The sequence below is a fragment of the Diorhabda carinulata genome, chromosome 7, assembly GCF_026250575.1.
Source record: "Diorhabda carinulata isolate Delta chromosome 7, icDioCari1.1, whole genome shotgun sequence".
In the NCBI taxonomy this organism is placed as follows: domain Eukaryota; kingdom Metazoa; phylum Arthropoda; class Insecta; order Coleoptera; family Chrysomelidae; genus Diorhabda; species Diorhabda carinulata.
The window spans coordinates 2716659-2860837 of NC_079466.1; the positions used below are offsets into that span (position 1 = coordinate 2716659).

At 30.9% G+C, this 144179-nt stretch overlaps 1 protein-coding gene across 2 annotated transcripts; it reads right to left on the minus strand.

The window, feature by feature from the left end:
• Nucleotides 1-15312: 15312 nt before the first annotated feature.
• LOC130896366 (homeotic protein Sex combs reduced-like) lies at nucleotides 15313-111753 on the minus strand. Of its 2 annotated transcripts, none has more exons than XM_057804393.1 (3): nucleotides 110747-111753; nucleotides 25784-25996; nucleotides 15313-22400 (listed from the first exon to the last, which is right to left on the minus strand). In XM_057804393.1, exons 1-3 carry the CDS (start codon nucleotides 111447-111449, stop codon nucleotides 22285-22287), a joined length of 1032 nt encoding a protein of 343 aa, XP_057660376.1. In that variant the 5' UTR covers nucleotides 111450-111753; the 3' UTR covers nucleotides 15313-22284. The 2 variants fall into 2 exon arrangements, with proteins under 2 accessions (XP_057660376.1, XP_057660377.1); XM_057804394.1 differs by having other exon boundaries at nucleotides 25658-25996; nucleotides 110747-111743.
• Nucleotides 111754-144179: the final 32426 nt, after the last annotated feature.

Genomic DNA, 144179 nt, shown 5'->3' on the forward strand with positions numbered 1-144179 from the left:
ACCCTACATTACATCTACACATTAATTTAAAAGTTAATATTATAAAAGCGTGCGGCTTAAAAACATATACAAAGATGAAAAAGTATAACAGCTGTTGTCCCAATTAATTCTTTTAATATATTCGAGACATATACCGGAATTACGGATTAACGCCATACAACACTGTTACTAACATTGAATTCGAATGAAACGTATATTATAAAATCCACCGTTAAAATATGAAGACGTGTCAACACAACTATGAACATACGTGCCTTTTGAAACACCAAGCAAAAATAATATATCAAGAACTAGAATAATGCTATTATCAGGATGTTATTTACAATACTTTATGTGAATAATGGTGAAAAAACTTTCAATTATACAGTAATTTTATATGATTAATTTATTCATACTCGCTATTTGTATCTTGTAAAAAATCGATCATACATGAAATCAATTTTTATGAGAATAATTCGAGTTTACTAATATCGAAAAATAACTTATTTGTTATGCTAATAATATGCAAACTAAAGTCTATTTATCGAAGAAAAATAGTGAACCAAAACAATGATCAGTATAGGCTCGTCGGATTTTGATATATCAAAATTTTATAATTTATTAAAAGAAAAGGGATTTCAACAGAAAAAACGAGAAAGCAACAGTTTATTATTAGAAAAAGCAGGAATAATTTTGTTGAGGCGAGAGTATCTTAGAAAAATTAAAAAATTTCGAGTAGAAAATAGAAACCTGGATAAACGCTGGACATATTAAGGATGAGGTTTGGGTGGACTCAAAGCAAGCATTCTTGGATAGACTCTCCACCGGATTAGAACATCCATCAGGGAGGTAATATTTCAAAAAACTATTTTTTAGTGTCACCTGTCTGTGTATGTATGTGTGTAATCAAAAATTTTGATTGACATCTACTTATAGCACTACATCTTCTCTTCTTATTTGATCGAAGGCTATCTCCAAAACTATTTAACATAAAAGAATTTCCTTATTTTTATTCATAATTTCTCATTTAATTGCCTTAATCTAAATATGACGCTATTTGAGCTTCTTCCAGTTTCAAAGCCATATTATGAGTCCTATAAAATTTTATTCAAATGAAAGGTTGTTTCTAAAGAGATTTTTTTACTATAATTTCTTATTATCAATTAATCCAACGACTTGGGTTGACTTCAATTTTATGTTTTGTTGTATACGTGCCTGGTTTCCTAAGGAAAATTTTAAGAAAAGGACAGAACCTAATCATTTGTCACATCGGTACTGAAGATGATTTTCTGTCAGATCCTTTATGGATATTAAATTAAAAAAACGGAGACTGTTATGAAGAAATGGACAGGGTCTCATTTGAAAATTGGCTTTCGAAAACTCTAGCGACGCTTGAAGAGAATAGTGTTGTGGTATTAGACAATGCTTTATATCATACGAGGAAACTTGAGAAAATTCCAAGGCTTACTTCTAAAAACATCGATTTTGATGTAAAAATTTTATGATTACCGTCCTAACATTGTAAACTTAATACCATTGATCTGGGCAGATGTAAAACAATATGTTACAGCAGAAAATAAAACATCTAAATTTACTGACGTTAAAAATATTTTTCACGAAGCTATTTAGAGAAATCACGCCTGATAAGTGGAAAAAGTGTATTCAACACGTCCAGGAAAAGGTTGGAACCGGAATGTGGAAGATAAACATTTTCATTGATGTGTAAGTTGAGCCACTTATTATAAATGTTGACGAAAGTGTTCGATATTTTGGGCGTTCACTTTGTATCTATTCCAAACTTCACGTTTACATTGTATATATTTTTGTAATAATGATTGTGCATAATTATTTATAATTTATATTATTAATCTGCTGTATGAAACCGCAAATTATTTATTTAATACACTATGCATAAATATATTTCGATTTACTATTTTTCTTCGCATCTCGTATTAGACCGATTTATTCTGCCTCTCTACTTCCATAATCAGAATTGGATATGCGAAATATGTGTGCTGAAATGCCATTGAAAAATCCCGAAACTGAACAGAAAGACAATAAAAGTAAGGAGGAGAAGATTGGCCATGACCAAGAATCCTGATTATAGTTCTACGACTAGTTTGAAGCGATACCAGTGAATGATTTCTGGGAATATTTTGTATGATTGCCTGAGAATAGAAAATAGAATATTGGGGAAAACCTTGAATGTACCAGGTGTGGCTATAAAATAACAAGGTGATTTTAGGTTTAGGTCTGTTATAAAATTAGATTTTTTAAATAATTTTTGAAAGATAGATAAACACTTTGGCTTTTCGACTACTTTCAGTTTTCTTATTCAAGAAAACGATAAACAGATACTACAATTAATTAAGAAATTTCATATGTACAAGAACTTTCTCCAGAACTATCTAATTACTTCAATAAATATGATATTAGTATAAGTCATAAAGGACACAATACTTTATTCAAATATTTCATTAAATTAAAATCTAGAACACCGAAAAACGAAAGAAGTAATATTATATATCAAGTACCTTGTACTAATTAAATAATCTCAATTAAAAACTGAGAATCAAACTATTATGTGAAAAAATGTACAACTGGAATTAACATTAACCTTAACACCATTCACTTTGCTACTATGTCAAAATACGAAATTGTAGGTAATTTTAAGGGTACCCATTTTAGAAACTCCAGTTATTACTATTCTGTTATTTAATAATAAAGTTGAAAATGTATAAAAATTGGAGATTTCCATTAAAAAGTTTCACTGGATATTTCACATTTAACCGAATTAAACTTTTCTAAAAATAGATTATTTTCGAGATATTTAATAGTACAAATGTTCCAATTAGTCATAATTTTCCTCATTAAAATAGTTTCTATTTTAGTAAAATTCAAACAATGATTTTTGTGGGTGTTACAATAGTTAAAAAAGGCTTAAATTGTTATTTATTTTGATGTCAAATACCTAGACTATGATGTCAGTTTTATAATTCGCGTCGTGTAGGATAGAATTATATATTTGACACATTAGAACTGATGTTGAGTTTATTGTTTTAAATAGACAAGGCGCAGCACAATACGAGAGGATAGATTAAATGGGTTTATGCTATATTCGATGAGTTCTCAAATTTTCTGCTTCAAATTCGTTAAATACGATGAAAGATAAACAATGTATACAGATTTAATCCAAAATTGGAAGCAGATATTTTCTTATTCAATCGTATTTTCTTTTTATAATTACCAGTTGTTGGGTAGAATGGAATTAAACTTCAAATTCGAAGGCCAAATTTAGTAAATGATCACCAAATCTTAGCGAGCAAATTAATGCGCTATTTCTGCCTAGATAAACCTCTATGATGGCCATAAAATGTTGGCACATCACCAAATAAAGTATGATGATGCCATATTAAGTTACGTCTCCGGCTTACAAGCCCCTCCCGCGGCACCGCAACGCAATCACCCCGCTCGCGCGGACGTTCATTCAGTTCGTGCGAGCACTTGCGTTCATTGGGTGTGTTTTGTTTCCTCGCCATTGGATACCTGTGACGAATACAAAGAGCAACCATTTAGCGAGTGGGAAGTAATAATACCCCGAGAAAAAGCAAATTGGTTACAAGGCAAATGCAATTGCCCAAAGTTTCTCAAAGATTATATTTGCAAGCATATCGTGGGATTGGCATTTCGCCTTCAGCATGTACAACCACCTTGAAACGTAAGAGCTAATCCGATTGACATGGAATGCAAAAGAGGACGACCAGCCAAAAGTAAGGGTCAAACTTTAGGAGTTTCCTATGTTTGGGTAACTAATTATTAACCTAACGTAATTTACTTTAATAGGACATCGACATGTTAAATATTTGCATATCATTTCAAATTAAAATGCGGTTAATAGTTTGGTGTTTAATTATTTTTTAGGTTAACTCTAATTTTTTTGGAGTTATTTGCTTTAATAGGATGGTAAGATGTGAAAACTTTACTATATCTGGTGGTGAGTTAAACATAAGCCGGGTAGAATGACTGGATAATAATTATTAACATGCGAAATTTATCTCTTTTGAAAATCTACCCTGGTATGCAAGCGAGCATTTGCACGTGATATGCAATGAGTCATTATCAAATGAAGCATGTTGGAATATGGTATAATTAAAACAAAACTATTTTTCAAAAGTTTTAAATAAAGAATTTTGTAATTATGTTCCACATTTTATTATTACAGAATAAACAGGTAAAGTATCTGCAGATAATAAAAAATAAACACCATAATTCATTAATTGAGTGGAAAACAGTGAAAATTAACAATGTAATACGATTCATAATAAATAAATATAAAAAATTTAGACCTTTGTGAAGGCATGAGATTTACAGAAATTCAAGTACTTAGCATTACTCAAATTTTAGAAAAAAATATGAAAGATCTATCACTTCCTGAATTTTGTCGCATGAATTTAGAAATCTTAAAACTAATAGTTCATAAATATTGTAACGAGACTAAATTAATGAACTTAATCATTACTATATCTAATATGCTAATCACCAGGAAGCAGTAAATCATATAAAAAATGGCGGTAATTCACGCTCCAGAAGTTAACTTAATGCAAATGTGAAAATTTTGCGTATTGATTTTCGAAAATCTTAACGCATGCGTAATTAATCATACGCGCACGCTTCCCAAATAAACAATGAGTTGTTCTGGCGCCAATCAATGTTTTAAGTATCGAAAATGTGGAAAAAAAAATTTAGAAAAGCTACAAAACTCACATAATTCTTTAATATATGCTATATACTTTATAAGGCTAATCCTCGTACCTAACTGATATTAATTTTCATATCCTGTTTTAGGAATTGTTTAGTTTGGTCAAATTTTTCTTTCGTTTGCTTTGCATTAGTTGATTATCGTTATAAAATTATAGTGACTCACCTTTATTGTAAGACATAAGTAGATGAAACTGTTGATAAAATATCTCATTCATGTTGTTTAAAATAAAAGAGCTGATAGAGCTTGAAAGCGGGCGCACAAATTAAAACCACTACTACATTTCACGATGTTCAACTGGCAACTGTCGTTTTCGCAGTTCCCCGTTGGTAAGCTCTACACAAGCTGGCTCGAAAACCATTAACATAAATTATTTGGAGACAGTGAATATTGGGTCATAAACCTTGTGGGCTTTTGAAATCTGGGGTCGGAGTAACTCTCTTTTATTTTTTCATTGTTGATTTTAGAATGTTTTTGAACCTTTTGAATTTTTACCTGCGTCCATTCGAATAATTTTAGAACGTGATTTGAAGTTATTATTGATAAACATTTTTATTCAACTAGCAAATATATTTAAATGTGAAAATGTTTAAATTTCAGTTTTGTTAAATATTCAAATTAGTTTTATTAAAAGAGAAAGAAAATAAATTGCATTTATACGGTGTTATACAGAATAAGAAGTGCAATTTTTGAATGTAATTTTCAATTGCTTCACGCTCAAATTTATTTTGAAACTATCAATAAAAAATAATTAATGTATATATAAGGTATATGTTATTAATAGATCAATGGTTGCCATTGTACTGGAAACTTCTAATGTATCTTATGAATAATGAAAAAATTCAAAATCAACCAATTAACTAGAAATAAGAAATAAAAATATTTTGATTTCTGTAAGGTTTACAGAAAATATTGAATAAACGTTTTTTCAAACGATTGTAATATGTAGAAATATTCAAGTTCTTTCGGACATTTAAACCGTTTGCATAATCAATAGTCTATTTTTATAAATTAGAGAGTAATAGAATGATAAAGCATTTATAATCCATAGGTCTATCACTTCCTTTAGTGCACAGTTAAAATATGTTTTCAAATATGAAATAACTTGAATAAATATAATGAATATATCCAATGTACACTTATACAGGGCCGCCAAAGAACTTTTGGTGGCCCGGGTCAGAGTTTGGTCCCGAGCCACCATATTACCATATAAAACTCTTTTCAAACTCAAAATACATACTTAAAAAGGATATATTTTTGTTAAACATATTCTATGTTGATTAAAAATGCTCATATTAGACATAATAAATAGCCTAAAGATCCAGTAAATTGTGTGCGGCGAACAAAATTTAATGATCCCAAATTTGGGAAACAAACAAAGATGGGAGGATATCGAGATGGAGTGGGCAGAGATTGAGAAAACAATGAAGGATGTGACACAGCGACAACTAGGAAGAGTGGGGAAGAAGAAAAAGACAAAAAAGTTTGATGAAGACTGCAAACAGGCATTAGAAGGAAGAAACCAAGCAAGAAAGAGAATGCTGAAAGACCCAAAGGAAGAATTGCAACAGAATAACGCACAGCAAATGAAAAAACTAAATACAATGTGTAGAGAGAGGAAACGAAAGCATCTGAATTCTTATCAAAAGGCAAAAAGAAGTAAGATACCAAACAAGACCGCACCGAAATATTACAGAGACAGAGACGGGGAAAAAGTATAACTGGACAAGTGGAGATGATATTTCAATGAACTACTAAACGATGAAACGAGAGGGAACAAAGAAGACTAGTTTGAAGAAGAGGAGACAGTGAATTAGCCAGTCTCGGTAGAGAAAACACCATCGAAGATGGAGGTAGAGGACGTAGTAAATAATATGAAGAATAGCAAAAGTGCTGGTAGGAATGAGATTCCAATAGAAGTTATAATGTATGATGATGAACACTTAAGTGAGCGAATATATAATTTGATTAAAAACATATGGGAACAATAAGGCAATTATTTACCCAGTATTTAAGAAAGGTGATGTGACAGACTGCGTGAATTATAGGGGTATCACCGAGAATGAAGTAGCTGTCGAAGGAAGCCTATCGGAAAAGCTGGGATATGGACGAAGATAGCTGGGTGAAAATATCCTTGGGATAGAGAACAGGCGTGAAGCAGCCATGAACAAAAATAGATGAAGGAAAGCAGTAGAGCGACACCAAGCCTTTTGTCTATAAGGCCTGTTGAACTGTTTATATATATAATTAAAATTACTTAATGAACGTATCGAAAGGAAAAAATAAAAATCTAAATCTAAATATCTTCATTCATATTTCATTTTTTATTTTGTTATATAATTTTTAACGATATACACCTTTGAAACAATAAGAATCATTACACTATTTTGTATAACAGTGCTTTTTGTTACCTAACAAATTATTTGGAAACCTTTCACAGGATCGTTAAGGTATTATAAGAAGAAAACCCACCTTCATGAAGAGTATCTCTTTTAATAGATTTGGAAACTAGAAAATTCATAATAAATATACCTTATCACACACTTAGAACATTTCATACAACATCCTCTTTCATTTAAAAATATAGAATAGTTATTTACAAAATATAATGAATTATATAGAACCTTACTAGGTCCCCTTTATTTCCTCGGTATCTTAATCGTATGACGGTAAATAGGAAACATGGAATGCAGTTGAAGAAGATGATGGCAACACATAATATCATCCTGTGAAGTGATGACCCTTCTAAACAGCTGTCACTTATCATCATCTCCGAATAGACAAGGGTACCTCTCGTACGCCCATTCCATCATGGCTACTTATCATACAATAAAGACAGTTGCATATATTTTTTGGTGTATATAACATTTTTTTTTTAGTGGCTTGACCGGTTTTGCGGATACTTTATATGAATTTAACGTACAAAAATAATAACATTTTATTCGTTTAATAGTGTAAATATCGCAATTAATAAAAGTATAAATTCTGAAACCTGAATTTTTTACATCCTACACTTGAAAAGTTAATACTTTTTTCTTTTAACTGATCGAAGGTATCGATTGCTTCGGACGACGGATGAAAAGTTAATTTAACACCCTTGGTTGTAAGCCAATTTATGCCATATAAAACGTGTATCTTCTTTACATAAAAAAGCATTCTATATTTATTAAGTTTCAAATAGAACTATTGGAAATATTTTTGATTATTTATTCAAAGATAACAAAGTGAAACTAACAATGATTATTAAAAATTGAGTAATTTTAAGGGATTTAAATATTATTAATGCAAATATTTGACTTATGATACTTGTAAATACCTTTCCTTTTCTCCACGAACATATTGAATTTCATCATGAAACATTCACACCATAAACTTGACGGGGGTTCAATTTCTCTCAATTTTTGATAATACACTATCAGTTTTAGTTGCTAATAAATTAACTATGCTTATAATGCTATAGACACCGGTCAAAGTTGTCCATAATTCCGTGGGTAAAGTATTAAATTAAATTGATAGAAATTAAACAATAAAATTTTGCGGAATGTAAGTATATTTACTAGTTTCGAACTATGTTGTCAGCTCTCACAAGTTCGGGCCCAAAATCACCTAAGAAACAATTGAAACAATTGGTCTTCGCTAGTCGCACAAACATCTGCAACATCACATTGAACTTCTCTCTTTTGTTGGTATTAGCATATTAGAAGAATCAGTTTGAGAGAGAAAATCGCCAAAATGTATCGCCATTATGTATTTGAATTAAAATCTATAAAGACGTCGCGTCGATACTATAAAAAACTGAATTATTAATAATTATTGGTTTCTATTTTGAATTTGAAATATCCTCCGAAGTTTATACGTGACACAACGTTCGGAAACTTTGTCAAAAATCTCTTTCTGAGTTCTAGAGAATTAGTCTAATTTTGAATGGCATATATGATGATCTACGAGGTACTTTTTGGATGTGCGAAAATTAAATTATAATTGGAAAAACAAAACAATACTAAAATATTGGCACTCACAAATATTGACAGTTCACAGAAGAAATATAACTAACAAATTTGAAAAAGAGTGAAATGAAAATTTCTACGTTACGTGGTGAAAAAAATTACAAATATTCATACCTGTAGATTACTTGAAAAATCCAGTGGACTTAGGGCCCTTTCACACCAAACGAATCCGAGTCAATAAGATTCACTCCGAATCAAGTTGAATCTGATTGACCAACATTCGGCTTCGAGCGCTCCGTTTAAATGTGAAGGGACTCTTTTACCGCCTTCAGACCGGACGAATCTGGTTCAATCAGGTTTGATTCGAGGTCGCACTTGATTCAACCTATCAGATTCCTCGTCCGGTCAGTCTTGAATCAACAACCATACGAGATGGACGTGGAGTTATTAATTTTAAAAGTTAAAGAAAATAGTGCGATTTATGTGATAAAAATCACAGCAACAGAAATCTCTTATCTTCTGTGTGGAGGAAAATTGGCGAAGAATTAAATATTCCAGGTAAGAATTATTCAGGTTGATTCAGCTGGTGTGAAAGAGTGGAGATGACGAATCAGATTCAACTTGATTCGGAGTGATCCAGATTGATTCGGATTCGTTTGGTGTGAAAGGGGCCTAAAACTGTCATTAAATTGATTCGTTTTCTCTATGTTGAAAATAAGATTATCTATAGAGCATGAATTTTGGCCAATGTAAAAAACTAACTGCATTTGAAAACGATTGGGTATAAACTCAAAAAGATGCAAAAATATATCTTTTAATAGTCACCATTCCTGATTCAAATACACAAGAGACTGAAATTTTCATTGTTGTGAATAACATACATCAATTTTAACGACTTTAAAGATTTTTTCTTAAGACGTGGAATTACAAGACGCTGCGATTTTTCTCAAAATTTTTCACAGAAATATTTAGGAATGAAAAATAGTACCAAAATAGCCAGTGAAATTGCTAAATGTCTGAATATAACTTCTATTTATACACAGGATAATGGTTTCGCCCATAATCGTCTACTTTATTGGAAAACGCTGAAAGAATCTAGTATTACATAATTAAAGAAACCCAGGATGTCTGCAGAGCGCCACAAATACAGAAGGTTACATCAATCGAGTGTACAAATATTTTATACCAATATAGCTAATCAGATAATCCTCCGGAATCTGTAACTATATGCATTTTCAATTCCCAAATTACAAGATGTTCATATGAAATAAATGGTCTAAAATAGATTCATTTTCTAATTGGACGCGTTTATAGTAATCAGTGAGTAAATACATATAATAAAAATATCTACACTGACGAATTATAATTCTGTGTCCAAAGCTAATTGTTCAGTACTTACTGCAAAAAATAATTGAATTAATACAGGAATGATCATGATATATCGTCAAATTATAACTTTCATGTGATATAGTCAGTGGCGGATTTCAGATTTTCCATCTGTAGGCTTTTTCTCTTTAGCCGTCTCTACTGACTGAAAATTTCAACTTTATAATTTTGTGTGAGATCCCTGATTACTTTTAAAAGACATACTTCTAGAGTAAGGCAAGGTATGTTTTAAAACTATTCAACACTTATATAATGAGAATATAATATGAATAGAACTTGTTACTTTTTTCACACTCGCCCGTAAAAATAATAAAATAAATATTTTTTCTCCATTATCTGTTGGTATTAGAGTTTAAGTTAAATTATAAAAACATCAAAATATATTTTTGCGATCCTTTGAATCCGCAAAATCATTTATTATATTCTTAGACAAAATCTTGTTCATTAAATTCGACTCTTTGACTTTAAGTCGATCGTAAACAATCCTTTACTTTTTTAAAGCAAGAAAAGTCTCTTTCACTGAACAATTTCTCGCTGGTGTACACAGAGAGCAATTCGAAGTACTATATCAATGTTTTGATAAATATTTTCTAAATTCTGTTTTTGCAGGAACATAGTCGGACTTTTTTATTGATACAGAACCCTGTTTCTAAATCATTAGGGTATATTTTTTTCCAGGAAATTAGCAATTCCGTTAAAATCGATGGGATGGTAATAACTTACTCAATTTTGTAAAAAGTGAAAATTTTTTACTCGAATATGAGTCTATTTATGACAACTAGAAACGTGGTAACTCTGAAGTAATAACTCGCAGCAATTCCAATATCTGCATCAGGTATTCCATTAAATCTTCTTTTTGATTGTGTTTTTTCCATTTCTCTATGATTTTCTCTCTATACGCTTAATCCCTTACACTTTTCTTTGAAATTCTCTTTTACAGGTGTGAAAAACTCACGAAGTTATTCATAAAGATCAGCAACGGTGATCAAAATTTGTGTTCTCCGTGTAAACAATTCAAAAAATTAAACAAAATTTGCCTCCCCTGAAATCTGCCGCCCTAGTATACAGCCTACTCTGCCTGCCAGTAAATCCAACACTGGAAATAATGAAATAGATTTTTATTTACTAGTTCTTATTTCTAAGTTACAAATTTTCAGTATATTTGTTGTCTGAATACTGACATCTTCTAACTTACACTTTTACCTCTCTTAAATGGTAGAAATAAAACTTTGAACAGTATAGATTTCTATATATTTTATAGAATGTAGCTACGCGCCATCTATAGAACTAGTTTAGAACATATCTTTCAATTCCGCAGTGTTTCTACATTTTGGGTAAGGAATGTGAGTTTATTCCACTCTTGATGTAGTTTGTACCTTCTATAATAGACAGTGCAGCTGTTGATATGAAAATTTTCTCTATTATATTTATTATTAAACAGAAATTCGATATAACAAATATTTTTTTTCAAATATAATCCCAATTTGACATTTTATGATATTTTTATAATTAACATCATGTAAGAAAAAATTATTTCACATATTTCATTTTGTGATAGTTTTAATAATCATCTACTGAACACATATTATTTAAAATGATACATATAGATCAGTAGGATACAAAGTGGAATGCAATACAAGGCGTAATATTTCTTCATAAAAAGCATGCCCGGATGAAATTCAACTTATCTTTTTACTCCTTGTCCATTGCCTTATTGGCATTTTGATTGTCGCTCTGATTATTAGTGCCTATCAATTTTTTTATATAACATCTGCTATTTTCCCATATTTTCGCGTCTTTAGCTTTTTCCATTTTCTCTTTTGCAATCGCTCTCATATCATTTTGAACACTTAAATACATACGATCAATTTGAAATTTTGTACTGCTGACAATACAATCTTTTCGTAAGCTATTATTCTGCCAGAATAATATGAAATGGAAACTTTGGATTTTCACGCATAATGAACGATCAGGTTAAGTTAAAATTTCACAGATTTGTCAAGAACCGGTAGCGCAAATAAATCAGAAATAGATCGGCTACAAGTTTTCTCAAACCTACAGAAATCGTATTGAATTCTCCATCACTTCATTTAATTTTCAACATGCATTTGCATTTGTGTTGCGACGAACTAGCTCTAGCTTGGTTGTAATGTACTAATGATTTATAAAGTCTAGTAAATCCAATAGAATTGAGAATTATTTTCAGAGAAAATGATTTTAATATTTGAAACTAGGATGAGAAAAAACCGTAATATTTGTTAGGTTGTATAGAACGCGATTAAACTCAAAAAACTATATATAGAATAGTATTGTGGAGAATGTGGATAATATTCAGAATTTGCAGATGTGAATTAATCTATATAAAAAATTATAAAAATTGTACATCTTCCTTTTCACATATGTCGTTACTGCTCAGTAAAAATCATATTCTATTTTCAAATGATGTTTTCAACTTTCTATATTCGCAATAAAAATGTAGTAGGTCTAGTGATGAAAATATTGATGTTGAGCTTGATATATTTCTACACGATGTTATACATATAAAGGCTTAAGACCAACGATCTGAATACAAAAACTGTTTATATGCAAAACTTCTTGATGTAAATACAGTACCACGGTAAACTTTTCTATATAAACGTCAGGAGCATAAGAGTGAAGACTGACACAGAAGACTTTATTTTGATGGTTGACCACCAAACCTTTTGACGTATTTCAACAAGAAAACGCATTGATTTGCATACTCGATGCGTAAATATGTGGAATAGAACAGACAATTTATGTCCTTTTGTGTTCACTATCCAATTTTTATTTCTTTATATCGCAACGGATTCTATTTTAAGTGATTTGAGTCCTTTTGAAAGTAAAACATTTTTATTAAGGAAAATCGATTATTTGTTGAATAATCAATCAACTTCTACTTGAATCAACAAATTTACATTGTCTGAAATCTTTTCGTTACTTATCTTGAATGTCGATCTACAGGACGTCCCATAATTGAATTATTTAGTTTTTGTCTGAAATTTCCGAGGATGTCTCGATAGTTGTATTCCATTCCATTGGTAGATCACTCAGTAAATAGACAAAATTATTTCATTATGTGATAAAAATAATTTGGAATTTTCGCCTTATGATGAAACAGAACAGAGAAACGTTTTGGAAAAATTTTGCCCGTAACTAATTATTGTGTAACTCACATTCTGTCGATGCCATAACGAACGAAAACCAGTGGAATGATTCACAAATGGAGAGGAATTGGCTAAAGAAACTGAGTAGATAAGAGAGGAGAACCGTAAAAAGAGAGGGATGGTTATATCACCAAAAAATATATAGACAAGACTCGAAATATTATACGAGCCCTGTTAATTTATTTTTGATTTATCAGGATGAGTATTTTCGATTGAGATTAATTAATAAGAAATCCTTGATAACAACGTTATGGATGGATAAAGTTACCAAGCTCTAACCAAAATATCTGTAGAGAATAACTAGAGATAGAATTCCTTCAAAAACAAAACAATAAAAGTGATCTTACTAAAGAATTAAAACATAACAGAGAGAAATACATGTTAATACAATATGAAGGCATTAATGCTATAAAGTTTAGTATTTCACTAGAAAAAATAGTGTATTATACCACCATAAATATATATGTCAATACAAAAAAATGGTTCGAAGCAGCCTAAGTAAGATAAAGGCACAGGAAAACATTCAACAGTGTAGTTTGATAATCCAAAAAATATGTTCATTGTTATAAAGATCCTTCGACTAACAATCGCGAAAATCTGGATTCAAAACATTGAAAATTGTTAAACGAACAAATGTATCTACAAACTCTACTCAACACCTTTAGGATAAAACGAATAGAAATAATAAAAAATAGAAAACACAAAGTAAATATATAAAAAAAGAGTTTAGAGCAAGAATCTACCATCCTAAGTCTAACAAAACATATATTAACCATAAATGAAGAAGATGAACCTAATATCCAATTACCACCTCAAGAGTTACCAGAAATTCATCCCTGCTAGGAAAACTTTTGATAGTAATTTCAATGCGATATATAAACCTGAATTTAATGTTGTTTAAGGCTATTTGTACCATTTATTATACATATAGCTGCGTTATACTTAGTCTTGAAAGCGATACTATTGTGATATTTTCTGATATTACTGCTCACCGTAATAAATTTCAAAATCTTGAAGGATCCAGTTCAAATGTTTGCTGATGCAAATCTACCACTATATGGTCCTAAATAACATATTATAATAATATTACACATTAGCAAAACAAAGTGTTAACATAATTTCTATGTTTATTTCGATTATTTGCAATATATTTCAAAGTTTGTTTTGTTATTAAGCAAGAATGTGACAGAATAGTAATAACCTTTTCACTGTATTACTTTATCAATAATTATCAATAATTTCTGAAATCCATTGGAATGCGTTTATTTATATAAAATGAGGCAAAGCCGGAAAAGTTCCGCTGGCCCAACTATAGAGGGGCGTCGCATTAAAAGGTTGAATGTCATTCATTTATATATTTATTATGAAAATTTTTAAAAATAGTAAATCCTCGTATTCTAGTTAAGAGAAGTTAAAAAAACCTTACATAGTAACTAATGAATTATTTTTTTTGTGTCTGATGTGTCTATTTTTTCTCACTGTTCCAATAAAACTCAAATCAAATAAAAGTTGATCAATAAAACCTCGACGCATTATACATTCTCTGATAACTGAAGATACATTTTATGGAAAAACATACACTTTTATTTTCTTCACAAATCTAAAAATATAGAATATACAGAAATTAAGAGCGGGAGCCATAAAAGTGGTGATATATTCCAAAATATTATCGATATCAGTGCGAAATTCAATCTGACAAAGGGGCCTAAAAAGGAAGAACAAATGAAGAAATAATAGCCGTGCATCAACCATTAATTAGTCAGGTATTAACGATTTCGATGGCAGTATCATGTCTTCCGAATAAATAATCAAAGCATATCAGAAAAGTTATTAAGAGCAAGAGAAGTGGAATGAGAAACAAAAGGAGACCAAACAAGAAATTAATAGACGAGGTGAAAATGGATCTAAGAAAGTCTGGCAATAGAGGGCACAGGACAGGACCAAATCAAGAAATTTACTAAAAAAGATCAAGTAAACAATACCATGCAAACTCTGAGGCCATGGTACAACGCAGTGATTTTCCATTTATATGTACTTAAATATAAAAACAGAAAAATTTCTCATAATAATTTTATTCAGATTGGACAATTACAACAGTAACTATTAAATCATAATTGTACATCTTAACTCTTCTTTTTCCACACATACACACATTTTACATCTATATAAATAAATTGAACAAAATAAAAAACAATGTTTGAGCTAACAATATAAACATTATAATACAATTTACAATGCGTCTAACGAACACATCAACAGGAGACAAAGTATTTTGAAAATGTTTTCTAAAAACTAAATTCATTATAGGAAAAATTAAAAAAAAAACAAAATTTCATTAACTGTTTGAAAGTATGTAGTTTTTTGTCTTTCATTATTGTATTCGTTAAATTTTACAATCAATCTCAGCACGTCATGTGTCTTTTTTTGGATATACAGTCCCTGGAGAATTAAATTTAATTTTATATTATAACAAATTATCTCATATGTTACAGAGACGGCTTGTTTTACTGCTATCCTTAAGATAAAATTTAAACAAAGTTTTGATTACAATTATAATAACATTTATTCCTAATAATATCACTCCAATGCCGTCTTTTAACTGTTGGGACAATAGATGAGTATCACCATTAGTTATTAACATTATTTAAATTTATTGAATATCTGCAAATATATGTAAAAAAACTTTTATCCATCTCATCTTTACTGCTCCACAATTTTCTATCTGTTGTTAAAGGGAAACTGCGATTATAAAAAATTTGAATTTAAAATATTGGATACAAAAAGGACGAACTACGGTAGAAAGTTGGCTGGTCGATTGTGAACTAATGGATCAAATTTTTCTCTGTGTCTTCTCTTTGGATAAAACAAAAATCAAAGCCAATTTGCATTTGTAGTTGTACATAAAATGTTTCAGTCGACAAGAGAATCGTTAACAAACAGTAATACGATGTATCCTTTCACAGAATTTGGTATCATAGTTCAGTTATTATAAATATGAGAAAAATGTTAGTGATAATATAGGGCTTTTCAGATTATTTAACGTTTAGAACTCTCAAAAAGCCATGTTTCAAATTTTCCGTTTTAATTCAGTTGGGTGATATATTATTGGTGTTTATGTTTCTAAATATTCTTGATTTTAGGACTGTTACGTTACAAGATAAGTTTTTTTTTAATAATTTTTTAAAAGAAAAATAAAAATTGAGGATTTCGACATTTCTTTAAGTCTTTATCAAAATATAAACATATCAAAAGATCCAAGAAATAAGAAATTGAAAAAATTATTGGTGTTTTGATAAGTGTTATTGAGGAAGTCAGTCTCAGTAGTTTATTAGTTACGTTGCTGATAAGAGTTAGTTATATATGACCATATGACCATTAATTAGTGACTAACTGAAACTACTTGGCAAGGATCTTTATCATTCAGAATAAGCGGTCAGATTAAAACATTATTATTTAAAATGAAAACTAGATTCCAGAACTAGATAGAGGAATGGGTGTAAACAAATGAGAAGAGAATGACTTTAGTCTTCTCTAGAACTGTCGTACGACTAGACAGAAGGTTTTTGTACGGTACACAATATTTGAACCAATAATCTTAAACATAAGATAAAAATATAAACAAACAAAACTTTTGTTGTGGAAACAGCTTCCAAAAATGACGAAATACAAAATTATGTACCTCAAAGCTATAACTAAATGATCTGTAAATTATATTATCATTTTTAATTATAATCATTATCTGGCTATATATTGTGCTAATCTTGGCTTCAAATTCAAAATATGAATACCTAGAAATCCATTTAATGAAAGAAGAAAAATATTTTTTCTACGACCGTGCGTTTTAACCCACTTTCCCGCACGCATTTTAGTTTTGAAAGTGTCACATTCTTCAAAGGAGAAACAACTATCAAACCACCCGGGTTTGATATCAGTTGCTATGACAACCCAAGCGTGTAATTGTTACTAAAATGTCAAAGTTGTTCAAAATGTCTTGGAAGTGACCGAATAAGAACAATCTTCTTCTAAATTAAACCACATTAAACCGAATCCGATACAATAATATTAATGGATTCATCCGACGAAGAACTTCCCGAAGCCATTTTGAAGGCTGCAAATGAAGCTAATTCCGAACTGTTACCTGCCAAATCCAGACTAAAGTATGAGAAGCAATACGACCATTTTGATACATGGTATAAGGAGAAAGGGGCCAAAACTTATAAGGAAGAGGTATTTCTGGCGTATTTTTCAGACCTAAGTAAGGTTTTGAAATCTAATACATTATGGTCCCGCTATTCGATGGTAAAAAGTTTCTCTGTTCTACAAATGACTTAAAACTGTTGCCGTCACCGTCATCGTCATCTTTATGCGACCTGCAACCGATGCCATCCTTACCGACGTCATCTGCCTTCCAGTTGAAACCAAATAACTCCACTGGGCCGGCAATTCTTACTAGTCTACAGATTGCAACAAATTGTGTTTTCAATATTAATATTTATAATAATTAGTAGTTTTTGGTTAATGTTTTGTATATTATTATGTTTGTTGGAATAAAATAATTTTTGAAAAATGGGTTGGTATACTTTTTTGTATATACGGCCGTAGAAAAAATAATGTTCCTAACTCATGCGTCATTCGGGACAACTGCAGTCGCGTGCGGGAAAGTATCACTTTCCGCACTTGTTAGGAAAATAACTATTTGATTTGCTGCAGATTTTTTTTCCATCTTAAGACGTTTTTCCAATTTTTGATATCAAACATAAAACTCAAATACATTTTGAATGCATTTGCGCAAAATTATAGATAGAGGTGTGATTATTATGTAGTATTGGTAAACAACCAAATTTTATAGGAATATTAGATAATTTCATATTTATTCATCACATGGTGATACAATCTATTGGCTTTTGTTCCATGTATTCTCGGTATATTTGTAAGATCATGCATTCGATACGCAACTAATATAATAATTTAATTTCAAAATCATGACCCTATTTACATGAAGGTGAACTAGTATTTACATAATATTCTTATAAGTATATAATCACACTTGTTTTCTTCTCAAACTAAACAGTCAGGGTATTTTAGAAGGTTTTAAATTAGTAGTAAAATTTTTTCTAACAATGTTACCCTTTTCACTTCCATTATCAATAATGAGATATTTTATTCATAAATGATAGATAAAATGAATCACATACTCGATAGTTTACAAGATAGTACTAAGACTAAAATAAATGAGATATTTCTAGCGAGGTTTTAATTCCATATTCATAGAAGGAACTTCTGTAAGTTGGAGATGAGCTCATGAATCACACGACTGAGTATTATAGCAATGTGGATAAGATTGTCAGTTAAATAACCGAGAATGCTAAGATGGCGCGATGAACTGAGTGGTAACCATAATCAGCATACGTATCTCTTGGAAAAAGTCAAATGTAAAAATGTCTAGAAGGTTTTTTTCTGAATAAAAAAGTTCTTCTTGAAGTTAGGAATGATATCAAACAGAGTCAAAACTCGAATGATGCTAAGCTTGGTTATTAAGGTGGATGAGGATAGACAAGAATCGGTCAAAAGGTCACTAATTATCGTATATTTTTGTTATATCTTATATGAAGTTTCTTCATTGTGTTGTTTTATTTATCAATTAATACCAGTATTTCAAGTCTAATCTTATTATAGCGAGAATTTACTTTTTTCTCTAATATATCTGTAACTACCAACATTGGATACGAACCATGCTTCTATGGGATTTACTTGTGAGTATGACTTTATTCCATAAAGTGCTACAGTACTTTTTTTCATACGAATACAGCATTACTGCAAGTTCAGGAAATTTAGTTTCTGTGGGACTTACTTTAGTCACTTTAGTTAACAGTTGTTTTAGAAATTATAAATTGTTGTTACTCCTATATTGATTGGGATAATTTTGGTACTCCCGTCTCCCTATATAATATTTGTTAGTCCTTGTGCTTGGGTTTTTCTTCTTCCTTTTGTTCTCTGTTAGTTTGTAATCCATTAGAATTGCGATATCTCTGATCTGGGATTGTTTCATGTTATTATTTTAGTAGCATAGCTTGTTAATACAATTTTAGGTTATATGGTATGTGCCATAACATATAACATAGAATCGCGGGAGACTGTTACGCGTATGTCATCTTTTTGAAATATAATAATAGTAGCGTTATGTGTTTTTACTAGTCTAAAGAACGTTGCTATGTGATCTTATAGTTGGTAAAGCGCCTTATCACTAAGGAAAAAGTGTGGTTGAGCATTATTTTTGTATGTACGCAAGTGATTAGCAGGCTGGATTATGTTTTAAGCTAGTAATAGTAAAATATGAGCTATTTCATATAAAGGCACCAATCAATGTAATTATGCTTCTCGTTATTGACAAATATCGTTGTTCTGGTAGTATATTTAACCAACAGAAGCTTAATTGAAGGTGATTATTATAAATCTGTTACTGATACAAGAAACGTCTTAGAAACATGGTGGTTTGTCGTGTCGGGAACGTTTAGATGAAAATCCAGTGATTTCAACTGGACAGAAAGACCAAAGACAATGCTCGACATAGATAGTTTTGCTGCAAGACACTTATGATGCACCATTTTCCAAAAGTCTAAATTCATCGATGCACCAGATTCCCTAATCTCATAACACCGATGGGGTGCGTTGAAAAAAGTCTTTAGCGGTACATATCTATCCAAAACTGTCAATGATGTACGTAAGAAAATTATGTCGTTTGCGGAAACCTTTCCGTTCCAACGTTGGCTGAATATCCCAGGAAGGCTAGAACCTTACCTAAAATTACCTATAGAAATGAAAATGTGTCAAAAAAGTGATGGACAGCATACTAATTCTATTAAAATAAACTGAATGATACTAGAAACTTTGGCTTTTCATACAAAACACGTAAAATTTACGCGCAAGAGGAAAATCTACGACTACACGATGCGTCCAATCATACCAGCATCCAACGTTGGAAGTATTGGACCCATCGTGTGGTACCGGCTTTATAATCACGAATAAATAACGTCAATTAGACAATTTCTATCAATGAAACAGCTACAACCCGTTTTTTCTCTAAATTTATGCACCATTACAGTCATTCTCGAAGCGTTTTGGAATTTTTATTCCAATTCCAAAGAGCGTTTTATGGATATGAATAAATCGATTATATCTTGGTTGCATAGAGATATATTAATAAATATACATAGTATGTACATAGTTCTGAACGTTTTCTAGTGTAGTTTCAAGCTGTTGGAAAAGTTTGTATTGATACCCCCAGCAGACTTCACTCAACTGAACTGTAGAACAGTTTTGGAGCCAAAGTATTCTTTGTCATGGGTTTGCAAAAGTGGTGCAACAGAGTAGTCGACCAGATCACCGGATATCTAGACTTCGGAAATCGATAATACGCCACTACGTTTCCAAATGTTGCAAACGACAGTCAAGTTTCTGTTAGAATATAATTGGAAAGTTCTATTTCAATCAACAAATTGAACTACAATGAACTACAAGAGCAGGTAAGTGTTACTAAAAGAAATATATTTGATTAGTGGGAAATAAACCTCGTGTAATGCAAATTATCTATAACTAGATATATTTTTATTGTGGAAATAAGCTGGGAGGAATTTTATTCTCGACAATATTTACGACGAATGCATATAGATTTAAATATTTAGAGCTATAGGAAACGACATATTTGCAATTTTTGTGGATTTTGACCTCGAATACCTAACTAAATAGGTACGCAGACATGAGACTTTATGATACGAGTACTTAAGACAAGTTTTGCAATACCAAAATGAAGATATATACGAGTTTTCAGATTGTTGTTTTTAAGGTGAGTTTAGGTGAAACTTTTAACTACATTGAAGAATATATCTCATGAATGTAATTTATCCGAGAAGGCTGATTTTTCAATATTATGTGTTAAGGTGAATACAAATAATGTCTAGGTCAAATAGTAAACCTATATTTTCTACGAGTAGTCTCCGAAATGGCGAAAAAACTTAATTTTTCCAAGAAAAGTATGTGATAAAGAAGTTCGTTTCGAAAGTACTAGCTCCATACAGCTTTTGATTGTTTGACATCATAAACAAATTATACAAATAAAAACGACTAGAAGACATATTTTTTATCATGTAGTATACTATAACAGTAATGTAGCGAGTAATATTTGAAAACATCTTTTTCGTGTATATCTATTACTTCAATATATCTTTTGTTTTTCTGCAGAATTTAATGTACACAAAACAACAATATGTGTTACTAACCTTCTCAAATACCCCGTTAAATTGTTAATAAAAATGTGAGCATAATGTCTTTTTTTGAAAAAGAAAAATATACAACAACATTGAAAATAAGATGTTCAACAATATTGCACTGTCATTCAAATTCAATTATGTATTAAATAATAAGTATATGTTAGAAAATATAAGAAACAAATAAAGCTGTTTATGTAATGTCATTAACAAAAAAAAATTATAATAATAAATATTTTCTTAATAACAGATAATTCATTATCATCAACGCATCAAATATTATACAACTCTCATCTGTTATTCTGAAAACATTAGGTTACATTTGAATTTTTAGCGTATTGTGTTTAAATCCTTTTTGTTTGATTTTAATAAATTTCTATAAGGATTATCCAAGAATCAGCTGCACTATTCATTCACAGCTTTTTTTCATAGTAAACCAATACGTTTGAACGTTTATTGGCACAAAACAATAGGTTAATCGTGGTACTTCATGATGTTTCACATATTTCACTAGTAACTTTTCCATAAGCTGAAAGTAGAAGAAATTTCTTTTAGTTTTTTTTTGTATTTCTACGAAACATCCAATTTAGTATAATTGACAATCTTCTGCAAATCTTGAGACAGATTTCAAATTACTTAATTGCTGTCCATTATTCATGATCTTCTCTCGATGTGATCCATCGCGTTACCACGACTCGAAGACTGCCCTAAGATCCGATTTCGACCTATGAAGGTCCGCAGTCTCCGTTGTAGGTGGCCCAGGGCTAGCTGTAGGGACTTCCGCAAGCGTAGAGTCCTCGCTGCATGCCTCCCATACCTCCCATCCCCATTGCCTGGTGGAATGCATATCCTTCGTCCTGGAGGGACGCCAGGTGGAAATCTGAAACACGTCAAATGATTCAGTACTGTTCTTTTTTGCGTTCCAGTTTTATTTTGTAGGGATGGAAGGATTTGGGAATTGCTTTTGATTAGATATTTTTATTCGAAAAATTTTTTTCAACATTTACAATAAACGAGTTTGAATTTCTGAAACCCATGGTAATATTTATACCCAGCACATCATTCACTACTATCCTCACACCAGCATTCACAATTACACAAAATGATCATACCTTCGGTTCCTGAAGACGACAACTTGGCTATCAAAATGTACGTTAGACAGCGTAATTGTGCAATTGTGAATGATTATGTAGTGTGATTTGTTTTTTAATTTTAAAAATTTTCTGGAAATTATTTAGGTTGGTCTAGCACAGTACGACATTATAAGATATTTTATTTAAATGCATTTGTACATGAAATTGGCCGTTGTTTGATTTGATGTTGGAATAAATCGGGATCAATTATATGAATATTAGCAAGGATAAGTTACGTTTGACGCGAAAACTAAATGGTATAGTAACAAATGTAATCCGAAGAATTAACAGATGGGGCTATAAATTTATCATATTGCTAGCCTAAAATATTATTTTAAAGCAGAAAAATTTGATTTCGATTATGTTATCTTGTTACTTAGTTTTTAATAGAATAATCTACCGTCTTTTTTAATAATATCATTTTGGTCGACATTTATATACTTTTGTTTTCGTATAACATTTATTTTTCGAATAAAATTATACATCAGAAGTATGCTTGAAATTAAGAACTACGAAAAACAGAAAAGTTGAGCTAGAAATTGACTGTAAGCAAATGTGTACACATCACAAATATCTCATATGGATAGAGAAATAATGCAAAGTGACTAATATAGCCAGAATACTAATTCTCACTGTTTTGAAAACATTGAAAATACTTTTTCATTTCAATTTTCTAGCCTGCTTTTTATTCAATTATTTTAGCGACGTTCATTTAGGTACGTTTGCCAATAATTGTTGGATTCGTCAACCATTAATCGTCAAATAATGGGTGTTTGTTTTATAACCGGAGAGCTTAAATTTGGTAACACAGTTGTCCACAACAGCACATGTGGCAGTTCTCAGCCATTTTAAGTTAGTTTGGTTTAGCAATTCTTCATAAATAGATTGATGTCGGTGTAATTTTCCACATTCATCTTCAGGAATAGTTCAGTTAGAGAGACATATCGGGCTATACGCGAGTTTGATGGTGTTCATAATCGACTTTTATGGTAATTAATTCGAGAAATTTGCATACAATAAGCAATTGCCTCCGTTAAGTGTAGTTATGATGATTAACCAAATTTATTAGTTGTCATCGTCCTTAACAAGTGAACTCAATAGAAAATCTGAATCTGAATTTGTGTGAACATACAAAATTTAACGTATTCCGATCGTATATCAACGGAGTAGCCGGAAGGAAACTTTGCCTTGATCCACCATTTAATTTAAAAAATTTATTCAATAAAGAAGCACAATTTTGATTAAATAGTTATGTAAAGAAACGAAAGTACAGAATTTTGGGCGATGACAATCGATAAGTTTTATCGAAACAATATCGTACAAAGAAAAGCTGCATTTTTGGTACGTTTTATGTGTCAGTCTCATAGGCACTGATGACTTCATTAATGCTAATCAAAACGTTACAGTGAATGATGAGCGAAATAAATATAAAGATGATTTTTGTGCCACAATATTGCAGATAATGGTTTCAGCAGGATGGCGTCACCAATCGATTATTGTCACTGGGAAATTCAGAAATTCTTGGGTAATTGGGAGTCAACGAGCAATGCGCGCTTGACGCAGTACCCTGCACTACTGTAAAAAGTGTATATAAGTTGACCTCTAGATCCCTCCTTGTATTAAAAAAAATAGTGATCACAGAAAGTTTTGTCTAAAAAACAATCCAGAACTCCTTACATTTTCATACAAAGAAAAAAATGTATGTTATTATAAAAATTAAAAATTATTTATGGTAAACGACAAAACCATACATTCATTGCAAATGTACGCTTACTTATAAGAAGAGTTTTTTTAAGATAAGAGAGGTGGATATAATAATCAACGAACAGCCTCAACACACTCAAAAACTACATCACTTAAAAGTCCTCTGGTAAACGGATGGTACCGCCAATGTCGAATAACTTTTTTTGTTAATACCAAACTTTGAAAAATGCATTTTAGTTTGGTTCATTCTGTGCCGGGATATCAACATTAAGAACTCCACGTTATGCTTCATCGACCACAACGGTTGAAATGGTATGAGCGACCGCAAATGGCGAGAGATAGCCGTGGATTCAAAGATATCACCAGACAGTGAATTATGCTTAAATAATTGTTTATGAAAAATATTTGCTTGAAGTAAGTACCGCTGATCAAAAACAACGACCCATCGACGATTCCAAGCTATAGTTGAATCTTTTTACGTCGAATAAACAGTACTGCACTCCTGAATTAAAACTATTACCAGCTGAGTATACAATAGTTGCTAAAAGCTGTCCAAGGTAACCAAGAACTCAAACAATCAGTAGCCGAAGTTATGGCTTCGGGATGTACATGGTATTTTGTTCAACCCCAGAAATGTAAAACTACCGATAATGGATGTAACTTATCGTTATTGGATTGATTTAGTGCAAAAAAATAGAGTATCCTCCTCATATATAAAAGATAGAAATTCTGCTTCGTTAAGACAAGTTGAATAAATTGATTAGAGCCTCCTTGCAGGCTTTGAAACAATCCTCTAGAGAAATAATCACTGTCTGCGATTAACGATATTGAAGACTATTTTGGAATCAAAGACAATTCGTTCATCAAAAAATTAAAGAGATATTAGCGTAGATTCATTACTCTTGAAGGTGACTATGTGCTGAATAATGTTGGATTTGACATATTATAATTCAAAGTTTTTCATCCAAGTTTCCGATAAATGAATGGGATTCAATTTCTTTATAAATATGTATCTGGAATAAAAAATAATTTAAAATTAATTTCTAAAATATCCAATATAAAATGGAATTAATTTATAATTATATCGGTCAATTTCTAGCTCTAAAAATAGAAGTGAAAACATATAACAGAAACGAATGAGCCTACAAAAAAGCAAATTTTCAAATATACATAAATACAAAACTACAATTATTTACAATATAAAGGTGTCCAAGAAACTATTCCCTGTGTAGCTCCGAATTTGTTAGAATTTTGGCGCAAATTAAAACTAAAATAGAACAAAAAACATAAATAAAAATACCTATATAATAACAGAATCACATTCAAAAAACATCCTAAGTTGCAAGATGAGCGAACTGGCTAGGATGCAGGTCAAATTGATAGGGGTGACCATATGGGGACATGTGATAAGGAACGATATTCATACTGGCCATCTTGTGCTCTTTTTTCCACTTCATTCGTCGATTTTGAAACCATATTTTGATTTGTCTCTCCGTTAAACAGAGTGCATGAGCTATTTCGATTCTTCTCCGCCTCGTAAGGTAACGGTTGAAGTGGAACTCTTTCTCCAATTCTAGTGTTTGATACCTAGTGTAAGATGTCCTTTGTCGTTTTGTTTCTCCATTTGCATTCACCGTACCTGCAAAGGAAAATGAAATTGAAAAGTTTTGAGAATACCTAAATACCTAAAGTAAAATAATGGAAGACTAAAAAGCATTTCATAACGTATCAATATATTCAAGAGCTTAGTTCATAACAAGTTTATCACTTTTAAAAAAAATATGAATTATTGCTACTCATCAAATTTGTTTTTTTTGCACGGATCACGGAGATTTTCGGTATTCAATTCCCCATAACAATTATGGAAAACTTAACTATGAATTCCCTTAACTATTAATCTTAAATCATTCCAATATGAGATCGACATATCTGCGAAGAATTAAAAGCCATGAATATGAGATTTGCTTATTCAAATTTTTCTTCCAGAAAATGGGAAATAAACTGAAAAAATACGACGTTTCCTTCCACGGTGATTTTGATATACATAAGTCGTAGTATTTATATGTAGAGTCGGCACTGTATAATAATGAAAATTATTGTTTAGATTACTACAAATTGAATTATAATACCTATTTCGAGCAGATAGACACAGTTCTTAATGACCAATGAAATGAGTAATAGAAAAATATAAAAAATAAAGCAGATTCAGTTTATTTTTGTATAAATCCACAGGTGCCGTATGTCTTTCATTTGGTCTTATAATCTACTAAATGCAAGACAGAAATATTTCATATTTTAGGCTATTGTTTATGTTCATTGGGAAACGAATTTTTTCGTCTATAATTATGTTCAAAGTGAATATAGATATTAAATATAGAATAACCTTTTATTTTTTTTTGTTTGGATACACCATGATTTACTGCGTCCACAAATGTTAACTCATATCAAAAGTGTCATCATGCCAAAAATACCTAGTTTTATACGCACATGCTGGGTAAAATGAAACATATACGATTCGGTTTTTTTCTTCTTCCTTGCCAAAACTTATTCATTTAAATGAATTAATCATTTCTAATATACAAGTATTTTAAATTAGTCGATGCGCGTAATATATGTAAAAACCAAAATTTTATGTAGTTATTCATAAAAACAACAACTTGCAATATGAGTTGCTTATAAAATAGTACATATTCCGTTTTAGATGATTTGGATAATCGATTTTATATATTATTCTCTTCAATATAAGTTTCAATTCAGTACCTAACACTTTCTCTTGCTGTTAAAGTCATACCATTCAACCTTTTTGTTTTCGCAGAAAAAACTTGGTGTGGTACAGATAGCTTAATGTATTAGACAATTTTTAATAGGACGTTAAAAAGAATTTTTCTCAATACGAGTATAACAGGTTTTAGAATCTAAATGTTCCTACTGTATTACTAGAAAAAGTAACTTATCGACTTTTAAGTTAGAGTACATTATAATCTATGCAATTAAAATAACTAGAAATAGGGAATGCGTCATCAACGATACCAAGCATAACATTGTTTGACTTGCAGATGTCATCATTAGGTATGTATCACTTACTCAATTATCTGCTTGGCGGCTACATAAATTTCACAGATCTTTTTTTAGGGTAGAATAGAAAAAACTACATAGGTACCTCGAGATAAGAAAGCGTTTCCTCCCTTGTATATCAATCAAATTATCCATATGAGGAAACATAAATTTCTTCCTTGGTATGTGAATATCTATCATTTTTTGACATTGTCTGCGTTGAGCAACATGCACTGTGCTCAACAATTCTTTACTGTCTGTCTCCTTTTCAAAGATATGAGATTGTCGAGTCCACCAAAATTGGTAGTAAAGAGCATCCTCAAACATTCTAGATTTTATAGTACTTAATAATTCGGATACTTTTTTAAGCAGCATAAAAATCCCAAACATTCTCTTTACTCTTTATTGTGATTTGTATCGATATTCATCTATGTGCATCTCGTTTAAAGGTAGATTAATCTATTTGTCCAACTCTTGATTTTATCTGATTTCTATGTACTGAAAAATTTTATAATAAAACAAAAATTGAAAAAATAGCCCGTGGTGAAAAGTAGGAAAGCTTTGGCACTTGAGTACAGTGTAGAAAATGAATAATTTCAAATATATAAAACAAAAAGACAAGAATTAACAGGTATAATTAATTTTAAAGTTTATTTTGGCCTTTAGGTTATGTCTTTTAAATATTTAGGGGTTAACATCACGAGCAATAGGAACTTGAAACAAGAAGTCAAAACGCAAACAACAGCAGCATCTAGGATATCAGGATTCCTTCGATCCGTGATATGGAGGAATAAATTTTTAAGTATCGAAAGCAAAACACGGATATATAAAACTTGTGTCAGACCAGTAATGACATACGCCATAGAAACGAGGGCGGAGACTGCAACTACTAAGCGGATTCTTAGAACAACCGAGATGAAGACATTACGCTCAATCACAAGGAAAACACTAAGAGACAGAATAAGAAGCAATGAAATTAGAAGAATGTGTGACGTTCCGGATATAGTGAGATGGGCCAGAACTAGAAGAAGAGCATGGAGAGATCATGTCAATAGAATGGACGACGATCGACTGGCGAAAATCTCAAAGGAAGAGAGACCCAATACAAGTAGACCGCCTGGAGGACCACCAAAGCGCTGGTATGAGAGCTGGTCCTCGGAGTCACAACTTAGGCTGCCTCTTTGAAAACACAAGATATAGTCTTAAAATAAGAAGAATAAGAAGAAGATTTTGGCCTTTTACTATGCATGTATTTTAGTTTTATTGGTCAACGTAAGTCCAACGCTTAGGTGCTAGAAAATCCGAACGGAAAATTCAGTAACAAAAAATTGGAACCTCGTTTGTATTTATAGTTCTGTACATAATAATTGAAACAGTTTCATAAGAAAGCGTATGGAAATGATAATATTAAAGTGAGTAGAAGCTAGATTTCGAATAATAGACCTCTGTACTTTAAAAGGGTCTGGAGGAAATCAACCAATGATGAAACTATTTTTGAAGGAAAAAAAAAACAAATCGAGCCTTGTGCCTCCTCAAATTCATAACGCGAACGAGTCAGCTCTTTACTAAAAAATGATTATTGCCAGTACGAAAAATGAAGACGAAAAAATGAGTAGAGAACGTGTAATTTTTCTAAGATGTTGCAATGCTAAAATTAGAGCTGCTTGTTCACCTCACATTTTCTGCTATTGCACGGATGATTATAAAGAAATTATAATGTGGTATCATCAATTATTCATTCCATTTGTTACAAGAGTACTTTGTTAATATATTAAAAGTCATGAACTTAATGGATGTTGTATTTTGATTGTACAATGTCCGGAATTGTGATTATAATTCATTGAGCCTTCACTGTATTCACCAGATTTGACACCCAGCGATATTTTTCCATTTCCTATCTTCAGAGTTTCAGAGATAGATAGTTCTATATAATGTGTAGTATCTACCAAACAGTTTTCTATTAGATAAATCCACAAATATTTCCAATGAAATTGTCACACTCTCACATCATAATCTACTATATCCACTAGCGAGAATTAATGTAATTTTCATTATTTATTCGATAATTTTAAATTTTGTGAACTTGCATGTATAAATAGAAGAAAGTAGTTGAACTATCACATCATCTAAGAAACCTATACAATGATTAAGTCAAGTTTATTTGACATGAATTTCGAGATGAAATTAATGTAGTAATCTATCTTTTACATTTTAAATTAAATTGGCCTGTCCGGGACACAAAGCCGATTATTAATAATAACATTTGATTTTTTTTTTGTATTCATACATCACAAGATTCAAAACAATGCATATCGCATTATAATAACAAAGAATATATTATAAACGGTACAGATTGAGTTACAACAGCCTCACAAATTTTCATGTACAGAGTGCGCCATTTAAAATGAAAAGTGTAAAATCTGAATTGATTTATCGATCTTGATTAATTCAAATGTCAAACAAGTATAACGTCTACTTCAATTAAGTTGGAATTTCTGAAACCGTCGGTGAAATTCATACTGATTACACTGTTTATACCACCACTACACCAACACTCACAATTAAACTGTCTGCCGCCCGTTTCGATAACCAAGTTATCTTCTTCAGATACCGAAGGTAAACTGTAAACGATACTTGTTATGGAAACGCGCGTCAGGCAGTGTAATTGTAAGTATTGGTGTAGTGGTGGTGCAAAAAGTGTATTCAGTATAATATCTACTTTAATAATATTTTTAAAATTTCTATATGTCGAATGTCGAAACTTTCTTTTATAAAAAATTGCTCTAACCAATATATCCATTACCATCATCATAACATTACTTGAAATCATCATGTTACCGACTGATTGTTATATTGTATTTTGTTAATTTGGTAGTGAAGACAGTATTTGCTAACCTATATGTTAAGTCAGTTTGACATAGTGCAAGACAACGTGCAAGGAATTGCAAACAAGTTAAAATATTTCATAGCTAAATTTAGTACGTCGTTAGACATTTTGAAAATCTTTTACCACTATATTATCCATGCATCTAAAAACAATTCCATAAGTAAATTCAACATATAACGTCAAATCTTATTTGATATTTTGTGATCGGTTTAAAAATGAAAATAACGGAGTCAAGTGAAATGAACAAGAAAAAAGTGGTCAGTGAATAAATGGCAATAATGATATCTGCTGCTGCCTCGCATAGATAATGTTTCGAGTGCAAAATTTTGCATGAAACAATCAGCTGAACTTCATCTGCGCATACTTTTGATCCAGAAATATTGTGTCTTGCCTTGCACCATGTCAAGCTGCCTTTAATTATTCCACTTACAATAATAATTTTTAACGTGTGACAATATTCATAATAATCTATTAAGTAAATTCAGTAAATTGAATTGTTTTAGTTCCAAATGACAATTATGCTATATTTTCTAATAATTTTTAGAAAAAACTACCACTTGGTGAAAAGTAACGTCGATATTCAATAAAATAAACCTAGTTACATTCAACTCCAAATGTGTGAAACAAATTAATAAGAACATTGAATTGACAATTAAATTATAATTTAATATATTCCACTGTTTTTTCAAAAATCCTAGTTTTCTTGATCAAAGTACCATCTAATTGGAACCAATGGGCGTTACGCTTATGACTGCACATGACTGTTGAATTCTTGATGGATTGATCCCCAGAGAAAAAAGTCTGGATTTATTAGAACAGAAATGATACCACATTGGATAACTTTTGTTCAGCCATTGCCTCACAACTGTACAAGATGGTATCACACAAGCCGTAATTTTAAATCCAATACATACTAATATATTTTTTTTAATTGAGTACTCTTTAATGACATGACAGGAATTTATATCCAGTAATGTTGATTAAACGATTAAATATCGATATTCACAAGTTTCTGCAGTTGAAGAGTTCTAAAACGATTATTTGATTGAAAAATTGCTTCGACAGCAGACAGTAGAAGGGTAGATGGAGAGACACTTTAATATGGTTCTGCTGAATCCTGCTTGCAGCGCCAATACCGTAACTTGCTCTGAGAATCAGATATTTATATCGGCAAATCTAAAATGTTTAATACTCTCCAGTAAAAACCACTTCTTGAGAAGTGACATGACTCGAGTTTGTGTCTAATTGTGATGGTTATATAGTAGAATATTTGTGTTTTAGAATGATAATTAGAACTGAATGATAATAAAACATTCATATTTGTCAACGAAATTTGCATTAAATTTTGAAGGTAAGAGTATAATGATAATTTTTGGTAGGAAAGTTTAAAGAAGATGTTACAAATAGTGTAGGAATGTTTTGATGTAATCATTTACCCTACAAAGTTCTGTGTACCAATAATTCATTTGTTCAGTCTGTATCTAATGTTGTTTGATTTTACAGTTCATTATTCAATGGGAATTATCGGCTCAATGGACAAAATTATGTGACGATACTACTCCAATCGTAGTGAGCATAGCTACGTCGATAAACAACATTTCTCCATAATGTGAATGCTATTTTTAAAGTGTTGAGAAAATAACTTTATTATACATTTTATTCTTTTAGTACTTCGGCTAGGAATTTCAGAGTTTTTCTGTGAAAAATTAATATGTCTAGTCATAATTATTTCCAGTTTTTTGTGTTTAAATTGGTTATAAATGAGCTTGGAATTGCATTAGATTTTTCAAGATTTTCCAGAAAAACTATTTGCAATCAATTGCGTGCACTTAATGAGGTTCATGAGATTGGAAATCGGTTCCACATGAATTAACCGAATCAAACCAAATTCTATGAGTACAGAAATAACAAACTGTCGCATTTTTCGCTGAAACCTGTCCCGAATTTGAAACATATGAAGTGGGTTCAGAGAAATTCTTCATAATGAAATTTTACCAACCAAATCATTATGAGAAAGGAGCATAACAGATACGCTGGCAAGTTTGAAGGCTTCAATAGTATTTTTTGCTAACAAGCAATACTTCACTAACTGACGAAATCCCTTTGCATCCATTGTTTCTTCACTCCAAATGCTACAATTTAAAAACTAATAGTACGACAGCTCTCAAATATATACAAAAAAATAATTTATATTCAAAACCAGTAGCTCCATCTTTGTGTCAGCTCATGAACTTTTCAGTCCACCTGATATTACAAAATCGAAAATGTTAGACGGAGCTTTTTGAGGAAAAGAGTCCTCGTTAACTAATGGGAAAGATTTAATTTTTGGACCAATAATGATCGATTGTATACAGTAAGATTTGCGACGTAAAATCCATGGGTAAGAGTTATTTCATTATTCTATAGACATCACTATATCTCATTATTATTTGTTTCATTTCTTGCAAAATTGTGAATATCGATATTATAGGCTGAGATTTCAATTAAGAAGAAGTCTCAAAAATATGTAGATAAAATTTTTTGAATTAAAATCACAAGATTTTACATGCTATCTGCTTTATATTAATCAAATAAATTGATTTCAAAACGTATTAGAACATGACGTAATACTGTTTGATGTTTTTATGATGCTAGTGATACGAAGCGGCTCATTTATATAGGCCGTGGAGCCAATCGTGCTTTATTATGAAATAGAATATAACGTTTGGTGGATGCGCTGGGTACATTCCCAAGAACATTATGTTTTTTGCTATACGGTTGCAATCGTATTTATGAGCTGTTTATAATATATTGTGATTATTTTTGTAGAGAAAATTTGTAAGAAATCCTTTCAGTTTGTTCATGGCATTCTAGAATCCGAATTATCTAAAAACCCGTCAGATAATAGGTTAGTGCTAGTGAATAGTGTTTAGTGTATAAATAAACTATATGATTTAGAAATATCATGAGTATAAATTCATCCTACAGTTAAAAACTGTTCAAATAAATAACAAGAACATTACATTAGCTTCGACAGAACTTCTTGAGACAATAACTTCTCTAATTATTCCGCTATGTACATTTATCATCGATATGTTTCATAGTAGCTCAAGGAATTGTATCAGCATTGTATAAAATAAAAAGTTTGTATATTAAATTAACGATATTTATACCATTTTTTGTACTAAGTCAATTCTAAAACTGAACTAATTCGTAAAGTTGCGTCGTATAATGTTGTGTGAAATATAAAAATCTGTCAGAATATAAGAAATATATTGTCCACCAGTTGCTTATAATTTCTTAACACGCCCACATTGGTCGGAATATTTTGAAGAAAAAGTACAAACTTCATTTCTAATCCAATTATATTTGGAATAACAAAGTGGCGGAATCTAAAAAGCGACATTAAAATGATATACAAACATTTTGCAATCTATAGACACGGCCAAATGACACGGTAAACAGTATTTCATTTTGGAGCAAAGGTATTTTGTAGCCCGTCTCACTGAAACTTGCGACTGCCACTGAATAAATCACAAAACTGGCATGAGGCCAATGATGAACGCCTACGAGGAGATCATTTGTTACAGATTTTATGTTATGTTTTATGCGTGCGGGCTATTAATAGTCGCATTAACCAATTTAGGAAAATATTTCTCATTTACTTATGAATGAATAACTTTTGATATACATCTCTATTGGGATCGTTGAATATGACCCAAGATTGAGTAAATACTGATAGAATAGAATAGGTTCATAATTTTCAGACTGCAAGACAGATTGCTTGAGCGATGAATACCCAGGAAGTAGAAAAATAAAAAACCGGGAAACATTTACTTTTAAATGTATGCTAAATAATCAACATGATGAAGATATTTTATCGGGCAAACTTCAAAACTGCAGCGTCAACAACCAAAAAGTGTATATATATGTATAATAGTAAATTTATCTACGACACAAAAACTGCAAATTAGTAATGATGTAGAAAAATCTGTATATAATTTGAGCACATGTCTTGATAATTTTAAGAAGAGATATGAATTTCAAATATCTACAATGAAATTTCTAGGTAAATGATTACTTATCTCTCAATGTCTAGATGTGTAGAGGAAATCACAACAATTTCACCTTGAAAATTGTATTTTCAAATAAAATGAAGGTTACTTGTTAAATAAAATAACCCAAGAGAAGATTCAACATTACATTTCTATGAAGATGCGTTCAAAGCGTTTTGTATGGATAGTGGTGTACCATGATATCTTACTATAATAATTTCTTGGAAATAAAACTACTAAAAGGAGTAAGGGGAGGTTAATTAATGAAGCAAACATAGCTTGACAATGGAGTGGCTATTTGGATCAATATTAGAAAATTTGAAATTAAACTGGAAAAGAGACCGGTCGTATTCCTCATAAAAAAAAAACGACAATACCGCCAATATAGTTGACATTACAGATTTTATCATTTATACAACAATTGGGTTCTTGATTGAATACCAAAGTTACTTTTTTCCCATACATGTAAATAACGCTGTAACGGTTGAGTAGATCGTCAGTGCATTGCCGAAACTGTATTGTTAAGGGTAGTAAATACGCATAACACAACATGCTATGCTTGTTTGATATCCGGTAGCAATTAATGAGAAACAAAAAAGGAAATAGACTTATTCTAATTCGAGTTGTTTTCAATAATAGTAATATTCCAACTATATATCAAATACGAAAAAAATGCGTCATAAATATGTAGCAATACTGGGTGTAAATACAAGAGAAAATCTACCCTTCCAATAGCAAGAAAAATGAAAGAATATTTATGGTAGCTGCATAATAGACTTATTCCTAACACAAAGACATAAAAGGTAAGAAGTTATAATGTATATTATTTTATTGCCCAAATTTCATGGAGACACGAATGTTTTGTATTCGAACAAAGGGAAATAATTCAATTAAATAAATATGATAAGTTTGTTCCAGCAGTATACTCTAATCAGATTCCGAACTTTGGTGCACTACGCTTGACTTGACTATAATCTATTACACTATACACTTATCCAACAATTTAAGCTGGGACACCATCTTTAACACAGGTAGGGGAACGAAGAAAATCATCATCTTTGTTTTCATATAGTTTCACAGGACTATTCACTTTTATCTCCACTACCGACTAAATTTTCTATCTCCATCTTAAAAGTATTCTACAAGTTGATGACATGTGCGGATCTATTATTAAAAACATTTTTTTTTTGTATCGAACTAATATTGAACATTCAATTTATTGCTGGAACGTGAAACTTTTGGAATTAAATTCTCATATCCAAAAACTATAATAAGTATTTCCAAATAAATTAGTCAAAATAAAAAATTTCAATTCTAAATGTTTTTTTTTTCTATACAGAAGAAATAATGAATTATGAGGTATATACCCAATTTCCTTTTCTATTTTTATCAGGTAGTAGCTAATGCGTACGAGCTAGTCATGTGGCTTGATTCTAGTCGTGTAGCTTGATTTTAATTATTGTCTGCATTTTGCAGGCAGTCATTTTGGAAGAGTTGTATTGTACAGTCATAATACCGGTTGCAACATTGCTATTCTTCATCCAGTTTGAGGATTATAAGAAGCTCCAATGCAGTTTTTTTGGTAGATGCATTTTGTAATTGAGCTGTTGTGGCTGTGGATTGGATTCTGGGGACCATTACCTTCTTAAGGGTCAAACACCACCGAGAGACTGGTGAGTCCGTCTTTGTATGTTTCTCGGACTTCATTTTGACTAATTTTAACGTTTTGTAACTTTTATGAGAAGAACCATTCAGGTTTGGCTGACAAGAATCCCAGTAGTAGATTGAATAGATATTTGGATACTTGACGAAATATAGCACTCTGAGGAGGAGTAAACAACTGGCTAAGGGGTGATGCTTGCTACGCCGTCCCAGTGCATATAATTTATTTTAACTATGAATTTTATGACATCCTTCATTCTCCATAAAATATAATTTATTTTCATTATAAACATTATGTCATTCTTCATATAAGAGGTGTTCTAAATGTTTTTAATTTGAGGTGTTTTAAAATTAGTTATTTTTAATAATTTTCGTAACATTGATGAAAAATTGACGTTTCGAATTAACTTCAGTCTTTATTAAAATTTGTATGGGGCAAAACATATTGATTAAATCTAATGTTTGTTATAAATTGTGTACCTGCATTATGAATAAACTTTTTTTATTGCAAAAACAAGGAAAAATGATCAAATTACTAAAAAAAATTAATACAGAAAGAAATCAAGAACATTTAGAAGCATTAATATATCGAAAGGTCTAAGAAATTTATATTGTTAACATATCGGATATGGATTATTAGATGTTATTTCGTACTTAGGAAACAGTTCGATATCACTGTGACTTAACATATATAGTTTTTGTATCACTTGGATGTAAAGTTTTATTCAGTTATTTTTCGGTAAGGTGTATATGTCACTCTGATTTTAGGTCGTCTTTAGTATATTTAATTTTCATCTGTAAATTATTTTGTTATTTAAAATTAGATAGCCTTTTTGGAGTGGTCACAACGAGTGGTTTTTTCGATAGCCTATGCAAGAGCTCCTATCTACTTTTGTTATATTGCAATCCTCTAGCTTAGCTTAACATTCATACTTTGTTTTTCTTCATATGATTCGTCATGTTAACCCCATTTGGGTAGCCCTTACTTTTCGAGTTGATTCATATACAATATTTGGTAAACTTCAATTAACTCTCACATTTTTTTGTTATAATAAAACTATACTATCTATACTATATTTTTATCGTGTAGTTCGAACTTATAACAGATAATTACCCCGGTTTGGTAAAATAGATACAAGGTTATTAGGTATAGGCTTATTATTCTGTTGATTAAAACTAACTTAAGCTCTTCAAGAATATAAATTCATAGTTTTCAATCGGAATTGAAAGTTCAGTTAGAAAAATTTGATGATGAGCCACACGAATTATACAATCTCAAAATGAAAACTCATGTTTTATACATACTTGACGTAGATTATTTAACATATATTCGTTCATCAACATTCAATATCTCCCTTCAAAATTATCACAATTTGCCTTTGTTTTATTCAATATTTGAGCGCTTTGCGCTTTTTGGTATTTGGTATTAAGTCGTCTTATCCAGTTCATTCACGACACGCGTTTTCTTCTCATATACTCAATATCCAGAATATATACTTTATTATTAAATACCATGTTGAAGAAAAGAGGAAAATGGATTAAATTTCTACTTATTTATATGATATTTGCCATAATCCTCAATTTCCATAAGCTTTCTGATATTGTCAATTCAAACTTTATATATCTTCATCATGAAATATAAGAAATTAATTTAAATGGATTATGTTCTGAAACACAAAGTGAATACAGTACAATATGGTATGAATAATGCCAAGCAATGTTGTACATAATTTTTAAAGGACTCTGAACACTGCGATAATTAATTACATAATATATTTTTAGTTAGTTGTCTTGGTCGTGAGTTTCAGTCTATTAATTTATTTGGCTCGTGTTTATTATCTGCGTGATAATTTATGTACAAACTTGTATATTAATCTAAACAAAGCTTGGAAAATATGAAGTAAAACAAAAGTAGATTTTTCAATATTTATTAAACTATATCATAAACCATACATTTGTTGCGATACGACTGTTTCCTACTAATATTTTTGCTCTCCATTAAGATTAGAGACTAATACTTCTTATTTTTACGACAACACAAATCGGTGTGAAAATTGTTGCAGTACCAGTTCAATAGATCATTGTGGAACTTTTGCGAATGCGCAAGTGCTTAACAAGTGTTTAATAATATCTTTTTCTGTCATAAATATCTAGAAAATAGTACAATAGTTGTACAATATATGGAGCTACCTTCCATATTTATACTTTCCACTGCATTAAGTTATAGCTGATGCCGTCAGATGACGTGCGGCTGTGTATACGTCACAATTTAAATTAGTCCTGTATTGTATATATAGTGTGTAATTAGAGATGAAACAAGTTAGGGTTCGTTATCTCATCTATGAAGACAATCTATTCGTAATAAGCAAAAAAAATGACATTATTTTATGTAACACACACGCTGTTAGTAGTATGGCATGTGTGTTTGTATGTTTGTTACTGAGTTTTTGGCTTCGATTTATCCCTACTTTGAGCAATAAAGTCCAATTTAAACTTTCCAAGTACTGTCATTAATGCAATAATTCCATCAAATAGGTATCAGGAATATTTTGATTAAATTGGCCAGGAATCATAAATTTCTGATTGTATCTTCTACATGAGAGTAAGAAAAATGGAGATAGTAGGCGATCTACATAAGCGCGCAGTCCCAGACTTACAAAATCAAGATGCCACCATGAACACATCTGTACATATTAAAGACGGGTCCAAAATAGAATAACAAAAAATTAGTTATACTAAAGAATCTAAAAAATAAATTATGTTTGAATAAAATATATTGCAAAACACTCAACACGCTTTTAGAGTGTTTAATGACACTATTATAGAAGCGTGGGGTACTTTTGTGTTTCGGAATTAAATTGGTAAGAAATTATAACGAGTCCTAGATTTCAATATCACCATATGGAGCGAGTTAGCTAAATGGTAAACTGGGGACATAAGAGTCCCATCGAGAAACTATACCGTCCATCTTACCGTAGATAACGAGTTTATTGAGAAGTGAGGAATTTTGAGTAACAAAAAAACCATGCGGGCAGTTTCCTGACTGGGAATAAGGCTCAGATCCATTGATTACAGAACGCAAAGTGAGTTTAAATATTTTATCCAAAGCATCCAAAGCTTTTATAACAGTGACATTAATTTTTGCTGTATTAATTCTATTATGCTATGAATTATTTTCTACTTTTTAGTTCAAAACATCTTTATAACCTATAATTTATCTTGGTTTTACTTAACCTCCGTATTATTATAGTTATAAACATCAATTAATTACGATAAACCTACATTCTTTCTTGTCTCTGTCTTTTCTCGAATTAAAAACAGAATTTGATGAAAATCTTTGCATCATTAGATCAGTGGGCTTACCAAATTGTTAACAATAAACAATGTATATGAGAAAGGTGCCAAAAATGTTAACAAAAGAACACAACATGAAGCTGATATCAATATTTTGAAAGTTCTTTAATAAGGATGCTAATAATTTTTAGTTTAGGTGCAACGTAAAATGTGCACTACTACAACATCAATGGTATCATTCAAACTCTTTGATAAGACCCAAAAATGGCAATGAATTTTGTGAAGGTAAATATTATGAAATGATAATGAATCTTTAGCAATATATTTCTGCTTCACAACAATGTTCGGCAAAAACATACACGCAACAGTGTACAAAGTATTGGATAATAAACAGCGCTGACCTAACATCTTCAAATATTCGTTTATAGTAGAAATCGTTTGAAAATGATAAGTTGGAGGAAATTGTTATTCAGTATAAAGTTGATGATGATTATGTTAGAACATGACGAAATATTAAAATTTTAGTATGGAATATAATTCTTAAAAAATGACCTTCGTTTATCCATATTTAAACATACGTCTTGTATATGTCGTCTTGAAGTATATAAAGAATTAATACGAACTAGTGAATAACAGATATTATAGTTTTTCTAGTGAATAATACAGTGGGACCAAAAATGTTCAGTTCACCAGTGCGTTATACACAAATTTAGCAGCTTATAAATAAATAATTTTCGATTTGCCTGATGAATAACTTTATAAATAATTAGTTCTTTCAATATTCATTATTATATTTGTTATAGTAGTTCATAGAAATTGATTAAAACTTAAGGCACTGTGTATTATATATCAAAACTATTTTTAACAAATATAATTCTTGTTACAAGACAGTTGCACAACCAAAAACTAATATTTCATCAAGGTATCACTAGAAAATCTTGTCAAAGATGTAAATTTATGTGTATCAAGTTTACAATAGAATATGGAACGCTATCAGATGGTAAAAAAATGATGGATGGTTGTGGAGCACGTCATTCTCTTAAAATAATTATTGTTTGATAGTGGCTGATACAATAAAGAACGACAACTCCAGTTACTTTTAATAAAAAAAGTGTATTACTATTATTTGGGAGAAGGGAATATAAAAAGAGAAAAAGTTGAAATAGTTTCTTATAATTTTGGTGTTAATAGAAAAAATGATTTCTTTCTCAAAAGCAAAAACTCAAAAACTGTATTGACAAGTTAAAATTTATAAATGCATGCAAAAACAGTAAACGATATAATAGAAAAATAATGAAACAACTTCTGTGGGCTATTTCTACAAAATTCTATATATACCAGGATGGTTCCATAAGTACCTGGCCTGACCTAGACATGGCGGTAATTGCTTGAAAAATACCACTGTATTAGAAAGTACACAATGTAGACACCATATATTTCAAGGTTGAAGAAGTCACGTTGTTCAGTATTTGCCTCAACAGCCATCAATAGTGAATGTTTTCAGTGAATTTGTAGACATAGAAAAAATTGAACATCGTTATGTGATACAATACTGTTATTTGAAAGGCTTTAGCTCAACCAATATAAATGTTAAAATAGATTCTACTTTGGGTAAGACTGCTCCTTCATTATCAACAGTAAATTATTGGGTAACAGAGTTTGAGCTAGGTACGATCTGAGAAGACCAGAACCGCAGTTGTCGACCAAATGAGGTGACGATTCCAGAAATATTGAAGAAAATCAACAAAACGGTACTGGATGATCGTCGGCTAAAAGTGTGTGAACTAGTAGAAATAGTAGGCATTTAAAAAAGTGCCATACATCGCTTCAGAAAGCTATGCGCAAGATAAGTGCCAGGTTTGCTCAAATTGGACCAAAAACTGCGTCGTAAAGATGCTTCCATCGAGTGTTTCTCAATGTTTCACTTCATACTCTAAACAACAGGACAATCAAAACAATGGATTGAAAGGAAAGATCATTCTACAGACAAAGTCGTGGCATCGGTTTTTTTGAAATGCGCGTGGAGTGATTTCCATTGAATACCTTGAAAAAGGGAAAACTATTCCATGGCGAGTATTATGCGAACTCATTGCAATGTTTAAGGGTAGAAAATAAGCAAAAACAGCCGCATTTAGCTTAGAAGAAAGTCTTGTTTTATCAAGGCAATGCACCAACTCACACATCCGTTATTGCAATGGCCAAAATTGCTACCTCAAGCACCTCATTTGTCAGATTTAGCCCCTTCGGATTAACTTCTGTTCATAGACTTGAGAAAGTATGAAAAAATTATATGGAGCTGAAAGGAAATTACGTTGAAAAATAAATATATTTTTTCCCAAAATTTTTGTGTTTTATTTGTTAGACCAGATACTTCTGGGACCATACTTATAAATAATAATATATTTTACTGTAATATAATTAATCTGTTTGGATCAAATAATATTATACGCAGATGATATAGTCCTGATAACAAAATGAAGATGATGGAGAATTTGTTGAAGAAACTGAGAGAAGAGGGAAACGAAATTATGTTGGAAATATATAATGAAACTATAACGAAAATTGCATCAGTATGGCGAGCAAATAAAAAAATAAAAATTTGAATTTGACGAAGTACAAAACTTCAAATATCTGGCAATATTAGCAACTTATAGATCATATCGTACAAATATGAATATGTTAAAAAGCAAAATATTGAATAAAAAAACCAAAGTGAATATTTACAAAACGGCGCATAAACAATGGCGTTGACGAAAAAAAGAGAAAAATTGGGATTATCGGAAAGGAAGATGGAATGAACAATATGAAAACTGATGAAAATTAATGAAAATGAATACATATAAAATATGAATTATGTAATGAAAGAGAAAAATGAAAGAATGAAGAAACCTTACTATAGTGGGAGGTAGAAGAAGAAGAAAATCGAGCTACGAGAAGAAAAATCGATGAATAGGACCACAAGAAGGATAGTTAACAACAGAGTGAAATAAATAAACATTGGGGAATTACGGAGAGAAAGAAATGAATATCTCAACATTGAAAAAAATTAACAAAATGGAAAAAAACTCAAGTTATTAAATTAAGAATGAGGTTGATATTAAACTTAACTCAAATTATGTCTATAATTACAGAATTTTGTCAAGAGGACAATTCAAAATATATGTGACAGGAAGGAACAGAAAAATACGAGAAAGACTTATTACAAATAAGATGTTTGCTTTTCGAGCTGTATTGATCAATGTCTCTTTATAACTATTGTTAAAATCCTATATTTGGATATCTTTAGATGGTTAAAACCTCATGATTTATACTACTATTACTGCCTAAATTAAAGAATATAGTATAAAAATACTATTTAGCTGCTCAATTTCGATTATTATTAGCTAGAAAATCGGAACATATCCGAATAACATACCTTTTTTTCTAAGCCATCACTGTATTTCAGTATATTTGGTTACACTACCGGCAAGTACATCCCAAATTTATTCCTTTTATTCGTTTTTATAGTTCATCTCATTATGGTAGTACCCCAATTTCCTACTAACTTATGTACCTGGATTATATCCTGCAAACAATAACAGCTCGAAGGCATTTGAAGATTCCTAAATTTTCTTTGTCGTTCAAGATTTTATTAATCATCTGCATAAACATTGAACTTTCTTCTTCTCATGCTCATAATTTTTTCTCTCGAACTAACTCTCTTTTCAATAATACTCTTTGATTATTTTTTCTTTTCCATAATACCTACTATGTTTCTTTACACCCAGTGATATTTTCACAAAAAAATTAATGTCAAACGCATGTAATTTTTTAAGAGCTGAACGATAATTTTAATGCTGCTTTTAATATTTATTTTGCCAATTTCATCCAGAATTATGTTGGTCCATTCCCTTTCAATGTAGCAAAAGAGGCTCTTCTATATTTACCTATCAACTAAGATTTTCTGAAAATTCTACAGAAAATTAGTGAATTAACACCAAGACATATTATTCCAAAATTGGCACATCACCTTACATTGAACTTGAAGTATGAATAAGAAAGGTCATATATTAGAATCGAATATCACTTATTGATAAGAAAATTACTTACATACTATTATAATTCAAGATGTAGTATGGTGAATATATTATCAACTATTTTACTTATGTTTATTCTTTGAATGTTTGATTTCCATATTATATTATTCTTGCTGGTAGTTTTCGATTAGTTAGTAAGGTATTATTAATGTTTTTTAGAGTCTTTCTAGAGTAGATAGAAAATTATTTTCGTCATACATTCAGTAAAATAGAATTTTCAAAATGGTAGTCTTAACCTGTATAAATGAGTATCTACCCAAAACAAAGCAGAACATATTTCATTTGTAATTACGAAATATATTATGTCACACACTACCCAAAACCAGTAAATACCAAAATAGTTTTCTCATTCTTCAAACAGTTCTGCAAATACGGATTAATTGGAGAAATTTTTTCAAATCTACATTGATTCGTTCGTCAGGATATAACCTAGTTACTTCCTATGTATGTAGATATGTTGACTTGTAGGTCTACAGCTGGAATATTATATGAATGAATTATTTAAAATTGTGAAACTACAGGATCACAATGTATTGAATGTTTGTAAATTTAAATGAACATTTCAGTTTACTTAATATTTTAAACTATTCTGTTGAACATTCAGTAAATTTAAGACTAATCACGAATAAATCTCAGAATAAATAATTTGCCTCCTACACAATGAAACTCATCCGTAATATATATCTTAAGTTTTCTTCCTTGGGTACGCAAACTGTGGGTGACCGGTATATAACCGCGGTCCTGTTGCGAAATTAATTTATACAATATCTTCTCTGTTTTTACAAACTCTTAACTGCTTCATAACTGTGTTATAATTCATCACTTAGGTACTTAGGAGAAAATAATATTCAAGTTGGATGACTGTTTACACAAGTATTTAAAACGTAATCCTTTAAATTATAAATTATGCGTTAACGTATACGCCAGGAAATAATTCTCAGTGTGTAAAACTTCAAAATGAATTGCTTGTTTAGGAAGTATTTGGCAGCAATAAAAATTATAAAAGATTCAAGATTAAATGTTTGTGTTTTAAGGAATAGCGACTTTTCAATTTTATTTTTCAATATAATTCCGTTTCAATTTTTGTCACAACATACAACAAATAATCTGCATTACATTTTTATTTGGTAGAAATCAGTAAGCGATGGAACAAACCTCTTGTACAGCAAAGTCCAAAAACACTATGATCATGACTACAAAAACAGTTTTTGTTTTCTTAGGAGAACATTCCTCAGATAAAATCCATTGTTTCGCCAGAATTTTTGTTTGTGGGTATAATATGTACTCAAGTTTCTTCTAGTAAGAGATATTATCGAAAAAATTGACAAATAGTATGTTTGAAGATGTCCAAGTATCTGTTTGTATTAAGGAAATTTCTTTCTTAAATTAAAAAACGAATTAACACTCGTAATTGATATTTTTCCATATTTAATCCACAAGCAAAAACAGTTTTTGTGAAATTTTGACGGATGACATCAAAAACATAGCGACAACTGTTGACATAAATATTGTCAGCTTCGGGAAAATCACTCTTATATCAAACCGTCCTCGTATCTTTCCCCTAACATTTCACAGAGATGTATCTTGACAATTTTGGAAATAAACGTCCCTGTTCCCACTTTTTAAAATCAAATAATTTTTTTTTTTAATTTTGTAACTGCAACGTCTAAACTATGTTATTTTTCAAAATGAATATAATTCAAAATCATTTTTCTCGTATCTCAAATAAAAAACAGATAAATATATTCAACACTAAAATCCCTTTCTCGAATTAGTTTTATTGTCCATTCGTATACCCGAAATACAGAAACCGAACAAGTCGATGTTAACGTCGTTTAATGGTTAGTAGTGGGTTGGTCTCGAAATCTCAAAATAATCTCTCGAACAAGAGTGCCATTGTCCCTTCCCTTGGGTTAAGCGAAAGGCATTCACGCTGCTTGACTGTCACTTCTAGCATTCCCGGTAAAATAACAAGATCTGACATATTCCCCATGTTACCCATTCCAGGATAGCTCCAGACGCTGTCGCGACTCATCTCGGTCTCAGGCCTCACATATCATATATCTGAAGTATGATTGGCATGTTTTTCTTCTTTACTTTTGTTAAGAAATATCCAAATGGTATCGTGTTTAACCGATACGTTACGAAATAAAAAACAATTTTGTGCTCAACAAATTTAGTTTTGAAATGATTATTAGAGTATTTGAGAAAATACATAGACAAAATCTCTTGAAAATATGGTTGCACCTAACAATGGTAAAATCTATCGTCATCATTCGTAGTCCAGTAACTTTATACATCACAGCATGCGTCAAACCCGGTAGTTATGATTTTTTACAGATCTGTTTATGATGCTCGCCCAATTAATAAACCAGGTTTCTGACCGTCGAACGCAACTTTGTCAAAAATCGAAAAAACCGCGATAAAATCGGTTTTGCTTCAAATTTTGATAAAAAAAAAGTAGACTAAACTTGCTACAATATAGATAATGCTAGAACTACCTCTGTAGACCCAATAGTTTCTGAAACTAAACCTTTTAAAGTATAATTTTTCCCAACTTCGCAAGTCTGTCTTTCTTATTGAATTTGGACCCTGATTATACAAAATGAAGCCCTTTACTTTTATAATGAGATGTTAAAAAATAAAATGAGAAGTGTGGACAATGATATTTAAGGGTGAAGAATGAACTAGGAAGAGAATTCAAAGAGGAGGTGTGAGTTGTGTTGTGTCGTACACTTGCGGCCGTATATCCTCTCGTATGACTTCAGCTACTGCTTTCACCAAGCGGAGTCTTTCTGCTTTCTGAGAATTTTGTAACCTGTGTTTTTAAAACAAACAGTCATGTATTTGGAAGGTCTATCAACGATCAAAATATCTTTCCCGTACTTTGCAAATAAGCGAGGTTTGCCTGTTCGTAAATAAGGTTTCAGCATTCTCTTCCACAAATGAATAAAGCTTTTCCATGGCCTCATCAACTTTGGGATGCTGATGATTTGCCCTGGACTTTCCTGTTGATGGTAATTGGCATAACCGATGATATTGGGCATGAAGGGCTACTAATCTGTGTTCTCACTTTTACGCTCTTCTATTCAAAGCCCCATTCATCATTACGTTCTCAGCTGCTTTCAAGATTGTTGCAATGGCTTTCTCTCCATTTCTGCTACAAGGAACTCTTCATTTATTTTGTCTCTATATAAACAACAACATGAACTGCTCAGAGACTGATCTCGTGGCCCTTGATGGCGTTATATTTGATTTTCCTCTGCTACCCAGATGCTATGTTCTATGTTCTCAGGGGAAATGCTCGATGCACTTGACCTTCACTTGAAGTCTCCTTGGTGCGCTTGGCGTTCGAAGTCAAAAATTTGGATTATTCATTAGGCCAGGATTATAGTGAAAGATGTTTATTGTAACGTTCAAAATTTGATTACTTGTATTGAAAAGCAAAGAATAACTATTTTATGAAGAGAGGTTTCGGTGATCGCAACAGAAGTATGATCAAGTAACTTACTTATTTAATGATAATTATCCAAATGGCAAATAAACCTGCAGTTTCAAATGATACAGTTAGTGACCACGATAGTAGTAGATATTCGATTTAAAAGATGTTTAAATTTATACAGGCACATAAAGAGAAGAACATCACATAATAAGAAAAGTGAATGAAACAAGAAGATATAAGAAAAGTAAGAAACGGAGTCTGAGGAAAACTTGGTTGCAGCAAGTAGTACAGTATGGATGAAGAAGAAAGAGAAAAACAATACAACCAAGGAATGAAGTAGCAAAGGATTGGGAAAAATTGGTAAGAATGAAAAACATAAAGCCAAATGCTCTGACGCTCGAATAGGCATGAATAGTTCAAGAGAAGAAATAGAAGAATAATTCTTATGGATACGGGAACATAATGACATTTATAATTTGAGTTGGTTATAAAATGTACCGCTGAAAATAGTCCATACTTTGATCTGACAATTTGAACGTACAAAATCTGATTAAAAATCGAACAGTTCCAGCAATATAATCAAAAATTGGTTAAAAAATGATGATGTATCACAATAATTCAGTGTTGCTGTTCGAAATCAAGTCAGATGTATCAGAAAATTTTTGTGTACAAAGCAATAACACGTCAAATAATAAATTGAGTAATTCCAAGTCAGCTTATTAAATATACTCACTGTCAATAAGAAGCAGGGATATAATTTAAATAATTTAATTAATTATAAATGATTATTGAACAAAATTAACAAGTTATTTGGATCTGTTAATTATTTTTGTAGGAAAAACGTCTCGTTGATTAAATTTTTAATATTTGAACACAAAATAACGTTATAATTATGCGGTCTTGACAGTTGTTTTTATAATTTGACAGATTATGGAAAAACAAATATATATATATATAGGGTATACTAATTGAAAAAATAAATTCTAATAAGTTATTAAAAAATAACACTGCACTATTGACGTGATTGAATAATTGGAAAAAAAAACATTCTTTTGTACACAAATCGGAATATTGTCTAGTTACGTTATTTTCTGATCATGTTGTATAAACTGAATTCAGCATAAATATTTGTAAAATGTTTTCAATTTAATATTTCGACATAATATTTTACAATTAAAAATTAAACCCACACAGATAAAAAATGGTTTTTCGTATCTATTTATGAGCTCTCTATCTGTGTTTGGTTTGCGCATAATCAAAGTACCAGAATGATCAAGTTATACAGCAGAGGGTACAATAAATTTCCCTTTCTATTTATATAGAAAAAATCTAGTAAAACAGCCCCTAATAAGTGTTTGTTTCACCACCGAAATTCGTATTTTTTTACTAAATATCGCATTCGTTTTACAAACAGGTATTAAAATGCATAATATTCTTCTTGTTGCTCTAATCACAGCACATTATAGTCTCTGGACAGTGAAAAGCTTCATTACGAAAAGGGCACTTTTAAAAAATGAGCTTAGTATAATCCTCATCTTCATCGTTTTCTTGAACATAGCTCTGATATAATCATCCGTCAAATCTGATATAAATTGGTTCGGATACTCTTCAGTTATATAAGTAGTCTCAGAAAGGTTTTTCCAAGTTTTCCTTAGTGTGGTCTCATTTATGAAACTCCAAGTTTCTGCAGCCATATAATAGCCTCGATTATGTTTATTGCGGTATAGTTTCTGTAATACTGTTTTCAATAACTCCTTCGTTCATTGGTTGTACTAAGTGGCGGTACCTTAGGTTCCGCCGGTCGCAAGCATGGCACGCGATTCAAATTTGCATATTTCTATTTGGCTTAACCGACGTTTCGTTTAACCGGGTTTTAAAAAATGGAGCTCTATGAATTCGATTATTATCCACTCATCGAGGATTATGTTTTATGTCATTACAGTTAATGTGTTTTGAGGTTATTGAGTTATATATTGAGGTAAAGTTAACACATAATGTTTGACATATTTTATGCTGCCTTTTTCTAGGTAAATGATGTAAAAATATTGAAGGTTATTGTTAAATTTTATTCTGATTATCACAAAAAGATTTTAAGGTGAAGAGAAGTAATTTCCTTTTTCTAAGAAAGTAAGAAGATATATATAAACTTATTTTATTTAAAAAAGGAAATTATAAACCACTAAACCAATATGTTACAATTATTTGAACACATCATTAATGGAAGTATGCTATAATTACAAAAATAAAAAAAAACTTACGGTAAGATTGTGTAGTACCTACTTCATTAATAAAGATAGGAATACATTTACAATTGAAGTAGTTTTAATTAGTACATTACTTTATATCGTTGGTTTCGCAACGGCAACATATATATCTGTAGCAATTAGCGATATAGCAATCAAAATCGTTGTATAAAATGAAATTACCCGCACAATATTTTTTTTATTCTTCCGGTTTCACCCTTTTACTAACGGTTACATCTCTATCGGGTGGGTTGACAGTAAATAAATTAGAAAAAATTATGAAAGTATTTGATACAATATTTTGCCACTACAAAAATAATGATATATGGAGTGAATTAAAGGATCTATTGTATCCTCCTCTCTTGCTGCGGTATTGGTGATGAAAGTGATCTATTAATCCCTCTTCTTTCAGAAAGTTCATGATGTAGGGTGACTCTTCATCTTTGACAGATGTTCATCTTCTACTTCATCGGTTCTCATGTGTAATGCTAGTATATCACACTTGGATAGAGATTTCGTCCTCTACGTAGCAAAACCTGAACGTTCCTTTCTTTGCTAATCCTAGCGTCTTCAGAAGTACATTGAGATAGCAATATCCCCACAGGAATTCTGTTAGTACTTGTAAATTGTTTCTACTTAGTTTCTACACTGTCTTGACACTTATATATTTGTCCAGTAAGTAGTTTTTCCCTTTCTACCTCATTTTGTAGTATTGTCCTGTGACTTATTTCACAGAAGGGTCCTACAAAGGGTTTATTCGTTCCTACGTATCGTATCGTATACTATTTTATTATATTTCTGATCATTTCTAGTATAACACTTTCAGTTTAGTTTTGAGATAAATTTGTTTCTAAAACCAAACTTTCTCGATAATGTATCCCAGATTTGATGATTTTTTTAGAAAGATTTCCATTTATCACTGATGAATCTGAACATTCTGAGTGAAGTTTTTTCTGCTACGGATTCAAATAATATATGCGATAACACGAAAAAACACTTCTAGTGTAACCAGGCATGGTATGGTTGTACATAAATAGTTCATTGTATCTTTGAGAGATTGATTCTCTTGGTGTTCGGATCATTCCTAGACTACTGCTTCATACATGATGATTAATCTCATTATCGTCATGTACATCTACTGCGCATTTTCTGCACACCATCAGGACATTTCGAATTGAATTAAAACTCTAGTTGGTAACATTTTATTGAAGATGAACTAATATGTCATATTTCTATTCTATGATAATTTAAGTTGGTACAATGAGGTAACTTCACAAACAAAATCGAAAATCTGACTCATTTGACGGGACATTGGTAAATGCTGGTTATTCTATTGAAGAAGTTGAGTCGACATAACCACCACAAGCATCAAGATATTGTATTTCAAGGCTGTTGGATAGGTTTTCAAGCAATAAAAGGTGAAGGACAGTGACTCATGATAACAAATACAGTGGATTTTTGGAGAAAAGTACAGGATACTTGATAGTGATACAATTAGCGACAAAGGCGTGATTGCAATCCGCTTCAAACTGTTGTTGGAGTCTGTCCTTCTATTCGTTTCCTATCACAATCAATAAAGCAAACGTATGCCCACTTCTAACAGTCAAGAATCTGAAATTCAATAATGACTATGTGATAATGGGATTGAATATGTTGTAATTGTATTTACACACATATTCACACGGAGCAACTGAAAAGAAACTGAACTCAAAAGCGACCAAAGCCACCAACTTGTTGCTAACTGATTAGTTTGACTAAAATATGACTGTCTCTAAAGTAAACAAAAACAATAGATCACTTTTTTGAATAAATAATGGTATTAGAATAACATATTCATTTCGGCAATACAGAGTTGATCGGAGCTTAGAGCATAAAAAATGGTCATTGAACTGGCTCTGTTTATATATACTTCCACGGCAGATGCTGTTCCGAGCTGTCTAAGATAATCAAAGGCCGTATACAGAAAGAAAGCTAGAAACTTATAAGCGCTTATCAGTGCTTGACAGCGCTGGTTACCCGCGCAGGAAATTATATGGTCGCGCGCCGATAAGCACTGAACGGTGCCGACAAGTTTCGACAAGCTTCAACACGCGCTGGTCAGCGCTGGGCGCTGCCATTTAAAATTAATAAACAACTGCTTCCTTTCTGTAGAACGAACCAACGCTGTCAAGCGCCGGTAAGCGCTTATAAGTTTCCAGCTTTCTTTCTGTATGTGGTCTAAATCACCACGTCCAGAAGGTCAATTTATTGGAACTCCGTTTTTTGAAGGAATGCATGCTTGTGAAAGCAGCTACCAAGGCACGTTTTCCCCGAAGACCACAACTTAAAATGACAACCAATACTTGAAATTATAATCATATAATTAGTGTAATAAAATATTACAAATAATGCAGATCCCTCCGCTACTGGTTCATAAATTAGAATGTTTCTATGTACCGATAATATGTGACTAATTTCATTTTTAGTTTGTTAGACTATACTAGAAATGTTGGACGTCTGTTAAGTTATTAGCATATAAGCAAGATGTAAATAGCCTACAAATTATTCTTATTCAAATCGACACGGTGTTTACTTTGGAGGGTAGGTCCCAAAAATTGTCATAAATTTTAATGAGACCTTGTAGCAGTTTAAAGTCGATTCATACTAAATACAGAACGAAACTATTTACAACCTTTTATCCTTGAAATTAATGTGAAGATAATATTTGCATGTAACAAACAAGGACTTTTGTTGGACTCTAGTTGACAGGTAAAGGGGTCTCTTCAATTTATCGACTATGTAAAAGTCAACATTCATTTTACAGATTTGTTAATTAGCCACGGTATTATTTGAATATAAAAGCTTTGGATATTTTATGTTTATTTAAATAGGTTTAATGATTTATTACAAAAGTGAGCTGCCTAAATAAATGAATTATTTGTATTGTGTTTATATAAATCCGAGTATATTAATAATTTAATTGATTATTCTTTGTCAAAAACTCATGGCATTTTAGGCATCGAGAGATTTATTTTTCGTACATAAACTTTTTCATTTATTCCTTCCTTTTTTCTTTTGTTTTTCTACCTTCATTACTTTCCTGCTCATTCTATGGAGAGAATATAAAAGTTGAAGTGATAGGGTATTGGCATGTATTGATCGTGTTAATTATATTGATGATAATGACTCAATTAAACATTATTGATTGAGTGATTTATAACTAATATACATACTTCCGCTTTAATGAACTGAAGTAAATATAAGAAGTGACTTGGTTATTTTAAAAATTCATTATCGAAATTTAGCACGTTCTTTTATTGTGAATAATATAATTTAGATTTTATGTTATTATTATGATATTGTCATTGTTCCAAATCCAAATGTAAGTAAATAACTAAAAATATACATGATTTTCACAAAGCTGGGGAAGCTTCTAAATTCAACATTTCCCAATAATGCATACATAAAGAATCAAATAATTTGTGATATTTCTTAGTTCAAGATCACACCAAAATTACTCAGATAAAATGTGGATTAGTTTCAAACTATTTGGCGTATAATTGTCATAGTTTGCAATTATTTTAGATACTCTACACCGTAGTAAACTTTGTTAATTGAACAACAAGTAACGTAAGGCAGTGATTTGGGTATAGTTAATACCTGAAAAACACGATGCTACTACATTACGAAAAATATTTAAAGCAAGTATTTTACATATTGCCGCTGTAAATCATAGATTTTCTTACGGTTACGGTAATTATTAGTTCTCGTCAGAATTACATATATAATCTATCAAAATAATTAACAAGAGTATCAGTTTTCCCTTTTTTCTTCCTGTCACGTTAACTAATGTTTTAATTATGTATTAAGAATTCGAATTTTGATATTTCATGTAAGTCTACCAGTTAATTACATATAATTTGAATAACTGTGTGGTGCAGGTTCAGGTTTTATTCATATGTTTTAGTCTTGTATAACTTTCTGATTCACATTACTGGTGAACAGCCTGCGTATCTAATCCGACAAAGAGGTTTCTAAGTTGCAGGATATTAACATTCGAGTTGTGTTCATAATGTTCATAAGTAATGTATAAAATTTAGTATAAAATATCATCTGTAACTTCTTATAATTAAACCGTGTGTGCGAGGGCAAAAGCTTGTAAAAACTAAAAAACAAACATAAAAATAACTAAATAAAGATGATTTACTGCAGCATACAATACGTCGTTTAGATATTTTCTTAACTAGAATAAGATTTCAATAGGAATATATCAGATATATAGAAATTGTCCAGATAACTGGACTATACTTAGATAAATTCAGTATATACCATAAGTTTCCAAATATTCCTTTAAAGCTTTTGATTCAAAAACACAATCAATTTATGATCGCGTGCCTTTACTGCCGTAATATATTATATAGTTCTCTTTAAGTTCAAAATATTCAATGTCATGAAATTAATTTCCAGAGCTTTTCATTTCTCGAATTTCGAATACTTCGATTCACATTTTAATTGATATGCAGGTGTTTATATAAGTAGTAATAAGACATATTATAACTATATATTCAAGAGGCATAAATAGAAATGGTTCTTACATTGTTACTAAAATTTATTTTCATCACCTTCAGCAAAAAATTTAAAGTCAAACTTTGTTGTTATTTCTCTCTATTGTTACAATTCAGTTAATCTAAAAGTTAGTTGATGTGTCAGTTCTCATAGTACGTACAATGTGCTTCGAAGACGTTTAGAACCCAATATACATAAAATTTGACAAGAAAAAAGAGACCCGAAGCGGTACTGTAACATGAGGTAGCTCAACATTTATATTTTACACAACAAATACTTAATAATGTACTTGTAATCGAATTGTGAAAAATTTTGAAGCCTCATAAAGCAACAACTTAGATTGAGGAGCGTTAATCTTGCTACTGCAAGGATGAACCCAATCTATTGTGTTTCTCTGGCACCATAATTTTAAACAAAGTTCTCATAAAAAGGTTAAATACGGTTGGTTTCAGGGCAAATACATACAGTTAACTAGGGAATCTAAGTTTTGAAACTGTCGAGGAACATCGCAAATATACTATCAATGAATTTACTACAATTGAGTCCAAGTTCCGTTTGACTAACTACAATTGACGTATCTTAGTTTGGAAGTAACGAGGCCCAAGATATAATGCCGAATTCAGGGCTCCGCTAAGTGATTTTGGCGAAAGTTCTATCAATTTTTTAGAGTGAAATTTATTTTAATGGTCGCATAGACTCAATAACATCAATCAGTACAAAAATTGTCCCCTAGAGATTAAGAAACATCATTTTGCCTTTTTTGGAAGAATGTATTCTGCCTGATCATTAGGCATGGAGCTGTTTATAAAATATCATCTTTATAAGATTTGTTTCTATCACATTTAAAATTATCATTCCTTATAATAAGTAATTATTTTTTTAAGTATATTTTTATATAATATTGTTGTTATTTTGTAACCCATTAAATAAAGTATAATATCAGTCGAGTATTTATGAAATAACATTGTTGGAAAAATGAAGGGGGCGCAACAATTTTTTAAAGGGGGGTGCAGGTACAAAAAGGTTGGAAACCACTGCCATTGAACATGTTTTTAGGCGCTGTAGGATGTACATTTCGGACGCTGCGTCAACTGGTTGGTTTTTATCAAGTAATAGACTTGCAGAATTTTTATTATTATTATTAATTTATAAGATATGGTTGGTAATAGCAAGTCTGGGGTAGTGAATTTTGACTTGACTCTAACTCAATTTATATAAGTTATCAGGCATTATATATTCCATGAAACTGTACTATATCAATTCATAGTTTCAAGCCATCTGAAAACATCCGATGATTAAGTATTTGTACGAAATTTTTTTCTAATAATATCTACTCTGTAAGTTCATATATTATAATCAGCATAATATAATATAAAATTGAATAGTAAATTAAGTCAACCAGGTGTTCGAGATGATTTAGGCGTAAATGACAAACCATGCTTAGAAACAAGCAAATGATCTAAAATTGTTATTTTGTCGAAAAACACACATTTGAACTAACAGAGCCATAGTTAGAAACACAGTATGCTACTTGAAAAGTTAAATTTTGTCGATATACATACTCCAAATATACCAAATTTTAATTAAACACATATCCTTCAAATTACTGGATATTTCAAATTAATCTCAGAAATTTTATCAAAAACTTTTATATTTTCAGTCACGAAATGTACGCTAGATATAATTTATCTTCCAAAAGCAGCTTCCGTTTGATTGCGGCCATGTTGTTGAAGCTACATATGTGAAATAGGCTGTAATTTTTTCAATTTATTTTGCTAACTTGATAAAATTGTTTCAAAATGGTAAAATTTCGTGTACTTTGTCTAGTTAACGATCGCCATAATCATTATTCTGAAAGGATTGTTCGTAGTGTGATCAATAGAATTGAACACACTGATTAAGTATTCGCAAAATTCTCTAGGAACATATCCGCTGTCCGTGAGAATATATAGAAGAATACAAGGCAATCAATTCTACGTCGCTCATAAGTTCATGGCCTTCCTCATACGATATAATATCGAATTTTGCTTCCATATATAGAAAATGATGTGAGTTTGCTGAATGGGATCTGGAATAGTTGAAAATTAGCTGCAGTAATGAGTCCCATTTCTCGATGAATGGATGTATTAATAAACAAAATTGTCGAAGTTAATTTTATGTCTTTGAAAGCCACGTTGGTCGGGATATCACCGTTAATGGCGAGCGCTATGTTATATATGTTCTAAATGAGTGGTATTAAGTCACTATCATCTCACGTTAATTTTATGCCTCAGCCACAAATATCAACAGCTTTTAAAGCCAATTTAACCCATGTAATCAGTCAAATTCAGCTTGATTTATGCGCCAGATACTCGAAAATGTATCAAAGGCTTATGACAACGCGCCGCTCCACAATACGCTTTTGATTCGCTAGTTTTTGACCGCTAAAATTTTTCTGCTTATTCAAACTCTTCTCACTCGAGATATAGACACCATGCGTTTATTGGGTAACGGTCTTATTGAGATAAAGAGATCAAAAAGAGAGTAGATGAAAGCCGTCTCGAAAGAATCCTTATAGAAATGCTTCAAGTCGTGAATTCTATGTTAGGTGTTAGATAAAGTACATTTCTAGTATTATTTTGAAGGTCATTGATTTTTTATAAAATAAATCACTGTATTTTTAGACCACACCCTGTACATTCCAGTCAAAAGTTATAAATTTCATGTATCATGAATGAATGACAACGTTGACTGCTGTTAGTATGTAAGGAAATCAAAGCATAACCCTTTAGCTTGGATATTTGAGATGTTTTTTGATTTCATGTGAACAGATCCTGAATACTCGCCTCCTGAAATAATAAATTTGACAAGAATTTATTTGTATTACCATATTTGATTCTCAATATCTCATTTTGTAATATTATAATTAATGAAAATATGAATTGTGACTGTGACAAACTACCGTATAATATATCTAAATATCACTGGCACTGTATATTTTACCAAGTTGAAATAATCAATCAACACGACTTCAAGAAACAAGTTCTTATAAACGCAAAATAATTTTATAGGTGTATAATAAAATTTGGTATAATTAAAACAGCGGGATACACATCAACTCTTCACATGTTATCACATGCTGACATCCTTTTGACCATTTTTTATGGTTTCGCTTCTGTTTAGTGAAACTATAATGCATTTTACATAAAGTGAACGCGGAGGGTTTCACGAAATTAATTTGACAGTAGTTGCGTGTCTGATGTAGGTAATCTAGTTGCTTAATGACTTATTTCGAGGGTCATAAATTTTCACTAAAAAAACATTTGATTCAATTGTGTGATCCATATTTCATTTCAATTATAACCACTACTATGTTCTTTATTGATAAAAAAAATTGGAATTGTAAAATAATTTATTCTCCTCTCTGGAAAATACAATGTAGATCACTTACAGCAAAGGGTAGACCCCTCCAAGAAATGAATTATCCGGTTACATTAGACTTAATAATAGTGATCGAATAAAAAAAATTGACAGAGCTAAATTTCCTTTGGAAATTTGGAAAGGACGCTTTGTATACAATAGTATAAATAAATTTTCAGAAGAAGTAAAAAAATTTTTGAATTTTCCTCGAAAACTGTTATACACAAAATATAGCCCCCATCAATATTTCCTACAAAATTGTTTATCAGGCTTTTTTTCCTGAGAATGACCGTTTCTAAGATATCGTCGTTCTAAAACCTAAAGGATTTGCATTCTATACGATATTCACACTTTTCCACATATGTACATCTAGTCAGATACTCAATACCTATAAATTGAAATGCCCACATGTAATTTTTATATATTTTAATCATAAAGTTCTGATAATATATAACCAAAAGAAACTATAATTGAACAACTCACTGCAACAAATATAATAGTTGCGGTTGGTGAAGATGTTCATTTGTTTCTACTACTGGACTAATTTCAATTTGTAAACTTACCAGCTTTATAGAACTTAGAAAAGCCCAACAGTACACAAAAAATATTCTTCAAATAGTTTATTTGTGTATCTGATATGCCACAATCATATTCTATTTTCAAACACGATACATCAGCGATATACTGAAGAACTACTAGAAGAAATTGACATTACTCCTCAAACGATAATCACAAAAGGAATTCGCTTTCTCCTTAATGTTTATGGAGCTCGAAAGAAAATTGATTATATCGACAAGCAGAGACATCTTATCAATTCTTGCGTAATGAACATTCTATTAAGTTCAGACGTGTCTTGGTAATCAACTAAATCCCGAAAACTGGAGTTAGAAATTTTCTGACGATAATTTGAAAGCGATTCAAACTATCCTTCCACCTGCACCGAAAAACCTCCTCAAAATATTCCTAGCAGTTGTAAAAGAGGTTGTATTGCCAAATGTGACTGAAGAAGGTTGTTGTATTCACCCGCACCTTCTAAGAAGAAGCTGAATCCGATTAAAATATCAACATTGATGAAAACTATAAATTGAATTAATAACTTCTATCAATATCGCTAATATTATGAATGAATTTTTATTTATAACAGATCGTGAACAGGCTTACATATTGGAAAATGCGCCAAGTACGCCAACTCATGGGTGGTGTGGAAAATGTATTCATGTAAAATGCAGCTTTTAGAATGGCGATATCTTTGGAATGGCAGATAATTTTGATGATGTAACGTTTTGATTCGAACAATATTCTCCAAAATTACAAATTCTAGAGTTTTGACTTTTACCTTAAATATTTCATTCAGCACACTTGGGTGTACCCCAAGGTCTCTATAAAAATTAAGCTCTGTCGGATTTTTTGTTATTTTAAATATTGGAACCGGGCTATAAGTTATTTGACCAAATTGTTAGGGATTTACACGAGATGAGATAGTTCAAAATTTCGACCCAATTTGGAAATCTCTTTAAAAATCGTTGGTATTAAAATGATAGACCAATAATCACCATGACGAAGTATGCAGAATTTTTATTTAAATATCAAGTTTAAGAAATTAAAATTATATTGAGCATCAGATAAACTGAAATATCAACTAATCTTAAATTACATTTCTTAAAAAACGGATAATTTATGTGAATTTACATTTATCAATCGAGAACGAGTTTGCAATCAAGCAATATCGAAGTTTAACTTGATAATATGTTTGTAGTTAAAACTTGAGAAATATAGGGAGTTTTTTGAGTAAATAAGATACACAGAATAAATTATTTCCGCTCTAGGGTAGTAAGTTGACTTATAACCTGTCATCAAGTTGACTTATAAACCGTCGTCGAAAGCAATCGATACTTGGTATTTGAAAACGGGGTTAAAATATGTTGTTTTCAATGAAAACTGTTTCAACTAGCTCAACACAATAATTTTCACTCTTCTACATATTCCTCATAGACGATTCTTCTTTGACGACATGCAGTTTTTTTACTTGTCGCTCTTCACGCCACATACAGTACATTAAATGATGTATTCTTACCGCAATTGCGGTTTATATTTGTCCTCATCTTAATTCAAAGGAATTTACTTCACAACAATTTATCTACAAAATATACTTGTTTTTGTTTTTTCAAGTTTCGGCTTTAGTGTGTTATTAGGAGATAGGATTTTTTTCTAAATAAGCCAATTATGAAGCTGTGATTTAAGCAGTGTGGTCACGATCCTTTTAATCTTTAATGGTAACTTGGATTATATAAAAACATTATTTAACTTTTTGTTTATGTAAAAACACCATTTGCCCTTCGCATTTTTTATTTATTGCTCCGTCGCTTTTTTCAACAAAATCACATAATCCTAGACATTCTGTTTGAAATTATAATACTTGTAAATGCACTAAAACTGAACTATACTTTCTGAAATATTCATAAAGTGGTTGAAAATTACCCATTAATCCCTATAAACTAGAATGTAATCTTGAGTGACCTTTCAATAGTTCTATATATTGAATCACTAGTCTTGATTGTCCCATTTCAGTTATCAATTTATTTATACGAAATGTCCTTTTATACTAAACATATGACTAAAGTTCCCTCGGGATTTTTAAATTGAAATTTAAACTTTCGTGTCTTACAAATACACCAGTAAATTTTTTAATGGTAGTACGGTTTGATGTAATGTTTGTATAGTGTTCGAATCGAATAAGAAATGCTCTGATAATTTTTCTATCCATTTATATCTGTCTGTCTATTTCCTTTCTGATGTCGTCCTCCCCAACCCCTAAACACAAGCGCCAGTAATGGGGGTATGTGACATATGCTACGAATGTTTCAACTACAGCAAGAAAGAAAAAGTATGAACGACTTTCAATTATAATAAACAGTGTAGCTCTTATTAAAGTAAATTATAATCAAGAAAATCTAGAGCATTGTATTATATACTTCTCGATATAATTTTCAAATAATATTTAGGTGTTCTGTTTCTGAAAGAGAACTAAAATTTCGAAGTTAATACAATTTTTTGCGTTATCTATTTCATAATCTTGAGATTAGGCTGCCAGTCTTCATTCTTTTCAAATTATCAACTCGCTTGCTTATCGCAACTATTTGACCGGTTTATCATAAAATTATTTCAAGACAATATCGGCTGACAAGTTCATTGATAGCTCTGAGGGCCTTTTTCACAACCTATGGTGAAACTGGAGATTAAACTATGGTTTGAACTCTAGTTGAAACCAAGAATAAACAAGATTGCTTTATTTTATTGGTCACACTCGTTACAAATATAACAAAATTTGTTCCGATATTTATTTTTATTAAAGAAAGTCGAATAAACAGAAATGAACAGAAGAAATTAAGCAATATCTATGAAGTAGTGCAACAAAGAAGGCAAAGAAATTTACAAACAAATTTGAAAAATGTGGGACATTTATTCGCTCTAGAACGAGTAATTTTTTGTTTTCACGACGCGTCTACAATGTTTATAATTGCTTCATCATCATCGTCAAGTTTATCCAAACTTTATCCAAATAATGTCGAAACCCTTTATAATATTGTAGAAATGTTAAAAGTGTGAAAATGTTAGAATCGGAACCTCAGTCTCATGTTAACTGTTAACTCTCACTTCCACGCAGAGTTTAAAATTATTTTTACCATTGCTAACAACTAGTAAATAAGACTTATTGCTGCAAAAATTAATTATAATTAATTCTGCAGAGATATTGAAATTCTTTGACTGGAACCTTCAAAACCTTCTATAAGTTTTTGATTTTGGGGAATAAAAAGGAGTCAAAGGGCGATATAGCCGACTTTTAGTATAGCTTGAAACTTGAGTTACACTCATTTCTTTTTTCTTTCTTGAGTTATTTAATGATGAGATTTGCTGACTGTAACGGCTTAGTTTCTGTTTGATATTGAACAAACCATCTTTAATTACCCGTAATATTGGGATCGAGCAATTTCTGCTCCCAGTTGATCATCACAGAAACCAATAAGAACAGCTGAGAAAGAACTATGACGCAACGCATTGGAGAAAATATGGATGGATAAAGCACGGTTGCCACATTGTGCAGTGGGTGTTTGCTTATTTCAAGGTGATCTCGAACGAGGTAAAAAATCCCATCCCATATTTGATTTTACTTCGATAGAAAACAGCAGAAAACCAATTAATATAATGGGTTGTTTTGATATTTCATTCATCAATATCAATAACTAGTCCTTTGTCGTCGTAGTCACTTTCCAAATGCCAAAATAATATTGCAAAGGTTTCATATGATTATATTGTTATTGTTTTCTTATGCTTCAAAATAGTTCGACAAAACGTTGATCACAACAAATACTTTTTGCACCAGTTTCAATCAATATTTTTTCTACGATCATACAAAATCTTTGATTCCTCTCAACTTTTATGAAAAAACTTCAGTCTTTATAAATTCTTTATAGTAATGCCTTCACAATACATATCGAGTCTACTTCATCCAAGTCTTGGGCACACAATTTTTAGAGCACATATTGGTTCACTGTTTTATAATATACAGAAATTCATAAAGTGGCTTCCTATGGAATTTTTTTGATGAGCTACTACAAAGTTCTTTATCATGAATGCTTTTATTTTTTTGTAAAAATTGTATTATTTCAATTTTTTTATTTACTGGGTAATGATTTTAATGACACTATATATGCTAATTCTCGTATCACCAAGAGTTTATGTTATAGTTATAATTAATTATTGAATGATGATCATATTTCCATCAATCAAAGTGTTACCCAAGATAGACAGGTGTTACAGAAAATTAATAATCTATATAAGTTTCATTTTATGGAAATGTAATACGTAAACCATCAAATTATCACATAATTAATTTCAACGTAATAATTAAATGATTGCATATTACTGGCTTATATTTCCCCTCTGGTATTGAAACGGGAGTCCCTGTTACTGAACTTGTGAGGAACGATAATCGCGTCGACGTTTCGAGGGTGAATTGTTAAAAGCTTGATAATTTTTAGTATTTGAATGTCGTTAATCAAACATCCTTTGGCAATTCTCTGTTGTTGTTGGTCGTGATTATGCGAGCACGAATTCGAATATGAATTAATGAATAAAATGTTGGAACGCTAAAAGCACCGAGGGATCGATATTTCTCGTCGTTTAAAAACAGTTTCAAGCTCATTAGAAATTAATTACCTGAAAGGCTTCATTTTCTAGTTCATACCGATTTACATTATTTATTGTATATTCCTCAAGTTAACGGAGTAGTTTTAATAAAAAAAATTAATAGTTATCTTGAACTAAAAGCTTCTGTAATGTGAATATAACCACATAAAATAAATGAAACACCAGGTGAACAAAGTGGTATTGGAAATACATCGAATAAATAATTACAATTTATGTTAATTTTCTTTAAAATGTTTCTTTATGGCAAACGGTTTCTTGGCACGTATAAAGTTAAACAAAGAGTAACTATATGTTGAAAAATCGATTGAAAAATTGATTTTTGCTATCTTTAGATTATACAGGTTGTTCCTGCAAAAATTACGGATTGTTAACCATTGCGCATGAGCTGCCCTTGGCCTTCAGATAGTAGTGTAAAATTATTTATTCCGTTAAACACACATCATGGATACTTGATCATTCATTAAAAATTAATAATAATAACATCACAGTAAATACTATAAGAAATGTTGTAATAGTGTTTGAATGATTTAATGTTATAGTGAGAATCGCTAAGAAGTGAATAATAGTGAAACGTTTTATAAACTAATAGGACATTACAAGAAAATTTGATAACTTTGCAGGACAAGAGAAGCAAGCAGAGTTTTAGAAAATCAAGAATTTCTATTTTGAATACAATACAAATAATTAAATTGAAGATGACTGTAAAGATTGTATTCAAGCTAATTCGAAATAAAACCTGAGGAATTTAAAATTAGAAAACGACACGAGTTTGTTCGCTTTTCACGACATATCTTATACATAATCACGAGAAACATCATAAAGTAGGGACACGTTACTTAACATCAACTGAAGAAACTAAAAAAACATTTACAACAATATATCAAAGATTTAGTATAAATTTGGAATAAATTATGAAGAAACTAACTATATGAAGTATAGAAACATTAGAAAATGGGCCGGATGATTTGATACAAACAACGATATAGAACAGCTAACGAAGACTACATTGGATGTAGACGTTTGAGGATGTTAATAGTTTAAAAATATATATGGGAGAGAACACAGAAATTAGTAGTGTACTTGGATAAAGAGAAGGCAAATACATTCAAACTAAAGTCTAAAGAATTGAAGTGCTATACATGTGACACACAATACCAATAATGAAATAAGTTGGAAAATCCCACAGAAAATACTGATAGGAATCAGAAAATCCCTGATTTAATCGTTTTCTTCTCTGTTCCTTATAATAACGATATTTACGTTGAAACGTAACTTGATGCAATGTGTCATATATTTTTTTTAACAGTCCATTCATTGTTTCGTGATAATTTTCGAGATATTTAATTGGAGTTAATCAATAAGGGGGGCAATGTGGAGCCAAATGTAGCATAACTAAATATTCATTCATATTTTAGACTCCAGTTATGAAATATTTTACCTAAATGTTTCTAAATAATGGTAAAGCAGAGCGGGCTCTAGTCCTCCTTCTATAGTATCTCATTCGTATAATGTATAAGACGAAGCAGAGGGTTGAAGAACCCGCGCTAACGTTGCGTTAGTCGCTGGCCGGCGTTAGTTTTGAGTGACATTACGTGATGAAGTTTAGGGGTAAATAAAAAAACCTCATGCCATTGAAATTTGGCTTAAAAACTGCGAACATCATCATACAGTCTTAAAGTAATTGAATTTTGACTTCAACATGTTCACAGTAAATGTTTAAAGTTTCATAAATAAATTATTCTCAATAAAATTTTGTTATATAATATCTTAGATGACCTCTAATATTTAGTCATGCTAAGCTTGAATGTTTTTACATTAATTTTTTTATTAGATAACCGAAATAGAACTACTCTTTCGAGGTGTGTTAATAAGTTGAAAGCTAACGCTGTATCTGATGTGTTCAAGGGGTACACAAACACACGCTTTTCCAATTGAAAGTTCCTTCTATATTTTATGATTTAAATCTGTCAGATGTACGCGGGCTTACTTATGAATGCGTCGTCAAATATGATCGAGAAATACCTATAAAATATAAATTAGCTAGAAAGGATTGGTTCACCACTTTTCTCAAGAGGAATATTAAGCCATCTAACCAGAACCAACCAGCTTAGGAAAGGCGACATCATTTAATATAACGAAGGGTGGTTTGTTTTATTCTTCCAGCTTACACTTCTGACAGTTACTTTGTTTTTGTTTCTATGTTACCTATGTTTTACTGTGATTAAATTTGTACAAAAACTTGGCCCTAGTTACCCTGTAGGGTGGTTAAAGAAACCCTGCCTGTGGGGTCTTATGAGTCATATGAATGTTTTCTTTATATAGTAAATTTATTTAGTAAACCACGGATTTGCTAAAAGTCTTTTATCTCAATATATGGTCCAATCAATAAACGACTGATTAAAAATTAACTTTTTTCATTATTCCTTGCTTAACTGAAATTGAAAGATAGTGCCCTGGTACATAAAAGATACAATACAATCAAAATGATTTAAAATTGAGTCATTGCAATAGTCTTTCTCCTATTAGGTGAATTGATTTAGGCAAGAAGAAGAATAAAAATGTTGATTAGATTTAGCAATTTGGTCAATTACATTAAATTTTTCATACGTTATTAGAGAAGTATTTGTAATTTTTAGTAGTTGTCGATTATCTTTCCAAACAATTAGGATAATGCCTGTAAATGATCATTTGGAATACTCAGTGGGTATTTGAAATACATAGTGTATTTCGCGAAAATAAAGAAGTTGTTGGGCCAACACAAACAGCTACAGCTACACAAATTACCTATAAAACTTCAATTTAATTTATGAGAAATTTCATACAAAGTGGAATTAATCTGAGAGGGAATAAGGATAATTTAAAATAATGATTAACTTAATTGACACACAAAATTTGAGCCCCGATATGGTTAATTATTCTTCAACACTGTCCAATAGGATACCCTAAATTTTAATATAATTCTACTTGATATTGATACTTCGAAAGAAAGTCAGCCTCATAAAATTAATCAAATTAGTATTGTAACTGCCCAAGGATTAGTGACCATCCGTTATGACAACAGACTAGTGTTGAAATATTAGTGACCGCTTATATCCTGATCCTACGTTTATGATTGAGTACTCAGAAGATCTACTGTTCCAAAGTACTAAGACCGTGGACTGATATCGTAGATACAGGGATAATAAATGCACATTATTCAATTTTTTTTATGTGCTGAAACTGATATTATTTAAATTTGACCATCTACAAGCAAATGTTTCATACAGAATTTTATATTTTAAATAAACAACTTATACATCTCGAAGTATTAGTATATTTATTCAGAGGTCATTAGTTTGGTTGCTTTTACTACAGCATGGCAAATGTGTGTACCACCTGTTGATTCTCACACCTTGCTACCTTGATGTGTAATCCGTCTTGTAGTTTTATTTTTTGATTGTACAAATTTGAACAGACGCAAATACGCTTAAAAATATAGTGTATCAGTTGGAAATAGTTTTCATGCTGTGAAATGGAGAGAATATTTTAATGTCATAACAAAGATTTCATCATGTATGTTCGAGGAGTTTATTGGTTTTTAGAGCTTGAGGAGTGTTAACAAGTCATTATATTTTGACGCAATATCCTTCATACAAAAATTTGATGGAAGATGGAAATAAATTGGTTGTGTAATGATTGGTAGTATGCTATTCTATTTATAAGATTCTTTTCTTCACATTGATCAGCTGTTTATTTGTTCGGGAGTGAATCCGCAATCTCACGACACAAATTTTATTTGAATTTTGAGAAACGTACTTAAAATTTTACTCAACTGCACAAATACTTAATTTTGGGGCTTAATGTGACGCTTTATCATAATCATTTTTAAATTGAATGTATATTATTGCACTTATTACCGAATAGGGTATTTATTCTTTGAACAATATTTATGTTTATGCTTTTATAAGAATTATTCTGTTTAATAATACACAATCATCAATAAATTTTCTAGCAATTTAAAAGGCCAGTTTAATTTATTCGAATGATGTAAAGAAAGAAAAGAATTTGCATATGGTGTTATTCATTTATTTAGATTAAAAAGTATCATCCAATTAGAAGAATTTCAATATAACCAATCATTTTAATATTGGTGTTATTTTACTAGTAAATAAATACATTGCTTTCGGTATTGCATACAGGTGCTTCGAACTGGTATTAAGCAAGGTATATCCATTATATTGATAGAATACGATAAATTAATGGTTAGTTAAATAGAGAAAGACACTTTAAATATACTTGTAGTTATTAATACGGGTTTATAGTAACATTTTTTGAGCGACTACAAAGTAATGATGTCAGAATGTAAAGCAATATTAATAAACATACGAACAGGTTAGTAAATTTATTTTTCAAAATGTTTTATCTATCCATGGGAAAGCATTTTTTTACAGTTGATATATTTCTCAGCCTATTTTCAAATGGCAGTAAAAAATCTATTATTTCTAGTTGAAAGCATTTAGATTCTTCTTTATAAACACAAATGAAATAGCTGCTTTCAAAATAAGCCTAGCAAACTGTTATACAACTATCACTGGATTATTATAACGAATACTTTTTCTTGACTGTTGATATTCATTTATTGCCAACTGTATAAAAATACTCATTTATGCGACTATCCAGACTACTTTATAAAGAAGACAGTTACTTTATTTTTTTTTAATGTTTCTTGTAAATAGCACTCAGTGAGAACTTATGGTACAAACCAATTTGGAGATTTAAACTTACGATGACGGTTTTAAACGTTTGCTTGAGACTTATTAACGTCTTCAACTTAAGCAAGATTGCCGAAAATTACATAAAATAGTGACAGTGATATCACCAGAAATTAAAAATGTTGCAAATACTCAGAATCCAATTTATGCAAATTTTTCCAAATAATCAAATACATAAAAATGTTCATGACCCGATGATCTCTACAAAAAATGGTAATGACTTGAATCAATTCCAAGAGTTAAGTGAATTTTTCAAAAAATCAGGTTACCGGTATGAACTTTAACAGTCTAACCTTTTCATAAAGCAAAATATATTATGGTGAGGCCTTTGACGAAATACTTCTTCTTCTTCTCCTTTTTCTTCTTTTGCTCTATAACTCTTTATACGTAAGAGTATTGGGATTTTAGTTTTCATTTACTTTTCAACAATTTTTTCCATTCCTTATGATCCTTTGCTACTTCATTCTTCTGCCGTATTATTATCCTTTATCCTCCATCTTCCTGTGATACGAAATACTTAAATAGTAGATAGATATTTCTTTATTATAGGTTGTTCTTATTATTGGAATAACTCGTGCCTATAATATTATAAATGGATAGTAAAGATAATGCTTGATTCAAATACACATTAGATTCAGAAAAAGCGTGACTGTGAGGCCTAGTAATAAAAATACACAGCCATGATTTCTAAATCTTCCAAAGGAGAATGTTCAAATCAAGTTGTAGAAATCAGCCCTATTGCCAACAAACCGAACGAAATTGATACCTCCGCCGATCCTTGGCTACGTTACTGGTAAACTGTGACACAATTATAGAATTACGGTGGTTAGAAGAGCTCCACAGGTTCCGAAGGCTGATAATGAATGAATTGATAATATTAATGGAAAAATTGGCTGTTCCATTGAACAAAAGCCCATTATAACCATAAATCTAATATTCCTTCAGGTTTGGAATTATAATTAAGGGCGGCACTTTCAATTTCCTAACTACAAAATTAATGATTTGTAATAGTTTTAATTTCAAAGCCAGCGCACTGTCCGTGACAACCAGTGAAGAGTTACTTAAAATACCAACTCACTGACAGATTCCCACTTTTTAATAATGATTATTATTGTCAGGCAATTATGTATTACTCTTAGCTATACATAAATAAATATTTTTTTCAATAGTTCCCGTATCATTGTAGAAACACCCAGAAATTTATTATTGAAACAGTTGAATTGAAAGGATTTTCAAAAGTATGACAATTTTGTGAGATTACCATATATGTTTCAAATTTTTCCAATTTACCAAACAAAGAGTCTATCTCAAAGAATTATTGTTTCAAATTATCTTGTGCCAGAAATCGATTTCAACAATTTAAAATAAATAACACATTTCATTCTAAAGAAATATTTGCTAAATTTGTAAGACACCCGTTTCAAAATTAGTGAAAATACAAGAAAATTACTGAATTTTTCTGGAAATGTTGAAAATGTTAAAATATAATAAATAAACTTCATCACTTTATAATAAGGATAAAGAAAAAATTCTCTTATACATTATTCTATCAGAAACTTTTTGATTTATCAAGCATGAACAGTACATTCAGTTACTACTTTTTATTGTTTAAAATAAGGATTTAATGTAGAATTAGTTTGACTAATTCATTGCAATAGATCTAATTATAAAAATACGAAGAAACCTACAGGAAATAGTAAGAAACGTCAAACTAGATATAATGATATATAAAGATCTGAAGTAGTAGGAAGCTGTTTAAATACCTGTGTCTTATTCGACAGTCCATAAATAAATTTCTATGCAATTTTAAATTTATTTTCAGTCTCTTTCAAATACCCGAAATACCTATGTAAATACTTTCCAAACAATCTTTCCGACTCGACAGGTTTTCTTACTCTCTAAATTTACGAGCCGGCTCTGTGTAATTAGAAATTGATTAATTTTTATGAATGTTTAGCAAACCTTACATAAAAGTGGACATTTGAAGATTTGAATTAAACAAGTTGCCGAATGTTAGGATCGGACTGGATAATATTTGCCGCCGAAGTATTTACTATTATTTTTTTTGTTTGATTAAGAGTACCGCTTTAGAAGAAATAATCTTAATTATATTATTTCTATTAATAGTAATCTCTAATAATCACGACGACAAGATCAAAACTATTAAATTCAATTGTGAAATAAACTTTTGTTTATTTCACAATTAAAGTTTGATTTAATTCCTACTCGGTTATGTTCAATTCATCTGCGTGAAATTTCGATAAACATTAAATTGATTTTGAATGATTTATTCAAGATTAAATTTTGTAAAATTCCCCTTTTCGAATACAATTTCGTTTAAAATTGTCATTTATATATTGATCAAAAGTTTGCCTTTTAAGTTCAATTTTATGAAAGTTTTTCTTTTGTCGCAGTAACATTAGATCAATCGTTCCCTTATCTATGTTAAATTTAACAATTTTTTTAAATTTAATTTGATAAAAATTAGCATTCCAATTCCAAAAATCTTTTCCATAATTAAATTTTTTTTTTAGAATGTCACCATATTCCCCTTAATTTCGTAAAGAATTAATTTTCTCATGTTCAGTTTTGTTGAAAATTTACTTTTCTTTGATCAATTCGATCAAATGTTCTTTTTTTCATGCTTAATTTAATTATGAACACACTTTGTTAATTTTACTTAAAGTTGAAAATTGGACAAGATTCTTAATCCGCTTTTTAGAATAAAATTTCTCAAAACTGCCTTTTGAAGTTCTCTTTAACTATTTAACTCTTTAACTATTTAGTCTTTACTCTTACATTATGTTCTCAAAAATATTCTCAATCAAGTAAAAAATATTAAAAATTCTCCTTTCAAGTTCAGTTTGTTTGAAAATTGGCATTTTAGTTGTAATTCGGTTAATAATTCGCTTTCCTAAGATTAAATAGGTCAAAAATTCCGTTTTTCATATTCAATTTTACGAAAATTTATTTTAAAAATTCACTATTACGAAAATTCGTTGATTGATTAGATGAATTTATAGCTTTTATATTGTTCTGTTCTTAAATAACAATTTTTTTGAAAAAAATAAAAAAAACTTTATTATACCTCATTTTCATGACTTTTTCGTAACTCAAAACAATGAGTCGTCGCAATAAAAAATATTTTAGAAATGAAATTCACTAATTGTTTATTTGTATAAACATATGTACCCTTTTTGATTTTACTTCAGATGTTGAATGTCTCATAGTGCAGTCCGATGCTGTCCACTACAAACACCAGGTATTAGAAAAAGCTTTTTATAAGCCACTTTTTCAAAAGTGTATAGGTTAAGTTGCCTATCGTATAAGTTATTTATAATCTGGAATATTTAACTACAACTGTTCGTAATTTACGAGGTCGCAGCAAGATTTATAGCGTTGGATTCTTATACGTTTCGGATTAAAACAGCCTCGAATTTTTATATAACCAAACAACAGGTATGTGTGAATAAATTATTGCTTCTTCTAGTAGCATTTGCTTTTTAAAGAAATATATGCATATTTATACTTTATTAGGAGATGAGACACGAGATTGTTATCGTTTGATTTATAAATTGTCAAGGGAGTCAAATGTGTACTTCACTTAAAATATTTTGGGATTGCTTTTAAATGAAAGAATTTCAAAAAACAATGCTGGCAATTTTAATGGCGGTATAATGTTACTAATTGGTTTGGTTTTAGAAAAATTATGGGAAACAAACAATAACGATTTGTATTTGTCTGATTATCTTCGAAAGCATTATATATATAAAATGTCAACAGATTCCGCGCTTTTATGCCAAGAATAGAAAGATCGATAAAAAATTATAATTCTTATGTTCCGGTTAAGGTTCTGAATCAGAATTTTCGTAACATTACCAGGTTTACAATTAATTAATTTACGAATATGTAATTTTCTAACGGTGCCAAGACAATCAGCAGTCCGAGCCGAGGGGCATCGGATATAATCATTCTATGTTACCAGCAATAACCCACTTACATGTTATATGAATGGACAACACAACCTTGAGTAAAAGTGGATTATATTCCTAAAAAGAACAAAGTTGATTGATAAGGCAGTAAGTGGCAAACATGTTGTTTATTATAATAACAAATGTTTTCATAGTTACTGTTTCCAATATACAAAAAAATTCTGTAAAAATTGTAATAGTAAACATAAATGCTGTAGCAATGATTGATTAGAAGCTAAATTTTTTTTTAGATAACTCAATTTACGGTGGATGAAGAGTGTAAATGTTTTTAATTAAAAGACGACACCTATAGAAACTATTGCATCTTAAGGTAAAAGAGAAGTTGAGATACTGCAGATAGAACGACGCGTATAATTGTAAATTTAATTTACAAAAAATAATTAACTTGCACCCAATTTGAATGAAACTCATTTAGCAGCAACAATAACTCTGTCGCAAATTGTGGCAAAATTGATCACCGAAATGTGCAAGTCTAATATATTCCAATTAACGCTTAATAGAAATATCAAGTACATAAATAATCGCAAGCTTGGAAATATATTAATTAGAGATAGTAGTACAATTTGGTGTTTATTAGTAGAGAATCAATTCCATTACGAAAACGTTCATGAACTAGCTGGCAAGACCAAAATATATAAATATATTAATTAATCTAAATGTTCTTGATTTTAGATCTCTTTTGTTTTAAAATTAGTTTTTACATTAATTTTTGGAGGATAACATTTTAAAACGAAAAAACGATTCCGAACCCTATGTAGTAAACTTCTTAGGTAACAGATTCAGTTTAAATTTGGTCGAACTCACTGGCTACGTTAGCTAAACGTGTAAGCAATTAGCAAATGGTCGCCTGTTTTTCCGGAATAACTGGACATAACCGTGTTCCATTGGAGGAACGTAGAAAGGTCAATACTGGATGATTGACAAGCATTGCCAGGAGTGGTCGTAAAAATCAGGGCAACCAATCGCATAAGAGGAATCATTCTCCACCACGATAATGCGAGGTCTCCCATATCAGTTCAAAAAACGTTTTTAAAAAGTCAAACAGAACTGATAGGTCTTACGCTATACAGTCGTTGTTTGGCACCCAATGATTTCTTATTATTGCGAGGTCAACGGTTTTCTACACCTGAAAAGCAATTGATGCGTTCAAATCACATTTCGACAATTTGTTCAAACGCATACTAAAGTGTATTGATCTTAGTAGAGAATATTTTAAAAAACAATTAAGCCATATCCAATTTCAAAATTGAATCATTAACGAAAAGGAAGCTAATTGATTATTTCATTTGGAGGCATGACAAATTGACGTGAATCTGAAAATATATCAAGAAGAATGAGGAGTATACTAGATACATAGATGATAGTAGGTAATACTATAATACTATAATACTAATACTACTAAAACAGTGCGTAATTTACTTTATTATTATATACACAGGAAGATTTCCATTGCTGTAATTTGTTGAGTTTTCACCTCAATGATATTCCCAAAAATTAGAGAGATAGAGCGCCGTCAAGCAGTGTCAACATCAACTAGAAAAATTGATATAAATGATTTTATATTGTAAGCATTCACCATAAACATGGTTTTAATTTCAAATTATCGTAGAAATCAATTTATAGAACGCGTAACCAATAGATAGCATAGATGACAAATATTTCAAATGGAAGTTCATTTGAAATTATCGAAAAAAAATCAGAAATAACTTCATGTTTAATGATGTAGATTTTATACTGCACATTCTTTCCATTATTGCGCTGGAACATGTATGAAGTAAGTACACATCCTTCGTATTCTCAATAATCTAATATGCACCTTTTTTTTTATACAATAAGAAATATCAACTACACCCATTAATTAGAAAAAGACTTATGCAATGTTATGGTTAAATTATTATTTGTGGATATTAATGACCGATAAAAATTTGTAAACACTCATTATGTCTTATATATAAAGGAATAACATGTCGGCATTTTAACTACCGCTCAAAGATGAATTAGACATTATCTCTTTCCTTTTTATCACATACATTGTTATTGAAGCTATTAATAAAAGCCAAGCATAATTATTTTCACTTTGTTTACGAGAAGATAAGAGTTTGTTAATATAATTATATGCCAGGTATTTTTTTCACAGCGATAAAAGCAGACTGACATTGCAAGTAGATTCCAATAACGCTACCATTCATAAGTAGATTTGACCGTAAAACTGCATTTATAAGAGTAGGTTAATCATTATGGCACAATAAGAAATTACCCTTTTTCAAATTAATCTGATGTTATCAGCTCACTTGTTCTCACTTTGATATGATAGGCACGGTCTTAGATAGAGGTCTGGAAACCAAGCCCAAATTGTATATAGCGGCTTGGTTCATTTGTTGTCCGGTGTCTAAGTGTTTACCATGGAGCGGTACTCCTTTCTAGAGATGCTAGAGATGAACGTGGGTGAGGCACGAATAAAACTTTTGACATAAATCGTAATAAATCATAATAAAACCCAACGATATTGTATTTGGTAAGGTGAAGTAAAAAATGCTTTAAACATAATCACAAATTGGTGAATTTTTTATTTATTATACGTCTTACAAATTATAGTCTAACATATTGTCATTATCATAAATTATAACTTCTTACAACACAGAAGCAAAGAAAATATTCGATGATTGCTGCTATATTTTCACCCATAAGAAATCTAAGCTCATGTCTGTCTTTTAAAAAAAATTCCGTATTATTTCCTCCAGGAGATAATATTTTTACGTGAGTTCATTCCACAGTACTTATACACCTAGGAAAACGGCTAATAATGACGTTGTAATCCACACTACGTCCAGGAATTTTTGATTCGGCGGAAATGGTACGGTTACTTTCTTCCAGACTATGACGACTTACGATTAATGCACGAGTTTAAACCTATCGTTCCTTGGTGCTACTTATTTTAAAACTTACAAGTCTGCATTTGCGAGAACTAAAACAATTCCTATACGAATTTCACAAATAGATGACTTGGTGCAAAAAGTATAAATCACAGTACGTTCTTACGTCTCACTAGGACTAAACTACAATCATAAATAACGAAGAAGTCCTTCATAGTTGAAGAATAATATATACAAAGCAGCCTGTACCTACATGGAGTGAATTATTTTGTCATTTGCTGAATGGATTATGGGGTGGACCGGTTGTGTATGTGATCTGAACAAACTCTTTCTCTTGTGGCTATGTTGATCACTGGCATATACCCGAATTCATGTAATATAAATCATAGTGTCAATATTTTTTAAAAATATTGATAATCACAATATTAGTAGTTGAACGACAATCGTACTGCAATCAAACAAGAATTCAGGGGTATTTAAACTTCAGATAATAGAAGCCTGGAACAATTTTAGATCATCCCTTGTGCGAATAATTCACAAATATATGAATTGAGAACTTATTAGCAGTTTAAATAGGCCAGCTACATCTCCTGAAAATATTCAATTCAATCGAAAAACATTTGGTACCTCATAATTGAGCAATCCACAATCGTCTCAATCTATTCCAATCTATATATGGATTAGTTACGGCGGCGTTAGACGAATAGAACAATATTCCACAAAAAACTATGAGTCAATTGATTATCTTAATGCACAAGTTATTGAAGCATTGAAAAGGTTACAGCGACTTCTACAGCTTTAACATGCTTCATTATAATTTTTCTATAGAACTAATTTTGTCGACAAAGTCACTTAGTTTGTAGAAAGCATTTTTTATATTAATATATTCGATAGAAATACACAGAAGAAGAAAGTATTCACTTTGTTTTGACGATGTGTGTATTATATTTATTTCACATGATAGGACTTGCGAAAGCGTTACTGAGTAGAGTATGTTATGAGAACTGCTTAAAACTATATACAATAATAAATTGTTGGATTCATTTGAAAGCATTGAAATTGCTAGATGTAAGAGTAAATATCCTAAATGGGGACAATGGGCCAAGTTCTTACACTTTATAGTTTAGTTGCCAAAGAATGAATGTAAAGATTCCCGCCGGAAGTAGTTTTTTCCTACTGGAATTAATTTTCCTGGAAGAAAGTTTATTGGTGAGAAAATTTAGTATAAAACAGGTAAGTCAAGTCATTAGATTTTAGTTTACCTTCAGTATATGAAGACGATAATTTTGTTATCGAAACGCGCGTCAGACAGTGTAATTGTGAGTGTTGGTGTAGTGATGGTGTAAACAGTGTTTTACAAGAGATGTTGCATCACTCCGCAGCTCGGTTTTCTTAAAATTGGCGTGGCGTCACTATGTAAATAAACCAAGAATAATACTCAAATGAAGTGATGAAATGCAAGGTGAGGAACATTTGCACTTTATTGCCATCAAGAAATAATTTTCCATTTTATGGTTTTTACATGTAATAAACATTTATTTGAATATAAAATGTGTTGCTTTTGATATATCAAATGGACCAATAAATGTTTTTCCAATTACCAGTTAAAGTTTTCTTTCTTATTCATTATTATTAATAATTTGAATGATGAAATTCACTATGTCATATATTATTTTGTGAAGTCTGTATTTCTTGTTTTTTCGTCGGGCGGAAGAAAATCATCAAGTGTGAAAAATCAACGGACTGGGATGAATTTATCATACACTGACAATTCAATTGTAGGATATTTTCACTCGCCTACACTATTTTTCGTGGCTCTGTGATGGAATTATTGATAGAAACAGAACCGACTTTAGAAAGAATGTAAACCTTTGATGAGAATGTTCAACTCTCTTCCATTGAATGCCATTATCAAATGCACATATATGAAACGAGGAAAAATCTGTTTTTGTTACTCGATTTTTTTGGCATAATTATTCATAGTTTATGTGCTTAAAATAGTATTTTATACGCTCAAGAATGTTTAATCGAAAGAACTTTTCAAGTGATTAAAATATATGTAAAGCATTTTATTCACAAATACACTCATTTAGAATCTCTCATAAAAAAATTGACAGTTGCTGCCACGAAATGGTGACTGCGGCTCCGTTGTATTAGAAAGGCATATCGAGTATTTTTTATGTAATAAGCTTGATTTAGCTAGAGGTTTTTCTAATACTAATCGTTCTTTAAAAGAGTGTCTGAAATCCGAACAAAAATTTCTGGATGAAATTTCAATTACACGATGTGGATGTGTGGATAAAAGTTTCTATACTAATTTTATATCATTTTTTTTCTATAAAATTATTCAAGTGATGAGAAAGCTAATAAAAACACATGATAGGATGAAAAAAATAAAATAATTTCAGTTAGATCAACAATTACGTTGACAATCAATTAAAATATAGTTACCATTTCTTTGAATAAATGATTGAAACGTTCAATTTGATTTTATTTTGATAACTAATATATAATTATTATACTAATTCAAATAAAATATTTCTTAAGAAGTATCTGGACCTGAACATGATTTTAATTTCCATTAGAATTAAACTTAATGATTGACACACGACTGTAGAAAATAATCAGTAATACAAACAAAATAATGATTATTTGAATAACTATATCGATGAACTTGATAAATGAATACAAAAATCATCTATTATCAAAAAATGGATTGGCCCAAACTGCAAAATTAGGAGTAGAAGGAAATTTGAGTGAAAATAGAAAAGTATAAATTACCACATATGTATTGAATTTACATATCTTGTATTTATAAAAATACTAGTAGCTATATGATATCCTTATTGTCTAAGAGTCAGTGACTTTTTTGAGTGATGATTTGTTAGCCACATGTGAGGAAATACTTCTGTTCTTTCATTCTATAACAGTTCTTAGAAAGAGGCAGAAACCTCCCAAAATTGCGCGTTAGTAACGAGCTTTTTATTATTTAGTTCAACTTCGTTTTTTAGTATGTTGGACTATTTCAAGTGTAGATGACAATTTGCAGAGCAAAACGGCAGTTCTATCTAGGTGGTAGATATTTTGACACAAAAACGTTGAAAGTGCAACTTAAAAATTGCCATCAAGAACTTTTCCACAAAAAAATGATGAGATCGTAAATAGAAATGGTCATTGTGTTTTCTATATTTATTGCAATACGCTACATTATACGATTTTCTGAATCTTTTAAAAGATACATAGAAACATCTCCAACATCTGACAGCATGTAGTTACATCAATAAATATCAGAAAAATATTCTCAAAATACACAGGGTATAACGACATAAAATTTTTATTTTAAACTGTAAATTATTGTACGACAGAGCTCACGATATAATTCCGCACGAACAAGATGTTTAAGTAGTTTTGCCAGTTATTTAGAGCCGTAATTTTGCTTTTTCACAGATTCATGGCACTCTACTACCTACCCCCTTGGAATCGCGATTGGGCCTTATCGTCACGGATGCCACTTAGTTAGGATCTTCACAACTGTCTGTGAAAAAATAGGCCTTAACCAAATCATCACTCAAAAACGTCACTGTTTCTCTTATTATTATTCATGTTGTTGTATTAATAGGGACAGTATCACTGTGATCTTATAAAGTAACAGCAGGTTTCGTTATAAATTAAGGTACTAAGTACAAAAGTTACACAAATTCAACTGATTTTTTGTCTAGTTATTATAAAATGGAAATTTCTTGGTGGAAAACATCAAATCTAACTGAAAATTCTCATCTAATATTTTATTTTCGTCATATTGTATATCGAAGATGTGATTATATGCATGTATTGCTTTTTATTTCTTATTTTGAGAACTATGGTTGCTCAGTTTTGTAATAACAGAAAATATGTCTGAAAATAGTCAGTAAAAATACCAAATATATAAAATAAGTGAGTTCAGTGGAGTAAAATAAACAGTATGAACTAAAAAAAAAGATCCAGGGGCAAGACTATTTTACCAATACGGTCATATCGTTTCTTCGAGTTAAACGAATTATTTTTTACCGCATTATAACTGCTCTAAATATAACGGCTATAAATTTTTCCTTTGAGTTCGCCTGCAGATGTCAATTTATCGGGCATGTGGAATAAGCTAACAAGGCATGTCTTTCCAGAACACTACAGCATACAGAGGTTTGAGATCAATATCGACAGGCATCTTCTCATGACACCACTCGATCTACTCGATTGTAAGAGGGCTTAACCTCTTGTGTCTGCTTGTTACATAAAGAAATTGTATGTAGAGCAACTGTTGCCAAATGATTTGTTCCACTTATTCATTAAAGAATATTTATTTCAAAATTTGATTTAAATCTAAGAGTATATTTCCTAAATATGTTTCTTGTATTATTGTATATTAAAAAAATAGAACAAGTAGTTTTTGTTCTCATAAGTACGGGTATTTTTTGCTATTTTTGCCATTTTTGATGTAGAAAACAGTTCATTCTCTCATATTATGAAACTGAATACATTACGAGAATCTTCCAGTGGTAGAAGACGGTAGCAATTTCAAACCCATTTTCTTAAACAACAATTTTACTAAATGTAGACGTGTATTATTAATGTACATATTCAATGTATTGATTAACCACAGTCCATCACTTGACAATTAGTTGCTGTACTCACCAATTGGTTTTCAAAAAAATTTAAAAATGTGGCCCTTCCTGTATATATTTCATTAGTTTATAATACGATATCCGTGTATGAATATTTATGAAGAATGGTATTAATTTAAATACAAACATGTAACTTACAATATATTCATATGTATGAATGAAGTATCCTATTGAAGCCGGTCCTGTATGCGTTGTTTGTTCCCGCGCCTGTCTTTCACTTGTCACTTAAGCTGTCTTAACATGAGTTGTGATGACCTTTTGAAAGGATATATCTCGTTGAGGTCACTATTAAGCAGCTATTAACCTACACATGTGTTCATATACTCAAAAAACTCATGAACAATTAGTATGAAGCATACAGTAGAAGAAGCTAGAAATTTTTATCATTTATATATTATCCAGCTCAAGCGAAAATATATTTTTATTTTGTTGACTTGATATAAATTAATCCTATTTGCTGTTCATTAAAAATACATCAGTATTAATTTCCCTTATAGAAGAAACTGTCATCGTGTTTTTGTATTCTTATTACAAGAAATAAGCCAAAAAGAAAAGTTTTTTTTATTTATCACATGGCGCACAAAAGTCGGTCCCACCGAGGTAACACAAAGAGACCTTACATGCGATACACGCCGAGTATTAATTTTTTTATATGTAAATGACTGGCGTAACATTGGGCTTCGAGACTCAATGAAATACATTAAATGTGCAAATAATCATATATTATAGAATATAAAACAATGAAATTATAGTTTATTTCAGAAAGGTATAGAGTAATAAAACCTCAATAAATATGCAAAGGGACCACGGAGTGACCCAACGAATATTTAAGCCACTTTCATAGTTTGGCATTGATTTCATTGTGAAATTCTTTCTTTTTATCAATTACAAGTAGTACCACCCAGGTTGGGGTCAATATATAGGTTTAGCCTATTGTTAGCCATTCATAAACACTGAAAATAGTGTGCCATAGGCCGGTAGGATACTCGTAAAAAGGAAAGACGAAACGCGACAAACGCGAAACGTATAATCTACTACCTAAGTAATCCCTACACTATATTTCAAGACCTACATCTATGATCGACACTGAAATTGGGCCGAACTGGACGGAATTCCCATTTTATTACTCTATACCTTTCTGAAATACACTATAGGATGATAAGATTGTTTTGATTGTTTTTGTAAGCTGGTCCAGACTTTCTACTGTCTTCAATTGTAACACTTTTAACCTTGTTGTTAAAAAATAAAATTCCACATGATCACAACAGTCACAAAATCAAATGTTTTCAAATTCGATGAACTATCAAATGATCATGGCGCATGAGCATTATCGTTTCTCAATGGTATTCGATTATTTTACATTTATCACTCGATTTTCAATACTTTCAATAATTAACTTGAATATAATGAACCATTTGGCGAAGCGGTCTTGAACTTTTTGATAATCATTCTAGTTATAATATGAAACTATAATCAAAATCCATTTAATAATATGAATTAAAATCAATCAACATAACGTGATTAATGAGTTGTACTTTATCCATGAAGATTCATATCTTTTTAATGATAAATCTTTGCATTCATTGATAACATTCTCATTATGGGAAATCGTACGTTCGGCGAGTTAGACATACGATCAAAGTCAAGATTGGATCCAGACCAAAATTACATTCAAAAATATGTTGGAGTAGTTATACCCCTATACTTGTAGAAAATATTGTGGAACTCTCGAGAACGGAAACAACCTCATTTCATTTAAAACATACAGTGATGTTGATGCCATCTCACGAGGGTTATGGCTGATTTTTTCGCTCCGCCCATCACGCACAATGAAAATTAGTAAAAGTTTTATTTTTCCCTGTAGTATTTCACATCGATTTTTTATGCAAAAGAGAAATTGTCCAAAGAAAATCTATGAACTAAATCTTATTAACGTTATTTAAGTATATGAAACAGTTGGTAATCGATAGAATCTGAAGAATATGCGTATTTTTAAAACATTCAAAACCTATTTGACCTAATGTTGCTACTGCAATACAGACGAGTGCCTGAGAGTGTTATCTTGGAGTAAAAGAAATTATTTGGACAACTTATCGGGAATTTTTCTCTGATCACTTCACGTGGCACTGAATTGGAATGATAAACTCCTGTAAATTGGTTTGCATTTTGCAGTAAATGTACAAAAATTAAATCTCTACTATTCCAAAATACGGTTAACATTATCTCCATGTTTCCATTCTTACTCTTAGTTATTATTAATTATTACCAATGTTACCCAAACATTTTCTTTGTCTTGTATATACTGTGCTGAAAGACTTCGAGTTTGTTTGTGTAAATCTGTTAGTATCAGACTGTGAGTGCTCAAATAATATGATACTCCATTTCATGTTCAGACTTTTGACCAAATATACGACGTTCTGCTTCTTTGAAGTTTCTATAATACAGAAGTTCCAAATTCAGTTTCAATAGTGTTGGAATTTCGCTCTTTGTCGGTGATCTTCGGATCAGACAGAACTACATATGATGATGCATATTTCCTGACTAATAAACCAATTCTTGTGATTTTACTTTGAGGAGTACTCTTTTAAACGCAAGTATTTAATCACCGCGCATTGCTTTACACGATATATTTTGGTAATGGGATGCAGCTCTCTCGAATTCGGGTTTCTAATAGACATTCTTCAATAGGTTTGGACTTGTCAGCTTCTAGCGTGCGACTTTACATAATAGGTTACATTTTTATGTGAAACTTAAAAGATTATTAATAGATTTCTGTTGTAACGGGGATTATTGATAACAATAATATTTATTATATTCTTTTCCGAACCTATATACAAATACTATTATAACGATCCAATTTTCTAAAATATTCACTTTTAAAAATAATAGTAAGCACACCACTGTTGACGGTACATATTTTATAGTTGTTTGTCAGGCTCTTAAGAAGTTGAAAATTAATTTTACTCTTTATGGTATGCCAACTCCTTCCAGAATAAAAATAAATATCAATTTTTAAAATAAGTCAAGTATTTTGACAAATTTTTGGTATAAGCTGAAATAAAAAATGAATGACCAGTTTGTGAGTACGAGTAAGTAGTTTGAAACATCTGAATATATAAGGAGTGAAGGCGGATTTAGCATACTACAAATAGAATTACAAATGCCAGGAAGTCAAAATATGTATACTCGTATACTGACGTAATGTTTGTAATTTGGAATAAATGATGATAGTGGTTCAGTTTCATTATGTGTGATGTGGTCAGAAAAGAAGACCAGATCTATTAAAAGACAATGCTCCAGTGGAACTGCCTGTAAATTGTTGTACTGAAAAACCGACAGAGTATGTATTATGGCCATAATCATGGGTTGAATAGTTTCTCTGATAACGTCATTTGCTATTTTTCCAAGGAATGGCTCGGTTTCCTATTTTGTAATATTTTTTTTTTCTGTCGCTTCATTTTCTGTTCTTTCTACTTTCTTTGTGTCAAGTATTTTACGACAGTTCTTTGCCCTGTTCCTTATTCTCGTCTTCTCTCTACTTTGCTCCATTATATTATTTTGAAGTACTTTAATATTGTTTGTATACCATTTACAATAATTATTCTTGTTTTAATTATAGGCAACTGCTGATTCCTTCCTTGGCGATGCTCTAGATTTCCACTCATATTTCTACTTCATTCTTTTTTAGGAATATACAAACGCTCAATATCGCCACGCGGATTCAGAGCACTGTAAATTGTGGGCATCACTGTTATCATTCATTTCAAGTAATTATTTTATTCCTATGGAAAAAAGCAAATAGTGAATGTATAGAAACAAGTTATTTTGATGAATTTTCTCCTGATACACCTGTCAAGTCAGAATTCTGCGTAACATGATGGCTACGATTTGAGCTTTTATTAAATCATTCAATAGTTTAAAAATAGATATACCAATTTATTATCTCCACAAGCGAATCAGTTCACTGACTCAAAAATAAAAATGTCTAGTCTGGAAATAATTTTATCTTGATTTTTATTATTCATTCCTGTCTACTCGCTAACATCTGTCGAACTTTTCTTTTTCTAATAAAAAGGTAAAACATGTTTGTTATTTGATTATGTACGAAGTAATATTTTGGAGTATGTTAGTCAACTATTCAAAAAATTTTAAATATTTTTCCTTCATTTCCACACACACTCTTCATAACTTCAGACTAAAGCATCTACGCCACTATAAAGATATGGGGCATCTTTAGAGTCGAAGTGTTCGTATACTGCTTGTTTAAATTCATCCTCGCTGTTAAATCTCTTACCCCTTACGAACAAAAGCTAGTAGGATTAGATCAGGTCAGAGCTATATGGTGGTTGTGCCATCTGTGTGAGGCCACGAATGGGAGTAGTCATCTTCATAGGATCACACTACCCCAAATGGTGTCGATTAACATTTACTATGTCATCTGATCTCTAGCACAAGTAAGTAGAAATTTAAGAGTGTGGGCTTATGAACAACATGGGTATATTCCCTACACCTACCTTTTAGGACCATAAATTAATGATTTTATGAAAATTCGATGTGAGAAAATAGTGGATAAATGAAAGTTTCGTTAAGTTCATTTAGGTTGTTTTGTTTGATTAAGAAAGCACAGTTAAAAAATTACAATTAATGTGATAAATGAAAATTTACTCCAGCCGCGTAGTTATCACAGAAATGGCTCCATTTCCCTGGTAGATAAACAGATTGATTACTAACGTTACTTGCTATAATTTTGGAGTAATAAACTATATTTATAGCAATACTGTTTTCTGTGTTGACTTTTAGACGTTATGATATTAAGACTCAATCGAACACGAATAAAGGCGCCCAAAAATGTCCATCGACCGATAGAAGACTCAGACCTACCGGGCAGACACCACAAAATAAATCATCAATCACTCCTGTCTTGAAGCAGTTGAAACAAAGCGGTATAAAATCAGCGGGAAATACGAAGTATAAGATACTAACTAGACTATACTTGGAGAAAGATGCATTGTATCATGGTTTTTATATACGTAACAAAAACTACAACTACAGATTTCATAAATAGATGATGGATTAGCATTTCGGAGTCGTGAAACGGAAACTGTCTTCGTCAATACGCCAATTTCAACTTTCAACAGAGATATAAATGAAATACTTTTCAACTTTCCTTTATGTAGAGAAAAGATACGAGAACGATTAAGTGAATCGTAACACAATTAATCAAAAGAAATGATTTTCAGTCGAATGTTTTGATTCTAACATCGGCTGTGAACTTTTGACATGTAACATCAAGGACATAAAATAGATTAGGATTTTGATTTGTGCACGTATCCCGAATTTGGGTTTTTTAAATAGATTTAAGGAGTTTTATGAAAGTAAACAACTGATATAATTCCAAAGTAATATTTAGATGAAGAAATGAGGATAATGTACATAAGACGCAATGTTTTTTTACGTAGAATATCTTGTATTTACAAATTGAGTTCTAGTGCCATTGACGTAGAAATAAAATATATTGTGTTTTTGGTACTTTCGAAGTAATTAGCAAGATCTGAAAATGTCAATTCAAAGGCACAACACTTAAACCAATTCGAAGATTTGAAAGAAAACCAATGGAATAACGTGATTAATAACTTGATGATGTATAAACCATATAATCTAAATAATAATACAAGCTATTAAATTACTGAATAAAAAAGATGGACAAAACAAACCTAAGTTTTACGTTATTTATTCTTAAACTAAAGCTGATATACCAAGACGAGTTAAAGTTTATTAGTTGACGTATTATCAGTTATCCCAAAGAAAGAGAAAGAAACCAACGTTCAAAAGTTCATGTTATAATTATTTCAATTAATTTCAGGTCTTAATTTATTTTGCGGTTGTTATATTTCTATTTAAATTCATTGAGAGCGATGGAATTTTGTTGACTATGATGGTTCCTTCTTAAGTTTTGAGACACTTTTAATGGCGAACGCACTTAGAACGAGTTGTTATACGAGTGTTATTTAAGTTGTTTACAGATACTTGAAAAATTCATCTCCATCAAAAAATGGAATTAAATCGCGATCATTTTCTTGTTATTGGGCGCGAGCAGCTTTTGTTGGTCTTGAACGATCCATACAGTCGATTTTTGTTTAGTTTTTTAGACATTTTTTGAAGCAGAACGATAAAATTTTTTCAGTATTTATTTGCATCAATCAAGACGATGTATATTCATTTTGTAGCGAAGTGCGACACAATTGAATTAGGAAAATCAGCGAAAACTGGAGGCTCGAGGTGGCGCTTCCTTATCAAAATTCAAATCGAGTTGATCGGCACATTGATCTTAGTTTAATCCACGTAGAAAGTCATAGAAAATCATCGCACGATAATGTTAAAGATTCAATTCCATTTTTTGATCAAGTTAAATGTATCAAGTATCTGCAAACAACTCAAATAGTACTCGTATAGTAATATAATATAATAGAATATCTGTTCCACATTATTCATCAGTAAGAGAAACAATATGGACAATTTACGAAATAATCTATCTAGTATAATATATAATAAACACAGTATACGAGGTCAGGCTATTAAATAACAAGACTGCGCGCCTAGAGGGCGCTCTTGACGAGTGGGGTAATGAACAAGTATCTGCATTGGGTATCTAGATATCTTGTCAATGCACTCCACAAAACACTATTAAAGTATTTGTGCAGTATCAGTTTGAAACGAACGGGTTTTTTTCTCGTGCCGAAAACCATGTGTGACGAAAAAAAGGAGCAACGTATTTATCTCACATTTTTCGTTAATTTGGATAAAACTCCGACAGAGTGCTCTAAATTGTTGCAAGAGGACGATGGGGACAATTCTCTATCTCGTACGCGTGTTTTTGAGTCGTGTAAGCGCTTTAGTAAGGGCCGAGAGAGAACTGAAGATGACCAGCGCCTAGATCGCCATATCACTGTTTCAACTCGGAAAAAGTGACCAAAATCAACCAACTTTTGCGTGCAGATCATCGAATGAGCATCCGGATGATTTCCGAGGCTGTAAACGCCGATAAAGAAACAGTTAGAAAAATTTTACACGAGGAATTACACATGACAAATTCTGTACGATGTTGGTGCCAAAAAATCTGACTCCTGACGCACTAGCATCAACGGATCTGCTCAGATTTCCTTGAAAGGTTAGAAAAGTTGGAAAAAGGTCTGCTTTGAAAGGGACCCGATTTGAGTCTATGGAAGAGGTACAGCAAGAAACGGCATAGCTCCTGAGGGCCCTCACCAAAGAAGACTTCCAGCACTGCTTCGATCAATGGATAAAACGTATGGAAAGGTGTGTGGCGAAGGGAGGGGAGTATATTGAAGGGGGGCATTCGAATGTAGAATAATTTTTATAATAGAACCCTTTGTCGTACCCAGTCTCGCTATCCAATAGCCAAACCTCGTATGTCAAATATACTTGAATAAAGCATAGAAAAAGAAGATAAGAAGAATTTTACCAAAGTTTTTCTTTTGTTTCATTCACATTAGTGATTATATATATATATATATATATATATATATATATATATATATATATATATATAATTCTGTTACGTTATGCAATTTCAAACAGCTGGTAAAAGACGTATCGTTTCTAAACACGACGTTGAACTTTCAAACTGTTTAGTGTGTACTAAAATTTGTTTATTTTCTTGTAGAAACTATACAAAATCCAAACCTTAAACTGTTTTCGATCAAAAAAGGGGCTCATAACATTTGGGTTATCCTTTACTTAACAAAGCAATTAATAAAACCTTTCTATTTAAGTATTTCGATGATTTATCCTGGATTGAACTGTGAATAATGTGGTTTTGGTTTACATTAATAAAATAGTTTACGTATATAAATCAATCAGCAATCAAGAACTAATTTATATAATTTTGTTTTCTGTTTTATAGCAATTTTGGAATAGAAAAAATAATTTGTTTAAATCGGTACGAGAAATGGTTTTTAAACATTTCTGATAGATATATGGTGGAATCATGTCGGTGAGAAATAAAACAAAAAGTCACTTTTGAAATTTCTAGACAAGCTCTGTAAACTTCTAAAACATTAGTTGACATTTTTATATACCTAAATAATCACAACAACAAAATCTTCCAATTTAGAAGCTTTAAAATAGTGATTATCCCAAATTTCTCTTATAACTTCGAAAGTAGTACTGAAACCTTAATGTAACGTAAAATAGATGTGTTACTAAGTGAACTAATAGAATTGGTGGTTATTTTGGTTATAGGGTTTCCAGTTAAATTATTTCAAAATATGGAAACAGCCATATTATAATTATTTTATTTCTTTTACATATCTGATGACATGTAATGATTTTTCGAGTAAATTTGAATGTAAAATGTATACTGCTCAATTTCCGAGATATATTTTAGAATATTCTTATTCCTCTAGCTCATATTTATTTTTGAACATCAATAATTTTATTAATACAAATATATCGTATATGCACATCATAATGAATTTAATAATATTTCCAAGATATCAAGCGTTTACTACTTTATAATATTTGCTATTTATAAACAAAGATCTGGCAAGTTATCCAACACATTGAGTGACATGAAAATTGTATAAACATTTAAAATATGTCATTTAAAATGGCGTTACATGTAACAATTAATCATCATGACTTTCGTAAAGTTTTGTAAGTATAAAGTACTTATTTTCAGATGAAGTAAGAAGCGCTGAGTGAAAATTGGAACAGCTTTATTCTTTTTAACTCCTCGAGAAAGTCCCCGGAAATGTCAGAAAGCTACCATCGAGTGTCCATGATGATATTCGAAGTTACAGAAAACGAGTTAGAAGAAGTATAAAAACAAAAAATGAATTGAAAACATCTTACGTGAAATGAAGATTTTTGGTTCTCAATTGCAAATATTGGAATGCATTCAACAATTTATCAATACAATATTTTCCATTTTCCGCATCTCATTACATTTATATTTCTTCTGTACCAAATTTTTTTCAACTTTACTTTTATACCTTTTATTTTAAATATAAATAGTTTTGGCTTGTGGTTGCTTGTATTGTATAAAAATCCACATTTTCCAGAAACCAACCAATAAATTTTGATGAACTATCGATTGTTATGAAATGGTTCAACAACTATCTAAATGTAATATAAAATAATGATAAACTTCTAGGTGTTCTACAAACATTTATTGATAAGTAGACTACTACATTCAATTACTGGAAAATATTTTCAAATATATTATTCCGATTATATCACTGATATCTGAACATAGTTGGTGTTATTGCGAAAACATCATTATGATTCGTCAAATAAATTTGTATTTTCAAGGACGTAACCATGGATTGTGTTTTTGACCTTTTATTTTGTTCGTGAAATTGTCTAATGAAAGACAACTCGTGATTAAGTTTATCTCATAGTCTCTCTTTTATTTCAAAACTCAATTGAGTTACTTGAAGACAACGAGAAGCCAATAACTTGTAGTTTTACTATTAAATTAATTTTTTGATGCGACTATGTAGTCCAAAAATCTCATATGTTTTGAATCAAAAAGAAGAAAGAGTTATCTAATGTCGATGTATTTCACGACAGCATTGACACAAAAATTGATGAGTATCTTCGGATAATAGGATAATGAGAAACAACAAAATGAAATCACTTTTAACACAAATGGCATACAATGTTTTTTGTATAACTGCCCTATTTTTATAATTAAATAGGCGAATTTGGAATGACACTAAACTGCAAACTGCATTTTAATATTAAAATGATAACAAATATTTCAAACGGAAAAAATCCAATGCATGAACAAGCTGATAAGACGTACTTGATGGAAGCTGCAACTATTTTCGCATAATTTGGAGCCTGTTGGCGTGAAGATTGTGTAATTTATTGGTATAAGCGCCCTTCTGTTTTTTTTCTGAAATACATGAATAAAAAGTGAGTTGCCATTCTAGTTGGTATAAATGCATTTGGGAAAATGCCCTTTCTTGTTACCGAATTTCTGAAACTGCCAGAACCAAAGCCACATAGGTAGAGGCCTCTGTTTCATAGATCCTCAGCTTCATTGCCAGCAGAATAGGGAGTAAGTGATGCTTGTCACTTTTGTCTGTAGATGTACAAAAAATATCTGATAGAATATTACAATATAGTTGACAATCTTTTTATTCCATTTTTTCTTCTGTGGCAATGTTTATTTATAAAATATTCTCAATCTGGTAAAGTTTGGATTAAGTAATATTTAAAACAATTAACACTATGTATTCCATACATGTATACTCATATTAATAGTTTTATTAAGGTTTCTTGTCCATTAAACTTTGCTGAAAGAGTGAAGAGTTTGTGACATCCGACTTGCCTGTTCTATTATTTTTGTACTATAATAGAATTCTTGCCTGTACTTCGAAACAATATAAATATAGTGAGTATATAACAATGATGAATTTATCATCGAGATCAATTATTGTTAATAAAATTCGTTTTCTTTTGAACAATTAGTCAGTCAGTATAGTATCATCCCAAAGGTATACTAAGCAAACATTCTAGAGAACGAGAAACTGGTTTTAACTTCAATTGATTGAAGTTATTAGTCTTCAAAGCTGTCCTCTTTATCCAACATTTTAGGTTATAACTTCATGAAAATAATTAAAATCAAAACTAAGAAATTGAAGGCCAAGTTTAACCATTGAGGGATCTGACTTTTAAGTGAAGTATTAGATACATAAGTACCAATACGTATCTGCAAGTAATCCAATTTTTATTTTTATGATTCCCTCATTGATTCAAAAAATAAAATATCTGTAGATATTAAAATCACTTATTAATTAAAAATGAAATAAAATAACTGATAATAACTGATTTCTTCTAATCCTGTGTTTTTGTAATTATCAAAATACAAAACAAAAAAGAAAATTGAATTTAGAGAAATATAATTCTCAAAATTGATCTATATTTTGATATATTTATAAAAAAATACAGTAAAATGACTGAATGTTAAATAATTGTGTGTTGGACGAGATGTATTTCTATAAAAAAAGATTTAGTGAAAGACCATAAAATATCTTTTACGATTCGACAAAACGTGTAGTATTTTACTGGTATAAAAATCTTGAAATAAAGTTTGTCGCCTTATTTCATAAATTTTTCTGATTCATTTGATCAACTAACCAAACATATCAGTATATTGCGTTTGTCACGCCTCTAATAGCCTATTCATACATTCGATTCGCAATTGAGTCAAATTTCTCCCATTCTTTCGAAAAACCGAATAACCCAATAATTTAAAATTGGGACAAAAGGACGGAAACAAAATTGACATTTTTAGATACGTACTTGTTGGAATTAGTCGCATAAAAATGCATCTGTAACACCCCTAACTCACATATGGCAGAAATACGAGGTAATCTCAAATATTATGCAACAAACCAATGTTTCAAATATTTTTCTCAATCTTTATGTTATATAATATATATAAATTTATGATATATAATTTTTCATTTGATTGTACTCCATAATTTATGTATTTTTATACAAAATTTCAGTTAGGCTAATGATCAATTCATACGACTATAGTAATACGAATTACTGAAATAGGAGCTCATGCTATATATTATACTATCTAATCATGTTTCATATCAATTATTCCTTTTAATATTAATCGCGCATTTTTGTCTTTTAGTATAAAATTAGGTATTGCTATAAGGAGCCCTTCTCAATTGTCTCAATACACTAATAATATTATTATATACCAATTTTACTCTATTTCAACGATTATGTTTCCTTCCTTCATGTATTGATACTAACAGTTACAATTTGGGACCCGCTACGGCTTCTTAATCTGCTAATATAGTCGCTTCAGAGAGATCGTGTTTAGCTTTTGAATAATACGTTATCATCTAATATTTGGATGGATGGTTATATGTTCACAATAGAAAACGAATAATTGACCTTTTCCGTTATTAAAAATCGTAGAAAATTATTGTCAATGTTTTATTTCAAGTAGAAAAATGGTAAGCTCTGCATTTTATAAGGGCAAAGGAAGATTTGCCAAATGGTACACGAAGAATGAGGCCAGAAAAACATGCCGACGCTTTGTTCCTCTTCAAAAATGAGCTGGAATGGAACCATTTTGATTCCAATTCTTTTATTGAGATTGTCATGATATGGGAACCAATACTAAAGAAGCGTAATGGATTGACATAAAGTTAAATGCTAAAAATTGGTATGATTGTTATAAACACAAATAAATATTTTCAAAAATGAGGAATCATTGTCTAATACTTCTGCTTCCTCTTCTTCTTGTTCTACTTGTTTGGTGCAAGTCAATTTCCTCGATAACGGTATGTCTTCTCCTTGGTATCATACAAATCCTTTTTAGATAGTGAGTCAATCACGACAGGTCTTGACAATTAGTACATGCAAAATGGCGAAAAAATGTAAATATTTGAGGTCATTATTGCATTATTGCATTATATCTGTCTTTACAGTTTCCAAAAATTGTGTTGAGGAAATTTTCCTGTTGACGAGTAGAGACCACTCTAGGTTGTCGATCTTCTTCCAACCCCATGAAGTGAACTACAACTTGTTTTTCAAGTAGGTATGAAACAGTTGTTGACGTGTGGATATTTTTATTAATTATCATATGATCTACATATTTGTCATATTTAATTTTATTATAAAGTTTTTGCTCACACGGCAGAACCTAAAAGTTTGATACCATCACTGATAGAAATGCTCACCGAAGAGCAACTTTTGCAGTATTGGTTATCAAGAATTGCAAAAAATGGCTGATGGTAGTCGTCGTCTTACTGGCTAGAATAGACTCTTTGGTTTTATATTTCGAGAATAAATCACTGTTGTATGTGCACTGCTACCTTGAGATATTTTTACCTCTAAATCTTTCAAATTAAAAAACGATTGAATCTGTTTATGCTTAGGTATGACGAGATTTCTGTAGAAACTTTCGATTGTAATATACTCTTTAGAAAATTTCACAACTATTATTTCATAATAAATAGGCAAACAGGAGAGAAATAAGTATAAACAAATAAACATAAAGTTTTATAATGAACTGATAAATATAGACCAAATATCATCCTTTTTTTTTAAATATGTCTCTCTAGATTGAATCCATTATGCACCAAATTATCGATTATCTTGGATAAATATAATTTCTGCATTCCTTAAAAATAGTTGAATGAATGTATACTTCTGTAGAAAACTTTCAAAACTGTCCTCGTAGAGATAACTGAGAAGTAAAATCGGTGTCTATTTTGAACCGTCATTTCTTGTCCCTTTGCTTTCCCAAAGACTCCCGAGGATATTTATGGCTCTAGGGTCACAAGCCATTGCTTTTACCCGCCGCATTATTACCCAACAGGGTTTATATTCGATTGTGCAGACGTTAGCAAAATATATACACCTGTTGGATCCAAGTTGTTGCTTCGTCGTTGGTTAGTATCTGTGAAGGCACGAGGCTATCAAATTCCCATAAATAACTTGGAGATTTAGTACTCGAAAGTTTTTGTGGGTTCATTTCTATTCGTTTTAAATTCATGCAAATTGGCTACATTAATGTTTCATACAGATTTTCTTCAATAGTAATGAATTTTGACTAGTTGCTAGTCAATAATAAAACAAGAAACATGCTATTAACACATTATTATACTATCCTAATTTCATATTTCCCATCATGCTGTCACTGTGTGACCTTATTTAAATTTCTTTACGTGTCAAAATATTTCAAAATAGAATGAATGAAATATATTGGGTGGTTCGATTAAATTTAGATGTCAAATAAAATATCTTTTTCCACTACCGTGCGTAAAGTACGTTCTATAGACACACGTGTGAAACATACTTTACGCACTAATGCGTATGTTCTAATTTTGTTCAAAATATTATTTAACATATAATATATTTTTTCAAAAATCAATAAAAACGTTATATTTTCTTCTGAAGAAAAACGAAACTTACTTTACGCACTAGTGCGTGAAAGAAATTACTAATAACCTTTTGTAATTAGATAAAATATTGTATGCAATTAGTGTGTAAAGGCCTCTTTTCAGCGAGAATATTCATATTCGTCCAAAAAAGGCTACTTTACACACTTATTACATAAATAACTATTTTACATTTTCTTCGCTATTTCCGGTTGTGTATTGTAGTTTTATATGAATTTGGTATAGAATATTTAGTTAAATATGTATACAAATTTAAATGCTCTTTTAAGTTTAGAAATTATTGTATCAAAAAACTTTTTCGGTTTTACCATTTTCTGTAATGAAACGCGTACAATTTAATTATTGAAATGATGTTGAAAGTCAAATATTACACAAAAAACAGTAACTTAGAGGCAATTTTATAATATTGACAGTGAGATTATCTTAAGTAAATGTGTCCAGCTTTCAATATGCTCTGAAATTAATCAAAAACAACTTTTCAATAAAATAGTTAAAAGTATTTCTATTCACACCCTGTCTGCAACAGTTCTGAGCAGTTCTGTGGTTTAAATGAAAACGTTACATTGCTAGATTTTTTCAAAAAGTTTAAGAGCAAATAAATCTAAAGTTGCCATAGTCATTTTTAAAATAATTATATAACTAGTAGCGTTACTAGGGTTACATTTTTCCCATAATTTCCCATTATTGGCATAATCTTCTTTTGAGTATATACACCTGTTTTAAAGAAGCTCTAACATTTCTGAGCATTCCAAATAATAATTGCCGTTTCTGTCTTCAAAATGTATGCGAACAAAAAGTTCTCATTCAACGAAACATAAAAAATAATTAAAATGTGTTCTAGAAATGTTCGAATAACGTGTGAAGTATATTACACAACCATGTATTTGTCAAATCGCATAAGTTGAATGAATAAAATCTGATGTTATAATGATTCGACCCATGAATTAACGACCAACAATTTTTCAAAGAAATGGATCAAATAATTCATAAAGAACCGATGATATTGCTCCAAATAAATATTGGCTTTAGCAATAAATAAAATAATAACATACCTAGATATTTTGCACTAAAAAATTTGATTTCTTCAATCTGCCACCATGGCAAAATTCCATGTTCCTCGTTATGGTTTTTCAGAAACGGCCATTTCGTAATGAAAACCTTTCCATGTACATAGTTTCATTGAGAAAAATCCAAATGCAAGTCCAGAAAGTGTAATGTAACGACAAGTAACATTTCATTGTATAATAAATTTTCTAAATTATCTCAACAATGTCAGCATAAATTTTCTGAAACTGAAAGGCTTCCTGAGCATGAAATGAATACTGAATTTTCAATTATTTTTTGTAGTTTCTAGACCTACAAATATAAATTTTGGTTTCGCTCACAGACAATATTAATATTTAAGAAAGTAAAAACCTGGACTTAATTCAAGACGCAGAGGAAATAATCATTTTTTGAAGGTAAAATAAACCGTTAAATTCAACACTATTTTGTTTTGGTATGTAAGTAGTTCTTGAAGGTCACATTAACTCTATTATTAACGCGTCCTTTTTGTTCGCATGTAAAACAGAAACACCAATAATAAGCGACCACTTTCCATTCAGCACAAATGAAACATTTATGAGTTTGGTTGGTATGAATTTACTATTTTATATTGCTCTTAAGTCAAATCTCTGATTAGACGATTTGACTCGAATTGACTAAGAAATGTTACATTTTTGATGTGCTTTCTTTACCTCTTCGTCTACCATTTTTTAGTTAGTTGAAATATGTTCAGTCTTAGGCTGAGGTATCTAAATATGGCAATGTTTTGTAACACACAAAATATCTGGATATTTCAATGAGTACTTAAATTTTTTTTTAAATATTAGTAAAGTAGCTATTGGTCACATTATACTCTTATCGTCATATTACAGGTTGACCGAAAGATATTCCATAAAAGATCCCTTCAAACTTTGGTTTTCTGTGACAGATTAGATGAGAGATGAGATAGATGAGGTTTATCACCAAGTATCTATTTTGATGATGAATATTCATGTTGCGGTATGTGACAATTTTCAATCAGAGCTGCAATGTCAAAAATTTACTTTGATATTTCCGATCTATCTCAGACTTGCACAAATTCATCAGTAAGTCGGCTTGTTTATAAACGACCCGCATTTGTTAATAGGTGAATATATCAACAATTTCACATTTAGCTGAGTTTTAATCTTGCAAAAACTAGTCAAAATATTTCAGATGAAAAACTAGCCATGATTTAGAAACATTCACGAGTGCGAATGCTCTTAAATAATATGGCCAAAAGTCAAAGATAGAATAAATTGACAATGTTGACATCTCACACTATCACTAAAGGATAATTCATAGAAGTAATGGAAATATTGCGTGAACTAATCAGATGAAAAGCGCTTTGGAGAAGCTTTTCAATGATAATTTATCAGCGCACATTCATAGAACCTCATACAGCAATATTGACTGAAAGACCAAGCACCGTCGGCCTCCATACAATCCCGACTTTGCTCTCTGTTACTTTGGCTCTCTACCAAACTAAAAATTCAGCTCAAAGAACACCGGTTCGATGAAATTAGACATCCAGGACTGCTAAGAATTTAGTATCACCGCTGAGAAAGTGTTATTTAATTGAATGGAGACTATTCTGGAGGATATATGTAGGTGTATTTGAGTAAATTGAATTTATTGATAATTATATTTTATTATAAATCAGAAAGTGACTTCAATATTGTCCAATGAAAAAGAAAATTTATGCTTTTAATTAAATAATTGAAAGTACGTCGTTAAACATTTATTTGAATTTATGTATTCGGACCAGGAAAATAGTCAATTTTGAATCAAATAGGAAACTGTTCCAGTTGCGTTAGTAATAGCATCTTACATCATTAAGGTGAGCCAATCAAATGGGAAAATTTCAACATGTGATAAAAACATAAAAAAAATGCTGCATCTATTTTAGTGATAACAAAAAAATTGAGTCTCAAAATGTTTCTGTAATGAAATTAAGACGATTTAATCAGATTCCCACAAATTTCCATCACGACTCAAATCTGGCTATTAAACGAAGCAATAGAAAATTTTGTTTTTCCTCACAAAATTGAATTCATTTCCATAATACGTGATTCATTCAAAAGGATATAATATATTCAACGTCAATGCATAGTTAGGAATATTCGATATATTCTAAATAATACATTAAAATATTTTTGTTTAAGACTTATTTCTAGAGTAAATTGATGATCTCATTCCCGTTTCTCTTCCTGATCCGATTTTTTATTTATTTAACAGTTGAAAGGGGCTGTTAATAGACCGTAAATAGGTATTGTATTAGAACAATATATCGGAAGGTATACAATTCCTCTTTCTCAATATATAGCAGCAAACCATATTAAAAAAGAAACAGTCTATTTTATTGTGAGTCAACCACAACCAAAGCCGAAATAAACATATTCGCACAATATTACCTTCTACTGGGAATAAAATCATCAACAATAAAACCCCGTTATCAATAAATCTTCTTCAAAGTAAAGCACTCTTTGTGCTTCAAATTGAAATGGGGTGAAAATTTCATTGCCCTCTTCACACGTCGTAAAGTATCTCCTGCGTCTGTATCTGTATTGCCCTTTTTTAAATTATCTCCAAACAAAAGGGATCAAAACATTCGAGATATACTTACAAGCCACATTATCAGAGTAATATTTCAGGTAGAAAGAAGTTCGGTAATTTATAAATGAGCCTCACAGGACGATTCAATCAAGATATATTATTATTTTGAAGTTAACAATAAAAAAGCTACTAACTTCGTATTTAAAAATTGAATACATTCCACCATTGTTTGATATATCGCGGATACGTATAGAATTCACAATATTTCCAAAAGTGGATATTTTTAATCCATTACAATTTCTCAATGTATATTATATTTCTGTCTTGATTCAGTAACACCAAGGTATACTTTAATGAACTATTCTCCCAACTACTTCATTTGGAGAAGATTCCAGCTAATTTTTTTATTCCATTTCACATATTTAGTATTGAACAATGAAGAATTTTTAACGGTTCCTTGGTTACTATTCAAAGTTTTCATACTCATCAAATATATGACGCTAACTAAATTGATGGTAGCTCGGTGGACCCCTAACAGTTTTAGAATCTTATATCGCAAGTAAAATATGCTGCCGAAATTTCTCTCAAGATGAGCATCGTGAAGAAATTGGTAGGATAGCTTTAATTATCTTTCTTGGCGGCTAATTCTAGGTTAACTTCTGCAATTCTTGAACAGCCTTGAGATGATTGGCTTACCATCCCATGAATTAATCCTCAAAGTAGCGATAACGCTATTGATGAATTTAAATTTAACGAACAGACAACATAACTGATAACAATGTTAGAAAAAGGATATTGTTACCGCTCATTGATATATGAACATTGGACACTGTTATTTCATTTTCTTTTATGCTACTAACATAAGCACGGATAGACAAATGAACCAGTAGAAATCAACTTACTTGAACCACTATTCAGTATTGGTTGGTTGTGATTATACCTATCGCACGGAAAATCTTTGAAAAATGAAAAGTAGAAAACGTATCTGAGGGTAACCGTACAGCGAATGTTATTTAAAAAAAAAGTATTGTCCAGTCTATATTAAGGTCAGAATGAAATTAGTACGTAATCTATTATTTTTCACTGCTTATCAAAACTGCTCCACGGTTTAACTAATAATAACTAGAGAAATTTTATTACAGAGTATGGAAGATCAATGTACGTCAGGATCTGTGTTCTAAAAAATCAAATAAACAGGAATTATATAAAATTAAAATTGATCTTTCATTAAATTCATGAAATTGAAAGATTTTGTGCAAGTACTTAAACAACTGCGAGCAAAATTATTTCATTTGCACTTATAAGAATATCAACATTTTCAAGAGAATATATTAGCTCAAACCACATAACAAAGGACACTTGGGTCCAATATCTTAAAGAATTTTAAAAAAGAAGCCTACCGGACACTCCAGAAATCACAACTAACGGAGTTGCTGAAATAGAAGAAAGAGATATAGAAACCGTATTAATGAAACTTAAGATCAGAAAAAGTCCAGGCCCAGACGGCATTCCAAATGAACTTTTCAAATACAGCGGGAGAAGCCTAAAACAGCCGCCTAAGTACCACAATTTTACTGCTCAAAAAAGGAGAAAGATACCCGAATACTATCGAGACATAAACCTTCTAAATACAACTTTGAAAGTAGTAACAAAGATTATGACAAACAAAATAAATGAGATCACCACATAGAGCGATGAACAGCAAGGATTCAGATCAGGAAGATCTTGTACAGTTGCGATATTTGTCCTACGACAAATAACTGATAAATCCATCGGGTATAACAAACCGGCATTCATGTGTTTTATAGATCTGGAAAAGGCGTTTGACCGAATACAATTGGAGGACGTGGTACACCTTTTATACAACAGGTAAATCCATGTATCATAAAAACATATATATTGGAAAGAAAGAGAGAATGGAACGAACACATAGATCTAATGAATGACGATAGAATGGTCAAAATAGCTAGAGACAAGTCGCCCTTAGGGAGTCGAAGCGTAGAAAGACCCCGCAAGAGATGGAGCGACAACCTTTCTAATAATTAAATGGCAGAGGATTCAAGGAAAAACAAGCATTTTGCTTACATAAAGTTTATTTCATAAAATAATTTAAGTTTGGAATGTTCTTATTATAAAAAACTCTATGGATTCGATTAAAAGAGAGGTTTGTCTTGTTGGGAATTCAGGAACTCAAAAATCTTGACTGAAGCTACTATGAATGCGGCTTCATGTGAATATGATTATATGCAATTCAATGATTGATTGATGATTGTTCATTTTTCTCAAATATGAACAAAACATGAATGATAATGTGTGAACTAATAATCTTAATTTTGTGTATTCGTTTAGATAAAGAGCTTTTCAATCCAACCTGTTGTCGATTTCTTCGAAATGGCGCAAAATGTGTGCTAAGATTGAATAAGACAATACTATATTTTTTACATTCTTATTGAGACTCCATATTATCCATAATTTCATACAAATTTGGAAAAAAATGTTAATTCGTATACCCCACTTGAATTTTAGATAATAGAATAAAATTTTGGTGATTTCAACTACTTAAGCACTTATATGATTCTCATTCGATCAATTATTCCTTTATATTATTTGAAGTGGAAAAGGTAATCACCCAACAGTGACTACAAGATTATATTTATCCTCCTACATATTTAATAATTGTACCTTCACTTTAGTGGCGAGTGAATAAAAAAAATCGAATAACCGGAAAATGATGGTAATTCACATGAACACCAATACATAAATAAATGCTTTGGCAGTATCTGCGATTAAGATGTAAAAGCATACAGACAATTAAAGATGAAGCTAAACGAATAAGATAATAACATAGTGTAGTACCTGAAGGCCTGATTCCATTCTTAAAAAAAATATATAAAAATATATATATTTACGCCCCTGCAAATCTTAACACTGTGTATAACATTTATATGGAGGGTAAAACAAGATATAACGAATACAAAATAAAAAGAAATCGACAAAAGCATTGCCTCTTGTTCTGGCAACATAATAATTGCTTTCACAACTTCATTCTCTTTTTTTAGTTCGTTTTATGATCGTAGAGTTGATTCACCACTCGCAAAAGAGGAGTGGTATTCATATTTATACAGTGATTATCGATGTTATGGATCAATTCGAAATCTAGAAGTTTATACAGTGTGGGGAAAAATTTATGAGTATAATTTACTCTCAACTATTGTCTTCACCGATTTAAAAGGAGTTTTTGTGAATTAAACTATTTCGAATGTTCCAAAAAGTAGTCCATCCATCCAGTAACAGCCTGGATGTTAAGTTCACAACCAATATCCAAAGCTTGATAATTCTGTATTGAAATTAGAACTAGCCCTTATCAACTGAGGAAAAATCTTCGTAGGTATGTCAACTAAATTTGTACAACTTACTTTCGCTGTTGAATTTTAACGTTTTATATCACCTTAAATGTAATTGTCTTACAAACTTATCGGTAAGCAGAAAATATTCAAAGAAAATTTTTAATTACAATTTAGGGAGATTCCATATAGAATATTTTAGGACAAATGAGTGGACGGCTGTTGGCGAAGAGACAACATTTGAATACTATTGGAAATAATCTATCTTACCTTCATAAACAGAAAATGCTGTCTGCTGTGATGTTATTTACGATAAACTAAATATATTAGAAGTAAAGGTATAAATTATTATCTGAAAATATTTTTGTTTACATCTTTACTAGAGAATCATCAATCGTACTTGAAGATTCCGTGTAACTAAGTTATAAATACTCCCTTTCCTCTTCCATAAGTTTCTATAAGAAAAGCGGACCAATGGGCGGACATTAGACCTAGGATATTAAGCTTCTTCTATATATCCAGCTTCAGTAGAATTTTGCTTGAAGAATACGTGTCAGCTTAAAGAATGATTTGATACTTTTCCAGTACAATAACCCACATGTTATAATCATAAATAATTTGTAAGATTCCAATTTCTATTGAGAAATATGTTTTATAATCAAACATTTAGGTTTATTTTTGTCTAATCATCTTTAACCTTCTGACTTTTAAATCAACAATTTACAAATATTTTAAAAAAAAAATATTCCAAGGCTAGAGAGGTTAAATATCAGGTGAGAAAGTGATAGATTAGGATTTTATTAGGAGAAGAATATTAAAACCAAAGAAGGTTTCTAGCAAAACAATCTGCTGTTACACAAATAAGATGGTGGTTCTCTATTGTACAAATTGGTGTATATAAATGATGAAATTTGTGTAATTTGATTCTTTTGAAAGTACTATGTAAATGTGATTTGATTGTATGTTACATATATATAATAAACTTCATATTTTTCAACGTAGTTTCCTTTGAGCTCTATACATTTTACCAAACGTTTCTTCGAAAAAATTCTTTGTTGTAACCACCACCTTCTAGCTATTTCTTCAAGTTTCAAAATAAGAAATGGTGCACCTTTGCATTCTTCTGCTGCAAAAGAATTATCTTCACCAACTGAGATTGATTTCGTGCTGGTATTTTCATTTAATCGACCTCTTAAGCATAATATACGCTTGATAAATTGTATAACTTATCAAGGGTAGTAAATAGGGAAGCCAAAAAACTATAGATATCATTTTATTCGTGGACAAATCCACTTTAATATTTTTTAGAACTGATTGACTACGAGATATTTTGAAAACTGTTTGGTCACGTATGTAATGCGATGGATCCACGTTTCATCGACTTTAACAAGGGTAGCAAAAGCTTACACAAAATAAAGTTGAACAATGTTAAATACTTGGTCTTGCGGGAAGCTTTCTCTTATACAAACCACGTTTGTTATTAATAAATCCAACACAAACTAAATAACGCAACTTTTTCACATTTACACAAGTCAAATGACAGATGTCAGCACTTTTAGGTTATAGGCGAAATTTCTCGATCCACCCTCGTACTTATAACCATTTTAGTTTCAGAATGAGTCGTCTGGGCAATTTGTATTCTCGATGAGTTGAAAGTAAAAATATTTTTTGCAACAATATTTATGATAAACAGTTATTAGTGCGTACGTCATGTATAGGGTATGAAGAAAAAATTATAGATAATCTACACACTGATAATTTACATGCAAAATCTTAATTACTAGGTGGAATGAGTTTCGGAGTCTTGGCAGTTTAAACGCCTATACGTTTTTCAGCACCAATCAAGCCCTGCTTATCATTTTTTATTTATTTAACGTCTTGTTTTCAGATGATGTGCAAATTATCGATAATTTTGTAATTGGATTCGATTGGCTGTTCTTGAAGCAGATTTTATGTTAATTTTTTGTCGAGACATGTGTGTAGGATGACTATGAAATACGTAAATGTCTGCATATAATAATGGCAACATGTTTCCACGTCTTTTACCAAATAAAACTAATTAAAAAATAAAAACAAGAACTCATTACTTTACATAAATACATACAGATACTTTCAAAAAGTTGATGAAACGAGTGTCAAATTAACCAGAGTTAATCTCGTTCGTCATATCCACGATATAGAAAGACACCGAAGTGCAAAGAAAATTGTCAATTTTAATAATAACGTGCTAGATATTCCTTACAATTGATTCAAAATTGATGATCATAATTTATATGAGTATACTAGAATAAAGAAAAGCCATAAATTGTAAAGGAATCGGTGAGGGCCTCCAAATTGGAAGGGCAGCTAAATTAGAATGGAGAGTTAACAACGAGAAATTAATAGAGCATATGGCAGGAGAAAAGAGAAAATCCGAAAAATAAAAAAGTATGCCTCGACTTTAAAAATTTCATACTAACCTCAAAACTTTGACAGTTATTATTGTTATACTTAATAGTTCATCTCAGTATTTTCTGTCCAGGAAATTACCGAATTTTACTGAACCTCATCTGCTATTCCTATAACATGACCATGTTTCCTTCAAGATATAGTTTAATTATATGGGATTTCTTTTTCATTCACCATGAGAGAACACCGGGGTTGCTACTTAATTTTTGAGATATGGCAATATGCGAATATGTTAAATCTGACATTGCTATAATCAAGTTTAACATATTTAATGAGGAACGTGCTCATAAGAGTACGAATTGTTTACTTGAAACCCCACGAATAATGGATCTATGCATATGAACCCGAAACTAGACAACAATCGACTGTTTAAAAATAAATTGCGGGGTAAACGTTTCTCTACACCTGAAGTAACGTTTGATGCGTTCAAATCACATGTTTTGTATGTAAGTACTCCAATCGGAATGGAAAAAATGATTCGACAATTGGTTTAAACGCATGCAAAAATTTATTTATCTTAATGGAGAATATTTTGAAAAAATATGCGACAACATTTCCATTTAAGAAACCATCATATGCGGATTGGAGACTATTTTTTTGATCACCCCGATTTTCAGATCCTGCCTGGTTGGACTTCTTCCTATTGTGTAGGTTTCTAAATTTCTCCAACACCAATAGATGACATACAGATTTAAATACAAGTTGCCATTCGTAGAGCAGAAATTCAAACTTCTATTTTATCGGTCCTTTTTTTATTAAGCCCCTATTATGTAAAGATTTTCAAATTATGCAATTTTATCACTAAATCTCAAGGAAAACAAATTTATAACTGTGTAATAGCGTATTATCCAAATTGTATACTGTTATATACAAAATTTTCCTATTCGATATTAAGGCTACAAGTAACATATCGAAATGCCGTTTATTCAACTTTTTCAGGTATTACTGCTCTATATTTCTATATAAAAAAGTCATAGATATTATTTTATCTAATTTATATAGGATTTTATGATTTGTTCGCATCCTCATCTGACAAACCGTGTTCATATTTTACAGTTATAAAATTTCACATTATTTGCCTGAGATTTTTTTTTCATACAACCATATTCATATGCTTCATAAAATTAGTTTCTAAAGCAGGGTCCGCACCATGCCGGGGTAGGCCGGGCGGTCTAAGCCGCGTTGAGGAAGCCGAGCCGAGCCGAACAAAAATATGTAGCGGGGACGTGCCGAGCGGCCTCGAGCGACTTCAGTTACAATTAAACGTCCGACCGAACTAGATGAATTATTTTATTTTCGACTCAGTTTGTTTAAGTAGGGTTTTTTATTGTTCATTTTAAGTGATGGAGTGGAATGACGAACAAGTTTTAGTGTTAATAGATTTATATAGAGAACGTCGTCTTCTATGGGATAGTTCAGATTCCCAACATAAATTAAAAAACCAAAGACACGACTGTCTCACAGAGATTGCTATGTATTTTGGAGTGGATAAAAATGAGATTGAGCGCAAATGGAAAAGTTTAACCAGCCATTTTTAGAGGGAAAAAAAGAAAGAAGCTGAAACGAAAATATAATGTTGAAACTATAATGTAGGTAGAAATAACTCGGTCAGCTTAGTATTCGGTGTGGACGTCGTACCGGCCCGAACGTCCCCGCCCGGCCTACCGCGGCATAGTGTGGACCCTGCTTAATAGATTTTCACGCGCTAAGCAAATTAAGGATGTAACTAGAGTCACTAATTATAAATAATTGCTCAATTTAGAATACAAAATACGTTGACACACCAACAAATTACATAAATTAGGAGAAAAACTTTATTTTTCATTTTTGCAAAGAGTCAGAGTTTAGCTAATGAGCAATAATAACATGAATCTTTCGAGAGATAAAATTCTAATTATAATATTCGTTCAAATATAAAAAAAAAACTAATTAGAAAAATATTTGGTTATTGAACTCATATGATAATTGTAATTTATCACATTCGACATTTCAACTTTACTGTGTGTGTGAAAACACGTGTTTTTACTTTACAATATTTATAAATATTATTTTATTTATACCGTAGCAATTATCTTCTTATGTCAAGTGTCTTTCGATCCGACGTAAATCAGTAATAAAGTAACATCGTTAACTTGAAGGGATGGGCTGTAGATGAAACAATGTTGCCGTACCATCAAGGAATTATAATTTAATAAACAATATTTTATTTTAATTCATATATCAACAATTTATTTTTCACGCGTGTAAATATTGAAATAACTAACTGTTGATGGATTTGATGGAATTAAATATCTCAATGTAAAGATAGCAGATATTAACGTCTCGATATATTTTACTAAATGATAATTTGGCAACATTGACTGCTCGGTAAGTAATAAATCAAATGGTTTGATGTTGGGCGACCTTTAGGGCTTTAAGATCAAAACCGACCACTTTACTCTCTTACATTTCTGGTTTAAATATTAATGCAAGTGTGGAATGAATCATGAGGTGAAACAGAATTGAGATTTATTACAACTAATGTTCAATTTCTTTCCACCCTTGATAAAAAAACTTGAATATGTGATCGTAGGGGATGAATTTCAAAGTGTTTACATGCTTCTGAGTAATTGTTCATCTCTAATTTATCTCCTCCTACTGTATAGTTATATTTTATAGTGCTCTAGCTCTTGTTAGTAAAATTATCCCTGAAATAGTTTTAAGCGATTTTTCATTTCATTGAAAATCGATTTTGTAGCTAATAAACTTCGAATCCTTCTACCATCTGCACATTAAACAAAATTTACATTATACTTTTCTATCTCTAATTCTTTTAAGGTAGATAATTCGAGCGTCAGCTCACTATGAGTATAATTAATATAATGCCGTTTTGATACTTCAGTTAGTGTTGCCGCTAAGATAAAATAACCATTAAAGGAGTACTGATCTTAATTTGTTACACGCCTCTTTTAAAAGATATTTTGTATTCTATTTTCAGTAGGACACGTTTGAGCTAAGTAACCTTCCAGAAACGATTCAAAAAAAATTGAGGAAACAGTGAAAACCAAATTTTCGTAATGCAATAAGTGAAGTATGGATTAACTATTTTCAAAGATACTCTTCCATATCAAATATAAGGTACTTCAGAGGAAATAAGGACCAATACCGATCTATTAGGTCGAATACTCGGCCGAACTCCGCCATGGGTGTTACACTTCTACGAGAATATTGTGGAAGGCTCCTCAGCAACATCGCACCATAGCCGGAAGTTTCAAATAAAGTGCGTTTTACAGACAAATCAAAAATATTTTAGAATTTTTGAACCCTTTTGATTCATAAAAAGCGCATTCAACTGCGCCAGAATGTTTTGAAACCTGTACTCCATTTTGATTTGTCAGTTAAAGGTAGTTTTTGATTCAATATTTGATTATTACCACTCAAAAGTCAACAAACACTAAGTGATATGTAGTACCTCTTCTGTTTTCGAGTTTATACCAATTCCATCAACATCAGTCTCAATTAACTCATGAGACATTATGAAAATGAAGCTTATAAATTGAATTACTTTTTGAAGGAAAGATATCTAACCAATAGAAGAAATTTTGCCAACAACAAAAAAGGGATAGAAGCAAGGTGAGTGCATGTTGACACTTATTACTCTAGTCGAATGCAGGGAGTCCATAAGTGAATTAGTCATGTTTGAGTATGGTTTTATTCACTGACTCCTCCACAACCACGCAGTACTGTCTTGGTTGATAACCTTGTGGCTTATTGAGCTGTAAATGAAATTGGCGCTGTGTTTTCACTTTGTGTCTGCATCCGTCCATTTACTTTTCCAACGGCTTCGAATATTCATTCTGTAGTCCATTTTTGTTTGTAGTAAATCATTCAATCAAAATTGTTCGTCATAATTCACAAGTTAATTGTATTGAAATTTCTTTGAATGATGGATCAAACCAAATTCAATATAATGGATTGTTGAATTCTGAAGAATATTTACTATTTTTTTTTAACCTGAGTGGAATTACTTTGAAGTAAAACAGTAACTAGCTGATAAGTATTTCCATTAGTTGATAATAGTTTAATTGAGATAAATACCGCTTATTCCGAATGAGAACATTAGAAAATCACTTATGTATTCAATTATGTCGAAACAAGTGGTAATTACTTACCAGCATCCCAATTTGAATGACTTATACAAGGTGTTTCATATAAGAACCGACTCAAAGTATAGAGAAGCCCAAAATATGACTATATAACAAATTTACCTCTATACAAAGTTGCATCCCTGAAAATTTATAGTACCTCAAATTAGAGCCCAAAATTGCGAAAAAAATTAGAATCTTCTCAATCTTTCAATTTATAAAATCAAATTTGATATACTGTATGAAACTGTTTAGGGTACTAAGTGATGGTAAGTAGAAACTATTCTGGGAGTTATTTAACTGGAAGTTAGTTGATTTAAAAAGTTTTTTCTCAATAACATGGATAATTTGATTCCAGTAATTTCTCATAAAACATTATTATGAGAACAGTACATTGTTAAATTTTATGTATAAATTAAATTCATATATTTTCCTTTAAAATGGCAAAGTTGTATGAAAAACTACAAAAGAGGTAAAAAGTTTTAGCTTTAGATTATCCATGGTTTAACAATAAGATTTCTAAAATGAAGTGACTTATAAAAAATATGATATTTTAAGGTTAGGTTACCTCCCACAATGGTTCGATGGCCTACCACTTACCATAACTTAATGCTCTTAACATTTGCATACATACGTACAAAATTCGCTATTTTTAAGTTGAATTGATTAGTTTTTTTCTAAATTCTGGGCCCTACTTTGAGGCCCTATAGCTCCACAAATATACAACTTTGTATTGAGGTAAAATGAACTAATCGTCATATTTTGGACTCTTCTCTGTATAGGTTTTTATTCGGGACACTCCATATAATAAATATAAACGTAATTTATACTCAAGCATATTCGCCTATACATTTCTATTAGGCAATTGATTTTTATACAAATCATTTAATTTGAAATCAGGGATTGAGTGCTGGGATTGAGTAGTGGCTACAAATCCAGTGCTGAGTATTTTCAAAAATATCCTAGTCAAGTTACTGATTACCGAAATCATTCTCAGATGAAAAACGAACAAAAAATTGCATTGAATATGTCACATTTCTACATGCAAATTGTACTTAAATGAACGGGAACCATTATTATCTGATACTCGTTGATTCCCAATGAAAATCTCCACCTCCAATACTATCCTGAGAAATGTGGAGTTTTAGAAAATTACTTGATACTAGATGAATATTTCATTGAAACCAGATACGAAGCTGAAAATAGTTCAAATTTAACGGTATAATGTTAATTTAGATCTACATTAAATATACTTGAATCAGCTACACTATAAATGCCATTCTAGCTGTTTGGATGTCAAGAAAAGATTTGTGACGTATAGTTATTTGCGAATAATAATTACGCATTAAGTGTTGGGTTAGGTTAGGTTAGGTTAGGTGTATGAGCTAAATTATGATTAATCTATCACTCGATAAAAATGGAAATACTTTCAAAGAGGAATAGGTCATTGAATATATTCTATTGGTGCAAGGGATCTAAACTAATCTGCAAGCTTGAATGGATATTTGGTGCAATAAGAACTGTATAAATGTCTGCTCAATAATATGTATTAACAACGATTGAGACACATATTTGCAGACATTTTGAAAATAGTGATAAAGTATCATGAAATTTTTTTTAAATATCTGATGTTTATGATGTACAATGGAATTTTTAATGCTGGTACTAAAATCTTTGTACTATACAATAAAATTATGAAATATCTAAAAAAGGTTTAAATTACACAGTTCATAATCCAAATTTTAAATAGAAAATCATAATATATCAGCATAATTTTTTGTCATATAGTAACAAGAGAACTGGAATTCATTGAAAGGTAATAAAACCATATATAAATGTACTTTTTTGAACATTCCTTCCTTTCTATACATCAGTTGAATAAATTATATTATATATATTAAGTGTCGAACATAAAAAGCTTCAATAGTATGTATTCATGCCAAAAATATTCATTTCCACGTGGAAACTGAATTGTTTATTCTAATTAATGATTTTGGATAGAGTGAACTCCATAATAATATTAAGAAAAAATTACATCCATTTTAGGTAAGTTGAAAAATGATCTAAAGTTTTCCAAGTACCTCAAAATTCAAATGACAGTTATGTCGTGAAATTTCGAATACACTTATAAACAAAACAAACAAACAACGAAGCAGAGTGATAGATTGTAACAATTTCCAAGGCGTATCCAAAAAACCAATTCCAAATTTTTTATTACGTCAAATATAATTTTTAAAAAATACAGTAATTTACCATTTAATAATTTTTTTGTGATTATAGATCATTGCAATGAAATAAAATCATTTCATGATTTAAAACAAGACCATGGGCTCCATTTAATGAGTTTCAAAGCATAGAATATTGTTGATGGGCCAAAATAAGAGCTAATAATTTTGTGGCTTGGTAGAAATGAATGAAAAACAACTAACCAATTCACTTTTATTCCAGATTTAGAAGCACTAATATGTTTCGGAAGATGTGTCATCATTTGCACCACTCCGTTTAAAGAGTGTAATTGAAACATATATTTAGAGAAATTACGTCCCATTGATCAGAATGTTCAGTTGGACCTACATTAGTAGGAGCTAGACATGAAAATCTATCAATAATTGTAGCGAATCCATTAGGTACACGATTAAATTTAGTAACTCAACAACCAGTTATGCAAATACGTGGTTAGGTACTCTACTTTCGCTCAATCAAAAATTTGTTCAAAGTGATTGTGCGAAATAATTTAAAAAATTTATTATTGTAAAATGGACCGTTACACCGGATACTAGTGATTATTTTTTCATTCTGTTTTGCTCCATTCACAACAAATTTCACCCGGTTCATGAAATTTACAAGGTTATATATACCTACTAAAGAATTAATCAAATTTCAATAAGAACAAACTCTAATGTATTTTTAGATAAAAAAACAGAGTACATGATGAAGTAGTATATTATTCTGATGGATAATTGATATAATATTGGAGGAATGACTGAATACGCTTAGGTGTTAATAAGATGAATTACTATAATTGATTATTTATTTATAAACGTCGGTGGGGTATTTTGTCACTTCTATGATTCAAGCTGAAATGTTAACCATTCGGTTAACATTAAAACGGAATAGACACGTACGCATACCTATCAATTACCGTCTAGGCAGGTAAGCATTATTTTGATTAATAGTTTTATAATAATAATCCCTTTCATTATTTTTGTAAAGTGATTTGTCTTATACAAAACTGTTGGATATTACTTATTGATACTGATTATAATAAATTGAAATATGATAATGTTCGTGACTAAATTTTTGGTCTATTTTTTGAGTTTATAAAACTAAGAACTAATTAATGATTAATAAATTGAATATGTTCTAAATAAAAAACGGTTTTTTATTAATAAATGAACTATATAAGTGATAATAACCAGGTAAATGTGTTACTTTGGAAAAAAATTAAGGATATCGCATTCTGCAAGCGAATATAATATTTACTAACCAAAAATTTTCATCAGTCAAATAAAAAATTTGTATTTCGTCTAAGGGTTTGGAATTAATCATTTGTTTCGCTAAATGTGTATATAAACAATGTTTTTAATAAATGTTTATAATAGAATCCTTAGTTTCTTTCTTATAGTGAAATATTTGAAGTAAATTCATATTATCTAAAAGTTCAATAAATTTTTGATGTTTCAATTGCTTTTCCACCAATGTCTCATAAGAATTGAAAGCGAAATAGTGAGCAAATATGTGAGTGATTTATCGAGACAAATAGCCTTAAAAATCTAATTTTGTAGCGGAAATATTTGGAACTTGTTAGGATTTATTTTTTATAACTGTAAATTATGTAACATTTAACGATGAAATAATAAGTTTTATACATATTTGTAAATCGTGTTTGTTTCTCAAGAATTTTGTATTTGAATGCCATAACATTAGTATACCAAATTTGAGAATGTATCTATATCTGGGTCGTAGAATACCGTATACCACAACGATTGTGGATTTATAAAGTAAAGCCAATATTTATTTTTTTGTCTTGTTTTTTAAAAAATAGTAATAACGACAATAATTTAATGGTAAGTACCTATACCAGTGTTTACGAATGCTAATGAATCTTCTAAATTTACTGTTCCATTATTATGTTTTGTTGGTTGATCAATAAGTACCTAATAATTTGGATAAAAAATTAAAAATGTAGTATACTAATATAATAGATATGTTATGATACTGGCTCTTAATTTAATTACACTCTAGTTTATGAAAATCTTATTAATAATATGACATGTCGTGGATAGACATTTTTTAAGCTTAGGGCACTTTGCACTTATTTTAAAAGAACCAATAGGTTATTGAAATAGTAACGATACGAACTATTAAATAAAATTGTTGCTAATGGTACCAAATACGATAGATCACACAGTAAAAACGATTTAAGGATAATGGAGAAGAGGATTCAAATGTTACGACCAATCAAGAAATGTACATTTATTTTTGGTAAAGTTTGAAAGCGTGATATAACTTGAGATGATAAATCCTAAATATTTTCATTTTTTGGATATCATTTTTTCAATATTATAAAGAACAAATATGTCATTAGTTCCCTATTAATCGATGTAATAAACATATTTGTCTACCTAATTAAACTACCAATAATTCTTATAAACCAAAAATAGATTTTAACTCATCTTTATTTTAAGGATATTCTTGTTTATAAACAAGACTTAACATCGCTATTAAACTTGTGCGCTGGGTTAAAACAGTTTAAAAAAATAGAATACTCACTTTGTCCAAGATGAACTCTCTTCATCCACGGATAAATTTGTGGAGGATTTGAAGAAGAACCACTCTTTGAATTATTATTCGATCCAGATTTCTCGTTGCTAGATGTAGAGCTGGTGCTTGAAGCCGGAGAAGAAAGATTTTGCGAAGCAGTAGAAGATCCTGTTACTGGTTTACCACTAGGAGAAGTACTTACAGATAAGGGTGAAGTTAAGCCGGAACTTTTCGAAGTTATTGTGGCATTTGGCGTGTTACTTGTTTGAGTATTTATCAGTGGTGGTGTAGCTCTAGTCGGTGGACCACTGGTACTTAAATCTTGTGGAGAAGCAACGCCAGTTGAAGATGTTGAATCGGCATACTTACAACTAGCTGCAGGGTTCAACATACCCGGACTTTGTCCACCCGGGCTGGCATGATGCATGTGTGTATTTGTTCCTCCAGATATTCTTTGAGGTTGAAGTTGTGTATAATCTCCTATTGTTGGTTGTAATCCGTGGCCAGGTGCTGGTGTCGCATAAGGATGTGGAGGATACTGAGGACCGACTTGGGGTGGTGAATAACAAGCAGGCGGATAGCTAGAAGCTGCCGTAGCATTAGGATTGTAGTAATCACCCCCTTGATTATTATTCTGATGAGATTGTTCACCAGAACGACCTGGTTGTCCATAGCACTGTGCTAAAGAATTAACAAACTGATAAGAACTCATCGTCAATTGATTGTTTAAATAACGGTCCAATTACATATCGTCAAATACACATAAAACAGTTTGTAGATTGTTTTTAACACTTGTAGACCAATAAACACAACACTAAACGTTGACACGTGATTTCAGTTATAAAAATGTTCGATCAAAATTTTACGATGATGATGAATCAAGTGACATAAATATCGAGAAACATCGCGTTATGACGAAACGGGTTCAAAAGTTGTGTCTCACGTGGGGACTTATATGATAGTGACAGACGAGACGTTTCGCGTCGAGTTTAGCGGCGCCACGACTGGGCAATACCTCACGTTCATTGGATTTAGTATACTAGGTTGTGATACTCACAACAGTCGTGATCGCGGGGCGTAAGTGCTTCGCTCCCGACAGAAACAACCATTCCCATCTCAGTTCAGTAGAATGAAACGGATATACGAGAGGGGATAAGTCAGTGTCGGCATACACGTTACAGACTAACGGCATGTTAGAAGATTGCCGGCGCAGGCTTGGGGAGGAGTTACAGAGGGGAAAGAGGCGGTACCCACAAATTCAAATTGATAATTTGTGAATTGTTTAAGATTTGACGCTCAACGGAGCGGTATGTATACTGGATTCCGGTAGCTGGCCACTCTGATGGATCGCCCTAAGCATTATTTTACAAAGATACTGCTTAGGACTCACCTGATGAGGAAGTTGATTGAAAATTTATGTGAGTTGATTTTCTAGTGGCGTGTTGGAAATTTTCACCTGTTATCTATACCAGGAATTTTTTCGATCAATTCAACATAATTTTTGTAACTTAACGGTTTGTGTATAAAATATTTTCGTTTGTTGGTTTTAGTGTAAGTACGTGAAAAATATCGTTTTTCTTGAAACTGCTAGGTACAGAATTTTCTGATAACTGCTTAAAAATTGAGCTTAGTTATCTAATTTTGTGCAATAGTTAGTTTAATATTTGCACAGTGGTTTCCAAGATTTTTCCACAAAGTTTTGTGTTATATGAATTTCTATATTAACATCTATCTAGTAGATATTGATATTAGGTAATTATTTCATTTATATAAATTTCAATTGATACTGATTTCCACCACTGAACATTTATAGTACCTACAAAATATTAGACAGTTTCTCATTCTCAGTATTGTCAAATTTCATTTGTAAGTAAAATAATGAATAGATTTATGGAGAAGCTAAGATTTGATCTTATTTAATTTTGTTTTTATAAACTGATATATTATATATATCTGGTATTAAATTATCAACATAGGAATGGGAATAATCGTACATTTAAATATCCAATCCTAGCTTAACTTTTATAAAATTGCTCCATAATGTGAATTGATATTTCAACATGTGATTTACTAATTTTTTATTGTATAACTTACTCCATCTATATAAATGTTTTGAAAAGATAGAGGTAACTGATCTGAAAATAAGCTTCGCAGCCAACATTAGTGTTTAACCTTCGCATTAGATTTGCGCTCTCTTCTAACGTATCATTCAAAATTACCAAAACAGTTTCCAATGCTTTATGCTTTTCCATAACACTCCATATCTGTTTCTCCATTAACAAAAAAGTAGGTTTTCAACAGCGTTAATAAAGTCAATCATAGAATGCATTTTCTTGTACAATACAGATATTTAGTTGTTGAGATCCAATTTTGCATATCTTTGTTCAGTAATTATATAAATAAATTGCATACCTATGTTAAACATTACTAATTAAACTTTAATACAATTATGTCAATATCCATGAAACTTAAATTCAAATCTATTTTGCTTACTTCGTTTATTAATATGATATACCAATAGCTGTTTTATTGTATGTATTTTGCTACTTTTCGATAATCATATGTGGGATTTTTGGTGCACAATTTATAGCCTTTGGTTTGTTACCTGTAATTCCTGGTAATACTTATATTTCATTATGCATATAATGAGTTGGTTTAGTGTATTCTCTATCGACACCCTAGTTCTCAATAACCATACTAGATCTCTTTACTCGCTCTCTCTCTGTTTATCATTTTTATAATATATTTAACCCCATTATTTGACTGTCTATGTGCGTGTTCGAATATACTATTTCTGGATGAACTGAATTCAGACTATTCATTTTCCTAAGTTTAGCTAATACCAGAAGAATGCTTGATACTAGTATACTGCATACTGTATACTGTATACTTGAAAATCAAATGAGTTATGTAAAAACTAAAGCCAATTAAAATTTATGGCCTACTTCACATATCTCCCTATTAATTGTTGGAGAAGAGGAGTTGACAATTGCTATGGTATAGTATATTATATAATGCTGTCAATTTGTCCAGTCTTTCTAGGTCACAGGTATGATATGAGCAAGAAAAATATTTGTTATAACATTGCTGAACTGTTTGGAAGCTGATCTCAATAGATCTCATTAGAAATATATTTTGAATCACGTCATCAGGAGAAAATCAGCCCAGAATATCGTATTTTGCCGAAAGTTTAACTGATTTCGATGTGGGCTCCTCTACAGTTCTACACATTTTATAAAGCTTACATTTCAAAAATTTTGAGATATTAGAAAGCAACTGTGTGCTTATAATTATTACATTTATGTTCCAATTTTGTGAGGAAGGAAATCTATATCAATCGATGTCATTGGTTGGTTGATGAAATAGTATCGCAAACTGTTCTAATTAGATGAGATATTAAATATAATACACTCCAATTAATTTTTTGAGTATCTGCCAACTTATATCCCAAATAACAACCAATCAACATACGAAGGCTGCTACTTAAGTTTCGAGATATACAAATAAAAACATATATATATATATATATATATATATATATATATATATATATATATATATAGCTTTCTTGTTTTTCAAAAGTAAGATTCAAAAGTAAGTGCTTCAATACAAACAATCAAAGCAAGTTCATCGGCACTTTGCTGTTTGTTTAATCCATGTCGAGGGTCATAGAAAATCGTCGCACGAAAATGTTCTAGATTTAATTCCTTTATTTAACAAAGATGAATAGTTCAAATATCTGTAAAACACTCAAAACACTGAACACGTTCACCATTAAAAATGTCAAACTATTAAGTAAGTAGCAACCCTCTTATGAGTTCAAATGTTTCTGTAGGTCCCAATATTTAACTTATCGACTAATTTTTCTAAATCTACGAAATGTCTTTTTACATATTTTGATATTTCAAACACTCTTTCATATTGATGGATTAGATGATGAAACATTTATTAAGCCAATAGTTGATTTTAGATATGTGGTAACTAAGACTGGAATCGAATGTAAAAAATGAAAACAAATTTTTTTGAATGGTTCTATGGTGATTATTATATTTATGGAATCAGCCAGTTATTTACCATAATGAACTTTGGCATAATATTCATAATATTGTGAGCAGCAGGATAAAGAAAATGTTGCGAATCACAAACAAAACAAAAGAAGCAACAGCAAGAATATTCCTTTGATAGTTATAGGTGTCGATTCATTTAATCATCAATCAAATTATGGATGTTTAAAACACATATTGAACTGCTGTGAGCTCTTTCTGATTAATGAGGAAAATTAAATATATTCAACATGAGTTCAAAGAGTGAAGAATACTATAAATTTGAGGTTCCTACTGGTTGCTGTTTCTTAGTTATCTTCTTAGTTATCTATTATATTTTGAGTAATTCAAACCTTTGTAATGGCAACTTTTGAATAGCTATAGGATAAATGAAGTAATCTTACAAACATTTTCGAATAAGTAACACTTTTGTTCTGTAATTCTGTAGTAATGAGAAAAATAGTCTATAACTTACGAGATTTATCCAAATTTCTCATATCAGTAGTTTTCTGTTTCATTAGGAATACCTCACCTACGTCTAGTAAGTGTTGTTGATGAGAGTAACCATTTCTTTCAATTATATAACCCTTGAATCTTCCCAAATATTCCAACTTTATAACTTTATAATTCAATTACTTAACTATTAATTTACTATTCTAGTCTAGTTTCTTATTCTCGATTAACCGCTATAATCTGGTGCTGATGAGTAAGGGGTGGGGCGATTCTTTCAGATATTCTTATGTTCGAACATTATTGACCATACAAATTATATATTCCCTAATCTCTGTTCTTAAAGGTTTAATGATAACTAAGTTTTATCTTAAAAGGATAAGCGAGTGGCTGTGCATTGCCTAGTGAATCGAGGGACTCTAATCTCTGTTCTTAAAGGTTTAATGATTACTAAGTTTTATCTTAAAAGGATAAGCGAGTGGCTGTGCATTGCCTAGTGAATCGAGGGACTCTATCTTTTATTCACTTTTCCAGTTAATGAACAATTATCCCTAGCTTATGCCACTGTACACAGTCATTCTAAAATGATCCGCTCGTTTCTGCTTGTCTTTCACTCTTTGATAAATCAACACACAATTGTGCCTGTTTTCTGCCTTACGCTATCCTCAGTCATTCGGAAATTCGCTTTTCTTTGTTGTCTCTCACATTTTGGTGAGTCAATGCATAATTATACCTGGCTTCTTAAACCAGTGTGCACAGTCATTCCTAGATAATCCTTTCTTCTCTGCTTATCTTTTTCTCTTTGGTAAATAAACACATAATTGTGCCTGTTTTCTTTCTTTCAACTATACTCAGTCATTCTGAAATACGCTTTTCTTTGTTGTTTTTCACACTTCAGTACATCAACAGATAATTGTGCCTGGTTCATCATACTACTGTACTCAGTTATTCTGGAATAATCTGATCTTCTTTGTTGTTTTGTCTTTGGTAAGTCGATACACCATTATTGTTTTTCACTGTTTAGTACCTAAGTCATCACACATCTATGCCCAATTCACCATACCACAGTACTCTGTACACACAGTACCAAGAGACCTAATAGTTCATATTGATATTTATATAGTTTTACATCCTAACTATTCATTGATTTTTCTTACGTTTCTAAACAGCTTTTATTTAACAGCAGCTTTATTGGTTTAACAGAATCACAATTGAATCTATATTTATCAAATGTCAAATAACTCTATGATTCATAAGCTCATGTAATTAAAAAAGCTTTTTCCGCTAAGCAGACACCCCTAGTCGAGCCAAGCGCACACGCCTTCAGCTAGTTACTCGCGTGAGTATTCTAATTACTCCCCTATGTAGGTAGGTTTGTGTTTTGTAGAAGGTTATGAGATTCTGGAAACTCTGAAAATAGTATAGTTGATCCCTACTGCAAAAATAATCAAAATTTCAGATACTCAATCAAATAAAGTTTCAAACACTTTTATTATCAAGCTAATTCTCAACTCATATAGTTAACAAGCAATCCAACAGACATTCAGCGAAACTCTCAAACACTCAAGCGGATTCCAAACATCTATTCACCCGAACATTCTAGCGTTGCTAAATCCATAAGCATTACATCGACTAGTACAAGAATCAAAGATATCAACATATGCATATTCTTTAAAGAACTAATTTGACTTTTTATTCATTTTGCATCGATAAAATGCCATACGGTGGAACGCTTATGTTACAATTTTTTAAGGTTTATAATTTTTGTACAATTTGTAAATCTATATAGAATTTTCAAAAGTAAATCAATCAAGTGCCTGATTGCACTTGTAACGGTATATTAACCAACATTATATATAAATATGGAACACAGTGCTCAGGAGGATATATAATTGATTGTTTATTTTGAGATGGAAAAACAGCGGGCAATTTCAACCTCTCACATTTGTTCAGGAGGTATACCAAAGTTAAAATCTACGAGGATGGTCCCAGAAGTACCTGGCCCAACAAAGAAAACGCAAAAATTTTGGAAAATCTATATTTATTTTTCAACGTAATCTCCTTTTAGCTAAATACACTTTTTCCAACGATGTTTAATAAGTTCAATACTCTCTTCATAATAAGAATTGTCAAGCTTCTCACCTCTTCATTGATGGAAAATCTTTGACCACCCAGCCATTTTTTCAAATTTGGGAACAAAAAATAATCCGAGGGGGGCTAAATCTAGCGAATAGATAGCATGATGTAGCAGTTAAGACTCTATTTCTTTATTTTGGTCATTGCAATGACGGATGTGTGAGCTGGTGAATTTTCTTGATGAATAAATTCTTCCTTCTTAGCCAAATGCGGCCGTTTTTGCTTGATTTCTTCGCCTTTGATAGTTTTTCCTTTTTCAAGATGGTCAAGAAACATTATCCCATACGAATCCCAAAAAACCGACGCCATGAGCTTGCCTGCAGAGGGAACGGTGTTTGCCTTCTTTAGAACTGGTTTTCCCTTTTTGATCCGTTCTTTTGATTGTTCTTTTGTTTCGAGTGTGAAGTGATAGACCCACGTTGCATCCAAGCTTATGAAACAGCGTAAAAATTCGGCTTAGTTTCTATGATTTCTATGAGATTAGTTTCGATGGAAACATCTTACCTATTGTGAGCAAACGCGACACCCATCTTGATATATCACACTTTTTGAAATGCCTACTTTGTCTGATAGCTCACTCAATTTCAGTAGACGATCATCCAGTACTGCTTTGTGGATTTTGCTCAACATTTTTGGAGTCGTCAACTCATTTGGTCGACCACTGCGATGATAGTCTTCGCAAGTTCGAAGACCCCGTTTACATTCTGATCTCCAATATTTTGCTGTTGTTATGAAGGAGCAGTCTCATTCGGAGTAGACTTTAGCTCAGCTTTTATATTGGTTGGACTAATGCCTTTCAAATAAAAGTATTGTATCACATAACGATGACCAATTTTTTCCATGCTCACAAATTCACTGAAAACATTCACTATTGATGGCTGCTAAGCAAATACTACACAACTTGAGGTCATAGAAACTTGAAACATATGCTATATAGATTGTATACTTCCTAATAAATTTGTATTTTTCAAGCAACTACCGCTATCTCTAGGTCAGGCCAGGTACTTCCGGGATCATCCTCGTATTTAAGGCCATTTCTATCTATATACCCCAGGGAACCAAAATGGCAGGACGGATTACGGAAGATCCTCATGTCGCGACAAGGAAAATATCAAAACAAACCGATAAAGTCGTACTGTCGTCAACAAATTCTATCTTAGAACAAAATCGGTTAACATTCTGTGAGTCGGCTGAAGAACAAATGCAGCAAAACAGAGATTTTTTCAATTTTGTATTATTTGCTGATGAAGCAACATTTCATAAAAATTGGTTTGTTAATAGACACAATTTCCATTATTATGCAACAGATCAATCGCATTGTATGCGGTCTATCAGTCAAACAAGGTGGTCATTGAATGTATGGGATGGAATAATTGGGAATCATGTCATGTTACTGTTAATGGGCAAGTTTATTTAAATTTCCTACAAAACGATTTACCCCAACTACTTCAGCTATTACCTGCTCATGATAGGCGGCGAATGTGGTACCTACATGACGGTGCACCAGTTCACCATACCCAACTGATCAATAAACATTTAAATAATAAATTTCCCGGACGATGGATAGGTAGAGGAGGACCCCATAAATGGCAACCTCGTTCACCGGACCTTACAGTTTTTAAAGGTAAATTTTCGTGAAATCTTCATATTTTTCGCCGGCAATATCACAATTTATGGCAAAAGAAAAGACAGGGCTAGATGCAGAATTTCACTCTTAATTCGATGGTAAACAAATATACAGGGTCTATTCAAAAAAAACTTTACTTCATGTTGTCACCTTAAAATACTTTAGAAATGTATATTTGTACAAATATAACAACTTTTATTCAAATTTTTTTTCTATATTTTATCTTAAGTAAGTTATTGCACTTCCACATTCTAATGGGCCACCCTGTATAGAGATAAGTTATATTTGTAGATGAAACAAGGATATATGCCAATGGAAATGTTGACGTTGACCAATATAATACAATTATTTTTCGTATTGTATATGAATAGATAGAGTTATCATTATGGAAAATATCTTTATATCACCCTCAGAATATAAAAGTTTCCTTGGTTTAGATTCTTTTAAATAGAGTGATGATAGCAGGCATTATATAATACGGTGATATCAGACTTTTCTACTACTAAGTATACTAAAAAGGATGTAACATAAAACAGTTGATGTATATCAGGCGAAAAAATAACTCAACGATATTTTAAAATCAAGCAGGGCCGGATGAAGCTGGGGGCTTGGGAGGGCTATAGCCCCGGGCCCCAGGTCCAAGAGGGCCCCATCATTTGGAAATCATTCTATATTTTTTGATGTGTTGATACCACAAATCTAACATATTGATATTATTTTGTGAATTTTTCCGGGTTTTCGAATTCCTTAAAGAGGCCCCGTCATTATTTTAGCCCCGGGCCTTATAAATCTTAATCCGGCCCTGAAATCATGTAATTCGGAAAATAACGTGTCCAAACTGATGTCTAAATTAGAAGAGAAAGGTTTATGTAATTGTGACTAAATACATTAAATGTCTGAACTATGATTATATAAATGGAATAATTTAAAATATATGATCGTATTTTAAATGGAGAAACTTGAATTTCTCAATCGATATTGCATATTGATAAAGATTTTATTTTTATAATTAGGTTGCTTAAGCGGCAACAATCTGCGTTATAAATATATATCTAAACATACATATGTTTTGTATGCCCAAAAGTATATTATTTGAAATATATGCTCACAATAACTTTGAATAAAACAACAACACGCACCATCAAAAGTGGGTAGTGCCAATTTTTGTTTTTTTTTTGTATGCCAAACGACGTGCACCTTATTAAATTGATGGTCATTGGTCGTTGCCGAACATGTCAAACATAAATTTCAAGTTGGTTGTTCTCTAATCGTTAAACGTTGCCGGCTTATGTGTAATTGTATTCAAAAACGCAACTCGTTTTAACAAATGGGTTTAAATATTTCTTAGAAGTTATAATTTGTGCTTTTATTTGCACATCTTTAGATGTCTGGACAATTATGCACAAAACTGGCGTACTGTGAGTGAGAGTATAATTGTTCCTTTTGTCATTTAAATTGGAATGTGCATACAAGGTTGTTCGGGGATTCATATTCAGTGGCGCACAATGACATACGCTGTTTAAGAAATAGTTTTTACATTTTTCAATAATATTTTGTTTTAGTATTATTGTAAGTATTATGAGAAGTAAACTAGAGAAATCTGAGAAAATTGATAGATTGGAATTGATTGAATACCCAAAAAAGGGAGAAAAGTAACTTAGCCGGCTATAGGGGAGACATTGTGAGGTTATGTTATTGGTTGTAAAAGTTTACTTCTGATTTATTATTTACCTCTACTATCCATCTACTACTACTTTAATGATTTTTTTTCCTTCAAATGTGTTTTCTTGGTAAATCTGTTTGCATTAATTTTGTACACATGCCCCAGCCACCTAACCCTAGATGTTCCGCCAATTTCTCTAATATTAGGCTTGTTATATATTTCTTTCAGCTCAGCATTGGTTCTTCTCCATGAATTGTTCATTTTCATACCTCCAATATTTTTCTTTCTCTTCCATTTTTCAGCACAATCGTAGATTCGTTGCTTTGGGTATTGTTTTTTCTACCAGAATATTATTTATGAATCCCATTGTCCTACAAACTTTTGCTATTTGACTAAATATTTTCACATCTACATTCATCGATTTCAGACCTGATAAGTTTTTTTGCCTGATTCCTCCTTCGCCGTTCTTTTTCATATATTCGATTTTTTTGCCGATTACCTTGAGCTAAATCTATTATACACATTTTCTAGCCTAGGGATCTGGCTAGCAATACAATATTATCCGCATAAGCCATGATTTGATGCCACCGGTAGTAGTCGTAGTAGTAGTAGTCAGTTTTTCGCTTTACTTACGATTACCTCTGTTTTGATATTAATAACCATAATAACCAATCATAATAGTAAGCAAATACATGAAGTTTGTCTAGTATTTAATGACTGTTATAATGATTTGTATTAATATTTACACGAAATAAAGTACTTAATCCATTGCTACGTGTTTTGCTTTATGAAATAATTTGCAAGACCTTTAAAGTTAGCACTTGTACAAAAAATTCAACTGTATGAGGTACTTTGATTAATTCAAAATTAACCTACCTCTAGATGATCTTTATAACAAAACCGATTACATGTTCTCGAAAGAACTTGGAAATTTTTTGTCCCTCTTCATGGCATTGTACCTGTAACTATTTATGTATATTCTTTCCTTTTGGCACACTAATGAATTTGGTGTAGTTATTTTTGTATTTGTACATTTTTGTACAGACATAGTACAATATTTATATTGAATATTTTGACATTGCAGAAAATACATATAACAGAAAAGTAAGTAAAGTAATTTATTTTTTAATAAATCCTGGCAGGTTTCGTTATCATTGTGATCTGATCATTATCATGGTCAATTAACAATTTTGTTTTACCCTTTTTTAATATAAATGTCTGTAAACTAAGTGTCTTACTCAGTAGAAGCTCCTTCAATTATTATCTACACTAATATGTAAAATTCCGCTCTTTGTTCTGCTTTTACACCAAGCACTTAGATAACTAACCCAAAAGGCTTTGTCTTGCCTTGATGTTCAAATGTTTTAAGATTCGTTCGTTGACTTTACAGTGACCTTACAGTGTCTATTTCCAGGTCCCGATGAGGATCGTTATTTCCAAAATACCAGGTTGCATCAACGATACTCGTTAGCTCCTTATTTTTAAATCTTTGGATTTTTTCGCTGGCATTGCTTGAATTTCTTTCCGCAGTAATCAATATATTCTTTTGTATCTAATACCTAGTTCCTCTCGTTTCTTTTCTATGTGAGGTTAGTTAGCACGTGTACTAGAAATGATGTTCAGAACAAAACCAAGTATATGTACTCGAAAGAACTGTTCATTTTATTGTCCCCCTTCATTGCATTATATCACAAAGTGACCTCGATGAAGATAGTACTTCAGTTTGTATATTAAAGTCATATAGAACCTCCCCTAAGCGAATTTTAGTTATAATAAACAAATAAAAATGTAATGAAAAGTTACTTTTGTTTTTTTTATAATTGGAATGTAGACCAAATCATTAACTTTTGAAGTACAGAACTTTTCAAGGAGTCAATTTTTTATATTTATTCGAATAATACATATTATTAAATATAATGCGACAATTAAAATAAAGTGTAAATTATTTTTAACTGTATTATAAACAGAGACTAGGTTTTGACATTATGCTGTTTCCTCTGTTCTATATCTTAAAAGCTGTTCGGTGTATGGAAAACATTCGAAAAGAAAGATTAATCAAGAGTTTATCATATATTTATCACAATATTTTAGTAGTTATCATTCACCTTCAATATCTCAAGGCTCTGACGCGAAACAATGTTTCCTAGTACCTAATTGAGGATACATTTAATTCATACATAATAATATGTTTTTAGAAATTGTTTGAGTTAGTTATTTGTGATACTGTAACAACAATTTTCGTAATTCGAATACGCATCCAAACTTTTGAGGTGTTAACTAACAATAACTACACAATTAGCTAAATTTCTTGCTGAACTTTTACACAATTTCAACATTAAGTTGCTAAGGGATTCACTGAAATTAAGTATAAATTATTTGATTACATGCAACAGAAAATTTATTTTTCACGAAATAAGCGAAATTTTGTTAGGTTTGATAAGTTTTCTAGGGAATTGGGATCAGAACAAATTTGCATTGAAAGAAAAAAATGTAGTGTCAGAATGAATTTATTAAAAAAAATTACAAAAGGAATTCAAAAAGGTTAGTGTAAATGTTCAAATTGATCTTGACCTCAAAAAGTACGGACCCACGAGACCTCCCCCATTTAGCCCTGCCCATACATACACTCACACACACAACACACTCACACACACACAACACACTCACACACACACACACCCAATGAAGATGTGAGGATTCTGGTCGTTCCAGTACACGCAGTTATGCCGATTGACCGTACTGTTCAGCTTGAAGGTTGCTTCATCCGACCACAAAATAGAATGCTGGGACTACGCTCATCCTGACTGCATCCGAGGTACCACTCGCAAAATTCCAATCTGCGATCGAAATCATCATCGAGAAGTGCGTGGAGAAGACGCGGACGGTAAACTGGATATTGCATGCGTTTCAGCATTCGTCACAACAAACAATCTGATAACTGAAGTTTCCATATTTTCGTTAGTACCTACACATACCGATCGTCCAGAATACGGCGCGTTGGTAACAGAGCCCATTTTTAAGAATTTCTGGTACGTCTTTCTAACTGTTGAACGATTTGGTAGTTCGGAAATTGTTGCTCAAATTCGGTTGTTTTCTTGACGTTGCTTCCTAGCAATCTGAAACAATATTGTGAGAAGAAGTAGTTAAAAATAGATATGAACAATATATACGAATAGTTGACACCCCAAACTTAAAAAGCAGGAGGTTCCTCAAAATAAAAAGTCGTGAAATTTAGGGGAGGAGGAGAACGAATTTTCATACAAAATCGTCTCCCGCAATGTATCAATTTTTTGCAATAAGTGTGATCAAGTGAGTGACACATCATTTAACATTTTTTTTAGATAGGTTAGATTTAATTTCTGACTATCTATAATAGAAACAAATTTCACCAATAAAATGAATTAATCATTAGAAACATGTAGGCTGAGTATGGGTTTCTACTTCAGGCCTTCCATAGAGATTCAGTAAATAACGGTCCAATAATGTAATTCCATGAAGTGCAGCTCATCTATTTAATTTTGTAAGTATGAATTTTTGTATTATGTAGATACGTACTCTTTGGAATAAATATATATTTACAAGAGATCGATAACAGTGCTATCATGATAAGAACGGTAGTGCCGAAGCTTATTTTATTAGTTTCCTTCAAATCATACAGATCATTATAGTTTATAACTCTTGGGGTTATAATGGACAAAGTGGTTGCTATTGAAAATAGGAAAAAAGTTGTTAATGAAGGGATTGAAATAGAGTAATAGAAAATGTGATTATTTATATAGATGAGGACGCAAATACGTTTGCGAGATAGTAAGAACTTGAGTTGTAATGTAGTTGATAAGGAATTTCATCTCGTTGTTCTCACTAGAGCTATGACCAGCTAAGCACCGTACTGAAGGAAATGCAAAAGCAAGATTTTAAGAATCACTAATCTGAGAAGAGGCTTTTGTTAATTTTGGTTAAGTTCGTTGTTAAGTCAACAACGCTACAGATCGACTACAAGTATATGAAATCATAACAGAAATGTCCAAAGGAAGTTGGGTTACGCATATCTGGATGAAATCAATTTTTGTGAAGCTAATTGCGTCATTAACCAGGGTCATGAAAGATGCGATGTACGATTGGATTTTCTGATATCATCAGTGTCAGCATCACCAAAATTCATTTCAGTACCTATATATTCAAATATTCATCACCCAACATTTTTTGGGTGTTTCTGGTATGATTAGACATTTTGAAGATTAATAAAAAAAATTGTGTGATGTTTTAATGTTTCATGGAACACAAATATGTGAAAATAATGAAGAAAACCCCAACGGAATAAAGCATAATCGTAGTCTTAATATTAATAATTGAAATTTGAAATTAAATATTTATTTTTGTCGACTTCAAAATAACAAACAAATTTTCTGTTTTGTAGACAAGAATAAACGTTTAAAACGTGAGAAATTGCCGTGCTGTAAGCAGCAACACAGATCATTGTTAACACCGTGCACCGCCGTATATTGGTGAAGATTTTGAATTGGAATAATTGTTTTTGAGACAAACTTGAGACTTTTTAGGTCTGTATGTTTCGATAATTTACCGCATTTTTGAAAGAACATTATCAAAAAACTTAACGACATAGAAATTGAAGCAAACAATATCTTGTATATATTTCTTGCATAAAGATAGAGGTCCAAAGAAGTCTAGGAAGCACGTTGTTTTCCTAAATGAAGAACGTTATAAATTAGGCAAAACTGTATTGTCTAATAGATTGGAATTTGAAATTACATATTTCTTCTCAACGACCTCAAACAAATTTTCTGTTTACTACACAAGAATAAAAGTGTAAAACGTAAGAAATAGGTAACTAAAGATACAATTGAGTAAGCAGCATCACTGGTGATTGTTATTATCGCTTTCAGCGATATAATAAGAAAATGTACGGACATACAAATGACTGTGAAGCTCGAGACAAAGCGGCTTCTAGATCAGGAACAAACAAACAATTGGTTTAACTTATAACCTCATTTAATACTTATTTTTTAATACATTAACACATTCAGTTTTAATATGTCTCAGAAATTACCTAGACTGTTGGATTGTTAGATCCAGATGTCGCTAAAAAAAAACAAAACATGCAGTATGCGATATTCTACGTAAAGAAGCGTATATACTTAGCGATATAGCTATCAAATTAGAAATGATATTATATAGAATAACCCATGGTTTTAATAATTTATCTGTATAAAATATGTAATGAAATAATTGCTCTTGTGATATACCACGAAACTTGACACTTTTTAGGTCTGGATTTTTCGACACTCCCCGCATCTTTGAAAAAACGGAGAGAGACCTACGTTATTAAAATAATTAAATGACATAGAAATGGAAACAAACAATTTTTTCTATATATTACTGATGACAAGATAGAGAACAAAAGAAGTCCAGGTAGGACGTGGTACTCCTGAATGAAGACGTTATAGACTCGACAAAAATATATTTTAAGACACTGATACGAATAGAAGAGAACAAAAAATGAGAGACGTTTCAACGCAATTTTAGAAAAATAGAGGAAGAGCTTTTGAGAGAAGAAAAGAAGAAAGGTATTTAAATGAAAATTGTCTTCATTGAATTAGTGAAGGCAAGATGAAGAGTAAGAGAAGTTGAGAAAAGACACATTTATGCTTTACGAAGACAATTATATACAAGAGAAACGTGAATATCCAGGCACAAATACAAACGGTAGAGGACAGATTTCGTAGGCATTCTATTTGTAACTCTGAAACCATAAAGTGCTACTCATATGTTTCATTTTTATATGGAAAATATGTTCAAAACGTATTTAATACGATTTAATGAGATATAAATATATTTTTAACATGTGCTGTTTTCAACAATTTGTTTTCGAAAAATATTCTTAATTCATGATCATCTGCAAAACAAATTTTTAGCATATAAGGTAAATAGATGCTTATTTTAATGACATTGGATTGAATTGAAAGCACATAATTAGAAAAAAAAAGGATAATTCAAACAAAAATGTATAAAATCTATGATTTTTGTTACTTGAAATGGTACAAAAAAAATTAAAGAGGGCAAAGTATGTGAGAGAATATAATAAATACTTCTCAAAATATTTTATCCGCAGTTTCTAACAATAAAAACTTCCTGCTGACTCTTTGACAATACGCATCTTTGTTATTTTATTAGAGTTTATTTAAAAAAGTGAATAAATGCAAACATATATTTTTAGATACATTACATGATTAAGCAGCTGAAATTATCAAGAATTTAAGCGGTGAAAGACACTGTTTAGATCCAAATCTAAATATTATGATTTACACCAGAACTTTCGACGAGTAGACTGAATTGTTACGCAAAGAATGTACTTTTAAAAATACCTAGTGAAACATCTAATATTATTTTGAATTACGCATTGTTCGATCTCATATCAGACAATCTTTGATAAGAGTGATATTTTGAAAAATGGCAATAACTTTTTTATATGGTGGACATAATTACGTTAAGCATTATGCCCAAAATAAAGTGCATGGAGATGAGTGGAAGTAATGTTAAAATTGAGCAAGAGACCCATTTTTCAAAACTAATTCAAAAACAATAACATATTCAAAAAACTTCCCAATTGATTGAATTATTGAATAAATTTAAATAACCTATACTGGATTTATAATTATTCATAAAAATCTCATAATATTACATATCAACAAGCTCTTTCCACTTTTACTCAGATCTCTGATCTGGAATATATCTATCAACATACCAATAGATGTTCTATTAAATCTTATATTTTTCAGATATCTAGAATCTGGAATAATTAATTCTAAAAAATCCTCGTCTTACATCTTCTAACTCTACTGATAGGAAGAGCTAGAAATTGGAAAGACGAATAAACAACACACTGAGGCTCAATTTTACAAGTGAGGGTAGGCCTCAAACGACGGTTTATGTTACAGATACCGTTGTTTTCAAGTTTCATAGATGGTGTTTACTGACAAACTTTGGCTTAAACCTTAACGGCGGTCTGGGAGTAGTTTGACATGAAACGGAGGATCCGAACTTAACTTTTCCAAATTGCTCACATTTTCACAATACTATAAAATGTTTGGGTAGAATGATTGAAGTTTTGATGAACTTGACGATGATGAAGAAGAAATTATCATCTTTTTCGGCACGCCGAGGAAACAAAAATCTATTCTTTGTAGAGCGAATATTTTAATTATCCCATATTTTTCAAATTTGTTATTGTTCTATTGAAGACATGGACGTTTTTGTTATTTTCATCATTTCATCTTCTTGCCAACTCCTATTTTTTTCCTCCTTCAAAGTTACAGTATCACTTTTTTTGGAGAGAGAGAGAGAGAAAGAAGTGCTTTAATGTCAAAAAATTGTTACAATTTGTAGTCAAAAACTTATAAAAACTATAAAACAAACATAAAAGTAACTAAATAAATGTAAAAATAAAATAAAATTTCAATATACAGAAGAAAATCACAATGAGTTACAAAATTATAGGTAATAATAATAGGTAGTAATTAGTATACTAGTCGTATATAAGTTCATAGCAAAAATTACACCAGTACGCAACGTGTGTGGAATTAAATATTATAAGAATAGTCGTTTACAGAATAGAAGGCACTTTCCAGTGAATATGCCCTCATATTATTACGGAATGCTGGAAACGATGATATCTGTTTGATTTCAATTGGCAACTGATTGTGCATTTTTTTGCATTGTCAAATATTGAGCCCTTAACCAATTCGGAATGTAGGGTAGGGAGGTAAAGGTCGTGCTCCACGTTTTTAAGTGGATAACCGTGCAACTATCTTTCTGAAATTGGAAAAGCATGCTTACGAATTAGACGAACGAATTCAAAGATAAATCCTAAGAATTTTACAAATTCAACGACGTCATTGGTGGTCTTATTTAATAAAAAAAGCAGTATTGTATTTTTATATGATAAAACTCAAGTTTGAGAAACGTTGAAACAGAAAAGATTAGAATCGAACCATGATTTAAGGGTGATTAGGTCACTAGATAAGGTCTTATGAAGTGCCGTGAGATCAGGGTTGCTCCAAGAAAAACTATTTTCGTCTGCAAATAGACTTATTTTACCACTGATGTGTGAGAAACAAAAAAGGGGCTCTCCACATTCTATTTGCTTGCAAAAAGACATCGTTGTTTCTACCCTTACAAGCTGACATCTGTTTATAAGGTATGACTTAAACCATGCGAGAGGTGTTCCCCTGAAACCGTAGTTATGCAATTTCTTGATTAAAATATCCTTAGTAACAGAACCGAAAGCCTAAGACTTAGGTTAACCAAAAGAACTATTTTATAGAAATTGCAAAAAATTTTTTGATCTATGTTCATTTTTCCTTACACAACTTTCTTAAACAATTTAACTTTAAAACAATTATCGAAAAATATTGGTTATATTTATGACAATTAGCAGAAAAATGTCTTTTTGACTTTTACATGTAAAATAGAGTAATCTTCATAATTCTTGGTTTAAACTGGAGCTGAAACTATAGTTTAATATCCAGTTTTACCCTAGGTTGGGGAATTGGCCCTTATTCATCAAAAGTATTAATATCAAATCTGCGACGATATGACTGTTGTGTGATAAAATATAAAATAGAACTTCGATTGATGAAATTAATTCAACTATGAGAAATAACTCCGGATGTGTTGGATATTCTCACCTTATGAAACTACATGTTTGATATAATTATCCATTAATCCACACTTTAAATAGGAAAAGGCCGGATTTTCGTATGTTTCATCATTTACATCCTATTCATAAATCATAAAGTCATAAATCGCACTATTTTCTTTAACTTTTAAAATTAATAACTCCACGTCCATCTCGTATGGTTGTTGATTCAAGACTGACCGGACGAGGAATCTGATAGGTTGAATCAAGTGCGACCTCGAATCAAACCTGATTGAACCAGATTCGTCCGGTCTGAAGGCGGGAAAAGAGTCCCTTCACATTTAAACGGAGCGCTCGAAGCCGAATGTTGGTCAATCAGATTCAACTTGATTCGGAGCGATTCTGATTGATTCGGATTCGTTTGGTGTGAAAGGGCCCTACTGCTACACAGCCAACGATTGATAAAAAGGAGTTTAGTGGAATAGATAGAATGTTACCGTGTGCGCCTTAGCTACTGAGGAAAAGAATTTTACAGAAGCTGAAAGTAACAATGTACTTGTGACGAAGAAAACTAAGACAATCAAGAACAATTTCAACCAACAACAAGATACTAGGCTTTTAACGCTATAACAGTTTTACAAAAGCTTGTTGCCTTTAACGGTCATTTCAATATTGATGATACCTTAACGGCAATGTAAAGTAAAATCCAAAATATATTACAGATTCAGCTTACAAAAAAACAAACTAAAATGACCGAATACTTTAAAAACTAAGTGTAACCTGTGAACTGTACTATAGATACTTATATTTTTCATTATAAACTTTTTATTTCTTTTCTTTACAATTACAAGTTTATATGCATAACGCATAACCTATTCCCTTACTACAAACAAACATATGATTGTATGTAATATGTAATATGAATATTACTACAACTATCGGACATAATGTCCTAAGTATACGGTTACTTCAATGTCGTTATATCCGGTTTCGACTGTATATTGAAAATCTTAAGGAAAGTGGATTTTTTGAAATTAAGAGTTTATCTGCAATAACTACTTTTCGAATTTTCGAATTTCCAACGAATAAAGTTCTAAAATTGCGTAGGTTTTCTTACATGTATGTTTTATTTGATTAAACTTGTAACGCAAGTACCGCTGATTCCAATTACTAGTCAAAAGTTAATTAGAATATGTTCGGAAAAACGTCACTCGTAAGGAAAGGAAACCTTTCGGAATTTCCGTGGAAAGCTGTCGACGGACCATCAACAGCAAAGTGAAGTTTGCCAGTGTTATTGGAAACAGCGCACTTCCATTAGAACAGATGTGCCGTGGCGGTGTTGAGCTTTCTCCCTGAATATGCAAGGGTGTATATTGGTACATAATAGGTTCAGTGACGTGTTCCACTAACCCTGACAGGAGGGTCGCGTCGGGTCGGACAAACACAGACGACTAGCGAGGGGGTCGCGGGATGCGGGTTTGAAACGAGCTGATGGATTACTCGGCTACCCTGTCAAACGCAAGATGGATCTGCCATTTTCAAACTCTTTTCTCTTTCCCGGTTTTGCTCTAATAGTTCTAATCGCCAAGAAACACATGTGGAATTATTTCAAACAACAATAATTGTTACATTGTCACGATTACACAAACTAAATTACATGGTAAATTCTTACTATGTATACGAGTTAGGTTACTTATACTGTTAAATTTTTTTGTAAAATTATCATTGTTTTATTGAACATATGATAGATTAAATTGAAAATTCGACAATTGAGGAAATTTATTAAGATGATGGTTAATTTTACAAGATTGTATTTATGCTTGAATTTCTGATTTATACTTTAGAGATTTTTTAAATTCAGAAACGAATCATAAAAATATCATTCTACCATAAAACATGATAGCATGTCAGAGAAAGACAGTTTGTTTATTGTAGAGTAAATTTCAAATATATTTTGTCAGTTTCTCTGAGCTCAAGTTAATTTAATAGTATACTAGCAACATACATTTACTGAGTATCCTGATAATAAATCTTAAATTACAAAATTATGTAGTTAAAAATTTCTATAAATGCTCAGAGGACTTCAATAAATTCTTTTCCGTTAAAACTTCCTTCCATTTTCAATAAAATTACCATAGAAATTTTTGACAGTATATTTTACAGAATTTTCGTCATCTAAAGGGAAACAAAACGTGAAAAATAAAATTGAAATAATATCAATCGTTTATTTAGCTTTTCAACTCTTTTTGTCGTCTTTAGTTTTTAATAATTCGAAGTGTAAAAATGTTTTTTAACTAAAATATTTCTACATCTATGATTTCAATATTTTGCTATCTTTATCGAAGCGTAATGAATGTTGTATTTCGGCCGACCATTTTGAAGTAAAAATTCATTTCCCTGGAGACTGACAAGGTACATCCCTTCTTATTGTTAACATTGGGCTCCCACCATATATTCTGGGTAAATTCTACTCATCTTTCTAAAATTCGTCAGTCGTATAACAATTTCTTTTTTGAATTTCATCAAATATTTTAGGTTACATATGTAATCTACGTAATTATAATTCAGAATGTCGTCAAAAACAAGGTGAATTCTGATTAGATACACCAATTATACTCCATTCGGAAAGAGTGTAAACTAATAAATCAATCCCTCTCCTGGCCACCATAGCCATAGTCACATTTAAGAACAATTTATTATTTCATTTTATTAAACCTTAGCAAATGAATCCAACATTTATTTTCTAAGAAATTTATTATTATTATTATTTTAAGAAAGGAATCATGTTGACGGGTAAATATTTCAAGCCCTTTATAGTATATACCTATACCAGACAGGTTAATTTCAAAAATAGATTTGTAAGATGTTTTTTGGGAAAAATGATAATTAGGTACATTTTGCAAGAGGGTAATGGAAGATTAAAATCTGAGGTATACTTAAATAGTTATTGACAATTTTCAGTTTAAGAAAAAGTCCTATAAAAGAAAATTTTCAATACACGACTGCATTTCTAGCGTAGTGCTTGTCACAGAAACGTTTAGAAAACTATATTCCAATATTTAAAGTGAAGACGCATGCACTTTCTGTTAACGAGAAAGCCATGGCTTTAAATGTATATGGTGCATTAAAATATCAGGAAAATCATCGGTCTACAAACTTCTTAATGAAAGGAAAACAAGTGGATGTTTCAGTGATCCAAAGTCTCGGTTAGGAAGGCCAAAGGTTTACATCTATGAAAGTTACAAATAAAAAGAAAATCCCTACCATTGATAAAATTTTGGCGTCCTTTTTGGAAGACGGATGACCACCAATCAGCAGAAATAATATTTGGCAGGTTCTATATGAACTAAATTTTTGTTGGGAAAAACAACGTAAAAATTCATATTTAAAAGATTCCGGAGGAAATCGTGTGTTGGAGAAGGTCATATTTACGGACGATTACGAAACTCCGGAGAAAGGAAAAACTATTCTTTCTTTGGACGAGACTTGGGTTAACGAGGGACACACTGTAGTTTTGTTGATGGTGGCCTACTGTTATTTGAATGAAAAAAACTGTTGACTATCACGAGGATATGAATGCAGATTTGGTCGAGGAATACTTTATACTAATACTAGATCTTATTCCAGTCGGATCTGTAATTGTTCTTGACAACGCCAGTTACCACTCGAGACAAGTTGAAAGTCTACGACGTCATGGAGAAAACAAGACATTATTAACTGGTTAATACAAAAATATATTGAATTTGACAATGACTTGGTGAAAAACGAACTTTTGTCAATTGTCGAAATAAATAAAAATCCCCACAAGAAATATAGTATTGATGAAGTGGCAGGAAATCGTTTTCCTCCCTATCCCTGTGAACTCAATCCAATCGAATTGATATGGGCACAAGTTAAAGGCGAAGTAGCTCGGAAAAACAAAACATTTAAATTAAAGGACGTTAGAATATTATTAAACGAAGCTTTAAAAACCGACACTGCTGAAAACTGGCAAAAATGCATTTTGCATGTTATCAAAGAGGAAAAAAATGTGGGAATTAGACAATATTATTGATCAAACTGTAGAGCCTCTCATGATTAATTTAAATAACTAGTTCTTCGGAATAAAATACATATATTGCAAATATGTACATACTTTAAATATTTTACAGGAAATATTTGTAGACAGTCGTATATAAAGTAATGTGTAGTATATAATGTATATGTTATAGTAAAGTGTAGTTTAGTATATTTTGTATTTCTATTTCTCATACGTACATGTATATACTCGTATTTGTAAATTAAAAAAATTAACCGTAAATATTAAAAAGCAATAATAATATTTTATTGATTACGAAAACCCCACTGCGACGGCTATGATGGTAAGAGTCTTCTTACTTTTGGAAAGATTCAGAGGTTGGTGTGAAAGTATTAAAATAGAGAGAGAAATAAAGATATCCTTCAATTTTGGAAAGAAAAGGATGACCATTCGGATTATCTAGGTAACAGTTTACATTTTAGTACGATCAATTATTTATGGGGAAAATATATCTCTGTTTAGTTACTTATTTATCATTAGCATATTTAAAGGACGTAAAGTACCGTAGTAAAAATTTCTTACTCTACGCTCTTTCCAACTAGACTATAGTTGTACCATTGGCAAAGATAAAACTTAGTTATTTTTTATTAATCTACATATTCTTATAAATTAAAGAATATTCTAGAGCAACTTCAATCAAACATCTGTTCAATAAATCCATAGAGTGGAAACCAAAAAGTAAGATAATTATTCCGCAGCATCCATTAAAAGGTTCGTACATGATAAATTGAAAGTGGACACAATACAAACCATTAAGATAGCTGAATAATGATGATTAAAATATCGGCTCACATCTCCCTCATAACATGGTCATTATCGGTTTATTGAAGATACGTTTCTTATCGGTGAGGGTAGCCACATTTCAGTGACGTGAAATGTGTGAAAGAACATGAAGTAATATTTATCATTGTTGAAAGCAAAAGTGTTCATTTGTTGATCAGGGCTAATTATGTTGAATACGATATATTATAAATCGGTTAATGTGGGTGATGCTACAGGTGGAATATTCTGTTGGAAACGATCACAATCAATCTAAAAATTAAGATCGTTTATTTTTAAGTTAAACGACCAGTTCATTGTTTGCGATGTTGGGGCGTTCAATCCCCCTTTTTTTTCGTTAACGATAATCCTGCCATTGGTACGTTTCTGAATAATCCTTGTATAAACGAAAACTCCTTGAAACCGTAAATGTATTATAAAACTAGAGCTTATAATCTTAAAATTGTGAAATTATATATAAATCTACTTAGAGAGTGATTTTTCTCAACTGTTGTTTTCCAATCTTTGAAGATTTTCAAAAATTCTTACTAGTTTGATTTACTATGTTTTATTGTAAAATTACAAAAAAATTGTGATTTGAGTTACTATAGAAACATTGGATAGATGGAGCTAGCTACGTCGTTTGCTGATTGTAGAAAACTTGAGCTTCTTGTTTTTAAATAAATTTAATTTCTGATTTAGAAAGAAAGGGGTAAAAAGTGAATAAAAATTAGATTTACATTTTAGCTCTGTTGGCAGGTAACAAATTGTCACGTTTTATGAAATTACTTTCTTCTCCGGAGACAATATGAGTAAATTTTTCCCGTATAATGTATAAACATTTACATAAACACATAAGCAAAGGTAGATATTTAATTTTGGAACATTTTATTATATTTTCTTCATATTATTAGTACAATTATTAAATGCGCATGCATTATTAACATGTTCCTTAAGCTATTCAGTACAATAGATGAATTTTTTTGAGTTAAAGTTATATTTTTTCCTGCCATCACAACTTTGATGTACATTGTAGCAATTTCGGTGTTATTTCAGTACTACTACACGTTCTAAACGATTTATTAGCTATTTCTGTCCTGTGTACTACCGATTCATCAACATACCTTTCAGCGATCGCTGATAATTTCCATCACCATGTTTCTTTAATGTCATCAAGTCTCCCTCAGATTCAACTGAAAGTGTAGCAGACGATTTTCGAAATAAATGACCTGTATATGAGTTTAAATTTTTATGTTGAAGAAAATTAACCAATATTTTGTGATTTTGCTGCTGCTGAATAAAGGGCTATGTATATTCAGTAAAATTTAATATATGTTCCACTACTACAATTCTCAGGTTTACATAATTCTTCGTTTTCTTGAGTTTCACCATTAATAACGTTACCAAATCTTCAATATCATCTAATGTTACCTGGATGATTTCATAAATTCGACAAGCTCCGAAATACAACAACAGCCTTGACCATTAAATAAACTTCATCGGGAGCATTATTTGAAAAATCACTAATTTGTATACTCGTAAACGTCGCAGTTATTCCATCTTTCATTCCATGAATATTGATTAGGAAGTTTCGTAAATTTTCCGCGATTTCGCTGGCAATAATTTTTGTGGAGCTACTTGGGCTACTTCTACACAATAGAAGAAAGAATTAGAATTATGTTGCTTTCCTCAGCGATTACTGTAGATATCAAATAATTATATCTAATTATGTGAATGAAAATTATACGGGCTTCTTTCTTGCATCTCTATGAACCAGGAAATTCAGCTTATTTCACGATTTTCCTATCCCCTAAACCTCCCGTTCTATTTGATGGCAAAAAGCTGAAAATTTCCTATTTTCCATAGCTTCGAACTCAAAGATTTCGCCCGACGAAAGGGTAGAGAATTTTTATACTATATTCTTTGGCAGCATGAGGCCGCTTATGTTATGAATGGTATTTTCTCACTCATATCATCACAATTTTCACTCTATTCGCGATGTACAACATCAGACTAGAATCTATATGTGTAATGGGGCGTATCCCCTGAATTTTATAGCTTGATTTGCTTTTATTATTCTAGGCTGGAAATGAGATAACAAATCCTATTTAAGAATGACATTACTTTATTTTTAAATGAGAAAATAATATTATTGTACATAACTCTTTAGAGAGTTTAGTATTTTTTTATCATTTTATCACAAAACACGCTGTAGCAGATTGAAATAAATGAAAATCAGATGAGTTTCTCACCTGTATCTTTATAAACTTTATAAAATTCTTTTATATTCCAATATTCCTCAAATCAACTATTTTGACGAGTAGATTGGTGTCATTGCACTTTTTGAAGTACAGACTAGTAATTATTCACCAATATTAAACTTTGAAGAAAAACTATTTTTGCGAATTTTCTTTACAGGGTGTTACGATACTTGATTATCACAGGAGTGAGTAAATGACGTAAAAATAATGCTGTGACATAAGAAAACTTTCTCATACAACTCATCGTTTCTGATTTATAGGCCTTTAATAAAGCGAAATCAGAACTTATAATTAAGTATATTTCTTAAATTATACATTCGAACATTATGAATTTTTAATGGGTGATTACGTATGTCCATGTAGTGTGTTTGACGAAATAAATAATTTTACACTACTATCTGAAGGCCAGTGGAGGCTCTTGCCCAATGGTTAATAAACCGTAATTTTCACAGGGACAACCACTATAATCTGAAGATAGCAATAAAATTTAGAAGATATGTAGATTTTTAGATAGTTGTACATACCATGGAAACCGTTCACTCTTTTTGAAGAAAAAAATTTCATGAATTGTAATTATCATGTTACTTACATAAGGAAAAAATTGAAATGTGGAGAAATTTAGTTGGTTAATCTTAAACTTATCAAATAAAAACAAGAGAAAACTATAAGAAATGTTCAAGGAGAGCAGTTTGCCTTATATCGTCAGAATGGAGGTATATTCCAAATTATATTATTTCGTTCCTTGTGTCTCATATACCAAGCTTTTAAGATATTCCCAAAAATGAATCTATTGTATTTAATTTAGGGAAACATGGTGGTCTTGCAAATGGACCTCTCCACTATGGAACGGAATGATCGATAGAATAAACTTCCATTGTGACGCTATAAGGCAGAATCTTGGAATGCTAATCCATGTTCAAAGAAATATCCTCCGTAGACTCTGGAATCGTGTAGAAGTTCAAGGTGTCCACGCCGAACATTTGTTATAATTTTTATTTTCTTCTTATTTCATCATATAAGTAATATAACTTAACCTAACCAACTAAATTCTCCTACATTTCTATTTCTTTTTTATGTTCGATAGTCTGCAGTTTAATTAGAAATGTTTTATTGTGTTTAAATAAGTATATTTAATAAATAGTTATGATGATTTTTTTCTTCTTTCCTTGGCGTCGATCTCCTAAACCATAAATTTTATAGAGTTTAGCAAAAAGTACATTTTTGTTAAATAATCGATTGGAAATGTTTTGCCATCTTTAGATTGTTCTGGTTCTTGATTGATTTTTAACCATTAGGCATGAGCCGCCCCTGGCCTACAAATAGTACTGTAGAATTATTTAGCCCGTCAATTATTCATCATCCATTAGAAGTTCATAATGTTTGAATGTATAATTTAGATAATATAAGTTGATTTCGCAAATTAAATTGCCTATAACTCAGAAACGAGGATTCCCGGAATTATTTTCACGTCATCTTCTCACTCTCGAATTTTTTGCATCATGTCGCGGAACACTCTGTATATAGCTATGGTCGCTACCAGTTAAAGTATCGTAGTATTGTTGTTCTTCTTTTTGGAACCGGGTTGAGCAACAAATTCGATTTTCTGTGCAGCTAGTAATCAACAAATAATGACCTTTTAATAGAGTTAATATCCTAAATCAAATATTCATTTCTTTCTTAATATGAACATAGAAAAATTATTGTATTCAGCTCGTACAAAAAGTTCTCATTGAATTCAACGAGTGGGAATTTTACAGTGGTAACTCGATTGGATAATAATCACAAAAATTATTGATTGATTATTGAATTAGAATAATATGAACAAAGATTTTTTTCACAAATACATACTTTTGAGCCTTGATATTAAGCCATTTACATTAGACACTTAATAAATATCATTTGTTTATGATTTATTCTAATTTATCCAACTGACGTTATTTTTAATACTAATTATTATTTATCGAAATAAACTTTTATTCGGTTTATTCGATTTTTAGAATCAAGTTTGATTTCATTCATATTTTAATCGTTTTATAAAAGCTCTTTAATGTAATGATAATAAATCTTCAAATGGAATGTACTGAAATTATCAGTGAAAACTTATTCTTTGAAGATTATATTATTATATACCTAACTAGATGACATTTCTCATGGGAAATAAGCTTTTCTGCTTAATAATATTATTCAGATCAAACTGTAAACGGCTAATTAAAACTGTTTTAATTGTGGTTATAAGAAAGATTTTTTAACAAATAATTGTAAAAAATTTTATTTTTTATATTCATATCCATATATTGATGGAATAGTTTCTACTATTTGTTTATAAAGAATTTGAGTATTGTGTGATATTTTAGAAAGTCAACTCCAAGACAAACGTTTATTCGAATATTTTGATCTCAATCATACCGTGGACGGTTATTTAATTGAAGATTTTATTTACTGTAAAATTTCGTTTTCTATATTTATATCTAAAATTGTTGAAATAATTTTTAATTTTTAATCTAGCTATGGCAAAAAACGTTTATTTGGTTGATTTAATCTGTTTTTACGCGTTAATATAAGAAATTTAGATTCCACATTCGTTCGCACAAATTAACGAACTTTTAATCTTCCATATTCATTTCTACTCTGGATGAACTAGTTTATAAAATTTGTGTAGAGTTATTTTTATGTCATATTCTAAAAAATAAATACTAGTCAAATGAATTTTCACCAAAATAGAGAACAAAGTTTGATTACGATCATATTATTAACGGTTATTAAAAAGATTATTTGTTTTCGAGTTTATAATGATATATACAAATACATAAATGAATATAATGATGCTAAACTCACCTTATAGATAAATTGAACACATTGTAGATTTCGAGGTGTCTAAAAAATAACCACATTCTTCAATAATTTCAACTAAATTCGTACCGGTTTCATGTTACCACAGCCATTTTTAACTGCCAAAAGCGCAGGTCACAGCTTTCTAAAGTTCCGACAGCTGGGTTGTAGGCAATTGTTCGATGCCGATGCTGACCCGACCCAAGTCAATTTTGTGCGGAGGGTTTGAATGAAAGCGATATTAGCCATACATTTTTGGAATTTGACATTTTGTCAGTTTCAAGGGTGGGCGACTTTGTAATGGCTTAAATCACGTTGGGTGAGTGTCGATTGAAATTCCAATTTTATCAGAATGAGTAAAAATAACCGTTTCTGGAAGATATCATTGTCAGAATTAATATTCATTTAAATAATATCGTAATATGATAGTTTAAGAGAATTAAAACAACACGTTTTATTATAAAACCGGACCGAACAAATGAAAAATAATCGTCATAGCGTTTGTGGTGAATTTTGATAAATAAAATTCACCATACACGAACAGCGTGGGGTGTTTCTATATTTTCCTCGAAGAAATTTTACTCTTACTCTTTTTATTTTCATATTTCACAATTGATGTAGATCGATTTATCACACTTTGATATTGCTATTGATATGTTGTCAGTATACTAAGTCAAATCAATGTTTTCAAGTAGTGAAAGTGGTGTCCAAGGATTTCGTTATATGTAGATAAAAATACATGGACATGGTCCGCTTATCGGTTTCAGTTTGTTTTCACGGCTTTATAATGAAAAAATGGAGGAAGGACATACCAGGAAAGATTCGAGTAATACCCATGAATGGACTACTGAAATTTCAGCCATTTAAAAGAATTTAATTAAAAAAGAAGAAATGGTCATTCTCAGTATAACAAAAATATTGAAGAGAGTAGAAACAACAAGCTATAAAAAGCAGAAAGATCAGTGGAGTAATAAATGGGGTATATTAAGGAAAAATAAAAAATGTGTTTGTCAAGACTAAGAAAGAAACTAGCCTCTGGTTATTATATAATATACAATAGAACAGACTATATTCTTATATTTATACCTGACCTTAACAGGGTCGGATTATGTGTGGTTCTAACGCTTTTGTCTGTGTGAGCTCATTTCGATCCATAGGAGAGTGTGTATTATAAAATTTTATATAGTTCCTAGAAAAGTCTACCAAGCAGCGTAAATATTCACCCGTTGAGGCAAAAATTATAGCTAAAAGTTGCTACAGCGAGAATACCAAAAATACTTTTCATTGAAGAAGACTTCAGCTTTAGCGTGCATCCCTGAAAGTACACTTTGGAAAATTGTGCGTCATTCTATAGCACGAAAAGACAATAGAGTACAAAATGCATTGATCTTTTTAAGAAGACTCGATTCACCGCAATATTTATACGTTTGTGACAAAATTCCATAGGAAGCAAGTCATGAAATAACTCGGCTTTCACTTTACTATAAAATTGAGAAATCATATAGATGTATGTATACAAATATAAATAGTTTAGAGCTCATAGTAAGCTTATTATTGATTTGCAATATAGTGGCGTAGCGAAATTGAACTAGATAATATTTAGTAATAAATAAAATGTAATTTATGTATTGATGTATCAATATATTGTAGTAGATAAATTCAACAATGTAAAGCAAATAAATGCCAGGTATAATATAATAGTACGGCAATCCACAATGCCCATCAAATATATAGGTTTCGGTAGTAAAGTAACTTTCTTAGATTGTCGAAAATACTATAAATCAGCATGGATGATACAAAAATATTTAAATAAAACCTTTGACCATTCAATCTGGAATGGTTTTAATAGAATTCTAAGAGAAATGGGATTGTCCTAGAGAATATTGTACAAAACAGCGTTCTACTCCTGACTTTGATGACGCGCCAGCTGCTAGATAGCACACCTACTAGTATTTTATAAGCTAGAGCAAATTATATATATATATATATATATATATATAAATGAAAAGATATAGTATTTGGGTAAACATTAAGAATCCAGAACAATAAATAAATATGATGGGAAAATAGAATTACTGTAATCACGTATTCTTTTGAATAAATGATATAATTATTTATTGAGAAATGCATGGAATCGGATCGTTTTATCAAATTCCTAAAGACCATTATCATATTTCCATATTTTTATGTAAAAAATGTAGAAATGTGTAGGTATATTTAATCCCTACTCATTTCGTTAAACAAATTGATTTCACAATAGACGTTGGGCTCAACAATGCATAATAGACCTCAATCCTTTCATCCACCCGCTGCGTCTCCTAAGGGACCTATAATTTTTAAAATATTTTGACAACCATACTTAAACGTAACCGGGTTATGATAAATTACTAGAAATTTTACAATAACTTTATGAAACAGCTTTGTTGTGGGGTATTATTCAGAAGCTATTTGCACTTAGAAAAAAGGTAAATATTGTATGATTCTCGAGTTTTGACTATATTCTACAAGTGTACGAGACCTGGCAGTTATAGAAATTTTTCATAGTGAAATTCATAGGCAATTTCTCGCCGATATTTTAATGTTCTAATGTATCCTTATTATTTTATTAGAATAAAACTCGCATATGCTGCTCAAGAAAACTTCTTTTTGATGTAAAAGCACTGGAAATTTTTTTTAATTCAAAACATCACCTGCCTCTACACAATCCAAGTTAATTTATTCAGTTTAATCATCTTTTTTGAGAAATTTTCATTTTTTATAAAAATTATAGAATTAAAATGAAAATAACAGCATCTGATCAAAATATCAATACACATAAATATAAATTCAAAAATTTTCCCAGTTGATTTAGTCAATTAAGTGAAAAAAAAAAATAAAAGTCATTTTTTTAGACGTACGAACGTTATTTGAATATTTAGATTTCTTCCGTCAAAGTCTAATTATTATCTTTCGTGTTTTTAATACCTTCTTTACTATGATCATCTAAGATTTGGATGAATAATTGTTTCTGTCCTTCATCTTTTGTAAACAAATCGTTCTACTCTTGCATTAGTTTAATTAACTTAGATCGCGTATTGTTTTGAATTAAAGAAAAATTCTTATTGTTTTTTTCCATCAGAAATAATCCTTTTAGTGCGTCGCAAAAAGCAAAAAATTGCATAAAGGCCAAGCTTAATCATTCCGAAAACTGTTCTCTTTGTTCCTAAGATGACCCAATTACGATACGATAACAAATTTGAAAACATATAATTTCTATTTTTCAATAAATCTTCATTAATGTTAATATATTTTACCCGTCAATGTTCTATATACCAAAACAATATCATATTTCTTTGCCGATTTTCTACACAAATCATTTCATAATCCTAATTTTAGATCTAAATTATTATAATAAGAACATATAAATGTGGTTCTCTTCTGCAAAAAATTCATTAAAATTACGCTTCAACTTTCCAAAATACGGTAAACTTCACCGTACCTTCATTTTGAATTTTTTCGGCTGTGTTAAAAATCGATGTTTCCACTCTTTACTTTGTAAGTTGGTAAAAGTTGTATTCGGCAATAGTATAGGATAATGTTTTTGATTTAAAATCGGCCCAAGGGATTAATAAAAAGATAATAATCCTAATGACGATGTACTAGATTACCTACAGTTATAATTTAGAAGATGCTAAGATAAAACTTTTCTATATTTTAATGACTTGTTTATTACGAGCAAAACACAGAACGAAACATAACCCGCGAAGAAATATTATTTTTGAACGAGCAATAAAGATTTTCAATTTTTTATTTATGGTTATGATGTTAACGAAAAATAATTTAAGGTAAGGAGACATTAAATGCTATATTATAATAATTATAGCAAACCAATTTTTTTCCCAACGAAAAATTCTTCCAGAGTAGATTTTTTTATTCATATCCGCAAAGACTGATCTGCGAGGACACAACTTGAAGACGTAGTAGCTACACTTTTAGCTATACGAAGAGAAGGTTCTGGATTTTTTAGTAATTCCAGATATCTTTTTGTTACTTACCTGAGATAAAGGCATAATCATCAGGTCGATATTTATTTGTCCATTTAAACAATAAATCTTTCAAAATATTTATTTCGTAAGTACAAAATTATACACCTTTTTAAATAAATTAAATACATCTTTCTCCAATCACTATAATTTGTACAAATACAAATAATTAATTAACATATTACCAAAGAAAATAGAGGCACCGAAAGCCAAGGAAATCAATAGGAAATCTTATAAATGAACGTCTTTAGGTATGAGAATCTTGAAAATATAAATTGCGTAATCAATCTAATCATTGATAAGCTCTATACTTCATTAGGGAAATTTTAAGTGATATTTTCAATAAGTAACTAGCCACAAGATTTCTTGTAGATAAATTTGCGTGTTTTTGAAAGTATCAGTAGCTTGTTAAGACTCTTTCTGTATTTTTACTCCGTCTGGCCGCCTCTCTAATTTCAGTTTAGTACCGACATTTTAGAAAAAAATTGATGGAATCTAGAAATTATTGAAGGATATACGTTATATTACTATAAATCTTCACTTTCATCCTTTTCACACTTCACAATTTGATATAATTTCTCAATCTATCAAGAACATCACAACGTGACAATTAAAGAAAGGAAAATTTTGCTGTTAATCGACTATAATATCCACAGAATCATTTGTAGTTACCTTATGTCTATTAGAATAATAAATTTTGGAAAATATTAATGTCAAACGAGAGGAAACCATAAATTTCCTCCCTTTTAAACATAAATAAATCTATATAATGTATTGGTAATTTCTATTATATATGAAAAAATTATCGGATAAAAAACCCCCTTGAAAATTAAACATTCATTAGATTTAATTATAAATAGGTCGATCGGACCTAATTATATCTTACGTTGATACAAACAAAGTCATGTAAAAAGATTT

What these genes read in the sequence shown, in the direction of transcription:
- LOC130896366 (XM_057804393.1), bottom strand. Translation starts at nt 111,449, where the DNA reads ATGAGTTCTTATCAGTTTGTTAATTCTTTAGCACAGTGCTATGGACAA. An exon ending in GAGAGTTCATCTTGGACAAA is followed by an intron (nt 25,997 to 110,746) that starts GTGAGTATTCTA and finishes TTTCCTTTGCAG; the next exon opens with GTACGGTGAATGCAAATGGA. An exon ending in AAAAGAGCACAAGATGGCCA is followed by an intron (nt 22,401 to 25,783) that starts GTATGAATATCG and finishes GACGTGTTTCAG; the next exon opens with ATTTCCACCTGGCGTCCCTC.